At 31.6% G+C, this 131,873-nt stretch overlaps 16 protein-coding genes and 2 long non-coding RNA genes across 21 annotated transcripts; 12 read left to right on the top strand and 6 right to left on the bottom strand.

Moving 5' to 3' along the window:
* Positions 1–28,130: 28,130 nt before the first annotated feature.
* LOC143196838 (uncharacterized) lies at positions 28,131–28,893 on the bottom strand. Its single transcript, XR_013005861.1, has 2 exons — positions 28,706–28,893; positions 28,131–28,651 (listed from the first exon to the last, which is right to left on the bottom strand). It is a non-coding gene; the product is annotated as an uncharacterized LOC143196838 (long non-coding RNA).
* A 141-nt stretch (positions 28,894–29,034) lies between these two features.
* On the top strand, positions 29,035–31,486 carry LOC143197061 (uncharacterized). The gene is made up of 6 exons (XM_076405144.1): positions 29,035–29,150; positions 29,329–29,421; positions 29,932–30,030; positions 30,539–30,640; positions 31,147–31,248; positions 31,350–31,486. The coding sequence occupies exons 2-5, from the start codon at positions 29,334–29,336 to the stop codon at positions 31,221–31,223; spliced, it is 366 nt and encodes a 121-aa protein (XP_076261259.1). The 5' UTR covers positions 29,035–29,150; positions 29,329–29,333; the 3' UTR covers positions 31,224–31,248; positions 31,350–31,486.
* A 4,491-nt stretch (positions 31,487–35,977) lies between these two features.
* On the top strand, positions 35,978–37,178 carry LOC143197347 (uncharacterized). Its single transcript, XM_076405733.1, has 5 exons — positions 35,978–36,176; positions 36,235–36,450; positions 36,516–36,623; positions 36,678–36,764; positions 36,825–37,178. The coding sequence occupies exons 1-5, from the start codon at positions 36,008–36,010 to the stop codon at positions 36,929–36,931; spliced, it is 687 nt and encodes a 228-aa protein (XP_076261848.1). The 5' UTR covers positions 35,978–36,007; the 3' UTR covers positions 36,932–37,178.
* Positions 37,179–42,434: 5,256 nt separating this feature from the next.
* Positions 42,435–43,385, top strand: LOC143197514 (uncharacterized). The gene is made up of 4 exons (XM_076406049.1): positions 42,435–42,656; positions 42,721–42,939; positions 43,001–43,108; positions 43,165–43,385. Exons 1-4 carry the CDS (start codon positions 42,488–42,490, stop codon positions 43,383–43,385), a joined length of 717 nt encoding a protein of 238 aa, XP_076262164.1. The 5' UTR covers positions 42,435–42,487.
* On the top strand, positions 43,382–43,831 carry LOC143197512 (uncharacterized). The gene is made up of 2 exons (XM_076406048.1): positions 43,382–43,637; positions 43,693–43,831. Exons 1-2 carry the CDS (start codon positions 43,382–43,384, stop codon positions 43,806–43,808), a joined length of 372 nt encoding a protein of 123 aa, XP_076262163.1. The 3' UTR covers positions 43,809–43,831.
* Positions 43,832–44,775: 944 nt separating this feature from the next.
* LOC143197363 (uncharacterized) lies at positions 44,776–45,389 on the top strand. Its single transcript, XM_076405748.1, has 2 exons — positions 44,776–44,997; positions 45,062–45,389. Exons 1-2 carry the CDS (start codon positions 44,829–44,831, stop codon positions 45,304–45,306), a joined length of 414 nt encoding a protein of 137 aa, XP_076261863.1. The 5' UTR covers positions 44,776–44,828; the 3' UTR covers positions 45,307–45,389.
* Positions 45,390–45,513: 124 nt separating this feature from the next.
* Positions 45,514–46,196, top strand: LOC143197338 (uncharacterized). The gene is made up of 2 exons (XM_076405717.1): positions 45,514–45,979; positions 46,035–46,196. The coding sequence occupies exons 1-2, from the start codon at positions 45,520–45,522 to the stop codon at positions 46,148–46,150; spliced, it is 576 nt and encodes a 191-aa protein (XP_076261832.1). The 5' UTR covers positions 45,514–45,519; the 3' UTR covers positions 46,151–46,196.
* Positions 46,197–47,107: 911 nt separating this feature from the next.
* LOC143197099 (uncharacterized) lies at positions 47,108–48,537 on the top strand. Its single transcript, XM_076405265.1, has 5 exons — positions 47,108–47,339; positions 47,404–47,622; positions 47,684–47,791; positions 47,848–48,321; positions 48,377–48,537. Exons 1-5 carry the CDS (start codon positions 47,171–47,173, stop codon positions 48,490–48,492), a joined length of 1,086 nt encoding a protein of 361 aa, XP_076261380.1. The 5' UTR covers positions 47,108–47,170; the 3' UTR covers positions 48,493–48,537.
* A 2,903-nt stretch (positions 48,538–51,440) lies between these two features.
* Positions 51,441–52,881, top strand: LOC143197511 (uncharacterized). The gene is made up of 5 exons (XM_076406047.1): positions 51,441–51,662; positions 51,727–51,945; positions 52,007–52,114; positions 52,159–52,644; positions 52,700–52,881. Exons 1-5 carry the CDS (start codon positions 51,494–51,496, stop codon positions 52,813–52,815), a joined length of 1,098 nt encoding a protein of 365 aa, XP_076262162.1. The 5' UTR covers positions 51,441–51,493; the 3' UTR covers positions 52,816–52,881.
* Positions 52,882–53,772: 891 nt separating this feature from the next.
* On the top strand, positions 53,773–54,549 carry LOC143197219 (uncharacterized). The gene is made up of 3 exons (XM_076405463.1): positions 53,773–54,004; positions 54,069–54,287; positions 54,349–54,549. The coding sequence occupies exons 1-3, from the start codon at positions 53,836–53,838 to the stop codon at positions 54,471–54,473; spliced, it is 513 nt and encodes a 170-aa protein (XP_076261578.1). The 5' UTR covers positions 53,773–53,835; the 3' UTR covers positions 54,474–54,549.
* On the top strand, positions 54,412–55,291 carry LOC143197218 (uncharacterized). The gene is made up of 2 exons (XM_076405462.1): positions 54,412–54,986; positions 55,042–55,291. The coding sequence occupies exons 1-2, from the start codon at positions 54,527–54,529 to the stop codon at positions 55,155–55,157; spliced, it is 576 nt and encodes a 191-aa protein (XP_076261577.1). The 5' UTR covers positions 54,412–54,526; the 3' UTR covers positions 55,158–55,291.
* Positions 55,292–56,008: 717 nt separating this feature from the next.
* Positions 56,009–83,867, bottom strand: Nf1 (Neurofibromin 1). Its single transcript, XM_076405472.1, has 27 exons — positions 83,715–83,867; positions 83,426–83,569; positions 83,004–83,190; positions 82,472–82,941; positions 82,182–82,415; positions 81,286–82,125; positions 81,038–81,224; positions 80,757–80,983; positions 80,359–80,696; positions 79,454–80,304; positions 78,066–79,176; positions 77,815–78,006; positions 77,496–77,757; positions 76,744–77,148; positions 75,480–76,175; positions 74,416–75,423; positions 74,104–74,362; positions 73,781–74,043; positions 72,805–72,999; positions 71,365–71,451; positions 70,679–70,881; positions 70,426–70,621; positions 69,650–69,899; positions 56,847–56,927; positions 56,510–56,798; positions 56,255–56,450; positions 56,009–56,198 (listed from the first exon to the last, which is right to left on the bottom strand). Exons 1-25 carry the CDS (start codon positions 83,772–83,774, stop codon positions 56,785–56,787), a joined length of 8,760 nt encoding a protein of 2,919 aa, XP_076261587.1. The 5' UTR covers positions 83,775–83,867; the 3' UTR covers positions 56,009–56,198; positions 56,255–56,450; positions 56,510–56,784.
* Positions 56,986–58,365, top strand: LOC143197232 (uncharacterized). Its single transcript, XR_013005961.1, has 6 exons — positions 56,986–57,149; positions 57,221–57,338; positions 57,392–57,634; positions 57,691–57,815; positions 57,937–58,151; positions 58,211–58,365. It is a non-coding gene; the product is annotated as an uncharacterized LOC143197232 (long non-coding RNA).
* On the top strand, positions 59,154–64,311 carry LOC143197355 (serine/threonine-protein kinase SRPK). The gene is made up of 9 exons (XM_076405740.1): positions 59,154–59,169; positions 60,631–60,907; positions 60,958–61,221; positions 62,229–62,447; positions 62,734–63,016; positions 63,072–63,234; positions 63,292–63,518; positions 63,613–63,880; positions 63,936–64,311. Exons 1-9 carry the CDS (start codon positions 59,154–59,156, stop codon positions 64,133–64,135), a joined length of 1,917 nt encoding a protein of 638 aa, XP_076261855.1. The 3' UTR covers positions 64,136–64,311.
* Positions 83,868–84,109: 242 nt separating the features above from the next.
* Positions 84,110–85,442, bottom strand: Atp6v0b (ATPase, H+ transporting, lysosomal 21kDa, V0 subunit b). Its single transcript, XM_076405474.1, has 6 exons — positions 85,269–85,442; positions 85,123–85,171; positions 84,979–85,062; positions 84,764–84,911; positions 84,456–84,707; positions 84,110–84,402 (listed from the first exon to the last, which is right to left on the bottom strand). Exons 1-6 carry the CDS (start codon positions 85,327–85,329, stop codon positions 84,379–84,381), a joined length of 618 nt encoding a protein of 205 aa, XP_076261589.1. The 5' UTR covers positions 85,330–85,442; the 3' UTR covers positions 84,110–84,378.
* A 727-nt stretch (positions 85,443–86,169) lies between these two features.
* On the bottom strand, positions 86,170–88,666 carry LOC143197230 (nuclear receptor subfamily 2 group C member 1-A). Its single transcript, XM_076405473.1, has 6 exons — positions 88,166–88,666; positions 87,910–88,104; positions 87,470–87,857; positions 87,021–87,413; positions 86,808–86,964; positions 86,170–86,385 (listed from the first exon to the last, which is right to left on the bottom strand). Exons 1-6 carry the CDS (start codon positions 88,473–88,475, stop codon positions 86,314–86,316), a joined length of 1,515 nt encoding a protein of 504 aa, XP_076261588.1. The 5' UTR covers positions 88,476–88,666; the 3' UTR covers positions 86,170–86,313.
* A 4,625-nt stretch (positions 88,667–93,291) lies between these two features.
* On the bottom strand, positions 93,292–96,425 carry Myt1. Of its 4 annotated transcripts, none has more exons than XM_076406087.1 (7): positions 96,178–96,425; positions 95,916–96,033; positions 95,321–95,811; positions 95,060–95,267; positions 94,860–95,014; positions 94,671–94,804; positions 93,292–94,610 (listed from the first exon to the last, which is right to left on the bottom strand). In XM_076406087.1, the coding sequence occupies exons 1-7, from the start codon at positions 96,247–96,249 to the stop codon at positions 94,298–94,300; spliced, it is 1,491 nt and encodes a 496-aa protein (XP_076262202.1). In that variant the 5' UTR covers positions 96,250–96,425; the 3' UTR covers positions 93,292–94,297. The 4 variants fall into 4 exon arrangements, with proteins under 4 accessions (XP_076262202.1, XP_076262204.1, XP_076262203.1 ...); XM_076406089.1 differs by having other exon boundaries at positions 94,860–95,005; XM_076406088.1 differs by having other exon boundaries at positions 95,321–95,808.
* Positions 96,426–96,690: 265 nt separating this feature from the next.
* LOC143197780 (uncharacterized) lies at positions 96,691–108,997 on the bottom strand. The gene is made up of 30 exons (XM_076406533.1): positions 108,919–108,997; positions 108,732–108,864; positions 108,480–108,673; positions 108,221–108,426; positions 108,037–108,169; positions 107,441–107,600; positions 107,204–107,307; positions 105,744–105,942; positions 105,531–105,679; positions 105,385–105,480; positions 105,112–105,325; positions 104,858–105,060; positions 104,512–104,680; positions 104,199–104,417; positions 103,418–103,653; positions 103,119–103,360; positions 102,845–102,960; positions 102,630–102,791; positions 102,347–102,528; positions 102,118–102,289; positions 101,742–102,058; positions 101,363–101,677; positions 101,075–101,300; positions 99,841–100,052; positions 99,605–99,785; positions 98,614–98,923; positions 98,329–98,560; positions 98,125–98,274; positions 97,161–97,362; positions 96,691–96,996 (listed from the first exon to the last, which is right to left on the bottom strand). Exons 1-30 carry the CDS (start codon positions 108,943–108,945, stop codon positions 96,773–96,775), a joined length of 5,685 nt encoding a protein of 1,894 aa, XP_076262648.1. The 5' UTR covers positions 108,946–108,997; the 3' UTR covers positions 96,691–96,772.
* Between the last annotated feature and the right edge of the window lie 22,876 nt (positions 108,998–131,873).

Genomic DNA, 131,873 nt, shown 5'->3' with positions numbered 1-131,873 from the left:
TGACTAATGATGTAACTATGTTTTTTATTTATTAGGATTTTAAATGTTAGTATGAGATTGTGTCGTTATTGATTTTTTTATATTAATTAGCTTACCAGTTAACTTAACTGGAAACAATGAAAATGATGTTGTATAAATATACAACTTCAGAACTCCTGTTTCTTTCTTAACGAATGTTACAGTTAAGTTTTGTTATTGTTAGTTAAGGATTATACCACTAGGGACCAAAATGTTAAATATAGTTATATATAGTTATAGTTAAATAGAGTATTATATGTGTTATAAATATAGTATTGTAGGTGCATTGTTAATATTGTTATTAAATGTTGTTGATTTCAAATCAGTTCGAAAATATTACACATTAAATTGCTAAATTAAATTCAATAAATAATAGATATTATATAACGCTAAACTACAAATATTAAACAAGGTTAAATATTAATATTAATTAATATTAAACTATAAGCGTGTATTAATAAATGTTAAAAGTGATAGATATTTAATGTAGAATAATAATAATAAGCAAGTTTTATGTGTAATATAGTTATATTATTTTATTTTAACTTCATTGAAATAAAATGAATTTTGTGTTATAGTTTGTTTTCTTTATTAATTGCATCTTATATTAGATACGCTTATTTACAAATTAATTTATTACTACTGCTCTGTTGTACCTGCATTAATACACAAGCCAGGCTAGTGCGGGATTAATACATCAGCATATATTTCTGAAATTAAAATAAAGCTAATCTACTTAAGCTAAAGTTAAGAATACACTTATATACTAAACAAGTTCATGTGGTTTGGTTAACATCAATATTCTGATTTCCTGCTTTCCGTTAGCTGTATTACTTCCAAGTTTATTAATTAAGTATTTAACTGATTCTGCTTTTGTAATAGAATCATATTAAACAATCTATCATAGAGATTCCCTCATCAGAGCAAGCTTATCAACTGAGATGTTTTATAGCTTCAATATATATAGTTCTACTCTAGTCTGATAACTTGGTTCACCTCCGGTAGGCATCAACATATACAAACAGTATCTTGACGACATGAGGACCATGAAGACATCCACAGCTAATTTTTACAAAATATAATAAGTATAGATATGTGGAGAGGACTATTAAGTTAAAAGTAATTTATTTATCATTTAAAGCCCAGATGAAATATCAGTAGCTTTTGGGAGACACTTTCAAGGCCTTAAAAACATCAATACTACTAAACTCAGTTTCTTTCACCATTTAATATTATATGTATTGACAGGCGATTCATCTTAGTATGGGGACATTGTGTTCTTATTACGATTCATTAACCTGTTAAACTAAGACAGTCACCTATTGTTAACATCTAAATTTTATTCTTTGCACACACAAAATCAGCGAAGTATTATTCACAATTGTATTGACTAACTAAGTTATCAATATTGTCTATGCGACATTCGACCATTATTAACATATTTATCATGGTAAAAGATGATGATGGTTTGTAATGAAAGACGACAACTATTCACCAGAGGAAAAATCAATATTTCGTCATTTTTTTTTCATTATAATATATATATATATATATATATATATATATATATATATATATATATATATATATATATATATACATATATTATAATTTTAGTAAGTAATTTTATCTTTGAAAATTATTATTAAAAAATTAAAAATTATTATTATTGAAAAATTATTAATAAAAATTAAGAATAACAATTTTCGTAATTAATTCAAAATGTGAAGTTAGATAACCGCGTATTACATAATAGCGGACAATCTATAATATATGGAAGTATATATATATATATATATATATATATATATATATATATATATATATATATATATATATATATATATTATAATTTTAGTAAGCAATTTTATCTTTGAAAATTATTATTAAAAAATTAAAAATTATTATTATTATTGAAAAATTATTAATAAAAATTAAGAATAACAATTTTCGTAATTAATTCAAAATGTGAAGTTAGATAACCGCGTATTACATAATAGCGGACAATCTATAATATATGGAAGTATATATATATATTATAATTTTAGTAAGTAATTTTATCTTTGAAAATTATTATTAAAAAATTAAAAATTATTATTATTATTGAAAAATTTTTAATAAAAATTAAGAATAACAATTTTCGTAATTAATTCAAAATGTGAGGTTAGATAACCGCGTATTACATAATAGCTGACAATCTATAATATATGGAAGTCTTCTTTCGGTTGAGCTGTTATTTCGAAAATATAAATTGCCTTAATATTTAAATATATTATTTGTTTTTAGGTTTAAACGTTGTTTTATACATTATTAACATAAAATTAGTAAGAATATCGTCAAAATCAAAAACCGATATCAAAATTTAATTCCAAAATTATTCAGATGACTAACGTTGTGTGACAGACGCCATTAAAGTTTGGCAGTTTAGATTGTCCGGTAAAGTTTTTCCAGTTCTCTAAAATTTTTGTATATAATTACACCAAAATGAGTTCAATTTTAAATAAAATGGACGCTAAAACCGTACGGCGCCTTAATATAGCCCAGGTGGACTATATATTGTTTAAATCGTTAAATAAGAAAGAATGGAGAAAAATGAACTCCGAAGATAAAATCAAGAGTAGGAGTTTATTTTTCTTTTACATGCAAAGCAATTACTACCGTACATGTGGTGATGTATACAGATTATACCGAAAAACTAATATGGTTGTTTTTCAGGAAAAAAATTCAGTCTCGGCCAATACGTAAGAACGCAACTAAAAGCGAGCTTGCTCCGACCTATAAAGAAAAAACCTCCTACTACCATAGTTGTATCGGACACAGAAAGCGACCAGGAGGATGTCACAGGTAAGAAGTCATAAGTGTCATAGAAGGTAATAGATCACAAACGTTTTACGTGAAGATACATTTATGTATAGTCTATCCAAAGTGGCAGTGAACCCGCGTAGTTTCAATGTATTACGTCAAAACGGGGCAATGTCGACTCGCGGCGCCGCGTTACATTCTTCTTAAATTCCTTTTATTGCTACCTGTATATATTTTTCTTGGTAAAATTAGATTTAATCACTGCATACTCTCTAATGCATTTACCATATCTGTAAAGGAGTTAGTATTCATTATCTCCTCGTACATTTTAACTAAATGCTCTGAAATATATATTCGGAACAATTACACACTTATCTACGCACATAAATTTTTAACACTCTACAATAAGATTATCTACTGTTATCCTATATTAATTATATATACAATTTAGTTTTTTCCACTTTCATCACCCTGTCTTGATAATTGTCAGTAGTGAATCAAAATACCACATCCAGAAAGTTTCATTTACTTACTGTCACATTCTGAGCCACTATTCAAATCAATATCTAAGCTATTCATTTCAAATCTAACGCTAGTTTACAATTCCATCATTTATCAATATATTCTGGGTCTCTGATAGGGTCATCCAAACTGTAGGTTGTTATTGTAGAGAGTGTATTGGTTTCAACATATCCTAACAGTTCTTGTCTGTACATCCTTGTTCGCCCGCTGCCATTTTGTAATAATTTTTTGCCACATCCCATAACAATTCAATTTGATTGAATATGCAGTGATAGGGAGGAAGACGTTGCACTCTCTTACCATATTATTTAGCCATCTGAAATCAATTTATGAAAAAGTCAATTACATAAAACACATTTAAACATTTTATTTACATTTATCAAGTGACAATTTCAAATACTTCATTCATTAATATGGTAACAAGTCAATCTTTGGTTGCATGAAGAACAATATATCTGCAATGAAGTATTAAAAAATATGATTTACAAAACGTAATCAAGTTTTTATTATTATTTAATTATTACATTGTTACTAGTCTTTTCCGACTAACCTACAATTTGTCTTTATGATAACTTTAATATAGGTATATAATTACAAGAACCCGAACTAAATAGTAACCTGTAAATATTTTTCTTGGTAAAATTAGATTTAATCACTGCATACTCTCTAATGAATTTACCATATCTGCAAAGGAGTTAGTATTCATTATATTCTCGTACATTTTAACTAAATACTCTCAAATATATATTCGGAACAATTACACACTTATCTACGCACATAAATCTTTAACACTCTACAATAAGATTATCTACTGTTATCCTATATTAATTATATATACAATTTAGTTTTTTCCACTTTCATCGCCCTGTCTTGATAATTGTCAGCAGTGAATCATAATCCCACATCCAGAAAGTTTCATTCACTTACTGTCACATTCTGAGCCACTATTCAAATCAATATCTAAGCTATTCATTTCAAATCTAACGCTAGTTTACAATTCCATCATTTATCAATATATTCTGTGTCTCTGATAGGGTCATCCAAACTGTAGGTTGTTATTGTAGAGAGTGTATTGGTTTCCACATGTCCTAACAGTTCTTGTCTGTATATCCTTGTTCGCCCGCTGCCATATTGTAATAATTTTTTGCCACATCCCATAACAATTCAATTTGATTGAATATGCAGTGATAGGGAGGAAGACGTTGCATTCTCTTACCATATTATTTAGCCATCTGAAATTAATTTATGAAAAAGTCAATTACATAAAATACATTTAAACATTTCGTTTATATTTATCAAGTGACAATTTGAAATACTTCATTCATTAATATGGTAACAAGTCAATCTTTGGTTGCATGAAGAATAATATATCTGCAATGAATTATTAAAAAATATGATTTACAAAACGTAATCAAGTTTTTATTATTATTTAATTATTACATTGTTACTAGTCTTTTCCGACTAACCTACAATTTGTCTTTATGATAACTTTAATCTAGGTATATAATTACAAGAACCCGAACTAAATAGTAACCTGTAAATATTTTTCTTGGTAAAATTAGATTTAATCACTGCATACTCTCTAATGAATTTACCATATCTGCAAAGGAGTTAGTATTCATTATATTCTCGTACATTTTAACTAAATACTCTCAAATATATATTCGGAACAATTACACACTTATCTACGCACATAAATCTTTAACACTCTACAATAAGATTATCTACTGTTATCCTATATTAATTATATATACAATTTAGTTTTTTCCACTTTCATCGCCCTGTCTTGATAATTGTCAGCAGTGAATCATAATCCCACATCCAGAAAGTTTCATTCACTTACTGTCACATTCTGAGCCACTATTCAAATCAATATCTAAGCTATTCATTTCAAATCTAACGCTAGTTTACAATTCCATCATTTATCAATATATTCTGGGTCTCTGATAGGGTCATCCAAACTGTAGGTTGTTATTGTAGAGAGTGTATTGGTTTCAACATATTCAAACAGTTCTTGTCTGTATATCTTTGTTCTCCCGCTGCCATATTGTAATAATTTTTTGCCACATCCCATAACAATTCGATTTGATTGAATATGCAGTGATAGGGAGGAAGACGTTGCACTCTCTTACCATATTATTTAGCCATTTGAAATCAATTTATGAAAAAGTCAATTACATAAAATACATTTAAACATTTCATTTATATTTATCAAGTGACAATTTGAAATATTTCATTCATTAAAATGGTAACACGTCAATCCTTGGTTGCATGAGGAACAATATATCTGCAATGAATTATTAAAAAATATGATTTACAAAACGTAATCAAGTTTTTATTATTATTTAATTATTACATTGTTACTAGTCTTCTCCGACTAACCTACAATTTGTCTTTATGATAACTTAAATCTAGATATATAACTAGAAGAACCCTTCGGCCCAATCTCAGTATCTGATGAAATAATGTTTATATATGTCACTAATGCATTTTTATTAAAAGCACCTCACTACGTAACACTATACAAGATAAGATGGTTTGATTCCTTTAAGTCTGTGTCTTACCCCGGGTGGTATCCAAAAATGGCAATACTTTAATATTCTTATGAGAATGGATTCTTTCCTCATGCCCCCTTGCAATTCTCTTGGTTTTTTGAGTGTCTGTGGACTTTGTTCTGAAAAATTTGTATTTTGTTTATGTTACTCTTTGGAGAATTCCAATTAGCCAAAACATTTTCCTATATTTCAATTCCAATTATTTTCTTTTCTTGTGCATATGTTTCTTCCAGTGAAGTTTTGTATCAAGATTCATTCCGAGATCTTTAGTGTTCTTGCTATATTGAATGGTAGTATTATTTAATGTTATTGGTGCTTGTATGGTCTGATTGTAGGTGAACATGCACAGGGTTACTTTTGTTAATTGTTATTTTACAAGCTTGTGTCCAAATATTTATATTGATATTTTGTAAACAAATTTACACACTCCAATAAGCAATACATTATACATCTTGATGACGTAAGTTCACTGCTACTCTATACTAAACTTCTTGCAACCCCGATATCAGGAAGATATATAAACACGAACTCAGACATTACTAATATTGAAACTTATTTTTATATTTGATCACCACTAAACGATATTAACAATGTCAATTGTTTTATTTATGTTATTATTAAAATGTTTAAACTCAATAATAAATAATTTTAATAATCTTAATTAAACATACAATCCTAAAAGCCCTTCCTTAATGAATAATGTATCTAGATTTTATTTTTATTGGTTAAGTATTATTATTGAGATCTGTTAATATGAAAATTAAATTTACATATTGTTTTTTATATTAATTAGTTATGGACTGTAACGAAGTGGAAGAAAATTTAGAATCTGTGGAACCCGACGTTATAGGTAAATAGCTTAATAAATAAACTCAAATATGATATAAAATGTCTGTAAAAAAATGCATAATATGTCACTGCTATAAAAAAAAGCGTTTTGCATTTTTTAGTGTTAATATGTTAAGATCCAACAGTAAACAATCTTAATATTTCTGAATAAAGTTATAGTCCCAAAAGCCTTTCCTTAATGGATAACGTACTTACCTTTTATATTTATTAATTAAGTATTGCTACTAGGACCTTAACTGTTAATGTGAAATATAAATCTATTCATTGTTCTTTATATGAATTAGTTATCGACTGTGACGAGGAAGAGTACATGGCAGCTATACGGCCCACCGTTACAGGTAAATAGCTTAATAAACAAACTCAAATTGCACTGCTATTGAAAAAGCGTTTTGCTTTTTTTAGTGTCAATATGTTAAGATCCTACAGTATACAATCTTAATAATTCTAAATAAACTTATAGTCCTAAAAGCCCTTCCTTAATGAATGATGTATTTACCTTTTGTTTTTACTAATTAAGATTTGCTACTAGGACCTTAACTGTTAATGTGAAATATAAATCTATTCATTGTTCTTTATATTAATTAGTTACCGACTGTGACGAGGAAGAGAGCATGGCAGCTATACCGCCCACCGTTACAGGTAAATAGCTTAATAAACAAACTCAAATTGCACTGCTATTGAAAAAGCGTTTTGCTTTTTTTAGGGTCAATATGTTAAGATCCTACAGTATACAATCTTAATAATTCTAAATAAACTTATAGTCCCAAAAGCCCTTCCTTAATGAATGATGTATTTACCTTTTGTTTTTACTAATTAAGATTTGCTACTAGGACCTTAACTGTTAATGTGAAATATAAATCTATTCATTGTTCTTTATATTAATTAGTTACCGACTGTGACGAGGAAGAGAGCATGGCAGCTATACGGCCCACCGTTACAGGTAAATAGCTTAATAAACAAACTCAAATTGCACTGCTATTGAAAAAGCGTTTTGCTTTTTTTAGGGTCAATATGTTAAGATCCTACAGTATACAATCTTAATAATTCTAAATAAATTTATAGTCCCAAAAGCCCTTCCTTAATGAATGATGTATTTACCTTTTGTTTTTACTAATTAAGATTTGCTACTAGGACCTTAACTGTTAATGTGAAATATAAATCTATTCATTGTTCTTTATATTAATTAGTTACCGACTGTGACGAGGAAGAGAGCATGGCAGCTATACGGCCCACCGTTACAGGTAAATAGCTTAATAAACAAACTCAAATTGCACTGCTATTGAAAAAGCGTTTTGCTTTTTTTAGGGTCAATATGTTAAGATCCTACAGTATACAATCTTAATAATTCTAAATAAACTTATAGTCCCAAAAGCCCTTCCTTAATGAATGATGTATTTACCTTTTGTTTTTACTAATTAAGATTTGCTACTAGGACCTTAACTGTTAATGTGAAATATAAATCTATTCATTGTTCTTTATATTAATTAGTTACCGACTGTGACGAGGAAGAGAGCATGGCAGCTATACCGCCCGCCGTTACAGGTAAATAGCTTAATAAACAAACTCAAATTGCACTGCTATTGAAAAAGCGTTTTGCTTTTTTTAGTGTCAATATGTTAAGATCCTACAGTATACAATCTTAATAATTCTGAATAAACTTATAGTCCCAAAAGCACTTCCTTAATGAATGATGTATTTACCTTTTGTTTTTACTAATTAAGATTTGCTACTAGGACCTTAACTGTTAATGTGAAACATAAATCTATTCATTGTTCTTTATATTAATTAGTTACCGACTGTGACGAGGAAGAGAGCATGGCAGCTATACCGCCCGCCGTTACAGGTAAATAGCTTAATAAACAAACTCAAATTGCACTGCTATTGAAAAAGCGTTTTGCTTTTTTTAGTGTCAATATGTTAAGATCCTACAGTATACAATCTTAATAATTCTGAATAAACTTATAGTCCCAAAAGCACTTCCTTAATGAATGATGTATTTACCTTTTGTTTTTACTAATTAAGATTTGCTACTAGGACCTTAACTGTTAATGTGAAACATAAATCTATTCATTGTTCTTTATATTAATTAGTTACCGACTGTGACGAGGAAGAGAGCATGGCAGCTATACCGCCCGCCGTTACAGGTAAATAGCTTAATAAACAAACTCAAATTGCACTGCTATTGAAAAAGCGTTTTGCTTTTTTTAGTGTCAATATGTTAAGATCCTACATTATACAATCTTAATAATTCTGAATAAACTTATAGTCCCAAAAGCACTTCCTTAATGAATGATGTATTTACCTTTTGTTTTTACTAATTAAGATTTGCTACTAGGACCTTAACTGTTAATGTGAAACATAAATCTATTCATTGTTCTTTATATTAATTAGTTACCGACTGTGACGAGGACGAGAGCATGGCAGCTATACCGCCCGCCGTTACAGGTAAATAGCTTAATAAACAAACTCAAATTGCACTGCTATTGAAAAAGCGTTTTGCTTTTTTTAGTGTCAATATGTTAAGATCCTACAGTATACAATCTTAATAATTCTGAATAAACTTATAGTCCCAAAAGCACTTCCTTAATGAATGATGTATTTACCTTTTGTTTTTACTAATTAAGATTTGCTACTAGGACCTTAACTGTTAATGTGAAACATAAATCTATTCATTGTTCTTTATATTAATTAGTTACCGACTGTGACGAGGAAGAGAGCATGGCAGCTATACCGCCCGCCGTTACAGGTAAATAGCTTAATAAACAAACTCAAATTGCACTGCTATTGAAAAAGCGTTTTGCTTTTTTTAGTGTCAATATGTTAAGATCCTACAGTATACAATCTTAATAATTATGAATAAACTTACAGTCCCAAAATCCCGTCCTTAATAAATAATGTACTTAAGTTTTATTTTTATTAATTAAGTATTGCTACGAGGACCTTAACTGTTAACATGAAACATAAATCTATTAATTTTGTTTTATATTAATTATTTATAGACCATGAAGTAGAAGCTAGCCCCCCTTGTACGTTGCCATTTACAGGTAAATAACTTAACAGACTCAGATTTTACTGTTATTGAAACTGAGTTTTACATTTTTAGTATTAATATGTTAAGATCCAACAGTAAACAATCTTAATAATTCTGAATAAACTTACAGTCCCAAAATCCCCTCCTTAATGAATAATGTACTTAAGTTTTATTTTTATTAATTAAGTATTGCTACGAGGACCTTAACTGTTAACATGAAACATAAATCTATTAATTTTGTTTTATATTAATTATTTATAGACCATGAAGTAGAAGCTAGCCCCCCTTGTACGTTGCCATTTACAGGTAAATAACTTAACAAACTCCGATTTTACTGTTATTGAAACTGAGTTTTACATTTTTAGTATTAATATGTTAAGATCCAACAGTAAACAATTTTAATATTCCTGAATAAACTTATAGTTCCAAGAACTCTTCCTTAATAATTTATCTTAATTTTTGTTTTAAGGATGTAGGATCTTAACTATTAATATGGAAGTTAAAGCAATGCCACTCATTGTTCTATATATTAATTAATTGTAGACTGGGGAGAGATAGAAGCTACCATAGATTATTTACTAAGAGAAGATACAGGTAAATAACTTAAGAAATTTTACTATCATTAAAGTCAAGTTTGGATTTTTTGGTATTAATATGTTAAGATCTAATAGCAAACAATTTGAATAATCCTAAATATACTTATAGTCCCACGAAACCTTCTTTAATAAGTAAATTATCTAAGTTTTATTTTAATTAATTAATTTTTATTGCTACGATCTTAGCTATTAATATGAAACTCAAAGGTATGTGATTCATTTTTCTCTATATTAATTAATTGTAGATTGGACAGAGATAGAAGATAGCATCGCTTCAATGCTAGAAAAAGATCCAGGTAAATAACTTAGGAAACAACCCCAAATTTTACCATTACTGAAATTGGGTTTTGGATTCTTTGGTATTAATATGTTAAGATCCAACAGCAAACAATTTGAATAATCCTAAATATACTTATAGTCCCACGAAACCTTCTTTAATAAGTAAATTATCTAAGTTTTATTTTAATTAATTAATTATTATTGCTACGATCTTAGCTATTAATATGAAACTCAAAGGTATGTGATTCATTTTTCTCCATATTAATTAATTGTAGATTGGACAGAGATAGAAGATAGCATCGATTCAATGCTAGAAAATGATCCAGGTAAATAACTTAAGAAACAACCCCAAATTTTACAATTATTGGAACTGAGTTTTGCATTTTTTAGTATTAATATGTTGAGATCCAACGCTACACAATTTTAATAATAATAATATTTTTATTAGCTAAGGATTTTACTATATGGATCTGAACTATTAGTATGAAACTGTAGCCTTACTTATTGTTTATGATATTATATAGATGTCGTCCATGATGTATCATCGGAGCCCATGGATATGCTTGAGCCGGTACAGACTGAAGGTAAGTAAGTTAAGAAACAAACTCAAATTTAAGCGATGATTTCATTTTTAATAACGTTGAATAAATATCTAAACTCAAAAGGCTTGTAATATCCTTAACTAAGGATGTAGGCAATTTTTATTTTTATTACCTAAGGATTTTACTGTATGGATCTGAACTATTAGTATGAAACTGTAGCCTTACTTATTGTTTATGATATTATATAGATGTCGTCCATGATGTATCATCGGAGCCCAGGGATATGCTTGAGCCGGTACAGACTGAAGGTAAGTAAGTTAAGAAACAAACTCAAATTTAAGCGATGATTTCATTTTAATAACGTTGAATAAATATCTAAACTCAAAAGGCTTGTAATATCCTTAACTAAGGATGTAGGCAATTTTTATTTTTATTACCTAAGGATTTTACTATATGGATCTGAACTATTAGTATGAAACTGTAGCCTTACTTATTGTTTATGATATTATATAGATGTTGTCCATGATGTATCATCGGAGCCCATGGATATGCTTGAGCCGGTACAGACTGAAGGTAAGTAAGTTAAGAAACAAACTCAAATTTAAGCGATGATTTCATTTTTAATAACGTTGAATAAATATCTAAACTCAAAAGGCTTGTAATATCCTTAACTAAGGATGTAGGCAATTTTTATTTTTATTACCTAAGGATTTTACTATATGGATCTGAACTATTAGTATGAAACTGTAGCCTTACTTATTGTTTATGATATTATATAGATGTCGTCCATGATGTATCATCGGAGCCCAGGGATATGCTCGAGCCGGTACAGACTGAAGGTAAGTAAGTTAAGAAATAAACTCAAATTTAAGGGATGATTTCATTTTAATAATGTTGAATAAACATGTAAACTCAAAAGGCTTGTAAAATCCTTAACTAAAGATGTAGGCAATTTTTATTTTTATTACCTAAGGATTTTACTATATGGATCTGAACTATTAGTATGAAACTGTAGCCTTACTTATTGTTTATGATATTATATAGATGTCGTCCATGATGTATCATCGGAGCCCAGGGATATACTGGAGCCGGTACAGACTGAAGGTAAGTAAATTAAGAAACAAACTCAAATTTAAGCGATAATTTAATTTTAATAATGTTGAATAAACATGTAAACTCAAAAGGCTTGTAATATCCTTAACTAAGGATGTAGGCAATTTTTATTTTTATTACCTAAGGATTTTACTATACGGATCTGAACTATTAATATGAAACTGTAGCCTTACTTATTGTTTATGATATTATATAGATGTCGTCCATGATGTATCATCGGAGCCCAGGGATATACTGGAGCCGGTACAGACTGAAGGTAAGTAAATTAAGAAACAAACTCAAATTTAAGCGATAATTTAATTTTAATAATGTCGAATAAACATGTAAACTCAAAAGGCTTGTAATATCCTTAACTAAGGATGTAGGCAATTTTTATTTTTATTAAATAAGGATTTTACTATACGGATCTGAACTATTAATATGAAACTGTAGCCTTACTTATTGTTTATGATATTATATAGATGTCGTCCATGATGTATCATCGGAGCCCATGGATATGCTTGAGCCGGTACAGACTGAAGGTAAGTAAGTTAAGAAACAAACTCAAATTTAAGCGATGATTTCATTTTAATAATGTTGAACAAACATGTAAACTCAAAAGGCTTGTAATATCCTTAACTAAAGATGCAGGCAATTTTTATTTTTATTACCTAAGGATTTTACTATATGGATCTGAACTATTAATATGAAACTGTAGCCTTACTTATTGTTTATGATATTATATAGATGTCGTCCATGATGTATCATCGGAGCCCAGGGATATGCTTGAGCCGGTACAGACTGAAGGTAAGTAAGTTAAGAAACAAACTCAAATTTAAGCGATGATTTCATTTTAATAACGTTGAATAAATATCTAAACTCAAAAGGCTTGTAATATCCTTAACTAAGGATGTAGGCAATTTTTATTTTTATTACCTAAGGATTTTACTATATGGATCTGAACTATTAGTATGAAACTGTAGCCTTACTTATTGTTTATGATATTATATAGATGTCGTCCATGATGTATCATCGGAGCCCATGGATATGCTTGAGCCGGTACAGACTGAAGGTAAGTAAGTTAAGAAATAAACTCAAATTTAAGCGATGATTTCATTTTAATAATGTTGAACAAACATGTAAACTCAAAAGGCTTGTAATATCCTTAACTAAAGATGTAGGCAATTTTTATTTTTATTACCTAAGGATTTTACTATATGGATCTGAACTATTAATATGAAACTGTAGCCTTACTTATTGTTTATGATATTATATAGATGTCGTCCATGATGTATCATCGGAGCCCAGGGATATGCTCGAGCCGGTACAGACTGAAGGTAAGTAAGTTAAGAAACAAACTCAAATTTAAGCGATGATTTCATTTTAATAATGTTGAATAAACATGTAAACTCAAAAGGCTTGTAATATCCTTAACTAAGGATGTAGGTAATTTTTATTTTTATTACCTAAGGATTTTACTATATGGATCTGAACTATTAATATGAAACTGTAGCCTTACTTATTGTTTATGATATTATATAGATGTCGTCCATGATGTATCATCGGAGCCCATGGATATGCTTGAGCCGGTACAGACTGAAGGTAAGTAAGTTAAGAAATAAACTCAAATTTAAGCGATGATTTCATTTTAATAATGTTGAATAAACATGTAAACTCAAAAGGCTTGTAATATCCTTAACTAAGGATGTAGGTAATTTTTATTTTTATTACCTAAGGATTTTACTATATGGATCTGAACTATTAGTATGAAACTGTAGCCTTACTTATTGTTTATGATATTATATAGATGTCGTCCATGATGTATCATCGGAGCCCAGGGATATGCTTGAGCCGGTACAGACTGAAGGTAAGTAAGTTAAGAAACAAACTCAAATTTAAGCGATGATTTCATTTTAATAACGTTGAATAAATATCTAAACTCAAAAGGCTTGTAATATCCTTAACTAAGGATGTAGGCAATTTTTATTTTTATTACCTAAGGATTTTACTATATGGATCTGAACTATTAGTATGGAACTGTAGCCTTACTTATTGTTTATGATATTATATAGATGTCGTCCATGATGTATCATCGGAGCCCAGGGATATATGAATCTTAAATATTAATATGAAACTGTAGTCTTATTTATTGTATTTTTATATTATATAGTTGTCGTTCATGATGTAGCGGAGCCTAGTGATGAACTTGAACCGATGCCAAATGAAGGTAAATAATTAAAAAGCAAACTCAAATTTTGCTACTTCTATTTAGAGCGGTGAAAATGCTGCATACATGAAACATGCAGCATACATACAGCACCACCACAATTGATGTTCCTTAACGAATGATGGAGTTAAATTTTATTAGGTTTATATTTTATTGGTTAAGAACTATTCTATTTTCGCTCAAAATGTTAAACATAAAACTATATCGTTTAATTTATCGTTTATATCATTGTTCATATATTTTAACATATGAAATCATATAATATACTGATGTTGAATTTATAGTATTAATAAGCATGTGTCATAGATAATTTAGCTTTAATTTTATTGTAAGTTCCTTGAAATAAATTGAATTTTTTAATATGACTTGCCTTTTAAACAATGATCACTTATTCCTGAAAAAAAAAACATAAAGTATGAATTAAAATATCATATATTGTCTGTATTTCAGTTAAAGCGTGCCAATCCTTGCTATCAGTGCCACAGTTCTTATAATAATTATCATATTCATGACTTTATTAAATGATCTCCTGTGTCCCCAAGGATGAGAAATCTACAGAGGGTAGATGAAAGACTGACAATAACCAGATCCAGCATAAATTACTTCTTCTATATGGCCTGGTGGTCTATATTAATACTGAAATACTATTAAATGCGTAGTTGATGAACAAATCCATAAATGTAGAGTGTTAAATGAGAAATGAACGATGATTCTCCTGACAAAGTTGAACCTTTGGGGGAAGGATTTTGCGAGAAGCCTCAAAATATGATCTGTAGGGCAGTAAAATCTTGATAAAGAAAATACAAAGGCCTTTGGGTTCCAACAGACTGATGACAACAGAACTGACTGAAAAGTAAACACTCTCCTCAAGCACCCTCTATAAATCGATAATAATGATTTGCAAAGGACGTAATCCTTGGAGCAGAGCCAGCTGGTGTATAAACGCCGCAGGGCAAAAAAAACTAAAATAACTCTCATAAATAATTATATAATCTCACTAAAATACTAAAATATTTTCTATTGCTTACCTAAAAGCAAATCTCACTTAGTATTCGCTAATTCTTGTTATAATAAATGATGAAAAGAAACTGCAATGGAAGTGCGACACACGCTATCGCTATAGCTATTATTTATTTGAACCATACGATCGTGCTCTATATCATTCCAGACGAGCAATTCGGGGTTCCGCGCTAAACATTCAGCCGTTCATCAAGCCCATCGGCTGGCCGCAAAAATCAATATGCTTTTAACCGACGTGAAAGACTTGGAGCGGTCTTCTTGGACCTAACCAAAGCCTTTGACAAGGTTTGGCACGAAGGCTTAGTGGCGAAATGCATCCGATTAGGTCTACCTGATGACCTAACAGCTCTTATCAAATCATTTCTGCCAGGACGATCGTTCCAGGTGAAGATTAAAGATATTCTCTCTAGCTGGAAAACCATCGACGCAGGAGTTCCACAAGGCTCCCCACTGGCACCCGCTCTATTTAATATCTTTCTTTCAGATATCCCTAGGAGACCACAAGTTGAGGCTGTTTTTTTACGCAGATGACACTGCTTACTTTGCTTCTTCAAGAGTAGCACCGCACATCCGAAGCAAACTCCAAAAACAACTCGATGAGACGGTCCAGTGGTTACATTTCTGGAGGTTGCAGGTCAACCCACAGAAAACCCAGGCCATCATCTTCCACAAGAAGCGTTCTGCACCGAACATTTCGCGTCTTAAAATCGAGAACGCCGAAATCCCATGGTCAGAAGAAGCCACCTATCTCGGTCTTGTCTTCGATCGCAAATTTAGGTGGAACTCCCACATTCAAAAGTCCCTCCATAAAGGTCAAGGTATTGTTAATTTGCTGTTCCCGCTTATCAACAGAGCCAGCAGGCTTCCTCTATCTATAAAATCTCTCCTGTATAAGATGCTGGTTCGATCAGTCGTTCTATACGGCTCCAGTGTCTATCTAAAATACGTCTTCCCTAGCCAGGTGGAACGTCTCCAAGTGTTTCAAAGTAAAATTCTCAGGAGAATTATCAGTGCCCCATGGTTCGTCAGGAACAATCAAATTCATAGAGAAACAGACGTCCCCCAAGTTCACGATTTTATAACCGAGGTTTATTCGAGATATTTCTCCACTCTCGGACAATAGATGTATTACCGAGCTGGCCGATATTTTAGGCCAATAACTCATTCGGCTCTTCGTAGCCTTATTCTATCATAGCCGACACTACCCCGTCGTGCTCTAACTCCTAATTGTCTCGACCTTCTCCGGCGAGCGATTAACTCATGTACCGCAAGCTACGTGGTGTGATAACGACGCCACGTCCTTGCCTGGCCCTTGTGTCTCTTAACGGTGTTACCGGTTACGGACACCCTCCTTACTAACAGTAAGAAGTATCAGTTAGGGTCATTGGATCAGCTGATAGGGTGGGGTTTAGTGGGTAGCCCAGAGGCAGCCTCCACATAACCAGTCCAACTCGCTTATTCTTGCGGGTCTTCCCGACCAGGTATTTGTGGATGTAATAAAAAAATGCGTTGTACGATTTTCCCTGCTTACTTTTTGATAACGATAAAGCTTGAATGGAAATAGAGACAGGCAAAGCACTAAAATCCCTTTTCATAATTGTATGGAATTTGCATTACTATGTTCAACTAATTTTATGGCCCAATTAGATTCTGCGTATTGAATAAATATACAGATATAATGAAAATGCGTCAAATAATAGGCATGTTTTATAAAGAATTATAAATTGCATTAAATTCTATGGAGCGTATGAATTGGCCCATCGGGAACATGATGAGAGCGATACTTTCCAAAATCCGGAGATATTCCGTGCACTTATACATTTTTCAGTTGAACTCAAATTGAGCATCCAAAGAATGCTTCCGTATTTAACGGTAACTCCAAAGAAATACAAAACTATCAGTTAAAGTGTATGCTTGAAGTTTACGATGAACAAATAATTGGGGAAACTAATTATTTTTCCTTTTTGGCGATCATTGCGAACTAAACAACGGCTGCTGTGGCAAAATCTCAGCAAGTAGTTAATTTTAGACATGTTCGCGATGGTGAATGGTGTCAATTGAGCGCTTTTGAACTACTTTATTCCCCAGAAATGTAATGCAGACACACTTAGTAAAACAATTTTAAGCATTGTAGATCCTTTCATTCAAAATTCAACAGATTGATCGTAAAACGCTATGATAGAGCAGCGGTAATGAGAGGCAAGCACGCAGGCGTTAAAGCATTAATTTAAAATTAGTGTCCCTTTGCTCACTATGTACACTGTTATGCGCACCAATCAAATTTAATTATATTTAAAGTTGCTTCTACAAATGAGCAAGTACGTGTGTTTTTTTGGCAATTTACAAGACATTTCTGGCTTTTCAAATAATTCACCCCAACGACTAGAAGTGTTGAACAAAATTATGAACAGAAGTATTCCAACCCGTTGAAATTTTAATATACGGACTATTAATGTTGCGTATGAGACAGAAGATCAATTCTTCAACAACACATTTTGTAGTCCAGTACACTAAATGACCCGTTCTCAATTTTTGGCTAATTTTTCCCATCATGTGTTGCCCCCCTTTTTAACCAACTACAGCAAGGAAAAATCGTATCTACAGTATTATTCAAGTTCGAAACAATATAGATAACATCGTTAGCGAAGCTTCACATATTAAGTCATGAGCCACCAGAAAATAAACGCAGCCTTCCAGACAACAGTGAGTTCGATTAACGAATTTCTTCTCTAGACGTGTGTGATGTTATAATAAATTGTGTAAAAAACACTAGTTGCATCACTTTTCTTTTCAAAATAGTTTGGAGTATTATGGCATATTTTCTGAGGATAAAGTCACTTCCGTATATTTCTTTTACTGAACTGAACTATCACTTATTTATTCAAGAAATGATTGCAGAATATTAAATGGTACACTACCTCTTCTAAAAATTTTAATAGCAAACAATCTAGAAGACACGTTGAAGGAGACTAGACAATTATTATATGCCTAGTTTTGGATAATACTGAATCCTCCGACACAGCTGATTATTACACACGATGCGAATTCTACTGTTTTGCTTCATTCTGATTCTGATATTTCTTTTGTTTTTTTTTTTGACATTTTACTGCTTCTAGTGTTGTGGTTCAATTCTCCAGCAATTCTTGCCAAAACTTTTACTATATTTTTTTATCAATTCTTTCTTGTCAACACTTGTAATTATTTAGTAATTCTAATATATTTTCTTACCAATTATTTCTTCTTAATTTTGTTTAATTCTGACGTTCTTCTTAATTGCAGATTTTCAATCAATTTATCATCCGCTACATTTTCTTATCAAAATTCTCCTAACAATTCTTTTATCAATGTTGCCTTCGATCAACGCTTTGCTTCTCAATGGTGACTCTCGTTGTCGATGCAACGTGTTTTATCGTTGAAGCTCCTCCCTCGAGTTCATGGTGGTGGTAGGGCAGCCGGTCCAAGAAACCCTTTTCTGTATGCCGATTCGTTCAGAATATCGAAGTGGGAAAGACTATTGCAGCTGAGAACACCTCATGCCGTTAGAACACGTGCGTTTAGGACTCTTAAAGAATTCTTGAAAATTACACGATCTCGGATCGTCTTGATGTTTATGGTTCTAGGTGCCATAAGGTGTAACTTCCGACACACTTCATCCAGCAGCCTCGGTATTTGAAACCCTATTATCCGATACACTCAACAACGAGCCGATGGGATAACTTTTTTGTTGAACACGTGCGTTCTGTTTAATCGGCGTCTTTCTTAGTTTCACCAGACATTCGATACAATGCGAATGTTTTATTTTGTCTCAAGTTCTAATTATTTTCCTATATCATAAATACTGCAAAAAACAGTTAAATGCTCTAATAAATTATATCCCTAAGACCAGATACCCATTGTCGCTTGTTCGACTCGAAAGACCATATGTTGAGTTGGTGGAGAGAAGACAAGATTGTAAATAAAATACAATTTATTTTCTCTTTTCTTTGAAGAATATATACATTTACAAATGTTAATCAATACGTTATGGAGAAAATAATTATAAATTAGATAGAACTCACTGAAAAAATCGTATGCCTGGTTTTGGTTAATACTGAATCCTCGGACCCAACTGATTATTTTGCACACGATGCGAATTCTACTGTTTTTGCTTCATTCTGATTTTGATATTTCTTTTGTTTTTCGACATTTTACTGCTTCTAGTGTTGTGGTTCAATTCTCCAGCAATTCTTGCCAAAACTTTTACTTCATTTTTTTATCAATTCTTTCTTGTCAACACTTGTACTTATTTAGTATTTCTGATATATTTTCTTATCAATTATTTCTTCTTAATTTTGTTTAATTCTGACGTTCTTCTTAATTGCAGATTTTCAATCAATTTATCATCCGCTACATTTTCTTATCAAAATTCTCCTAACAATTCTTTTATCAATGATGTCTTCGATCAACGCTTTGCTTCTCAATGCTTACTTTCCTTGTCGATGCAACGTGTTTTATCGCTGAAGTTCCTCCCTCGAGTTCATGGTGGTGGTAGGGCAGCCGGTCCAAGAAACCCTTTTCTGTATCCCGATTCGTTCAGAATATCAAAGTGGGAAAGACTATTTCAGCTGGGAACACCTCATGCCGTTAGAACACGTGCGTTTAGGACTCTTAAAGAATTCTTGAAAATTACACGATCTCGGATCTTCTTGATGTTTATGGTTCTGGGTGCCATAAGGTGTAACTTCCGACACACTTCGTCCAGCAGCCTCGGTATTTGAAACCCTATTATCCGATACACTCAACAACGAGCCGATGGGATAACTTTTTTGTTGAACACGTGCGTTCTGTTTAATCGGCGTCTTTCTTAGTTTCACCAGACATTCGATACAATGCGAATGTTTTATTTTGTCTCAAGTTCTAATTATTTTCCTATATCATAAATACTGCAAAAAACAGTTAAATGCTCTAATAAATTATATCCCTAAGACCAGATACCCATTGTCGCTTGTTCGACTCGAAAGACCATATGTTGAGTTGGTGGAGAGAAGACAAGATTGTAAATAAAATACAATTTATTTTCTCTCTTCTTTGAAGAATATATACATTTACAAATGTTAACCAATACGTTATGGGGAAAATAATTATAAATTAGATAGAACTCACTGAAAAAATCGTATGCCTGGTTTTGGTTAATACTGAATCCTCGGACCCAACTGATTATTTTGCACACGATGCGAATTCTACTGTTTTTGCTTCATTTTGATTTTGATACTTCTTTTGTTTTTCGACATTTTACTGCTTCTAGTGTTGTGGTTCAATTCTCCAGCAATTCTTGCCAAAACTTTTACTTCATTTTTTATCAATTCTTTCTTGTCAACACTTGTAATTATTTAGTAATCCTGATATATTTTCTTACCAATTATTTCTTCTTAATTTTGTTTAATTCTGACGTTCTTCTTAATTGCAGATTTTCAATCAATTTATCATCCGCTACATTTTCTTATCAAAATTCTCCTAACAATTCTTTTATCAATGATGTCTTCGATCAACGCTTTGCTTCTCAATGCTTACTCTCCTTGTCGATGCAACGTGTTTTATCGCTGAAGCTCCTCCCTCGAGTTCATGGTGGTGGTAGGGCAGCCGGTCCAAGAAACCCTTTTCTGTATCCCGATTCGTTCAGAATATCAAAGTGGGAAAGACTATTTCAGCTGGGAACACCTCATGCCGTTAGAACACGTGCGTTTAGGACTCTTAAAGAATTCTTGAAAATTACACGATCTCGGATCTTCTTGATGTTTATGGTTCTAGGTGCCATAAGGTGTAACTTCCGACACACTTCGTCCAGCAGCCTCGGTATTTGAAACCTCATTATCCGATACACTCAAAAACGAGCCGATGGGATAACTTTTTTGTTGGACACGTGCGTTCTGTTTAATCAGTGTCTTTCTTAGTTTCACCAGACATTCGATAAAATGTTAATGTTTTATTTTGTATCAAGTCCTAATTATCTTCCGATGTTATGAATACTGCAAAAAACAGTTAAATGCTCTAATAAATTATATCCCTAAGACTAGATACCCATTGTCGCTTATTCGACTCGAAAGACCTGACTGCAACTGACTGAAAAAATCGTATGCCTGGTTTTGGTTAATACTGAATCCTCGAACCCAACTGATTATTATGCATACGATGCGAATTCTACTGTTTTTGCTCCATTCTGATTCTGATATTTCTTTTGTTTTTCGACATTTTAGTGCCTCTAGTGTTGTGGTTCCATTCTCCAGTAATTCTTGCCTGTCAATTCTTATAATTATTTTGTACTTTTACTACATTTTTTATCAATTCTTTCTTCTCAATACTTTGTTTTTCGACATTTTACCGTTTCCAGTCTTCTGGTTCAATTCTTCAGTAATTCTTTCTTGTCAATTCTTGTAATAATTTTTTACTTCTACGTTTTCTTAACAATTCTTTTGTCAATGCTATCTTCGATCAACGCTTTTTTTCTCAATGTTGATTCTCGTTGTGGATACAACGTGTTTTATCGCTAAAGCTCCTCCCTTGAGTTCTTGGTAGTGGTAGAGAAGGACGGTCCAAGAAACCCTTTTCCGTGTCCCGATTCGTTCAGAATATCGACGTGGGAAATACTATTCCAGTTGGGAACGCCTCACGCCGATAGAACACGTGCTATTCGGACTCTTAAGGAATTCTTAAAATTTCCAGGATATCGGATCTTCTTGATGTTTATGGTTATAGGCGCCATAAAGTGTAACCTCCCACTCGCTTCATCTATTACTTGAAGCCCCATTATCCAAAACACTCAACAACGAGCCGATGGAATAACCTTTTTACTACGCACGTGTATTCTATTTACTCATTGTACTTCTTGGGGGGCATAGTTTCACCAGACATTCGATACCATGCCATATTTTATGCTGTCTTAAGTCATAATTCTTTTCCCATGTCACAAATATTATGAAAAATAGTTAAATGATCTAATAAATTAGACCCCTAGATTATACAAAAAGAAAAAACTTTTAAATTTTGACTTCCTTGAATATAAATAACTAAAACCAATAACCTACAGCTTTCCAACATCAACACTAAAGCGTATCAAAACGTTTCTCTGAAATGCAACAATGACCAAAGATCGTTTAATAGCTCTTTCCAAGTTATCTATTAAAAAATAGTTGATCTCCGACATAGACAATTTAAATGACAAAGTAATTACCAAATTTCCGAACAGAAAAGAACGTAGGATAGACTTGATTTATTAAAAACAGGTAAGTTTTCTTGCAGAATTTGCAAGGATTGGATAAATTGGATAAAAGAGTGAAGATATTAACCAAGATTATGATGGTATTTTAAATATCGATAAGATTACTACTGCTCAAATTCTCCGAAGATATTCTACGAATGTTTTATAATACAGATGAGTGGAATACTATAAATGATACTAAAAAGATGCTTTTGTATCTTCTCTTCATTACATACATTAAAAACGACAAACTACGTAAGTTAACAGTAGCGACTGATATTCATTAGACTAATAAACGCTTCGTTAGGTAACAAATATGGCTTTAGAATGTTTTTAAATATAATGGGTAGTGTCTATGTAGTGCCAGTACGAGATGAGAATGATGAAACTTATTATAATATAATGGAATGTATTGTGGTAAATCTATTGTATATCATTTCTAACATATCATGTATTCAAATTATGTGCCATTAGGCCATTTTTAGGGTATTCTTTGCCAGATTATTTAATCCTCTGGACTGATGCTTTTGTCACATTTAGGAAAGGGTAGGATCACTAGACGTTTACGGGGTAAGTTAACAATCTTCGACTTCGCATTTGCGAAAAAAATTAATTTTTAAGATATCGTATCGATTAATTTTTAAAATACAAAAGTGAATGTAATTCCAATGATGAAGAAGCCAACCAACTAATAACAAATATGATAACCTAATCTCATATACTTTACACTTAATCAAATTTTTAATATATGTTTTATTAATGACGATTTTTTTAAAAATATGAAAACATAAAATATGAATCATCGTCGAAGCTCTAATTGATATCAAAGAAGATGATACTGACTACCAATGCTTGGTCTTTGTCAAGAGTTAATGCGATTAAAACGATCAATTTTGGATTCAGAAGAGGATTACGTGGTAGCGGTTCTATATAATAATGAAGTCAGAATATAAATAATATGAGAATGTGTAACCATCAATGCATAATATGCTTGGATATGATTCTCATATTGTTTTGGTGGTGGTTGATGATTGATGGTACAAGATATAATAATTCATAATATGTTAAAGCATAACTAAGCATAAAAATGATACAAATAATGTTAAATACTAAAATAGCTCAACAGTGAGGTAAGAAGAAGAAGAAGAAGAAGAAGTATGTAACTTCGTCGGTACAAAGAATATCTTTTTGTATTTGACGTTTCCTTGTAGTCAGAGTTTTATCTAATTCCGTCCTTTTGATTCTAACAAAATGGATTTAGCTCAAATTAATAAAGATAACGTTCAAGACCTTACATTATCTCAAATCGAAGATATAATGCGTCCGCTTTACCCCGAAGAATGGGAAAATATGAATTTACTAGATAAAATTCGAGAGGGTGCCTTATTTATTCTATATGTTAAAGACGAGCGATTACGTAAGTAGTAATGTAATTAGTTAGCAATAAAAAGACATTTCCTAACTTTAATATTTAGGTCAAAAGTGTACCTTAGAAGAGTTTTTAAACACGATGAGGCATGTTCATTTAGTATTGTCAAAAGAAAATATTCCTCTCAATAAGGAGAATCTAACACCAGGCTTCGAAGGTAAATATTCTTTTATTTTATCAAAAAAATTCCTAACGAGTAATTGTATTTAGTTAACACATGCGATTTTCCGGACTATATTGACTACATAAGGCAACTATCTACACCGCCATCAGATGATACGGAAGCAGTAGAAGAACATGCTGTTCCAATGGATCAATCCGATCCATCCATAGAAGACAAACCTGATTCTTATAACTAATGAATAATTATTAATTTACTGTTAACATAACTTAATTTTTTGTTTAAATAAAATCATGCCGTACTGAACTCAATTTTTATTGATCAAGCCAATACTCATATTTAATAGGTGGACAATACAGTGGGAAATATTTTTGGAGAACCTACAGTGAACTCAGGTCATCTATATTTATGGCGACAAAACGTTGCGATGTTGCCGCATCAATTTGGTATACATAATACATATTGATATATAACAAATTTGTTATCTAAATTAAATAATCAAACAATAGTAATATAAAATAATGTTAACAAATATAATTTATATGAGTACTATAGTATATCTAATGCATAAATTAGCATCTTTTTTTAACTTGAATAAAATGAGTGGGAATATATTGTCGGGTATTAAAACAAATATACAAATTGCTGTTAATTTGAATATTATAATTATATAATCTATATATATATATATATATATATATATATATAATATTCAAATTAACAGCAATTTGTATATTTGTTTTAATACCCGACAATATATTCCCACTCATTTTATTCAAGTTAAAAAAAGATGCTAATTTATGCATTAGATATACTATAGTACTCATATAAATTATATTTGTTAACATTATTTTATATTACTATTGTTTGATTATTTAATTTAGATAACAAATTTGTTATATATCAATATGTATTATGTATACCAAATTGATGCGGCAACATCGCAACGTTTTGTCGCCATAAATATAGATGACCTGAGTGAGATTGGTATATATATAGAATATATATATATATAGAATATATATATATATATATATATATATATATATTATATATATATATATATATATATATATATATATATATATAGAATATATATATATATATAGAATATATATATATATAGAATATATATATATATATATATATATATATATATATAGAATATATATATATATATATATATATATATATATATATATATATATATATATTCTATATATATATATATATATATATATATATATTATATATATAAATATATATATAGATTATATATTATATATATATAGATTATATATATATATATATAGATTATATATTATTATATATAATCAAACAATATATAATTGGAAGAAATTGCCTGACAAATACGTCACAAAAATAAAATATTAGTAGAAAAATAGGAATCTGTAATATGAAGCGATTGATCCGCCATTTCTGTTCTATCTTGTTAAAGCGATAAGTTAAAAAGTTGTTAACCGAAATGGATTTTAATTCAAATCTTAAAGAAAATTTGGGGTTTAGTGAAGTAGAAAAGATTTTATCTATGTTATTCGGAGAAGAATGGGAAACAATGAATTCGTATGACCGCTTTCGAGAAGGTCTCTTGGTGGTCTTCTATTTAAACCAAAGGGATATGCGTAAGACTATTATTGGTACTTTAAATACATCCCAGTTACTTTATTAAATGTTTTTTAGGTCATACTTTGACCCTACGCCAGTTTCTGGAGTGCATGAGGGATGTACATGTATTAGTGGGAAGGGAAGAAGTCGAAATCAATATTGGTAATACAGAGGAATATGAAAGTACGTTTTTTTTTAAGTTATGGTAGTTTAAGTATGCACGGTCACAGTCGTCTCGCTATAAAATGATCACTCAACATTCATTATATTTCAGCGGAGGAAATACTGTTGGAGGAATACCTGAACGACCAAATTCAGTCATTAGGAATGACCCCAGTCGACACCCATAGTGAAGATGAAATATTTGACGGTATATGAATATAATGATAATTATTTTTTAATCAATTTAAAATGCCTCCAATTTTCGTTACATGATACAGAAGAAAACGTTCAGTTATATTTGAAGTCACTCGAGGGACAAGCGAATAAACCACACAAACCTACGAAGAAAAAAGGCAGCCAAAAGGATAGCCGGAAAAGGGCCACTAAAAGTAAATATATCATATCTCACTTGTTTGATATCTTTGAAGTAAAAGTGTAATGTTTAATGAGTTTTTTTAATAGTAATTGATTTTTCCAGTTGACGAGAAAATATCACACCATTCTAGAGAAACATATGAATCAGTACATTTTGAGGACTATCCTAACATATTTTATACCCACTTGGAAGGTAGATATATGCATTATATACTATTTTCACTTCTTTTAATTCATCTACATATTAATTTGAAATTTAAAACCTAAACGTTTAAGATTCTGTTTGTATCATTTTCTAATAAAACTTATATTGGTTAGATGTGGGGTTGCAAGAGATCATCATCGATGATTCAAACCACGACATAGAAGATGAATATGCTCAATTGATATCACAGGCAAATATCGAGGACTATGATGAAAGTTCCAAAGGTAAATATATAGTTTTTTTAAACACTGTCCCGCTACTGGTTCACCTAAAATTTAAAATAGCCATCTTATAATAACAAAAGGCTAATAACACACCACTTATCTCACTTGTTTGATATCTTTGAAGTAAAAGTGTAAATGTTTAAAAATTAATGGATTTTTTTAATAGTAATTGATTTTTCCAGTTGACGAGCAAATAACATACCATTCTAAACAAGAGTACGAATTACTAACATCAAATGCTAGAGAAACATATGAATCAGTAAATTTTGAGGACTATCCTAACATATTTTATACCCACTTGGAAGGTAGATATATGCATTATATACTATTTTCACTTCTTTTAATTCATCTACATATTAATTTGAAATTTCAAACCTAAACGTTTAAGATTCTGTTTGTATCATTTTCTAATAAAACTTATATTGGTTAGATGTGGGGTTGCAAGAGATCATCATCGATGATTCAAAACACGACATAGAAGATGAGTATGCTCAACTGATATCACAGGCAAATATCGAGGACTATGATGAAAGTTTCAAAGGTAAATATATAGTTTTTTTAAAACACTGTCCCGCTACTAGTTCATCTAAAATTTAAAATTGCTATCTTATAATAACAAAAGGCTGAGCCAGCGTATTTCAAAATTGACCCATTGTTGCAATACGCACGCACATTGCTTAGTTCCAACGTTTCTCTCGTTAATTTCAAAGCCTACTGGCAAGCAGAACTTCATCCACAGTGCCACGAATAGGCAAAGCAAATTTGAGAGAGAATGAAAAAGGCATGATAATGAATTGAATTTGTTCCTGAAAAAAAAAACTCCCCATTTTACTTGTAATATAATTATTACTACAAATATGCTTTTGAATTAAAAGCAAATCATATTCAGTAATAAGACAATTTTATAAATGGCAATTAAAAGTAATAATCTGCATAAAAATATTTTAAATAAATTATATGCACCATAATAATAATGGAAGGATGATTGGAAGTGTTACGTCTTTAAATTGAAGGGAATAATAATTTCATATTATTTATACATATTCATATATTGATAACAGGAAAATGCTATTTCACAACTGGAGAAGTAAAAGACGTTCAGAAACAATCACATGTAGGTTGTCGAAATATTATTTTTTAATATATTACTGTTCGGAACCTATATAAAAGTTTAGCAAATACTAGAAACAGCAAATGAAAAAAGGCTTAAACAATACAGTGTCATGTTACTACTAATTTTATTTAATTCATAATACAACCCATATATTTTTAAGTGTATCAGATACATCAACATGTAAAAGTAAGAACCAAACCGTATACAACACTGGTCCTCATTACAGTTATAATGGTATTTAGTTAAAAACATCTTTGACGCTATCATATCTTCTATCTAAAATATAGAGCAAAAGTCATTAAATACAGCAATTTCTGTAAAAGAGTCACGCATCTATGTTATTCTTTAGGTCGTAGTTATTATATCACTGCAGAATCAAGATGTTACTTGTTAATTTTTCATTAAATCTCCCAGTGCGCTTGTTTGCAACATTATTTTTTAATGTATCATTTTAAAAATTACAAGCACATCTTATATGGCGTGTGAATCCTCATGTTTATCCAAATCATCTTGTACTCGTCAACTTTTAGTGTTTCATACAACCTGGCCGTTGTACCTGAAATAATTTCAGCATAGTTACACTTCACTTTCAAAACAGTAACCACCCACCATATAGGAAATATAAAATCTGAAATATATAAATATACTGATATTGTATATAGATGTGAAATTTATGAAATACTTATGCCATAATAGTTATTCCAACGAGTTGAATTTATATCTTATTAGTATTTTCTTTCTTTTAACAATAAACATTGCTCTTCAGTAGAATAAAACTATACACAAAAGTGATATAGATTGTAAATTTTCAATAGATTTTATTTTGTTGATTGCCAAAAATATGGTTATAAACAAAACATAAAAGATACGTGCGCTCAGCCACAAGAAGAGTGTTAAGGTGGGTACAGACCTGAGAACTCGGCTCGAGCTGATTCGGCGCATTTACAGAAAACGCATTCGCGCGCGGGAATTCGCTACGTTTGGCTTTTTTTTCATCAATGCTCCAAATACGCTCGAACCGAACATTCAGATCTGCACTCACCATTAGTCGCCACATTCAAACTCTGGTATTAGTACAAATGGAAATATTTAAACCATTTAAATTTGGGGATAACGACAGCCTAAAAGTAAATATAGTACATATATTTATTATATAATAGCTCATTCCATGATATCTAAATATTATTAATACCTTTTAATTCTTAAAACCTTTAAATCTAATAATTAGAATAAATGTCATACTCTGTTTATAAATTTTCAAAACTTTTATAGAACCGAAATTTTTCATTTTCTATTTATTTTTAGGAAAGATGATGTGTGATGCTGATGCTGCAAAAGCTTATTGGAATACACCTATCTATAAAAGAAAATGTGAGAAGGTGGAAGTAATACTAGACGGTAAGTATATTATTATCCTAAAAATATGTTTTTGACATAGATTTAGTTATAAAACTATGTATACTTTAAATATACGTATATATGTTCAAAACACTTTTCATTTCTATATACAGTAAATGGATGTATAGATTCAAAGGATGTTTTAAAGTAACCTTAATGATTTATGGTGTATTTGTTGTTAAATTTTATATTTCAACCATACAAATTTTTATGCTTATTTTTATTACATCATGTAATTATAAATTTATATTATTATAAATGTACCATTAAAACTACCCTTACATAAGCCTCACTTAAATTTGTATAGAAAGAAATATTACGAAGTTACAAATAGTTTTAAAGGCTAAATCATTCTTTGAGTATATTTTTATTAAATAATTCTTCATTCCAGGATATCTAAATATTGATAGGGTATTAAATCTAATAATTAAATTAAATATCACATACTTTGTTTATAAATTTTCAATACTTTAGTACTACCAAGATTTTTCACTTTCGATTTATTTTTAGAGAAACTGATCCCGTATGATTTTGATAAGTACATAAAAGAGCACCCTTCACCACCCAAGTACAAAAGAAAATATGAGGAGGTAGAAGAAATACAAGATGGTAAGTATATTATTATACTAGAAATATGTTTTGAACATAGATTTATATATAAAATTATATATACTTATAAAATATATGTATATATGTTTAAAATACCTTTCTTTTCTAGATACAATAGATGTATGAATAGATTCAAAGAATCTTTTAAAGTAATATTACAGATAAATCATGTATTTGTTGTTATGTTTTATATTTCAACCATACAAATTTTTATATTTATTTTTATTACATCATGTAGTTACATATTTAATTTTATTATAAATGTACCACTAAACCTACTCTTACCAAGCCTCACTTGTATATAAAGGAATATTACAAAGTCACAAATGGGTTTAAAGGGTAAATCATTTTTTGAGTATATTTTTATTAAATGATTCTTCATTGTATAATATCTAAATATTACTGATAGGGTATTAAATCTAATAATTAAATTAGATATCATATACTGTGTTTATAAATTTTCAAAACTTTATACATACAAGTTTTTTAACCTTCTATTTATTTTTAGGGAAACCGATAAGTTGTGATGCTAAACGGTATATAAAAGAAGAATGCCCTTCACTAACTAAGTATGAAAGAAAATATGAGGAGGTAGAAGAAATACAAGATGGTAAGTATATTATTATACTAAAAATATGTTTTGAACATAGATTTATATATAAAATTATATATACTTATAAAATATATGTATATATGTTTAAAATACCTTTCTTTTCTAGATACAATAGATGTATGAATAGATTCAAAGAATCTTTTAAAGTAATATTACAGATAAATCATGTATTTGTTGTTATGTTTTATATTTCAACCATACAAATTTTTATATTTATTTTTATTACATCATGTAGTTACATATTTAATTTTATTATAAATGTACCACTAAACCTACTCTTACCAAGCCTCGCTTGTATATAAAGGAATATTACAAAGTCACAAATGGGTTTAAAGGATAAATCATTTTTTGAGTATATTTTTATTAAATGATTCTTCATTGTATAATATCTAAATATTACTGATAGGGTATTAAATCTAATAATTAAATTAAATATCATACTGTGTTTATAAATTTTCAAAACTTTATACATACAAGTTTTTTAACCTTCTATTTATTTTTAGTGAAACCGATAAATTGTGATGCTAAACGGTATATAAAAGAAGAATGCCCTTCACCAACTAAGTATGAAAGAAAATAAGAGTAGTTCAAAGAAATACTAGACGGTAAGTATATTATTATTCTAGAAATATACTTTTAACATAGATTTGTATATAAAACTGTATATACGTATAAAATATATGTTTAAAACACATTTCTTTTACAGATACCGTAGATAATAAATTCAAAGAATGTTTTAAAGTAATGTTAAAGATAGATGATGTATTTGTTGTTATATTTTATATTTTAACCCTACAGATTTTATAATTATTTTTGCTAAAGCGTGTATTTTTATTACACAAGTCACGCTTAAATTTGTCTAGAAAGGAATATTACAATGTCACAAATAGGTTTAAATCTTAAATCATTGTTTGAGTATATTAAAAATAGTTTAATGATTTATTAACTCTTGCAGGAATAGGTTAAAGTTTCTAAAACACTTGTTTATTAATATTTTTATTATAAGTACATACTACTTATATAAATGTATCACCGTACAACTTATATATAATTTACTAAAAACCCTATATTGTAAATCCATGGCGAATCAGCTCTTTGATTCCCAATAGGTTCCTAGATTTGATAATAGTTTTATGTTTCTCAATTTTGTGCAGTTTAATAAAGATTATATTTTCTCAAGCATGGATATTTTATTTCTTAATTAATCTTAATTCATCATATTACAAATTGGAAGGTATTAATCATATTAAAAAGCATTAGCTTAAATTAATACAAATAATCAAAATATGCCTCATTATTAATATAAATCCTTTTCAAATGAGTAATATTCTGGGGTTCACATGGTGCCTTTAGTTGTTCATATCCTCACTGGAAGTCGCTGTAGGTGAGTTTTTAGACTAGCAGCGCCATCTATACGGATTTTCTCAAGACTAAGATTATCGAAATAAATTGGTGGTTACCATAATGAAACAGTGAAAATCTAAATTTTTGACGTTGCAATGTTGCCGCATTAATCCTTGGGTTTTAGTTTCTTATCTTAACCAATAACTATAATCAAATATAAATAAAATATTCAAACAAAAGTAATGTTGTAAAACATAATTTATTTTAATATTATAGTATGTCTAATTCATATATTATCAAAATGCTTTAATCAGAGTTAATCATACAACCACCATAGTCTGTAGTTTAGTCCAGTTTTATTACATTTACACTGAGCTCTCTACACCACCTGAGCGCCTAGAGTTCTAGGCGCACTTTATAAAGTAGTATTCCTTGAAGGCTTAATTTACCTAATTAATAATTGTATATCAAAGTAACATATATTGTTTTCATTAGAGTTCCTTTTAATGTTCACTTGTTTCCTTCGTTGCTGTGTTTCTCTGTCAAGTTTATTCAATCAATTACTGTATTTCTCCTTAGTTAATTCTGTTACTATCTGCGTAAATCTTCCTGGATAAAATTAGATTTAATTACTGCATTCACCCTAATATGTTTGCCTTTATCAGCAAAACAGTTTTCATTCCCCCTGCATACATTCTAACCGAATGCTTAAATATATTATGCACGTTAGCATTGTTCACAGAATAGTCAGTGACACATTCTCACTATGTGAATCACCAATCAAGTCAATCGCTAAATTGTACAGGAAGGCATATCACTCTATGGCTATATTGTTCAGCAATTCGATCCTTAACCGTAACCATATTTTTTTCGCACCTAATAAAATAAAAAAATACATAAAATGCAATTAAATATTTCATTTGGGTTTACTGAGTAACAAACCAATAGGTTTCTCTCTTAACATGGTATTTTTAAAACTTAATGTATGTTTTGCAAGCTATTCTTTAATAACAGCCTGCCATTAGACGTCTTTGTGGTTTATCTTTACTACATATAAATCTTATGTTTTTTTGCATAGCATTTAAACCTAGGTATCAATGGATGTCTTATATCCATCACAGAGCTGCATATTTACATTTTCTAAGCATAATTCGTACACTAACATTTTTTCCTGAAATAATTGAAGTAAATTATGTTTATATCGAAAAAACTACCCACTGTTATTATACATTTCATAAATTTCATCTCGAACAAAGCAAAAATCAAGGTAATTTCATTCGTGGCCTGTTTCGTATGTGGACACTTTATTTTTGGTGAATCCAACATCATATTGTTTTTTGTTTGTACAGAGATTTTAGTTTAGTCCGAGTACCCATACTAGTATCTGATTAAAGGCGCAATCTGTTTCATACTCATTGACTTTAGGATTTTCAGTCAGAAAAATCATAAATATTAAGCTGCGATTTAAAATTTATAAAAACAAGAAAACGCCAAAATAAAGTTTTCCGGTTTACAACTTCCAATTACTATCACTATTGTTTTGAAGAATTTTACAACCGTTTGGCAGCGTCGGACGTATTGGACATTTATGTATCTCTTTTTAACTAGAGTAAAATGAGAATGAAAAATACTTCTTCAACTTAAAATAAAATTACGAACTGAAATAGGCAATACGTCCTGTAGTTCAGAAACACCTGATTTGTGTTTATAACCATATTTTTCCTAGACATATAAATAAACAGATAAATGTTTTAAAAGCGGTGAGAAGGGAGAAAATACCCAAAAGATTAACTCGTTTGAAGATTATGGTAAGAATATCTCCTAAAACTCGTATGTTTATTCAACTTCAATGTTCTATTTGTAGATTTTTGAAGATATTTCAAACTTTTACAATTTTGTACTGTTTTACAATTTCAAAATAATCCTAAATCGTCAGACGATATATTCAGCCTCAAGAAACAATGCTCTATGTACATATGTGAACATTTCTCAATGAGGTAGATATAATGAAACCATGAATTTAAATATTACCTCTATTTGGCGGCATGAAAAACTCATAAATCTGCTGCTGATATAAACTGGGATTATATGAACTCATACGAATCTAAATTTGCTATGTAGTGTATGGTGGTGTACTGTTTTTAAGGTGAAGTGTTCGTAACCTGTGTTGAAGTTAATTCAGACACAATGCCCAAGTAGAATGAAAATAATAAAAGTTGATGAGTACAGAATTATTTGGATGAATATTAAGATTTATGGTCTTTATAAGAAGATATTAGTTTACTAGTATTTTTTAAAATAATACACTAAAAAATCTGCTAATGGAAGATATATTGGAAGAAATAAAGGAGTAACATCTTGATACTGCAATGATACGATAACTACGATCTAAGAAACAACATAGGTACATGACTATATTATAGAAATTACTGTTTTTAATGAATTTTATTCTATATTTTAGGTAGAAAATATGGTAGTCTAAAAGATTAACTAAATACCTTTAGAACTCGAAAGGATGGGAAAGAAGCTAAAAAAGGGATATTTTAATAGAGTGTGGTTAATTGGTTGTTATTTTTACATGATGTGTTTGATATATTTTTAAATATTTCCGTTGTTCTATTGAATTAAATAAAATTAGTAGTAATTTGACATTGTATTGTTTCAATTGCCATTTCTAGTATTTGCTAAACTCTCATATGTATTACGAACAAACCACGCACATAGAAAAATAACTTTCCTACAATCCTTGTAAACTTAATTTATTATGTTAATAATTATTTTATATGAGATTATTGTTAAACATGTTTTCCTTTACCAGTTATGAAAAGGCTTTTCCATATTATTTAAAACTTTTGTGCTTCGAAGGTATCAACATGTATAAATAAAATGAAATTATTTTTATAAACCCCCTTCAAGTCACCCCTGCATTACCAATTCTCGTCAGTCTTTCTCTTAATTGTTCAAATATGTTGTGCCTATTCTTGGGACCGTGGGTGAAGTTTAGCAAGCCAGTACGCGCTGAAATAGACGAGGCAAACATTGGAACTAAGCAATGTGCATGCGTATTGCAATACTGGGTCAATTTTGAAATACGTTTGGCTCAGGCCTGATCATAGAATTCGATTGTGTTTCTTTATTATTCACCCAAGATGATCTGTTGTTCTTTGAAGTAACATAAAGATGGTCAAAAAAAATTCTTTCTTATTGTGTTAGAGGATTCTTTTATTTATAAATTCGTTCATTCTCAAAGAAAAATAGTTTACATGAAATTTAACAAAAATAAAAAAATATTGTCAGAAATAATCTGACACGAACATGGACCAGTTGAGCGAAGCATATAGACGTTATAATTAGAATTTCCGCGGAAATTCTAACAGTAACGGGACAAATCATCAAGTAAATCCAAGAGCAAATGCTTCTGCAACATCTCAATAAGTTAATCTCGATATTTATACTAAGTTAAAAGCTCATTACTTTACATACAAAGTAAAAGATTGTAATAAAAAAAGTTTATATTTGTTCAAAATAAATTGTATTTGAAATAAATGCATGAAGAGTTTCTGCTTTATTTCTCTACTATATCTTGTTATCATAAAGGAATAAAAATATTGTAGGATTTATTTAAAATAACGGTCAATTATAAACACATAAAATATTGAAGGGGATGATTCAATAAAACTTGACAATGTCAATGTAGTGTCTCTATTTGCCTAATTTTATCATTTAAAAATGAAATTAATCGTTAATTAAATTTTAGCAGCAGTTTCTGAATAAAAACATAAAAAAATCATTATTCAATACTTTATCTCGAAACATTTTAATTAATATCAATATTATAGTTTTGAATTTGGACATTTTTCAAAGGAAGTCGGTCATCTGTCATTTTTTAACGGTTTCTGATTGGTCATTTCTGTTAGTATAGAAGCTGTTAGTAGCGTCCATCTTGTCGGTATCGTAACTTCCGCTCTGAATAGTTTTGGTATTGTAGTGTTGTACGGTTGTGAGTGAATTGCTAAAAAAATGGAGAGGAATCACATGAATCCCAATCATGTAGATACTATTAGCATCGCTCGATTAGACAATTTGTTACGTACCGTATTTTCGGAAGAGGAATGGACAAATATGAGCGCGATGACTATTCTTCATCATCGCAATGTTCTTGTCGCTTATCTCACCAGACCCGGATTTCGTAAGACTTTGACAAGAGCAATACCCCATTAATTATAATTGAAAACATGTTTTTACAGGCGAAACTTACACTTTAAGCGAGTTTTTGAGGATCGAAAGAGATCACTTGATGATATATCCGCCTGGGGAGACCCCCAGCGAGAGTAGCAGCGCTAGCACAGCTACGAACTATATTGTTGGCAATTCAACGCCTACTAGCAGTTCCAGCGATGAGGATGTAACGAATATAAACGGAAATGTCCAGGAAGAAGAAGACGAGGAAAATGAGGCAATGGGTAACGTGACTTCGATGGTAATTTGATTAATTCTTCTGAGATACTTTACGCTTCCTTTCCAACAGATCTCAGCATGATGCATTCTGATCGGGATATAGAGATCGATTCATCCATGCTCGCCCATGGAGCAGAGAGGCAGCCTCCTAGAGTTAGCAGGAAACGACAACGTGCTGGTAATCTTGCAATGTTCTATCGAATGTTAAGTTTTTAATACACGTTTTCAACAGAGGCAATGGCTTCATATCGGGTACCACGTATAAGTCGTCGCAGCAGTTATGATATCATTCCGCAAGCTTCCACAAATGACCAGGAAGGTAACAATAGATCTATTCATTTGAAACGTTAATTTTAAGTTGTGTATGCTTTATTTTCAGCTGCAGGGCCTTCTTCTGAGACCAGTACCCTTACAGAACCTGACCAAGCCGGTAATGAGGAGGAAGACCTATCAGCTCCAGCAACTAAGAGGGCTAGGCAGGAGTAATTTAAAAAGACGAGTTTTATTAAGTTTTTTTCGTTACATTATTGTTCCTGTTTACGGCCATTACGAGTACATCACATGATCTTGTTGATTGTAGTTTTGGTAAATATTATTTCAAGTTTAAAAAACAATGAACGCTGCTGCGTTAATTTATTACTTTAAGGAAATATTTTCGTGTTGATATACACTTCTGATCACAATATCAACAAACATTGTTTCCTTCCAGCAGAAAGATCAAGAAATTATACATATTTTCACTGGCCATTATGACGTATAAATTTGATTTAAAACATTTATGAATTTACAAGAATATTTACAAGAATATTAACTCCATCATCATGTTTTCTGATGACATAAAAGTACAGACCTTTTCTAACAGCAAAAACTGAAATAGAAATCACATGATCATGATTATTTTTTTGGTAGAATTTACTTGTTTTATTTTGTTTTAATGGACATTGCACTTAGAAATAACTACTAGAATTTAGGTTTGTTTTATTATTTAAAAAAAACTTTGATGAGTACATAGTGACATTAAGAGAACGTATCATACCAACTTTTGATTACAAAAAACCTTTAATTTCCATTAATAACTTGGAAGGAAATCAAATAATGTACACTATTATTCATCAAAACTGTTACTATAATTTGTTATTGCAAAAATAAAAGTAAACACTGCAAATGAAACTGTAAAATATTTGATAATTTGTGTATTCAATAAAGATGTGTTTTTTCTAATACGTTACTATTCATTCCTGCTGCTTATGATCTAGAATTTATGTGTAGTTCATGGAATAAAATATCTACTTTAGCATATAGAGTTATATCTTTGTACACCACCTAGTTAAGGATACACATTCAACATTATGTGTTGAAGAACTTTCAGTACTGATTTTCCTGCACTCAAACTTATATATTTCTAATGATACATCCTCTATTATCTCTATTATCTTAAACCAATAATAATACATTGTTTCTTTTAATAATAGATGATCATCTGTTTCTAATATTAATAACTGCTCTTCGTAGATACAAATTTCTATTTATTCCATAAAAAAAGCTCCTGTTCTTATTGTAGAGCACGTTTAGCTTAATGGTTGATATTATATAATTACATTGTGTGAGCTTTTGTAATTGAAAAGATGAAAGCATCTCGGAGATTTAAAAGACCAATAATTTGAAATTAATGGGTTCAATGTAACGGTAAAAAACTAAACAGAACTATTCATAGAAAATTTAGCTAACGTATTACAACCGAATGATATAGAATCGACAATAGATGCAAATCCTGTTTAAAAGCTCAATATAGACGTAAATCTGATTTCTCCAATGGACTGAAATTGACAACAATCTAAATCCTAAAGAGGCTTCTGGAACTGATGATATTTCACCTGGGTTATTGAAAGAACTGCCACGAAAAACAGTCATCATGTCGACATACATAATCAGTGCCTGTATAAGACTGAAGCATGTTTCGGAATGTTTTAAGGTTGCTCGAATAATTATCCTTAAAAAACCTGTCAAACCGGAGGAACAAGCTGGATCTTTTCGCTGCTACCTGCGATATCAAAATTATTTGAGATACTGCTGTTAAAACGTATTAAACCATATGTAGAAATACCAGATTTCCAGTTTGGATTTCAAAATCACCACTCTGCAATCGACAAAGTGCACAGTGTAACAGCGGTTGTTAATAATGCAATAGAAGAAAAGAAATACTACCTTGCAATATTCATGAACAGCTCACAACTTTTTGACTGGGTTTGGTATTTGCGATTAATCTAGAAAATGAGCAAATTGCTACCGCGGAATTAATGTCGACTGCAGGAATCATATCTTTTTAAATGAAAAGTTAGAATCTCTTATAAAGAGGTATTCTCAACACTTAAACCTATTTCGACTGGAGTTCCACGGTATAGTGTCTTGGGACCACTCCTGTATTTGCTTTATACCGCTGTACAACAATAGAAATAGTACTTGGAATATTTGCTGACGATGCAGTTATACTGGATAAAGATGTTGTCTGGTTAAGGCTATAGAAAATGTACAAGTAGCGGTCAACAATATCTACAAATGGACTAGAGACTGGAAAATACATCTTAATAGCTCCAAATCTATCCATATTAATTTCGAGTTGTGGCGAAATGACAAAAGCCTATTTATATCACTTGATGGATGACCAATTCCTCAAGCAGAATCAGCTAAATACCTGGGAATATATCTTGATAGTAGGTTAAATTGGTAACATCATGTTAGAAAAAAAGCAGAGCAGATTAGACTAATAGTTAAGCAACTGTACTGGTTAGTCGGAAGATACTCTCAACTTGATATAAAATCAAAGAGATTGGTTCATCTGTCAATCATAAAGCATATTTCAACCTATGGGGTGCAAATATGGGATTGGACTAAAACATCAAACCAACTAGTAATCCAATGCACCCAAAACAAAGTTCCACGATTAATTACCAGTGCTTATCTCTATGTAACCAACGAAGAGCTGCACGATGACCTCAGAATCAAATGGAGAGAGGAACTGATCCAAGATTTCACCCTAAAATGTGAAATAAGGTTGCTAAATCATAGAAACGTGGAAGCAATACAGCTACATGGACAACGCCTGGGAAATTAGAAGATTGAAGCAAACCAAACAATAAGAACTTGTTTAGTGTATAAACGTATTCTTAACTTTAGCTTAAGTAGATTAGTTTTATTATAATTTGGGAAATACATTCTGATGTATTAATTCCTTACTCGCCTTGCTCGTGTATTAATGCAAGTAGAGCAGAACAGCAGTAATAAATTAATTTATAAATTAAGGGTGTACTAAGCATATCTTAAGTAAGATGTAATTAATAAAAACATTTATAATTAGACGGCGAAAGCACCAATAATAATAAATATAATATAATTTCATATAACAACAACGATAAGTATCTCTGAAATAGATGCAATCCTTGAATGATGCAAAACTTCGCTGGAATGAACATGTAAAAAAGAAAAAAAAAAGAACGTTCATGCGTCAGTTCGCCTTTGAAAACCTTCAAAATAGTATTGTCTCTACTCAAATCTTCAAGGGTTTCAAAGACTAGGGATGTTTTCAATATTGCTTGAATATTGAGCACCTTCAATTCACCTTTTTACAGTTTCAGCTGCGATGCTTTTACCCGAATTCCACTTAACTACACTAAAGAATCCTGAATCCTGAGTAAATGCACAACAATTTACAATCCAACCCAAACCTGTCTTCTTTTCATGATAATTAAACTAATTCTGGTTATAAGGGTTTAGAACACCACAAAAATTATTCATTTACTTCAAAAACTCTTTTATTTCACGGAAAGAAGAGGCGACTTGTTGAACGACGGTACATATTGACGCTGAGGGTCTAAACAGACCTACCAGTCTCATTCGTTTACTATTCAGGTAGTTAAAACAGATGGATCTTACGCATGCTAAAGGAACGGCCACAGAGAAGTACCTGGTTATTATTCCGTTTCTGTGATTTCCATTAATCTACATTTACAAAACTAAGCTACTATAACCCGCTCTTTGGTTGCCGTTCATCCTGAACTGCAAGTTTCGATACAACTTCCAGTATATTACATTAATTCACAGAAATTTCAGTTCGCCTTTGGTAGCCTTACACCTTGAACTATGATGCATGTGCTGGAAATCCAGGGACTAGAGATCTTTCTGAAAGCCGGAAGGTGCTTAACAACCTTCAATTCACATTTTGTGACCTTATAGCTTCAGCTGTGATACTTTCGTCCGTGTCCTTTCCTTGACAATTAATTTGCTTTTGGCTAATTGAATTTTAAATTAATTAAAAAAAAATTAAATTCGTTAAAAAGTGTTTTATTTTACGGAAGGAAGAGGCGACTTGTTGAACGGCGGTACAAATTGACGTTGAGGATATAAACAGACCTACCCGTCTCACTCACTCACCATTCAGGTAGTTTTAAAACAGACATCTCTTACGCATGAGCGTGGTAGTCCGCTATGTTATATAGTATTTCTTCTCCTATAATGAGCTTATTTTGCTGTTGGCAAATTAAAAACAAATTTGCAGCATTTTTGCTAAAGTTGATTTTTATAGTCCATGTTCTTATCGAAATTGTTTGAGTGTTTATTTATCTCAAAACCTTCTTGGTGTACATTTTCCGACAGCCATCAGAAACCTTGTATACATCAGTTACCCTTAGCTATAGGATTGGAGAGCACTTACTACTTATCCCTATATAGATAAAAGACGATTTTGAATTCACCAAAGCTAGTTAAAATGATGAAAATCAAATCGATGAAAGTACAGACATATCCTATAAAGCCAATCTGATATGTTTTGTACGATATGATTTTGAGAATGCTATTTATGAAGAGTTTTTGTTTTGTAAATGAATTGAATGGAAGAAGTCTGTCTCATCAGCTAGTTTTAGCCATAAAAACACGCCTTATATCTGAAAACAAATAGTTCCGATAAAAATTACAGCAGCCGCCATACATTTAGAATGACAATTACGAACAAGCCATGAAAAAAAAAAACAAAACACTTTCGTTATTTCAATGTCATTATTAGTTGACATCTATTTGTTGAGTTCGGTATCACTGTTCGTCAAAATGGATTTGAGTAAAATTAATGCAAAAAATGTTAAGAGTATAAATATTTTTGATATCAATAAGATTCTTCAAACGATTTTCACGGCTGAAGAGTGGTCGAACATGAACGATCTCGAGCGTGTACATCACCGCTTCGTATTTACTTCGTATTTCCAAAACGACTGTTACCGTAAGTTTTATATTCACGAATATTATAAAAAATTAAATTGAATGAATTGTTTTAGGTCGAACGTTCACTTTGAGCCAGTTTATAAGAATAAAAAGGGACCTATTTAGGTTACAACCATCTGAAAGCTCGCTTACTGTAGGAAGTAGCACTAGTGCCGGTAGTATGGGAATTTCTTCGAACCCCAGCTCTTCAACAACAACTACCGTCTCAAATGATTACAGTTTTACTGGACCTGATACAGGCAGCCAAAGTAGTGATGACGATGACGATTTGCCCTCAATAAGCAGCAAACGCCAACGACTTAATTAGGTTTTTATATAACATAATATAATCGTGTTAGAAATAATATTATTTATTAAATTGTATTACTATTTGTTAATAAACTATGAATTTCTATGAATTTTTCTGATTATTTTACTAATAATTTAACGAAAAATACATAAATATCCAAATAAACTACTTAAAAAAAATTAATAATGATAGTAACAATGCTTTCAGATAATAAAAAAATATTGTAATTATTGTTTAATTATGGTTTTTATATTTTATGAATTTAATATTGGCGAATTGTCAAAGTCAAAAAACGACCGTTAACAGATGGCGCCACCGGCGAGCATTCTAGCCAATGAGGAGGCGCGAATTAATATTATCCGGTCCGGTAGCTATATTAGGCCGCGAATTATTTTGCTGTAGCCATTTTGTCAGAACTTGTTCCCAGTGAAAGGTTGTGTCCGTTTAGTTCCTTGAGTTTTTTAAGTATTATTGATTATCATAACATGGATCTTAGTAAGTTAAACGCGGATAATATAAAGAAACTAACCAACAGTGAAATAGACAGAATTCTGTTAACCATATTCACAATGGCGGCGTGGACTGCTATGTCGCCTATAGAAAGGGCCCACCACAGGAATATATTTACTATTTATTTTAAGAAACCTGAGATAAGTACGTTTTTTACTAAGAACTATGTATCATTCGTTATATTAATGCGAACATGTGATTTTTTCAGGACGCCAGTACACACTTCGGGAATTTTTGACCATTAGAAGAGACATATTTGCATTGCATCCTAAGGGACAAACACCCCCAATATCGGATACCAGTAGCAGCAGCTCCGCGCCGTCAAGTAACCCGAGCAACGTGACTTTAACTTCACAGGTATCACTGGAGGGACCCAGCGGGTCCGTTAGAGGCATGGGCGAAGGCGAGGGTCCCTTATTGTTAGAAGGTAAGACAATTCGCAATACGAAATAAATATTCCGATTTAAGACCGATAAATAATTTACCAGACAATTCTTCGATATCACCTATTAACTCGGACGAGAGGTTTGATGAGTTGCAATTTCAAACAAGCCCTACCAGCAGCGAAGAAGGCTTTCACGGAAGAGAGGAAACAGGTACTATTCTCATCTAAGCTTCTTATATTGTCATTTTTCAATAGTTTATTCGACAGAAGGCGTCGGAAGTATGTCAGAACCGAGAGAAACTAATCTGTGTGGTGACTCAATACCAGAGCAAGTTACCGACAAGGCCACAGTTCAAGCTACGACTACTACTGACAATGCTGGTGAACAGCCAGAAACTGAGCCACAACCGGGAATAAGTCAAAGCTTCAGCCCCAGTGCAGCCCTAAATACACTGAAAATTTTTTTTCTGAAAAGCTGCCCTACATGAGTAGCGGTCTCTCTTTATTTCAGCCATTTTTCTCTAGCCCTGCAACATCACCCTCTAGAATAGAAAGTGCAACTAGCGACTCAGCAGCTGATACAAGCCGCAACACAGCGACAGAAGCAACGGAAGAGAAAAAGGGAATGGAACCCACACCAGATACCGATGCTGCATCTGCACCATCTGAAGTAACTATTTCCTCTGTACCATCGACAAGTGCTGCGGGTGCCACTAGCGAGGACACTACTAGTCCAGGAGGTAATTAATGGACTCTTTATGTTTACTAAGATTTTAATAGTCTGTTTGTCAATAGCTTCGTCACCGACGCGCTCAATTTCGCCGATGAATGTATTGTGCCAATCGAGCAGCAGTGATGACGACTGCTTACCTCCAAAGGAGAAGAGACCCAGACGGGACGACGATAACTAAGTTTTGTCTTCCTAATTTCTTTAATTCTAGTTGTACTGTACTACTGGTAGCATTTTAATCCAGTATTTTTCCATTAATATTTATTTTAAGGATTGTTTTGTACAATACACTCTCCTTATAATAATGTTCGTCTTTAAGATTGTTGTGTTATACTGTTGTATATAATACAAGATTAACGGTCAAGTCAGAAATAAATAAATATTTTTCATTAATGTAAGTAACATTAACACTTGACGCAGATTCGTTAGTATAACACCCTTAGCTAGTAGCTTAAAAATTATAAAGTTATTTTCAATAAAAATTTAATTTTTAAATCAATTTGTTTTTACTGCTACAAGCAGGCAAGTGGATATAACTGATGTAGCAAAAAACCCTCCCTTCTTATTTTTAATGAATTGAAGAAATCCCTTCGTATACTACCGATCCATAAAACTTATCAAATAATATGAAAAACTAATTCAGAACTACCGAGGGAAATCATGTTCAATACTAATCTCACATAAAATAATTGTTAATAACATTCAAAATTAAATTTATAAATGGTTGTTAATTAGGTTTATATATAACATAATATAATCGTGTTAGAAATAATGCTATTTATTAAACTGTATTATTATTTGTTAATAAACTATCAGTTTCTATGAATTTGTCTGATTACTTTACTAATAATTTAACGAAAAATACATAAAAATCCAAATAAACTATTAAAAAAAATTAATAATGATCGTAACAATGCTTTCAGATAATAAAAAAATATTGTAATTATTGTTTAATTATGGTTTTTATATTTTATTAATTTAATATTGGCGAATTGTCAAAGTCAAAAAACGACCGGAAACAGATGGCGCCACCGGCGAGCATTCTAGCCAATGGGGAGGCGCGAATTAATATTATCCGGTCCGGTAGCTATAGTAGGCCGCGTATTATTTTGTTGTAGCCAGTTTGTCAGAACTTGTTCCCAGTGAAAGGTTGTGTCCGTTTAGTTCCTTGAGTTTTTTAAGTATTATTGATTATCATAACATGGATCTTAGTAAGTTAAACGCGGATAATATAAAGAAACTAACCAACAGTGAAATAGACAGAATTCTGTTAACCATATTCACAATGGCGGCGTGGACTGCTATGTCGCCTATAGAAAGGGCCCACCACAGGAATATATTTACTATTTATTTTAAGAAACCTGAGATAAGTACGTTTTTTACCAAGAAATATGTATCATTCGTTATATTAATGCGAACATGTGATATTTTCAGGACGCCAGTACACACTTCGGGAATTTTTGACCATTAGAAGAGACATATTTGCATTGCATCCTAAGGGACAAACACCCCCAATATCGGATACCAGTAGCAGCAGCTCCGCGCCGTCAAGTAACCCGAGCAACGTGACTTTAACTTCACAGGTATCACTGGAGGGACCCAGCGGGTCCGTTAGAGGCATGGGCGAAGGCGAGGGTCCTTTATTGTTAGAAGGTAAGACAATTCGCAATACGAAATAAATATTCCGATTTAAGACCGATAAATAATTTACCAGACAATTCTTCGATATCACCTATTAACTCGGACGAGAGGTTTGATGAGTTGCAATTTCAAACAAGCCCTACCAGCAGCGAAGAAGGCTTTCACGGAAGAGAGGAAACAGGTACTATTCTCATCTAAGCTTCTTATATTGTCATTTTTCAATAGTTTATTCGACAGAAGGCGTCGGAAGCATGTCAGAACCGAGAGAAACTAATCTGTGTGGTGACTCAATACCAGAGCAAGTTACCGACAAGGCCACAGTTCAAGCTACGACTACTACTGACAATGCTGGTGAACAGCCAGAAACTGAGCCACAACCGGGAATAAGTCAAAGCTTCAGCCCCAGTGCAGCCCTAAATACACTGAAAATTTTTTTTTCTGAAAAGCTGTCCTCCATGAGTAGCGGTCTCTCTCTATTTCCGCCAATTTTCTCTAGCCCTGCAACATCACCCTCTAGAACAGAAAGTGCAACTAGCGACTCAGCAGCTGATACAAGCCGCAAAACAGCGACAGAAGCAACGGATGAGAAAAAGGAAATGGAACCCACACCAGATACCGATGCTGCATCTGCACCATCTGAAGGAACTATTTCCTCTGTACCATCGACAAGTGCTGCGGGTGCCACTAGCCAGGACACTACTAGTCCAGGAGGTAATTAATGGACTCTTTATGTTTACTAAGATTTTAATAGTCTGTTTGTCAATAGCTTCGTCACCGACGCGCTCAATTTCGCCGATGAATGTATTGTGCCAATCGAGCAGCAGTGATGACGACTGCTTACCTCCAAAGGAGAAGAGACCCAGACGGGACGACGATAACTAAGTTTTATCTTCCTAATTTCTTTAATTCTAGTTGTACTGTACTACTGGTAGCATTTTAATCCAGTATTTTTCCATTAATATTTATTTTAAGGATTGTTTTGTATAATACACTTTCCTTATAATAATGTTCGTCTTTAAGATTGTTGTGTTATACTGTTGTATATAATACAAGATTAACGGTCAAGTCAGAAATAAATAAATATTTTTCATTAATGTAAGTAACATTAACACTTGACGCAGATTCGTTAGTATAACACCCTTAGCTAGTAGCTTAAAAATTATAAAGTTATTTTCAATAAAAATTTAATTTTTAAATCAATTTGTTTTTACTGCTACAAGCAGGCAAGTGGATATAACTGATGTAGCAAAAAACCCTCGCTTCTTATTTTTAATGAATTGAAGAAATCCCTTCGTATACTACCGAACCATAAAACTTATTAAATAATATGAAAAACTAATTCAGAACTACCGAGGGAAATCATGTTCAATACTAATCTCACATAAAATAATTGTTAATAACATTCAAAATTAAATTTATAAATGGTTGTTAATTAGGTTTATATATAACATAATATAATCGTGTTAGAAATAATGCTATTTATTAAACTGTATTATTATTTGTTAATAAACTATCAGTTTCTATGAATTTGTCTGATTACTTTACTAATAATTTAACGAAAAATACATAAAAATCCAAATAAACTATTTAAAAAAATTAATAATGATCGTAACAATGCTTTCAGATAATAAAAAAATATTGTAATTATTGTTTAATTATGGTTTTTATATTTTATTAATTTAATATTGGCGAATTGTCAAAGTCAAAAAACGACCGGAAACAGATGGCGCCACCGGCGAGCATTCTAGCCAATGAGGAGGCGCGAATTAATATTATCCGGTCCGGTAGCTATATTAGGCCGCGAATTATTTTGCTGTAGCCATTTTGTCAGAACTTGTTCTCAGTGAAAGGTTGTGTCCGTTTAGTTCCTTGAGTTTTTTAAGTATTATTGATTATCATAACATGGATCTTAGTAAGTTAAACGCGGATAATATAAAGAAACTAACCAACAGTGAAATAGACAGAATTCTGTTAACCATATTCACAATGGCGGCGTGGACTGCTATGTCGCCTATAGAAAGGGCCCACCACAGGAATATATTTACTATTTATTTTAAGAAACCTGAGATAAGTACGTTTTTTACCAAGAACTCTGTATCATTCGTTATATTAATGCGAACATGTGATTTTTTCAGGACGCCAGTACACACTTCGGGAATTTTTGACCATTAGAAGAGATATATTTGCATTGCATCCTAAGGGACAAACACCCCCAATATCGGATACCAGTAGCAGCAGCTCCGCGCCGTCAAGTAACCCGAGCAACGTGACTTTAACTTCACAGGTATCAATGGAGGGACCCAGCGGGTCCGTTAGAGGCATGGGCGAAGGCGAGGGTCCCTTATTGTTAGAAGGTAAGACAATTCGCAATACGAAATAAATATTCCGATTTAAGACCGATAAATAATTTACCAGACAATTCTTCGATATCACCTATTAACTCGGACGAGAGGTTTGATGAGATGCAATTTCAAACAAGCCCTACCAGCAGCGAAGAAGGCTTTCACGGAAGAGAGGAAACAGGTACTATTCTCATCTAAGCTTCTTATATTGTCATTTTTCAATAGTTTATTCGACAGAAGGCGTCGGAAGCATGTCAGAACCGAGAGAAACTAATCTGTGTGGTGACTCAATACCAGAGCAAGTTACCGACAAGGCCACAGTTCAAGCTACGACTACTACTGACAATGCTGGTGAACAGCCAGAAACTGAGCCACAACCGGGAATAAGTCAAAGCTTCAGCCCCAGTGCAGCCCTAAATACACTGAAAATTTTTTTTTCTGAAAAGCTGTCCTCCATGAGTAGCGGTCTCTCTCTATTTCAGCCAATTTTCTCTGGCCCTGCAACATCACCCTCTAGAACAGAAAGTGCAACTAGCGACTCAGCAGCTGATACAAGCCGCAAAACAGCGACAGAAGCAACGGATGAGAAAAAGGAAATGGAACCCACACCAGATACCGATGCTGCATCTGCACCATCTGAAGTAACTATTTCCTCTGTACCATCGACAAGTGCTGCGGGTGCCACTAGCGAGGACACTACTAGTCCAGGAGGTAATTAATGGACTCTTTATGTTTACTAAGATTTTAATAGTCTGTTTATCAATAGCTTCGTCACCGACGCGCTCAATTTCGCCGATGAATGTATTGTGCCAATCGAGCAGCAGTGATGACGACTGCTTACCTCCAAAGGAGAAGAAACCCAGACGGGACGACGATAATTAAGTTTTATCTTCCTAATTTCTTTAATTCTTGTTGTACTGTACTACTGGTAGCATTTTAATCCAGTACTTTTCCATTAATATTTATTTTAAGGATTGTTTTGTATAATACACTTTCCTTATAATAATGTTCGTTTTTAAGATTGTTGTGTTATACTGTTGTATATAATACAAGATTAACGGTCAAGTCAGAAATAAATAAATATTTTTCATTAATATAAGTAACATTAACACTTGACGCAGATTCGTTAGTATAACACCCTTAGCTAGTAGCTTAAAAATTATAAAGTTATTTTCAATAAAAATTTAATTTTTAAATCAATTTGTTTTTACTGCTACAAGCAGGCAAGTGGATATAACTGATGTAGCAAAAAACCCTCGCTTCTTATTTTTAATGAATTGAAGAAATCCCTTCGTATACTACCGAACCGTAAAACTTATTAAATAATATGAAAAACTAATTCAGAACTACCGAGGGAAATCATGTTCAATACTAATCTCACATAAAATAATTGTTAATAACATTCAAAATTAAATTTATAAACGGTTGTTAAAACAGTAATAGTCAATAAATAATATTGTTTGGAATATATATGCAATGTATGCAAATAGACATAGCAATCTGCCAAGATTGAAACAATATAATGCCATATTATTACTAATTGTATTTAATTCATAGAATACTGCAAACATTTTAAAATGTATCAAATACATCAACATATAAAAATGACCCCCCATTAACACAGTACTGTGTGGTATTCAATTCATTTTTAGCTTCTTCCTCATCGTTTCTTATTAAAAAGGTATTTTGTAGAAAGACTACCATACATTCCACCTAAAATATAGAATAAAACCCATTAAATACAGTAATTTTAAAAAAGAGTCACTTACCTATGTTATTCTTTAGACATCACTTGTATTACTGCGGTATCTAAATGTTAGGCCTTTAATTATGAAACTTTATTGTTTAGTTTATTATTTTAAAGGATACTAGCAAAATATATTCTTGTAAGGACTATGACGCTTTCACTCAAATCATCTTGTATTCGTGAACTTTCCTTTTCATCATACTACTTAGCCATTGTGTCTGAAATAATTTCAACACAATTAACAAACATATCACTTTCAAAGCAGTAACGAATTACTAGAATATAACCATAGACAGTTTTCTTTTGGCTAATTGAATTTTAAATTCAAAAGTGGACATCCTTATGATCTCCGAGGAATCCTACCCACATCGTTAGTTACAATATGTGAAAGGATTTAGAACTCAAAAAAAATACTAATGTACGTTAAAAAGTGTTTTATTTTACGGAAGGAAGAGGCGACTTGTTGAACGGCGGTACAAATTGACGTTGAGGATATAAACAGACCTACCCGTCTCACTCACTCACCATTCAGGTAGTTTTAAAACAGATATCTCTTACGCATGAGCGTGGTAGTCCGCTATGTTATATAGTATTTCTTCTCCTATAATGAGCTTATTTTGCTGTTGGCAAATTAAAAACAAATTTGCAGCATTTTTGCTAGAGTTGATTTTTATAGTCCTTGTTCTTATCGAAATTGTTTGAGTGTTTATTTATCTCAAAACCTTCTTGGTGTACATTTTCCGACAGCCATCAGGAACCTTGTATACATCAGTTACCCCTAGCTGTAGGATTGGAGAGCACTTACTACTTATCCCTATATAGATAAAAGACGATTTTGAATTCACCAAAGCTAGTTAAAATGATGAAAATCAAATCGATGAAAGTACAGACATATCCTATAAAGCCAATCTGATATGTTTTGTACGATATGATTTTGAGAATGCTGTTTATGAAGAGTTTTTGTTTTGTAAATGAATTGAATGGAAGAAGTCTGTCTCATCAGCTAGTTTTAGCCATAAAAACACGCCTTATATCTGAAAACAAATAGTTCCGATAAAAATTACAGCAGCCGCCATACATTTAGAATGACAATTACGAACAAGCCATGAAAAAAAAACAAAACACTTTCCTTATTTCAATGTCATTATTAGTTGACATTTATTTGTTGAGTTCGGTATCACTGTTCGTCAAAATGGATTTGAGTAAAATTAATGCAAAAAATGTTAAGAGTATAAATATTTTTGATATCAATAAGATTCTTCAAACGATTTTCACGGCTGAAGAGTGGTCGAACATGAACGATCTCGAGCGTGTACATCACCGCTTCGTATTTACTTCGTATTTCCAAAACGACTGTTACCGTAAATTTTATATTCTCGAATGTTATAAAAAATTAAATTGAATGAATTGTTTTAGGTCGAACGTTCACTTTGAGCCAGTTTATAAGAATAAAAAGGGACCTATTTAGGTTACAACCATCTGAAACGTCGCTTACTGTAGGAAGTAGCACTAGTGCCGGTAGTATGGGAATTTCTTCGAACCCCAGCTATTCAACAACAACTACCGTCTCAAATGATTACAGTTTTACTGGTCCTGATACAGGCAGCCAAAGTAGTGATGACGATGACGATTTGCCCTCAATAAGCAGCAAACGCCAACGACTTAATTAGGTTTATATATAACATAATATAATCGTGTTAGAAATAATGCTATTTATTAAATTGTATTACTATTTGTTAATAAACTATCAATTTCTATGAATTTGTCTGATTATTTTACTAATAATTTAACGAAAAATAAATAAAAATCCAAATAAACTATTTAAAAAAAATTAATAATAATCGTAACAATGCTTTCAGATAATAAAAAATATTGTAATTATTGTTTAATTATGGTTTTTATATTTTATGAATTTAATATTGGCGAATTGTCAAAGTCAAAAAACGACCGGAAACAGATGGCGCCACCGGCGAGCATTCTAGCCAATGGGGAGGCGCGAATTAATATTATCCGGTCCGGTAGCTATAGTAGGCCGCGAATTATTTTGCTGTAGCCATTTTGTCAGAACTTGTTCCCAGTGAAAGGTTGTGTCCGTTTAGTTCCTTGAGTTTTTTAAGTATTATTGATTATCATAACATGGATCTTAGTAAGTTAAACGCGGATAATATAAAGAAACTAACCAACAGTGAAATAGACAGAATTCTGTTAACCATATTCACAATGGCGGCGTGGACTGCTATGTCGCCTATAGAAAGGGCCCACCACAGGAATATATTTACTATTTATTTTAAGAAACCTGAGATAAGTACGTTTTTTACCAAGAAATAAGTATCATTCGTTATATTAATGCGAACATGTGATATTTTCAGGACGCCAGTACACACTTCGGGAATTTTTGACCATTAGAAGAGATATATTTGCATTGCATCCTAAGGGACAAACACCCCCAATATCGGATACCAGTAGCAGCAGCTCCGCGCCGTCAAGTAACCCGAGCAACGTGACTTTAACTTCACAGGTATCACTGGAGGGACCCAGCGGGTCCGTTAGAGGCATGGGCGAAGGCGAGGGTCCCTTATTGTTAGAAGGTAAGACAATTCGCAATACGAAATAAATATTCCGATTAAAGACCGATAAATAATTTACCAGACAATTCTTCGATATCACCTATTAACTCGGACGAGAGGTTTGATGAGATGCAATTTCAAACAAGCCCTACCAGCAGCGAAGAAGGCTTTCATGGAAGAGAGGAAACAGGTACTATTCTCATCTAAGCTTCTTATATTGTCATTTTTCAATAGTTTATTCGACAGAAGGCGTCGGAAGCATGTCAGAACCGAGAGAAACTAATCTGTGTGGTGACTCAATACCAGAGCAAGTTACCGACAAGGCCACAGTTCAAGCTACGACTACTACTGACAATGCTGGTGAACAGCCAGAAACTGAGCCACAACCGGGAATAAGTCAAAGCTTCAGCCCCAGTGCAGCCCTAAATACACTGAAAAAATTTTTTTCTGAAAAGCTGCCCTACATGAGTAGCGGTCTCTCTTTATTTCAGCCATTTTTCTCTAGCCCTGCAACATCACCCTCTAGAATAGAAAGTGCAACTAGCGACTCAGCAGCTGATACAAGCCGCAACACAGCGACAGAAGCAACGGAAGAGAAAAAGGGAATGGAACCCACACCAGATACCGATGCTGCATCTGCACCATCTGAAGTAACTATTTCCTCTGTACCATCGACAAGTGCTGCGGGTGCCACTAGCGAGGACACTACTAGTCCAGGAGGTAATTAATGGACTCTTTATGTTTACTAAGATTTTAATAGTCTGTTTGTCAATAGCTTCGTCACCGACGCGCTCAATTTCGCCGATGAATGTATTGTGCCAATCGAGCAGCAGTGATGACGACTGCTTACCTCCAAAGGAGAAGAGACCCAGACGGGACGACGATAACTAAGTTTTATCTTCCTAATTTCTTTAATTCTAGTTGTACTGTACTACTGGTAGCATTTTAATCCAGTATTTTTCCATTAATATTTATTTTAAGGATTGTTTTGTATAATACACTTTCCTTATAATAATGTTCGTCTTTAAGATTGTTGTGTTATACTGTTGTATATAATACAAGATTAACGGTCAAGTCAGAAATAAATAAATATTTTTCATTAATGTAAGTAACATTAACACTTGACGCAGATTCGTTAGTATAACACCCTTAGCTAGTAGCTTAAAAATTATAAAGTTATTTTCAATAAAAATTTAATTTTTAAATCAATTTGTTTTTACTGCTACAAGCAGGCAAGTGGATATAACTGATGTAGCAAAAAACCCTCGCTTCTTATTTTTAATGAATTGAAGAAATCCCTTCGTATACTACCGAACCATAAAACTTATTAAATAATATGAAAAACTAATTCAGAACTACCGAGGGAAATCATGTTCAATACTAATCTCACATAAAATAATTGTTAATAACATTCAAAATTAAATTTATAAATGGTTGTTAATTAGGTTTATATATAACATAATATAATCGTGTTAGAAATAATGCTATTTATTAAACTGTATTATTATTTGTTAATAAACTATCAGTTTCTATGAATTTGTCTGATTACTTTACTAATAATTTAACGAAAAATACATAAAAATCCAAATAAACTATTTAAAAAAATTAATAATGATCGTAACAATGCTTTCAGATAATAAAAAAATATTGTAATTATTGTTTAATTATGGTTTTTATATTTTATTAATTTAATATTGGCGAATTGTCAAAGTCAAAAAACGACCGGAAACAGATGGCGCCACCGGCGAGCATTCTAGCCAATGAGGAGGCGCGAATTAATATTATCCGGTCCGGTAGCTATATTAGGCCGCGAATTATTTTGCTGTAGCCATTTTGTCAGAACTTGTTCTCAGTGAAAGGTTGTGTCCGTTTAGTTCCTTGAGTTTTTTAAGTATTATTGATTATCATAACATGGATCTTAGTAAGTTAAACGCGGATAATATAAAGAAACTAACCAACAGTGAAATAGACAGAATTCTGTTAACCATATTCACAATGGCGGCGTGGACTGCTATGTCGCCTATAGAAAGGGCCCACCACAGGAATATATTTACTATTTATTTTAAGAAACCTGAGATAAGTACGTTTTTTACCAAGAACTCTGTATCATTCGTTATATTAATGCGAACATGTGATTTTTTCAGGACGCCAGTACACACTTCGGGAATTTTTGACCATTAGAAGAGATATATTTGCATTGCATCCTAAGGGACAAACACCCCCAATATCGGATACCAGTAGCAGCAGCTCCGCGCCGTCAAGTAACCCGAGCAACGTGACTTTAACTTCACAGGTATCACTGGAGGGACCCAGCGGGTCCGTTAGAGGCATGGGCGAAGGCGAGGGTCCCTTATTGTTAGAAGGTAAGACAATTCGCAATACGAAATAAATATTCCGATTAAAGACCGATAAATAATTTACCAGACAATTCTTCGATATCACCTATTAACTCGGACGAGAGGTTTGATGAGATGCAATTTCAAACAAGCCCTACCAGCAGCGAAGAAGGCTTTCATGGAAGAGAGGAAACAGGTACTATTCTCATCTAAGCTTCTTATATTGTCATTTTTCAATAGTTTATTCGACAGAAGGCGTCGGAAGCATGTCAGAACCGAGAGAAACTAATCTGTGTGGTGACTCAATACCAGAGCAAGTTACCGACAAGGCCACAGTTCAAGCTACGACTACTACTGACAATGCTGGTGAACAGCCAGAAACTGAGCCACAACCGGGAATAAGTCAAAGCTTCAGCCCCAGTGCAGCCCTAAATACACTGAAAATTTTTTTTTCTGAAAAGCTGTCCTCCATGAGTAGCGGTCTCTCTCTATTTCCGCCAATTTTCTCTAGCCCTGCAACATCACCCTCTAGAACAGAAAGTGCAACTAGCGACTCAGCAGCTGATACAAGCCGCAAAACAGCGACAGAAGCAACGGATGAGAAAAAGGAAATGGAACCCACACCAGATACCGATGCTGCATCTGCACCATCTGAAGTAACTATTTCCTCTGTACCATCGACAAGTGCTGCGGGTGCCACTAGCGAGGACACTACTAGTCCAGGAGGTAATTAATGGACTCTTTATGTTTACTAAGATTTTAATAGTCTGTTTGTCAATAGCTTCGTCACCGACGCGCTCAATTTCGCCGATGAATGTATTGTGCCAATCGAGCAGCAGTGATGACGACTGCTTACCTCCAAAGGAGAAGAGACCCAGACGGGACGACGATAACTAAGTTTTATCTTCCTAATTTCTTTAATTCTTGTTGTACTGTACTACTGGTAGCATTTTAATCCAGTACTTTTCCATTAATATTTATTTTAAGGATTGTTTTGTACAATACACTCTCCTTATAATAATGTTCGTCTTTAAGATTGTTGTGTTATACTGTTGTATATAATACAAGATTAACGGTCAAGTCAGAAATAAGTAAATAGTTTTCATTAATATAACTATCATTAACACTTGACGCAGATTCGTTAGTATAACACCTTTAGCTAGTAGTTTAATAATTATAAATTTATTTTCAATAAAAATTTAATTTTTAAATCAATTTGTTTTTTCTGCTACAAGCAGACAAGTGGAAATATTTCAGAATAATTTATAGAGAACAATCCAGATATTTCGCTCTAAGAACAGAAAAATAATCTAAATCATTTGGGGTCTTCTACTAGAAGCCACAGCAGTAACATACATAATATATGTTACTGCATACAAATCGCTGTTGTCCGTTTTTAAGATTGTTGGATTGTACTTAGCTGTTAGCTGTTCTTATAACATATATACAGAAAACATAACTGATGTAGCAAAAACCCCTCGCTTATTTTTTAATGAATTGGAGAAAACCCTTCGTATAGAATATTCACCGAACCATAAAACTTATCAAATAATATGGAAAACTAATTCAGAACTACCGAGGAAATCATGTTCAATACTAATCTCACATAACATAATTGTTAATAACATTCAAAATTAGATTTATAAACGGTTGTTAAAACAGTAATAGTCAATATATAATATTGTTTGGAATATATATGAAATGTATGCAAATAGACATAGCAATCTGCCAAGATTGAAACAATATAATGCCATATTATTACTAATTGTATTTAATTCATAGAATACTGCAAACATTTTAAAATGTATCAAATACATCAACATATAAAAATGACCCCCCATTAACACAGTACTGTGTGGTATTCAATTCATTTTTAGCTTCTTCCTCATCGTTTCTTATTAAAAAGGTATTTTGTAGAAAGACTACCATACATTCCACCTAAAATATAGAATAAAACCCATTAAATACAGTAATTTTAAAAAAGAGTCACTTACCTATGTTATTCTTTAGACATCACTTGTATCACTGCAGTATCTAAATGTTACTCTTTTAATTATGAAACTATATTGTTTAGTTTATTATTTTAAAAGATACTAGCAAAATATATTCTTGTAAGGACTATGACGCTTTCACTCAAATCATCTTGTATTCGTGAACTTTCCTTTTCATCATACTACTTAGCCATTGTGTCTGAAATAATTTCAACACAATTAACAAACATGTCACTTTCAAAACAGTAATGAAATTACTAGAATATAACCATAGACTATATAATTTTTCTCTCTAGCTCTGACGGATGAACTACTACTTTACTACTAAATGACACCGTTTATGCATTTTGTGCCAACAAATGGAGGTAATATTTTTAATTTATGGTTTGATTATGTCTACCTCCTAATGAAATATCCACATATGTACATACAACCTTGGGCTTTTTCACTTGTGGCTGAATATACCTTCTGTCACTTTCGGATTATTTTGTAGTTGTTAGAGGATTGCAAATGTTTAAAATGTCTTCAAAAATCTATAAATAGAATACTAAAGTTGTATAAACAAAAGAGTATAGAACAAAAGATATATTCTTACCATAATCCTCAAACGAGTTGGATTTCAAATATATCAACATCAACAAATATATCTGGATTTGGCGCCTGCGCTCAATCCTGCCTATAAAACCATAGAAAATGAACTATTGTATTGCCCATAGAATATAAAAAAAAGTATCAGTACTGTCATATTGTCCACAGACCGTTGAAATCTGAAGTTTCTCTATTTCGTGGATATTGTCTTCGTTTTTTAATGACGATACTTTCTTTTCGAGTCGATCAAGCGAAAACAAAAAATATAGAATATTTAGATTTGTATTACATTAATAATTCTATAAGAACGGTAAACATTTAAATTATTGTGTTAATCTTGGTGTCTTTGGTAAATCCAAACAGCATCAATTTTATTTATAGTGGGAATACTAGCTGCCAAATTTATCATCAAATGTACATATTTTCAACGACATCGAGTATCAACATATGCCAAAATTTAATAATAAGAACAGAGAACAAGAACAAATTCATTAATTAGGTTTGTCCATCAATAATTGTAGTAACTGGTAATAATTAATTTTTATTTTATAGGATAGATTTGAATGTGTTGAGAGTCAAAGTCAAAGAATGTAAAATTCAGAGAATCAGCGAAGAAGAAATTAGACAGGAATTTTCTAGGATTTAAGAACAGTGGAGAGTGATACTATGAAATAATTAAATTTGCTAAGAAAAGTAGACCTGGATCAAATAAACAAAATATAAAACTATCAACAACATCCTAATGATCAAATGTCAAAAGAGGAAAAGAGAATGCATTTTTATATAAGAATATAGGTAAGTAATTTTTTTTGTGAAAATATTGATGTATCTCGACTGGAAATTTCTTTCAGATTATCATCAGAATTTCAACGATACATTTTAGTATAGTAAATGCACAATATGTTAACCAAAAGCTTGAGGTAGTCAATTCATTAATGGGGATTATTGTGGATCAAGAATAGGAGCAAACATTGTGGTAGGGATCATAGTTGATCATTATGAATTTGTATTTACTGCATGGTGTATGAGTATATTTTAGAAATTTTATTACTATTTTGATGATGAAATATTTGCTAACTGTGTTTAAATTATTTCAGACACAACGGCTAAGTAGTATGAAATAAAGGCTGAACAGTACAAGATGATTTGGGTGGAAGAGCTACAGTCCTTATAAGAGGATATTATTCTAGTATATTTTCAAATTATAAAGTAAAAAATAAGCGTGCTAAAAAATTAGAACATATCTTAGAAAAAATGAAGGAGTAACACCTTGAAACAGCAGTGATATTTGCTGTCGTAAAGTATAACATAAGTAAATGACTTTTCTAAAATTACATCTATGTATTTTATGAAGTTTACTTTATATTTCAGGTCGAAAGTACGGTAGTTTTTTGGAAAGAAGTTAAAAACCGATTGTTGAGTATAGTGCACTTAATGGACGGTTATTTTTACATGTTGATATTTTCTTTACATTTAAAATGTTTGCATTTTGATCTATGAATTAAATAAAATTAGTGGTAATATGACATTATTGTATTTTTCAATCTTTTTTCAATTGCTATTTCTAGTATTTCCACAACTTTCATATATACTCCGAACAATAATATATCAAAAAATAATGTTCCAACAACTCTTGAGAAACTTAATTTTTTATGTTAGGATTGTTATTAAACATCTTTTCTCTCACCATTTGTGAAATACTTTTTCCATATTATTATTTATATCTAAGTTTTGTACTACGGAGAGTATCAATAAATGTAATTCCCTTCAATAAGAAAAACAACTCATATTTTATGAAACATTTTTTTCTAATTGTTATTTGCAAAATAGAAATAGTTAAAAATTATTTCAGATTTCAAAACAAAGTTCTTACTAGCAAAATATAAATATTTTAATTTTTAATGGTTTTTATATAATATGTATTATTATTAATAATTAATAGATATACACATATTGGTGATGTCCATGATCCCGCCACTTGTTCCCATGTTCGCTCAAATTTGTTGACCCCATCAACGGTTCCTGGTACAACATTCTGTTCGTCGCCAAGCGGTGAACATTGTAACTAGACCACAAAATATACAGACTCAATGTTTTATGACTAGACTTTGAACCAATTTTGAAACCTGTTTGCCAAATTCAGTTCTGCTCATGGGCATTTTCATTTTTCTCTTGAAATTCTCTCCGAATGCTCAGGTACTCACCAAAATGTTTGCGCAGAGCTCGAACCACTTATGCTTTACATTACTACTGGCTGATGGATGGATATATGACATGGGCATATTGGTTAGATACGATAGAAGTTGGACTATAGATGAATCTTTTAAAAGGTAGAAGATTCTTATTTATGGCCAACAAATTTTTGTTCAAGGGATTCCAGATGCCTTTGCCGGTTCTTATAGTCAAATGACCGTACCGAGCGAATAATCTTTACTATGAATGAGTGGTTAAACATGCAAATAGTTGATCATATTCATCATCAATACATGTTCACAGTGTATTCAAAAATGATGATATTCGTAAGAAAATCATTCAAAGTTTTGTTACTTTTTTTCACTTAAATTTTTTTTTTTAATAAATAATTAGTCTACATATTTGAAGCATTTCATTAATTACTTGAGTAAAAAGTTTGGAAAGGCTAATTGTAGATGTTAGTAATGTTAATGCAGGAAACGTGTATAAACTCTCTAGGGATCAAATAGAGAGATTTCCTCATCCATATTTTGAGGAGGAAAAGTTTCACTACGAGAATCTTTTGATTTTGAACACAAGAATTTGGCATAAGAATAGCATAAGAAATGCCACATTATATTATGGTGATTACAGCGATATACTTTGGATGAATACACATCCAAAAGGTAGAAAAATATATATATATATATATATATATATATATATATATAGTATATCCAAAGAATCTCAACATTATGTATTTAATCACTAAACTAGTTGTATACAATCTAAATTTAAATAGTACAAGTTTTGCTTCACAATAATAGCGTTTCTGAGAATCAAAAAATTGCCATCAAGTTTCTAGAAAATAGATAGAGAATAAAAAAAAGCGGAAGAGGAAATGTACATTAATAACGGCAGAGTAAATATAAATTGTACAATATTTTTTCTTGAATTAAATAATAAAAGTGAGATTTTCTATATATACATTTTTAGAATCGATAAAAAATATCCCTCATTATTAAAAATCACAGTGATGCAAAATCATCTATGAATAACATTATTTAGTTAAATGAAAAAATATAATAGATAAAAAAAGTGTTACATATGTTGTTATGTGGTGTTTAAAATTAGTTTTGCTTCAGTAAACATTAAAAAAACTGATTGTTCGATTAACACTTACCCTTTCAGACATTTTTAGGTATAAATTAATCACATCACATCAAAAATGTCTGAACATTATTATGTTTTACAACCCTTAACGTTGGCGTGACATTTGGGGTGAAAAAAAAATCGAAGTCGTATTTTTTGGTAGGGTCATAAATCCTAAAGTGATTCGATTTGGGTAAGCAGGTAGCTAAACAAACGGGAAATCAAGCATAATTGCGAATTTCTGATTTCTAAAGGCCTTCAGTTTATCGATCTATCGGCATTGAGCGTGCGCAGTTTGTCAAGATTTTCCATACAATAGTCCCGGGCTGGAAACTATCTAATGTCGCGTTCTGAAACATATCAAGCCATTTTTTCTCAATTCCATTATGACTGATGTACCACAGCTTAAATCTTACTCGATAGAGCCAAGTGTGGGTAGAAACCGTTCGACAATTAAATCATCCGAGTTTTTTTGGAAAGGCCCTTTACCAGTCTGGCTCCGGACACTCCAGCCAGTCTGCAATCTACCGCGAACAGGAGTGGTAGCAGACTTACGAGAACAAACAGTGGAGAGGCCAACAGGCCTCTCAGAACATCCGAAATTTACTCCTCCTTCGATACGCTCTATCCAATCTCGTCGAAAACGAAATTTTCACAAAAACAATCGATTTCTTTCGAGAGCTATTGGAAAAAATCTCCAGTTGCACAAAAGAATTTGCTCGATGAAGAAACATCTTCTAAAAGGTACATTTTTATTTATATTCATAGCACAAATCGTAAATATCTCTTTTTAGGGCTTTGGAAGCCTGTTATACACCCCGATATAACACAAGAGAAAAGTGTGAAACCGATGGGAAATGGACCTATAAAGAGTTTCGTTTCCCTTCCCCTCCATTGGCTGAAAAACTTCCAGAAACCACTTTTACTTCGTCGAGTGAGCTTAAATCAGGAAGATTCAAATCGTCTAACATTAAAGACCGCACTGATTACCTTTCCTTGTCCCTTTCTCCTCCAGGGTCCAGGAGTGAGAGTGTATTCTTAAGGGACTGCCCTTCCCTGTAAGTATTAAACCATTACAACTTACTTTTTATTGTCATAATGCAACTCACGATATGTTTGGTTGCATACCATATAGGTAATATTTAATCTAGCTATCCCTTGTTGAAAAATAAACAAAGAATAACATCTGTGTTATATCTCGTACTCCATATATAAATCTGTCAGTTGTACCGCAAAAAAATATTCCAAATTTAATAAGAAACATTTTTGTGTTATAAAAGTGAATAATTAGTGAAACGTTAAGGAAAGTGAAAACAACGAATTAATTTATGAATTTTTCTTGTTCCAAAATAGTACATTTTCCAAACTATCGGGTAAAGTAGTGGACTTTAAATAAATACGGGAAAATAATTTTAGAAATACTGGCGTTTTGAATTTTTTGAATAGTGCCAAGGCGGGTTATTTTTATCATCAGTATATTTCGCGATATAGCGCTCGTTGTGCAACGTACTAGTCAGTATAGTGCAAATTTTTCGGAAAAGAATCAATCAACTTTAAGTAAATGTCGTTTAAATTTAGTTAGCGATTTTTTATGAATGGAACCATGTCTTGTATTGTGGTTTATACAATATCAATAAAGGTTCCTCTAGGAAAACGTGTTATTTAATGCCCTGTGTGTGCAATATTCGTTTGTAAATATATTCGCGGGTGATCTGAAACAATGGCAAACAAAACTTGTTTTGCAAATGCCACACAAATTTCTTACAACTTGTTTGATGGTTTCGGTTCAGTATTTTATCATTTCTTCATACCAATCATTCCATTTATTTTATATGCTTTATATAAGAAGTATATGAAACAAAAACAACCAACTCGTTTAATAATTGTACCACAAATCATAATTCAGGAAGTTGCGGAAACTGAAACTCAAGTTAAACAAACCCTATTCGTAAAACCACTTGTGGTTTATCCTAGAAAGACAAAATCTTGCGCCAATATAAAATAGTGAGTTATCATTATTCACAATTAATATATCACTTAAATAACATTCATAAATATTTTTTAGTTCGCCAAGTAAAGACGTAAGTCTTTTAGATTTAGAAGATATTAAGAAGTTAAGGTGTATTGAGAATAGAGAGAGCCAAGAGGATGAGACGGAATATGAAGCAGGTGGTTACATGCCTATTAATATAGGAGATATTTTGAGGAATCAGTACAAAGTGTGTCGTAAACTTGGATGGGGGCATTTTTCTACTGTTTGGTTATGTAAAAATTTATATAAAAAGTAAGTAAACAAGAATTTTATTTAGTAATTTTTTTGTAAATCATCAGTTATCCAATGAACGCATTGACGTCATGTTAAAGTCATTAAAAACATGATACGTCATTGGATTAATTCTATTAACAGGCTCGATATAGAGTAAATAATTATTATATTTAAAAAAAAAAATAAAAATATATGTTGCCTACTACATATTCATATTATACTGATTACATAAAATGATTATCAGTATTAAGGACTAATCTATAAATGATATCAGATAAATTTTATAAATTATTATATGTTCCAGTGGTCCTAGATACGTAGCTCTAAAAATATGTAAATCGGCACCTATGTTCACGGCAGTAGCAAATGATGAAATAAGACTTCTTGAAGAGACTAGATCTATTAACCCAAACCATGTCGGCTATAAGAATATAGTTCAGGTGGTCGACACCTTCAAACTAATTAGCGAAAATGGCGTCCATACTGCAATTTCTTTAGAAATAATGGGACCAAGCTTACTACACCTTCTTATGCAAAGTGACTTCCGGGGTATACAGGTACCTGCTGTTCGCAAAATCATTTTTCAGGTAACCATTATACTATTCCTTCGCCTTCAAGCTCACCAACTTGTATTAAATATAGGTTTTACGCGGTCTAACATATTTACATGAAGAATGCCACATCATTCACACCGATATAAAACCAGAAAATATCCTAATCAAAGTTAATGAATCTTATATTAAACAAATCATCGGTAAAATGGAAAGATTCTCAGAACTTGGGGTTGATCTACCTCGCTCTTATGGTATGAATCCCCTCTGAATACATTTGAATGTCATCTCACCCTTGTTTACTTTTGTAGTTAGTTCAGAGGTATGGACAGAAAAAGTTAGCAACCTATATGAGTCAGATGATGAGATTCTCAGTAATTTTGGGGAACAAAGAGCCTCTTCTTATCCAAATGACATCTATTTAAGTGATCTAGTCAATTATAGAGAAAGACATAGCCAGACAAGCTTCAATGCACCAATGTGGGTTAATCCCAATATTGAAATTAAAATAGCAGATCTAGGGAATGCCTGTTGGGTGGTATGTACTCTTTCAAAAACCTATATATCTATATATTAAAGATATATATATATATATATATATATATATATATATATATATAATACCATTTTAGGATCATCATTTTTCTCAAGAGATACAAACGAGGCAATATAGAGCACTGGAAGTTATTATGGGTGCTGGATACAGTTATCCCGCGGATATCTGGTCTGTCGGTTGTATGGCATTCGAGTTGGCAACTGGTGAAATGTTGTTCAGTCCGAAAGGTTCAAGGGATCTTTCTGCCAACATCGATCACCTCTGCCTCATTTGGGAAACATTGGGAGGAATACCGAGATACATAACTGAAACTGGAAGTGAATCTAAGAAATTCTTTCATAATGGTAATCAATGTCACCCAATAATTGTACGTATATTAATAATGTTTCGTGTAAATAGGTCATTTGAAAGATGTGCCGCTTGATAACCTCAGAATATGGAAAATAGAAGATGTTCTAGTCGAAAAGTATAAGTGGAAGAGATTGGATGCCATCCCATTCGCTGGGTTTCTAGAAAGTTTAGTGGAACCAGATCCAGCCCTAAGAGCTACTGCTTCTCAAGCATTGACCAACGAATGGTTGTTATCAATGGACGTCTAAAAACTTTCCCAAAATATATGTGAAGACTGATGTTATTTATTTTTAAATGTTATATTTGACGTTCATTCATTTCATTTATTGCAGATCAGTTTCAATGAATCATGTTTTGAAATAATTTGATTGTTTTCATTGTCTCTTCTCTCTCAAGATTTTATAATAAACGTTATAAAAAGCTTTTTTTTCCCTTTATCCCAAATACCTTTTATATACGAATAACCTTATATAGTTCAAATGGCATATGATCACATAAAACAGTAAATAGTCACTTGGACGTTCTTTGTAACAATAAGTTTGAATTATTGGCTTCTTGGAGAACTCCTTAACACAACTTAGAGAAAGAAAACATCGAGAGAACTTTGAAGTTTACAAATACCAAAACAAGCATATATCATTAGCATATCATTTTCCCAGTTTTTTAAATTATTTAATGAAACATGACAAAGTCATTATAGGCACTTGCTTAAATAGGTTAACTTGATTAGAGCTCCCACCCAGAAGATGCGATAAACGGGAAGTCAATTTCAAATCTGAATGACCGCGTAAGTATCAAGACTGAAAAAACCAAGAGATCTAATGCTAATGTACGTGTTACACAGAAAAAAATCAGTAGACTTTCCAATGTATATATTTATAATATCATAGATACAAATATGTTCATATTCTTAAGAAACATACATTTTTCATTTATACACTGCAATAAATCTATCACAAATAGAATTTTACATATAGATAAACAATTAAAGTGAGCTTAAAAGACAATTTTAAATATAAACTAGGAAATCTGAAAAACATTTATTTTATAACAATTACGATCAGGAGAGGCATATGACATACATGCCATTCGATAAGAAAATAACGTTATCAATAGAAAATAACGAAATTATAAAAAGGAGATAAACATTATAAAGCGGGATTGATGAAGATTTTCTTTTTGTACCCTGAGCAAGTGAATAAACATATTTTACTGAACCATATCACATTTGGCTTTCTGTTTTCTGCTTCTGTTAACTGATTATATACAAAAAAGAATGATATCGATCAGTGAAAATTATTGAAAATATCAAATAAAATATAATTGCCTTTTGATGGGGTCCTGTTTATATTTAACATCTTATACAGCCTCGTCTTTGTATTTTTTATTTATTCAGAAGTTGCTCATCTTATTAAGCCAAGCAAATTGTGATGAAACGTTAAATTTATTTGTTTTAATAATATCGAGAAGTATTAATATTAGTTTTAGTCTATATATGAATCAATTCTCTATCAGTTCCGACCAGAAATATCTATTTGAAATGATACAAAAAGGTAATTAAATATAATTATGAATCTTGGAGGATAATCTTGCAGCTTAAATTAAAATGTCATGGTTATACAAGCTATATGTATATAAATCTCTCCCTTTCGTTAAACAAGTAGATTTCTGAAAACGTCAAGAGTTTAAAATTGTTACTGTAACAAATAGATTCTTTAAAAAATAAAAAAGGTACCGTTATTCGTTAGTGGACTGTTTTCTGTTTTTTTTTAATTATTCATTGAGACATCAATACTAAGTCTAATTTCAAAATAGTGGACGTTAAGTTAAATGTTAGTTGGTGTACAATAAAGTACGTATATAATGCCTGCCTATTAAAAAATATTTCAGTTAATTACTAATTTGTTTCTGCCCAGTTATTGCTTGCTAGTAGCAAATATTTCACTAGAAGCTTAGTTGGATAAAAGAGCTGTTAAAGCAGACATTTTTTAGAATTTGCAAAAAGCACGTACGGTTTGGCTAAAAATAAATATTTCCATTAAAAAATAATTGTAACAGCTATACATCTAGATTATCACAGTCTATCATACTTTAAAAAGCGTATTTAAATAATTTCTGCCACGTCAGTACAAAAAGGATCTACTTTTTAAAACTATCCTGGCAATCGCAATTACCACTTTTCAATTTATGGGCTAATGACGATGAACACCAACGCATCAACTGTAAACAAATAACTATCACGTAAACTTCAATACCCAACTAAAGCGCTTCATTTTTTTTTTTTTGGTCCCATCCTAACACCGTTCAAAGTTATTACACCTCAAATGTGCGGAGCAGTTATAATTCAAGCGACGGAAACTTTTATATGGATTACCAAGCATGACCATTTCGAACAACAATCACTTTCAAAATAATGGAATTATTTCAAATGTCATTGGCCCACAAACTAAGTTACCGCCAACATTCCAACATTATCGTTTTCACAATCATTTTATGTTGTATAAAAACAATTATTTTTACCCGTTATGAAATTTAGAATTTTAGGATTGCACCATGTATACATTTAAGATTAAGTCTAACAGCTATTATTATTATAAAATGTTTAGAATCGGTTTGGTGTTATAGGCTACTTTTAAATCACGATTCACGTCAAAAAAATTTTGTGTGCGTATTTTTTTAGACATGTCTTTACTACACATAACTTATTTTAATAAATTGTGCCCTTAAAATATTACCCAAACTTGCAAGAGCAAAACTACTATTAAAATGAGGGTGTGTCATTTTTGTTTGCGGCCCCCAGAATAACGCAGAATCGACTAAAATTTACGATAAAAACCAAAACGGACAACTTCAGAGTCCAATCCACAGTCAATATAACAGTAAGATTGTAATCTTTGGGCGTCCTCTATATAAATGGTGTCTTAACTAATACAACAAACTAAATCGGGGGAAGGGGGGGATGAACAAATTTGGACTGTCGTTATAAGATCGAAAATAAACATAAGCGAATTGGCACTAAAATCATGTCAGCTTCAATAAAAAGAATGCCATGAATTGTCCGCACGTGCTTTCAATATATTTACAAACTAAGTCTTATAACAGTACGTATCTTCCCTAAATGGAAGAGTAATCGTGTTTATCGTTGGAAGTTTAATTTGAAAATAAAACGAGTTCATGTACAAAACACCCCTTTGTATAATCACTCAAAAATTAGTAGTTTCGCGCGTACGCTCACTTCAGAGCACTCATGTTAACAAATTCGTGCCACTTATATTTCCAATACCAATTCAGTATAGAGAAAAGGCCCTTGCTACAACTTGCAAATTTCTATTTCAATTCTTATTTTATTCTAATATAATTTCATTGCCACCATTTATAAAATATACCGAGAAAAACATATACCGCCCGATAAACAAAAAAGTGGTGAAACAATTGGAAATAAAAAAAATTAATGTCGTTTTAGGGGTAATTACTCACAATATCTTAGATTAAAAATTATGTCTTAATTCTGTACTTTAGTTTGGAAATTAATTATTCATGTCAGATCTGTTTAGTCCAATACCAATACTAAATTACACCTATATTAATTTACCTTACGAGGATGAAGGAAATATAGAACAAAACTATAAATGACACCCTTCGAAAATATGTTTCATACTTCCGTTCGTTGTGAAAGAGCCCAAATAGGTACCAAGATACACAGCCTTATAAAAGAATAAACCTTATCCCTAAATGCCCATTATATATTAACATTAACTTGTCTTGTTGAAGAATTCCGATTACAAGAATGAAGCACATTAACAACAACGGTTTGAAATAAATCCTTATTTAAAATATTAATTGAAATATGCTTGTGTTCTTGTAAAGGCAACTCCTCAAGGTTATAATCAAATTGCAATCATCATTTAATAGTTAGTTTGCATGATGATGGCATTATGGTTTTAACCCTTAAGATATAATTATGAATATATATTTCATAAGGACACAAATATTGTTACACAATGCTGACACAAAGTTATATTAACCAGCTTTAATTAGTAATTCTGACAACACACAACAAATTTTTCCTTCATTATCTACAAAGGTAAATTTATCATTATAGGGGAAAATTGTTTTCCCCTTTTACATCCATGACCTCCATCTTAAGTTCTTAAATTGTAAGGCCGTTTATTTTTTTAAATTCACTAACGAATCGCGGCACCTTTTCTGGTCCTAGCCCTATATTTTGTACATTAATATAGAAAGATGGGAAAAATGGGATATGTGAAATGGATTAGCTTTTGTTAAGAAGATTATTATTAATATTATATAATTGCCGATATAACCCGATTTAACAGCACCTCATTGAATTTTGATGAGGTCAAATATTATACAGTTATACGTTCTAACAGGAAGGAACAAATTTCGAAACGGTAATAGTAATTTATATATATATTTATATAAAAATTAGATACTAAAAATCGTTCTCTCTAAAATTGATAAAACCTCTTTTTTTCTAAATTCATATATAAAAACTGCAAACTAATAAATTTTATATAGATATATCTATTATATATACAAATGTACATGATTTTTAACAATATAATTTTTAACAATACCAAGACATTCGTCTTGTAATTATAATGATCATTAGGGGACATCTAACCATGGCAGGCATTCAATATTATTAATAATCAATTGCCAGCATTATGAAAGTTTAGAATAAAAATGATCTTTTATTACTAACGCGAATAAGTGAATTTTATTGGAATGTATTCTTTTTTTATGCCTGACCGCAATAAATATTAAACGAAACGTTCAAAAATATAATCATTGAACACTTATAGGTTTCGTCTAAATGATTGAGAATAAATTTAGCTTCAAGTATTATTCCCATTGTACACAAAAACAATAAAATGTTGCTGATCTTTCGCTCTCGCTCTCTCTCTCTCTCTCTCCCTCTTTCATTCATAATTTAATCAGTGACCATTTTAATTCAACAACGAAGCGTAAACTATTTATTTCCCTTTTTTTATGAATAGTGATTCGATTCATGAGAATAATATTAAGGTATTGTAGGTTCGTAAATGATTTTTTTTTAGTCCAATAACCTGTGACCGATAGTGCTGATTACTCTAATTATACTGTTTCAAATTATTGAAAAATTAATGAAATAACCGTATAATATCGAGTGAATAACCGTAAGTGCTATGTTAAATTGGGTTATTTAAATACCTAATTTGAAGCAAAGTATTGAATCTGAATAAAAAACTCAGATGAAACGTTTACGATACTTGAAATTTGAAAGTTGTCTATGTAAATGGTTATCAGTGAGTTATTAAGAAAATAAAATAGATTTTTATTGGAATGAGTTATTATCCATTTGGTCAATTTGAAAGTGAACGTTTTTTTTTTAATGTAGGTACTTAACTAGTAAACGGTATACGATAAAAATAAATACTGAGATGTAACTTATGAAAAAATTAAACAAAAATAACAACAGTAATAAATTTGTACATTGTAGTTTCACATATCCGTAGTTTAGAATATAAATATTTTTTGTAAATTGTTAAAAGAGTCCATCGCCATTTCCCAAAGCACAATTAAACTTAATCTAAAAATAAAGAAATAATTAGCAGTCTTCAAGTCAAATTTACATAAATAAACAAGTGAACACAATGTACAGTAAAATGGCGGTACTTCATCTAACAATTTAATTCAAAGCGCTTTGTAACATTTTCACAATTTACTAGAAAAAACCTTGTCAAGAGATGTTTGACTACCTCCAGTTCCGTCTTCGTCATCCTTGTCGAAACTGCCTCCGTCTTTGTCGGTTGGCGATTGAACCGAGCTTGAATATGATAAATTTGTATTCAGATCGTTGACGCTTAGTATTGAAGGAAATGCAGCTGCTGGTTCACCATTCTCACCCGCTCCATCGTCTGTTGGCATATAAATCTCTACCATCTGCATTAAACATTCTCTAAATAATTCACTAGGGCCTTCAATGTTTCCACCCTTTTGAGTATCAACCTAAAAAAACAAAATAAATCAATGCACAATCACAACATTATTTAAAGTTAAATTTAGCTAGTAATTAAAACCTTATTCCAAAAAAAAGCCAAAAATTAAGTATTCGACAGTATAGTCCATCCTTAGATATTACTTTTTACCATTTTCGTCAGATCTTATAGAGACAAAACAAAAATAAACCATTTTTTGGACACCTCCATGTAAATTCCTTAAATAATAAGTTGCTTGCTCAGCCATCCCCTGTCTTCATGGTTCTATTTAAGTATCTCTGCTTAAATAACAGCCATTCATACTTAATACGTCCAGAAGAACTCTTTAAACTTTTGTTATTTTCCAAGCATCTAAGCCAATATCAATAATGTAATGCAAAAAATGCTCTTTCAGGAGTGAATCTCCATATATATACTATATATATTTCTCTCTATATATTTGAACTCCACTATTAAAAAATGGTGTTTGCAATTTATGGAATAGATAGAACTCAATACAGATCTAATAACGTGATAAATTTGTCTTAGACAATTACCTGCTTCACTTTCATAAAGGATCCTGCAAATCTCCATAAACCAGCAAAACCACAGTTTTGAAGATAATGAATGTTTTCCTGGCTAGTACCTTCGCAAGTAATCATTGTCTGAATAATAGTTCTCACGGCGCTTAATGTTTCCATATCATGGTTTCCACTCAATATACTTTTTAAATTTTGGTCCAACAAATTGTAACTAGAACAAAGAATAACAATAATTAGTTCAAGAATTGTAATATGAGGTTCTACATACATCACTGGAAACACTCTTGGAAAAACTGTGGCTCCTTCAGCTAGGAACTTATACAGAGTCCTAGTCTCCACTTCGCCAGTACTACATTTAGCCAACGTAGCTAATGTGGTCAACACAAGAGCTTGTGTACCAAAATCCGTAAGTACTTCTGGATCAAGCAATACATTATTTTCGTTACTAACTGAAACCCTTGTACTTCGATTCTGTAATATGCCAATTATTATATTAGAATATGTTATGAGAAATATAAAACAATTTAAATACATCTACACCAGATACTTGCCAATGAGATGTATTAAAAATGGTTTTATATAACACATAATAAGATTTGTGGATATTTTGTGCGTAAATAAAAATTGTAGTTCTAATTAATTAAATCTCTCTACTTAGAAAATCATGCTTTAAAAGCTAAACATAAATATTTAGTGTGCACAAGCTTTTAAAATATAAAATCTAAGTATTTCTTAAAACAAGTGTTCACTAGTGCCTAAAACATTAATTACTGAATATGAGGTTATATTATTACTAATGTATTACATGATATGAACAACCTACCACAAACCATACTTGATTGATGATGCAAATTACAATAAAGTGACTAAATAGTTCAAATAACCTCATATTAGATTAATGCAGTTCTGGTATAATAGATAAGTGTGCAAATATGAAAAAAATAATAATCATACCTTAGATGCATCATCATCAATTGATTTTTGTTCTTTTGTGGTTGGGACAGAAAATGAACGTTGCGCTTTGAAGAGAGCTCGTGCAGACTGCATAGATGGAAGGCCCCAAAAGTTACACAAACAGCATAGATAAGCAGCCATATTTAAATTAACAAGGAAAAGGAATTTATGCATATTTTTTACAATACGCCATTTTCATTATTGTTCTAATAAACCGACAATTTTCCAAAATAGGCGTAATGCAAGCAAGTACTTGGTAACCTGGTACTTGTAACGAAAGATTAAAAAGCAAATAGGACAATAGATTATTAAAAAAAAAGAATATGAAAAGAAAACAAAGTGTATTATTTTAATAGTATAGTGTGATATATATATATCGATGATTTGTTAATAATTTGATTTTTGGTATGGTTATGTCTTAATTTTGAAGGTAATGCATCCTAGAAATACACTTTGATTTATGGAAAAAGTATTGTGCCAGCTATAATAAAAAGTAAGCGTAAAACGAATTAGTCCCAAAGTCCACATCAAAAAATATAACAAACTGTAGGGAACAAGATGCTTTCTTTGGAACCATTCCATAAGTTAGCGTTCAAAAATGGTAGGTAACTCAGTTACATTTATAATAGCACTAATTTATTATCTGTATTATTAAAATCTTATCCATTCAACAATATTTACGACTTTTACCTTATTATCTGTATAATAAATAATAAATGTATACATTTGCTTCCAAGTTTTATCAGCACATAAATAGTAATCGATTAGTGTGTCATTCATCCATCAATCACATCTTTAATTTGAATAAATGTACTGCCGAGACGTATCAATTGTTTCTACTACTGGTATAGTTCCGTCTTTCGATAAAATAAAAAACTAAATTGATTCACGCCTTTCTCCACAATATGACATTCATTTTGACAGCAAATTTCTTTCAACGCGGGGCTATTAAACTATGAATGAGTAACGTCCTAAAATGGACAGTGATCCAGATGTTGTGCATTTATGTCTTGTAAAAAAACAGCGGAAGCAAGATACATTTATTATAAATTATTCAGAATTGCAAAAAATAAACTTTCTTTGTGAACGTATCCAATAATTACACAACTTAAATTGTTTTCTTGAAAACAAGAAAATAGGGTTTCAGTGAAATTTGACAAGAAGTTAATAAATTAACATACAATGCGATTAAGAACACACTATACATAAATATAACGCAGTTAAAACTTAATTGAACGCTGTTCCAAAAATATTGTATATATAAATATATATATTTATATATATATATATATATATATATATATATATATATATATATATATATATATATATATATATATATATATATATATGAAAAACTGTATAAGTAAGAAATAACTATATAGAAGAATGAGCAATTTAAACTATATAATCACTGTAGAGTCTCAGGCATTGGCTTACTTTGTTTTGTGGCACAGCTGGTGGGCATTCTGTATTTATTGAAACATTTGTTGAATTCTGTTGTACGGGGACAGAGCTAGATCTCTGGGTGCGAAATAAAGTCCGGGTCAGGACAGTGCTCGCCTGAATCCCCGGACTCTGGGTCAAATCAAGACTTCGCCAACCCTTATTACCCGTTGAATTTGATCGCTCGACCTAGTCAGTTACACGTGAAGTTTGTTACAATTTGTATGTGTTCAGTTAGTTTCACGCATTTACAGCTTTAAATAATGAATACATTGATTTAATGATAGAAGGTCACCATTGGTGTTTCAAATTAAGCAGGCGTTATTAGTTAAAACGGGTAAATTCATTGGGGCATTGACATTCTATCATCAAAAACACAAAAAAAAGTTTCTTTCGTAGGAACATATATCGAAAAAAGATTTTTCTCCCTTACTCTAATATGTAATAGACCGCATTTCCAAATATTAGTCAGTTCTGTTTTGTAATGAAATAATGATTTTCTGGGCAATGGTGAAGATTTATTCTCATCTACCCTATAAAATCAGTAAATTGCACTGAAGATATGTATGGGACTGCTCTTTTTTTAATTTAATTTTGTACAGGATAGGTGTTTAGATTAAAACTCATCGATGTTTAAATATTAAAATGTCGATATAATCTTATTGATACAAAATAAAAATGAACACAGAGGATAATTTCCTTAACCTGTACCATCTACAAAATCTTAAAAACCAATTGGAAATCAAAAAAAAAATAAAAATTTTACTACTAACCGAAAATGACTGTTAGGCAGCGATGAAAAACAAAACTATCAATGAATGCGTGTCAGTTTCGAACATTAAACTACAGCTACACATAATAAAGGGAGTATGACAAATAAACACACAGTCTCACAATTAATATGAAATAATATTAGTAGACAAATATTACCATCAACAAATAACTAATTGAAAAGAAGCAAGACACCTACCTGATGTGTGCTGTTGGGTGGTTTGTTTTGCCTGGCTTGTGCGAGAACAGACTGGTCAAGGAGGTCACAAGACTTTTGTCTTCTTGCCGAATTGCTACTAAAAACGTTGCTTGATGTGGATGGTACAGATTGTTGAGATGTACTTGGCTGAGCATTTGGTTCGATTAAAAAGTTTTCTTGAGATAATGAATCAGTCATGTATCTTGGTAAGGAATGTTTCACGTGGCATCTACTACGAACTTCTTCTGAATATCCAATGAGAGCTGTAAATATAACAAGATTTGTATAAAACACGGTTTTCAGAAATATATTATACACATTACCTGTTAAATATGCCACACTGTCAGGAGTTACTTCGAACTTATCCCTCCTAGAGGGTTTTGCCACTATCGAAAGAAGCATTGTAAGAACTCTGACTGTTCTAGAAACAGTTGTAGCGGTGGGATGTCTATATCCCTTGAGCAAGTGTCCAACTAGAGCAAAATGAAAGTTTGTTCTAAAACTTAAACCAACATTATGGTCCATTTGTTTGAAATATGTCTCCAAAGGATCTCTAGTCTGCATCATAACTTGTTCCAATGGCTATAAAAAAATCATTACATAACATCCAAATATATAATATTTCCTGAACTCACAGTCTCATCGAATATTCCTTGAGAATCAAGAGTATGAAGATTTTGTTCTAACAATGCTAATCCTACAGCATACAGATTCGTTTCGTTTAACTGAAGAACCGATACTGCGACCCAAAATATGGACTTATGTATTGGAGAATCGGAACATAAAACAGGTTGTAGACGTGTGAGACACATTATAGAAGCTTCCAACAAAAGAATATCATTCCACGATTCGAGTGACTTGATCATCGTTCTCATTATCTGAACAACTTCAGAATCAGTTGCGTTCTTTGCGATACAGCCAAAGACTATGAGAGCCCTAGGTTGCAATGCAGGATTATAACAATAGGCCAAATTTCGTGCTAAAGTAATCCATTGATTTAACCAATCGCAATCTTCAACTTCCTTCATACAAGTTTCTAAAATTTCCAGCAAAGCATCAGTGATTACTTCTAATGAGCTTAATGAAACTCTTTCTCTTTCCTGCAAGGCTGCATTATTCGCTTTGTCAGATTGTGGTGGGGGAGCTGTAGGTGTGGTAGTACTGGTTGATATTGTTTGAGCAGCCTGACAAGTTTGAGTATGGTAAGCTTGGTGATGACAAGTTTGTTCTGGTCCTTTTCCGCATACGAAAAATCTTTGTTCTTGATGTTTCACGCCCAATCGAAATGCTGTCACGGCAGCGTTCTTCACTTTGCTAATGCCAAAAAGGACATAGTATTTTGGTAGAGAGAATTCGTCGAGAGATAAGCGCAAGAATTTCTGAATTTCTTCAGAAAAGCGAGGTTTAGTGCATGTACAGAGCGAGTGAATTATGTTCATAATAAGACCATGAGTGGCTGCTCTCATATTAAGAGATCCTGAGCAAACTAGAAATGTCGCTGTGTGAAATAGATATGGCAAATGACGTACAACATCTAAACAGTTATTAAAAGATAACATAAGTAAATAACGAGCGAGTACTGTCAAATCGGCCCAAAGGGATTTATTTTCCAATATGGTAATTGCAGAAATTCCTTCAAACACCTAAAAATAACATATACCAATTACATGAACAGAAAAACATAATATACATTTTATACCTGAAATTGCATGGTAGTTATTTCACGGATAATCTTAAAAAATCGAGCAATTGTTTTCTTAGCAACTAATTGAATATTAGCGGATGCTAATGCAACTGTTGTATCTGCTAAAACTTCAACCATAACTGTACTATGCCCAGCATCTGCAGATGATTTCATGAACGTGTCCAAAATAACATCAATCAAGTCGGAAACTTGTCCTAAAGTTCCCCAAATTTTGGCTTGTACAGATGGATACATCTCGGTTTCCTTTATGGTTAAAACAATTAGTTTCTCTAATATTTCTGATACTTTCTTATATCGTTTCACATCATCCGTCGGCTTACAAAATTTAACTAGATTAGGAAGCCATGGTGTCATATATTCTAAGCAGAGATGTTTTAATTCTATACTAGAAACCTTAAAACCTTGCATGCACTCTTCTAAAAATTCTAACGTTAAATGAGGTTCATTCGTGGCTAATTTCTCCGATATGGATTTAATAAAAATCGTATTATTGGATGGAATGCACAATCCCTGAGTTTCCAAAAGCTGGCCTTCTATCTTCAAGTCGAATGTAGCTGTCAGAGCACACAATAGATTGTATGCTGCAGTACGTAGAGTTGGATCATGTACTCCCAAATTCAACAAAGCCATATTCAATAAGGTACCAGGAACATCTTTAGGTCTAATTTTTTGATGCACTGTAACTGTATCCTGAAAAAAATACACATTGCTTACTTATCGTCGTTATTCGTAGAATGATCTACATTTTGTTGGGGAATTGGAAAGTAAAAGTTGTATATAATTATAGGAAAACATATTTTTCTTTAGATAATGATAATTAAAGTTGTATTAATATGTATTAACTCAACGGGTACACAATTACTAAACTTCAAAAAACGATATTTATTATCAAGTTATAATACTATATATCATAATGCTACTGTAAGTATTATATATAATAGATACAGTACCACTAAAATATGTTTTTTTTAAATATTAATTTTAATTCAAACACTTGGTTGACAACAAAATACGAGAAATAACATCCCTCTTCATTATTATTAAAAATACTCTTTTGGATCAGTTGCTAAAATCATTTTTTGAACTAATTCAATATATTATAAATATGTTTTAACCTATAGCTAATAAAACTTTTAGCCGATATATTTACCAGACCTGATAAACAAAATGAACTTAGGCTTGATATGCTTCCAGTAATGATCCTGTGTCTTACCGAAGTAGCAATAATATTATAACTAGTATAGCCTTAAATACTTACAGGCTGGCTTAATTCCCAACGATTTCTTATGTGTATTATAGCCTGTACAATCATATCGCAATCATTGTGTATAAAACTTAAAGGCCCACTTTCATTCGCAATAGTTATGGTGAATTGATTATCATCAACCAAACACACCTCTTCCACTTCGGATGCATAATAAACATCATTCAGGAATACTGAATGAGCCAAAACTTTGGTTCGTTCTGCTGATGTGATCTGTATTGCGGTAAGGCCGATTTTTATTGCCACTTTTGTATCCTTATGAGACAATTTTAAGGCATTATGAAATACTTTCAGGTCTTCGTCTAAGCTTAGTGTGGCTCCAGGCAATTTTTGTTGATCTGGGTCAATAAAATCGTTTATTTTCGAGGGGTGGTCCAGAAATATAATTTTCCGATTTCCCTAGAAATATTAATTGTATATTGTTACAAAAATATTCCCAAAAAGATTGTTTTCAACATCAGATTCCATTAATAATATATCTTATTCATATATTCTATTAATACTGTTACTCTATGACTTGGGAGTATTTTCGTAGTAATGTATTTTAAAATGATTTCTTATACACAGCAACATTTCTCCTTATTTAAGCATCAAAATACTGCTTTTAGACCTCTGTTATATAAGCATGCTTTTATAACAGACACTAAAAAGCAATATAATCAGTATGAACTTATTATATCAATATAATACTAAAGATACATTTACTTTATACAGAAACCATTTAAAGACACAGTGCACTAAATTACCTTTAGTGGATATAATATACGGTCATGATATTTTGTATATTCTCTAACCCAACTATTGCAATTATAAATATAAGCAGCGTGAATGTTTTCAATTGCTACTTCAGGTAAGACGTAAAACCACCCCTGTAAGCATTCAGTCCTAAACCTATTCTCTGAACCAGTTCTGGTAAAATCGACAACCAACTCAAAAGGCGAATGACAAAACGGCTTTAAAGTTAAAATAACGTGATAGATCAATAAATCTCCGTTAACTTCTCCAATCCTAAAAAAAGCAGGCAACATATATTCGAGATCTCCTGAAACCATTTCTCAATATTACTTAAATCTTCTGGCAATGTAATAAAAAACGGGATATCCAGCTTTGCTGGTGCCAGCTTGGTAAAATATATTGAGAGATTTTATAGATTTAAATTCCTCTTTTTCGTCTATGTTATGCCTTGTCATCAAATCCTCAAAGTTAGTCGAAGACATATCTAAAGATCTCCATCTGGGATTTGTTGTAAATAATAAACTGTAAAAGATAATCGTGTATGAATACAAGTAGCCAACGATCACTAGTAATGAACTTACTGGGAATCAAAGGTTTTATGTTCGGGAGGTCCAAGATAAGCTAAAAGTGTTGCCATTTTATCAAATGGTCTTCTTCCGACAGATCTATGATCTCGACTACTAGATAAATAATCACCAATTTTTTCTTGATGATTCCACAAAAGGCGATGGAGTGCCAAAACATTAGCATCTGAGATAAATGACATTGAATGGGAAGCTTGATCAACTGTTTCACAATCTGATGCAATCGTTATAAAAAATCTCCTTCCAGTTTCAAAATGACTCTTAAGAAAATCGTTGAAGGGTAACATATGTTGTTCCTTGCTGAATTCAACGTGATTAGCTATATTTTGCAATATTTTAGACATCAACATTAATCCCCTACGTATGTTGTTTGGAACTTGATCAGTAACAATACCCATCTCGTGTGGAGAAACAATGGCTGGATTAATGAATCTCAAGAATATTACTGTTCCGACAGCTCCAATGTTATTTTGTGGAAATTGCGGGAATCTTTTACTCAATACTTGATATAAACAGTGACACATTGAACGCAGTTGAGGTGGAAATCTATCTGCGGAGCATACAATAGCATCAAACACTTTTTGGGTCAGGGCAATGAGGTTCTGACGATTTTCTTCAATATCCTCATTTGAATCTAATCGAGCTGGGTCAACTTCAAAACTTTGTGATGGCTCATCTAACAATGGTCGAATCAAAGGTTCCAAAAGAGTTTGTAGGTAACTAGCACCATAAATTTTGAAACAAAATGCCATTATCTTACTCCCCAGTGAGTTTCCTCTGAACAAAGTTTGCATACAATCAGATATTTCCACTTCTCTATAAAACATATTCCATAAAAGAGGAGAGAGTAAATGTTTGGCGTCAAATAGAGTTACAAACACTCTGGCGAGTTCGTCCATTTGCGAAGTTGTTACTACATTCGCTAAAGCCACAGCTATTGGTAATTCACCCTTGTCACTGATCATTGTAACTAGTTGGACCAACTGTTCAAATCTGTCAGCTAGAACAGTCTCAGCTAATGTGTCAAATTCAGTTCCTTGTTGCAATATTTTCGTTAGCACTTCTATGAATGCTGCTCTAGTCTGTAGGTCCTTATTGTATCCTAAATCTAATAGAACAAAGAATTACAAATAGTTAAAGTTCAAATATGAAACATATTTAAATGAAATCGTTTCTTCTAAATATATATGTTATTCTATAGTGATATATTATTCGGATGATGTGTAACTAAAATATGTTATTAATTTCAATTTTTAAACTGTAGAGTACTCATCAATTTAAACCTAAACAGTAATAAGAAGGCCAATGTGTTCCATGAATCCAAATAATACACACACAGACCTTGAAGAACTGATTTCATGCGATAGAAATAACTGGAAACTCACCTATGGAGTGTCTAAGACCACTATCAATATTAGCCGAAAGAAGATTGGACATCGCCTGTATTGTAGCGCTGCGTAAGTTCGAAAGATTTTCGGAATTCAATCGATGTCGACATTCTTCACTGTCAGATAGTTCTAATATTTCTGAACATCCACTAATACCTTCATTGCATTCGTTAAGTAGATTTTTAAATAAGGTGAAGTATTTAAGAAACAGCTGACTTTTTGCTTCCATTAAATCACCCCTGTCTGATTCCTCTGGTTGTAATGGCAGACCTCTCAAAAGAGAAGCGACGGCTTGCATAGCACTCTGATCTAAGTCTCTGGTCATATGTGTAATGTCACTACCACTCGGTGGTGATATTTGATGGCTGGATCCCATCACCCAATCAGTTAGATATTCCACTAATTTATTTCTGAATTTCATTTCCTGTCGAAAGGAAAGATCATCGCGCCTAAGCATCATTACTTCAACTAACTGACATACTTTGGTTTTGATATGAAGGCCGTGAACAGACATGTCTAAGTTTCTTACATATCTGACTATTTGTAGCATCATGCCTTCTATACTGGTAACTCCCAAATGTTCTGAAGGTTGGTCATTTTTTGTGTAATCCAATATGTTTTTTAGAATCACGATAATATGTTCTATGAATTGCGTATTTAAATCTGTAACCATGACTTGACCACTTTGATCGAAGAATTTGTCAATGATAATTTTTATTTGTTCAAATAATATTGGGTATAGAGCTGCTGCCATCTCATGACCTATTAATTCTTTTACATGTTTTTGTATTTGCGGACCAAATTTTTCATTATTACATACAAGAAGTCGAAGAAGTAATTCAACAAATCTATCAAAATAATTAATATGAATATGGTTTCAAACATGCACATGCATTACTTACTGAGTGACGTTATTGCCTTCAATATCAACAAGAGGCCTGGAAGGTACACTGCTCATAGTATTAACTCTCCTAGAGCTAGTACCGGCTTCGGTTATACTAGAACTAGGAGGTAATGAAGACATACTGGAGTAGGCCGCTGATGCGTTGTTTGAAGTTCCACTGGCTTGGCTATGACTGGGGTGATTAGATCCGCTTTGTTGTTGGGCTTGTTGCTGTTGTTGTTGCTGAGCTGCCGCGGCAGCAGCAGCCTGAAGGGCCTTTGTGCGTGCCTGTAAACACACTCCACCCAGGGCACACAGAAAGCCAGTCATGTTAGCCCATTCATTTATTTGCTCTTTCTATATCAGAAATATATGTGGTTTAATATTTGTATATATTGCCAAGCAGTAAATGATTACCTCCAATTCATGCTCAGAATTTTGGTGTGATGCCCTCCTCTTTCCGACTGATCTATGAAAAGGCTCCATCTGGCTGTCGTCTGAACGCGTTTTAGAATAGGCCGATATACTCTTATAGGATGCAGTCCAGTTTCGAAATGTTTCTTCCCAAGCTGGATGTACTCCCTTGACACAATGTTCTATTTTTCTTAAAAGTGCCATTATTCGTTTTTGCAATGCCAAACGACCTGTTCAGATAATAAATAAGTATTACTGAATAAGAATAAGTTTAAAATGCTTACCAGTTGTTAAAACAGTAGAGGCTTGAGCTAATTCTAGATAAATGTGATAGTTGGGAACCAAAGTTGTTACACTCATTTCTTCGGAAAGACATATAATTTCTGCTTCTTGACATAATAACGAGAAACAACTCATAGCCACAAGAACGGCGTCAATATCAATGCTCCACAAATACATATAACAAACCACCTAGCAATGAAAATGTTGAATAAATACAACTGAAATCGTCTTCATTATTGAACATGTTTACCTCAAGTTTAACATGAGCTTGCAGAGAATGACTAATAGAACTTCCTAATGTTGCATATTCCTTATGTTTGGTCAAAAACGCGTTTCTAAAAACCATTATTTCTCTGAGCCATTTCAAAATATCCGTATAGTTCACATATTGATGTTGAATCAGTTTTCCTGATATTTGACTGAGTACTTGGGATCCCACATCCCAAAAAGTATTTATCGGAGCTTCTGGATTCCACATTTCTATTTTATCAGGATGATGCAAGACTAATAAAGCATCCATTGCTTCTTGAGCAATCTCAGGCATCGATTGCAAATGTACCAAAGACACCAGTCCATTAATTAAATCTAATGTGCAACTTTGAATTTCATGACCAGGTTTCCCATGATGATTGAGCATTAAAACAGGATCTGCATGGATCAGTCGTACCATATAAAGGAGAAGATTTCTATAGCCAGAAGTCTCTTCTGCTCCTCCACGATATTTCTGCTGTGCATCTTTACTTCCTTTTAAAGTCATTATCATTTTTAACGGTGTATGTTGGCTATATCCTTGAGTAGCAACTTTACTTAAAATATCGGCAAAAATGGCTCTTAATTCAGCCGATTTAGTATAAACAATATCAATCATAGGCCACCAGGTTAAACGAGGCTGTGTGACAATCTTATACAATGATCTAACCAAAACAAAGTGATAAGTTGGATGAGAATTGAGATTCAAACAAACTTTTAGCACTTCATTTCCATGTGGCTTAATACGAAATACTGATACAAAACAGTCAATCATGATATCAATATCTTGACCAATACAAGTTCTTCTTGAATATGGAATTGTTGGATTGAATAATAAATTCTATAAAAATAATACTGGTGCTTATATGAATTTGAAAAATTGAAAGAAAAACATACCTTCAAATCATTTAATACACTTTGAACCAGGACAAAAATTTTGTTATTAGAATCTTCTACATTGATGTAAGTTGATGCTTTACATAACTTAACACAAGCTATTGCAGCTGCTTCTGTGGATTGTTTATTATTGGTATGCATGGCAAGACATTTCTTAATATTATCAATATAACTCTTTTTCTTAGAAAATCTTGTAGAACCAGCTTGTTCTGATAAAATGTCTTCCAATACTTTCTACAATATTATGCACTTATTAAAATAACTGGAAAACTGTGTATATTTTAACTTACAGGAATGAGAATCAATAGCATCATTTGTAATGACCACAAATTAGGTTTAATTTTCTTATTGTCAGTAAAAGACTCCATGATATCAAATAACTGGTCAGCACTTTTATACAAGTCTTCATCAGGCTTTTTTTGGTATTCAGCAAACTCTGATGGATAGGTTTCTATCCAATTCCAAATAGCCTTTTCTAAAGAGATAACAAATAGCTGCTGAGCATTCTTTCTTAGCTGCTTAAACTTAATTACTCCCTCTAGAAAAAGCTTAGATAATCTCTTAACATCAAGGTTTATATGTTGAATTAATTCAATTTCGCTTAAATCACTCATTTCTTCTGCAGATAAAACGCATTCTTGTAATTTGGAAGTTATTCTTGTAAAAATAACATTAAAAAAATTTACAGACAATGCAAAAAGTACTTTACTGGCTAATAATCTCACAGCATGTGTATTTGGATTATTTTCTGGAAAAACATCTGCAAATGGTAAATATTATATTGTATGAGTCTTTTTTTCTAATATTCAAATAACTCGATACCTTTTATAAGGAGATAACTGCAAATTTCTTTTAATAATCCTTTTAAATTTTGACTTTCTTCTATTGTTAAAGAAATTGAATCTTTGGGCTGAATACTGAAACATTTTTCCAAAGTCTCTAGTACAATAAATAAACTATCAAAATAATTTTTTTCCTGTTCAGATCCATGTTTTTGATTTTTGTCATACTGAAAAGATGTATATACACATATATATGTATTTATATAAATATAATTAAAAAAAAATATGTATATATATATATATATATATATATATATATATATATATATATATATATATATATATATATACGATATTCTTGTTATTAGAAAAAATGTTTAAATGTTTAAACGCTTAAAGAATAATAACAACAAATCAATACCCAAAAATTAATACATAATATATAAACTCTAACAAACTTACTGTTTCATTGACTTTTTTCAGAACTTTAACAAAACCATCTAAAACTAAAGAAAATTTGTGCTTGGATATTTGAATAATGCAATTCTTATTTTGTTCTTGATTTATGGTAGTATGAGTGGTTTGAGGGCCAATTCGACATGGTAACTAAAAATGTTACAAATAAATAAGTAAACTATATCAAAAATACCCCTGGAAGTTGAATGATTAGAGATCATGTAAATATTGATTAGTTGGTGGGCAGTATTATCTCGTAAAAATGTAGTGAAAACAGGAAACAGGCAACACTTACCTGATCCCCAAAACGATTTATTAAATGATCAGCCCATAAACTTGGCTTTTGCGTTGCCATTTTATTAAAAACCACTATTTATTTCACATTTTTTTACGAAGGCTTTATTCGGGCTGACATTTTTATGAATGGTATACCTTTGACACTTGACGCTGTTGACATTTCAGTTCCTGTAGCAACGATAGGCAACCAAATAAAATTATAAATTCCCAAAATCCTGGGAAGTGACGTTCAAAATCACATGACTTCCGGATTTTTATATTTTGTAGGGGATTTTCAAAATACTCATTTTTCATGCAAGTTTTATTAGATTTAACATAACTGTAATCCAAAAAAATGTAACAGCATACAGATAACTTTTACATTACGGTTTTTGTGATGATAAAAAGACTTACTGGACAAACAACGTTATATTTCTAAAAATTTCGAACATTTGGTTTAAAAAACTTCTCATAACAGAAATTTTTCATATATTTAATAGAATACGGGAAAATCAGCAAATTTATTATAACTAAAGCATATAACTGTATATCATCATCGATATACAACATGATAATGAAAGCTAATGACTTGGAATGTAAATACTAGTAACATTACACATATAATCTACATATGTACAACAGCAACATCTACTTGAAAGTGGATTATTTTTTCCATTGTTTTTTTAACCCATACTTCCTTTGGCAGTCTAAAAAAAATCATATATGTTAAAAAAAAATTGATAAAATACTGATATCTTACCAAGTAAACTCCTACAATTAATCCAAATAAACCAATAGCACTACCAAAGATTTCGATAATTAAAATTTTCACAAACAAGGATTTATTGGCAGCATCTGCAATAGCTGCTCCTGAACCAACAATTCCTACACTGATACCACAAAATAAATTAACAAAACCAACGGTCGTTCCAGCACCAAAAATAATTTGTGAACCCATAAAATTGGCGGCTCTGTAAGTTTCACTTGTATTAGCTTTATCCAGATCATATGCCTAAAAACAAATGATATAATCATTATGATAAAATTTATCTAAAAGAATATATTTACTTGAAAACTGCTTGTTAATACAATTGCAATAATTAAACCGTAAATGGCAACAGCTTCACAAAATATGATAGAGATTAAATTTTTGGTTTTGATTCTGGGAGCTTTAACGCCTGCACCAACGATACTTGCCCCAGTTGTATATATGCCCCTAAAAATAAATTTAAATTAAATTTAATTTAACTTAAAATTAAACAAAATAGTAGCTGTTAACTTACGTAGCTGCTCCAACAACTGAAAGAGCGACAGAGAGTCCGATTCCCAGAGAAGCCCACATATAGGGCGATATATTGCTGAGAAGCCTGAATAATTACATGAATTTAGATTATTTTCATTATTAATATTTAATATATTGTTCTTACCATCCTAAACTAACTTGCTCACCCTTTCCAGTAAGTACATAATACAATACTATTAAAAAAAAGGAAAAAATGTGACTTAGTGACAGCTGATCACATGAGTTGCTCACACCTATTATGCTAAGTAACTTTTCTTAAGTATGGCTTACCTAAAATTGTTGCTGCTGAAAGCGTCAGATAACTTGTTGTTTGCAATAACTGGTACCTCATTTTGAATTAAATTTTCTAAAATACTTGAAAATAAATCGTGTTGATATAATGTTACTGTTTACGAGCGGTACACATATTATGAGGGGTAAGCGCGTACTAAATTTTGACGTTTGACTGGAACTCATTTAAGAGTGGGGATTGAAATACCGAAACAGCGCGCTCTGTATAAAATTTTTAAATCATTTTTTTATAAATAATCCTTTATGTGGAGTACAGCTTGCTTCTCTTTGAAAATTACTCTATTAGTATTTTCATTTCAATTAACTTAAAAAAGCAGAATAAATGTATTAAAACCATACATTAAATAAATCATAAAACATAAATATTATTAAAATATAACGTAATAAATAATCCTGAAATAACATAATAGGTAATATTAAAACTAATCATATTGTATAAAATACTTTTATTATATTTTAAAGAATATGTTTAATTTGTTTGTTTAATGTTCTTCTTTATATTGTCATTACATTTGACAAGAAGGCACACACTCTTCATCACTTATCACAAATTATGTATAAATAAATATTTAGGTGACTAAAATGCATGTCATAAACACAACCAAATAATATAGAACATATATATGTAAGCTCTTTCATATTTCATTTCTGATACGTTTAATTCATGTCATTGTAATTGTAAATATATAAACTAAACAATATATAACGCACAAAGCAAAATCTTATTTACAAAGTTATATTATATATGTTAAAATATTAGACAAAACTATATAAGTAGTAATTCGGAGAGAGTGGAATTTTATCGGCAAGAAAAACTATATGTATATTTTACATTAATATATAAATGAAGATTATATACATTGGTACTAGAATTCCTTCGACTTTTAACTTGAACATCAATAAATATAGCTTTTACAGCAAAAAATGCTTTTAAAGACATATTTAATATGGAATCAAAAGGGATACACGTTCAAGTACCAACCCGTCATATATAAAAACGAAAACAAGTCATAGTCAGAAGAAATCAGTTTATGTTTTCTGGTGTGACACAAAAAAGGTCCTCTATGTAGGTGAAAAGTGTTGATAAAACTGCAAACTGTAAATAAAGCAGAATACATTACGAGGAAGTGGATACAATTATGTGTTCTTTGGTCAATTGTTTAATGTTATCTTAATAGCTACTGCAAAAAATTGCACATATTTAGTAGAATTGCACACATTTTACATTGAAGATTATTGCCTTATGCAAAAGAGGAAGTAATAAAATACAAAATATTAAACTTTTGTTTCACAACAAACACATAAGTAGTATATATATATATAATACATTTTCGTATTTTTTGCTCATATGTAAATAGTATTTTAGTAAAATAGTATGTATACAATTGTTATCCAAAAATATTAATTTTTAATGAAAAAATATGTCTTGTAAATGCTTACTTGAATACAATTACTTGATCTATTATATAGTTACAAAAATACAAGTCATTTACAAAAATCTTCTAATTCTGATTTTACCATTCGATTGTTGGATGCATTTGCAGCATTTGATCCCATCCTTAGTATGTAAGGAATTAGACTATCGACTTGAATCTGCCCAATAAGGCCAGCAAAGAAGAGTTCCTCCAAAATGTTAGGTTCCAGTGCTCTTAGAGGTGGTAACCTCAATAATAACCTTAAATAACAGATTATATAAAATCATTTGAACCAATTTTTTTAAATTTAACTAACCAGGCAAATCGGTCAGAGTCCCCACTCGAATTATTTGTAATATAACTTTTTAGAGATCGAAAACTCTTCTCTTGTAACTTTTCCACAGGTTTCCTATACAAGACATCTAGTTGATCAACACTGAATAATGTTATTGCTTTTAAATATGCATATTCTTCATCGTCGACATGTAACCTGTTCATAGTATTTACAAAATCCTGTAACTTCATTATATGATCTGTGAGTTGTTTCACTTTGGTAGCAGACATTTTATCTTGTGCTATTGAAGCATGTAAATGGCTAATTAACGCTGACAGTATGGTAGACAGTGAAAGAGACTGGGAACATTGAGCTAATCCTAGAGTAAAAAGTTCTGCCCAACATCCTTTTAGTAAGTTTACTTGTGTTTCTGAACTAAAACAACATAAATTAAAAATTGTGGTATTTTATTTAAAACAAAAAAAAAATACCTTAAATATTGAAATGCAGGAATATTTTTAGCCCAATGAATCGATAAGACTAATAATCTTGATCCACTTTCACATATATAATGTATATGAAGATATGGAGGTACAGGTCCTGGTATCTGGAGATTAAAAGCAATATTATCTTCTTGAAGTATTGGGCCATCATAATCATAACATTTTTCATCTCTAGAAAGTGTTTTAAGATCAGTTCCATTAAGGCACTGGACTCTTGCCATTGTATCTAAAGCTTTTGAAATAAGTTGTTTGTCTCTAGCCACATTTAGCGCATCAGACAATTCATTTCCTGTGTTGGTACTGTCCATAGAAACTTCATCATCTATACTGTTTTGCGATGGGGATAGATGAAAAGAATCTGTAGTTGTGTTATTACCTGTAAATAATATTGGCTTACTTCTGATTAATATTAAAATACAAAGTCTTACTTAATCTTTTGCTGAGAAACTGCAGTCCAATATCACATTGATTGAATGGATTATTTATTAAGTTCGAATCAGTGTTGAGATCCTTACGAATAAATATTCCCTTTACAGCATTTATACTGTTGGAATTAAAATTACTCCCTGAGTTACCTGTGAAGTCCTTCTTATCAATTATTGGTTTTCGTTCATGTTGAACAGCTGGAACAGCATGTGATACTTCAAAATAGATCAATAAATCCTTTAACAGCAAATAACTTACAATCACTTCTCATGCCACATGCAAGACATTTTTGTAGTCTGCAATATTGGCATCTATTACGGTGGTGCTTGGTTACTTCACAGTTTTTACTTCCCCTACATTGATATCCCAATTGTTTACGGATTGACCTTTTAAAAAAACCTTTACACCCTTCACAAGATATAGCTCCATAATGTCGTCCTGAAGCTCTGTCTCCACAAACAACACAAAGTTCAATAGATATACACAAATTGTTTGCAGCTGTTCTATTTTTGTCACTTAACAGTTCTGATTTTACACTTTGCATTTCTGTTTTTATATTTTGATCCATCTTCTCAACAATATTTTAAAACATATACATTCAGTTTTCTAGATTACTGTCAATTATTTAGATGAGTTTTCAACATATTCTTGGAGCCTGTCTAAAATATCACAACCTTTCATTGAATTTTAAACAAGGAAATTTGTTGCATTGAGCAAGGTTCATGACCTTACACCTGCCACTCGCCTAGGTAGAAAAACTGATCTGAAAGCTTCACATTTGACCTATAAAATAGCGGGAGTTTTGAAAATAGCAGAAATGGATATTTAATTATATATGTCTATGTATATGTGTATATAATATCTTTATTGTATATCTTTATGATTTTGAAAATTTTAATTATTGAATGAAATTAAGTTTTAAATTGTTTTCTGCTATAAAATTTTATTTATTTTTTACAATGTATATTTAGTTGCCTGAACTAGATGTATAAAAAGTGTTAATATTTAAATATAAAAACACCTACAAATAAATCTTTAAAAACCCAAATAAATTTATAAAAATATATATAAAATCTATAAAATTTGGATTTTTGAATGATTTCTTCATTGATATAATATATATATTAACAATATTTTATAATTACCTTAGTTATTTTATATTATTACGACGCTCAATATTTAACAGTATATAAATACAAATTCAGAAAAATATAATAAATATTGAACATCGATTCCAATAATAATTGAAGCAATGAATATAATTTTTTTATTGTAAATTCCTTCACCATTTTCTCATAAAATTTAATTGAGATATTTCCCAGTTACTATAACTTTTTACATTTCTACTTTTACTTTTGTGAAAATATATATATGATATGTATATCTGTTGTCATTTTTTGATCTTTCTTAAGTCAATTTTGTTACATCATATTACATACATCATCTGACGGACACTGATAAGTGGTTACATAATATTTAATAAAATTCTAAAATTGCATTAGTTATTTTATATTATTTCAAAACTCAATATAAAACTATGTATGAATCCAAATTTAAAAATAGATAAATATTGGAGATCAATTCGGGTAATAATTAATATATTAAAGAATTGAAAATGAGATTTTTACCTTCACCAATTTGACACTAAAATATTTGCTAGTATTTTCTTTAGTTCATGTGAAATTAAATGAACTAAATTAATGAACGAATTAAATGAATGATGATATAAAAACTGAAGACAAATTCGGATAAATATAAATATTTAAAAAAAAATTATGCCAAAAATTTCTTTATTTTCACCATTTTGTCTTAAAAAACAAATAATTCTACTTTTCAGTTAGTGCTACTTTTTTACTATAGCTACTGTGAAGTTAAAAGGAATATTTTTCTGTTATCATTTCTAGATCTTTATCAGGCTAAAATTTTAAATTTTGTAGTAGTCATATAGACACCGATTAACATGCAATATTTTAACAACAATGGTTATTTGATATATCTTGTCACTCAATGTAAAACAAAATACAAATACAAATATTAAAAATCAAGTCCAACAATAATTGAAACAATAGAAATTTTAAAAAATTTAAAATTTATCTTCACCATTTTGATATAAAAATATTATTCTATTTTCCGTTTAGTGTTCATTTTTTACTATAGTTCCTGTGAAATTAAAAGTAATATTTATGTTATCTTTTCTTGATCTTTATCAGGTTAAAATCTGAAATTTTTATACTATCACCTATATACCTATTAACATTCTAAAACTTAACAACATTAATTATTTTATATTATTTGGACGCTCAATATACAAGTACAAATTTAGCAATATAATTATTGAAAATAATGTTCAACAGTATTTGAAATAAGATTTAAAAATAATTTTAATTAAACCTTCACCATTTTGTCAATAAAAAATATCAATTATATTTTGTAGTAACCACTAATTTTCTACTTTAATTCCTATGTAAATTGATAAAAATTATGTTGCCTGTTGTCATTTTTTCTGTCTTCACAGGTTGAAATCTTGAATTTTGTTGATATGATTTGCACACCTTGATGTGAAATAAGAAAACAGTTATGTAGAAACAGACATACCAATAAATATTAAGGATATACTAATTAAATCTATTATTTTCACCATTTTGCCAAAAGAATTTATCATTCTACTTTCCAGTTAATGCAAATTTTTTACTATAGTTCCTGTGAAATTAAAGGTAATATTTATTTTAGCGTTTCTTGATCTTTATCAGGATAAAATGTTAAATTTTCTTAGTATCATCTCTATATCGATTAACAATCTGTAATTTTAGAACATTAGTTATTTTATATTATTTGGACACTCAATATATAAGGACAAATTTAGCAATATAAATACTGAAGATAAACTCCCTATAGTTTTCGAAACAATAAAATTAAAAAATATATATTTATTATCCCTCCTTCGCCATTTTGTCAAAATTATTCTATTCTATTTTGTATTTACCACTAATTTTCTACTTTAGTTCCTATGTAAATTGTTAAAAATTATTTGTATCTATTATCATTTTTTTGGTCTTCATCAGGTTGAAATCTTGAATGTTGTTGATATGATTTGTACACTGGTTAATATCCTAAGGGTTGTAATCTTGCTGTTAATTTGTACAGTCTATCAATTGATTGAGAATGTGTTTCAGAAAATATCTCAGCTAGCTATTTGCCTTCAATTTTATATTTGTGATCATATAGAAAAACAAGAATCTATGATCGCATTCGATCTCATGGCAGTGAAATAAGTAAAACCTATAACACATATATAAGTAGACCGATGACACTAGTATATTGATAATAGGTTAATGGATATAATTTTTGTTGAAATTATATATTTAATACAAGAAAGAAACTAAAAATAATGTCCAACAGTCTTTGCAACAACAAGATTTAATAAAATATTTTTTATTTTTGCCCCTTCACCATTGTGTCATAAACATTTTTTTTTGTAGTTGCTACTAATTTTCTACTTTATATCCTATGTAAATTGACAAAAATTATCTATATATATCTGTAATTTTTTTGGTCTTCACAGGTTCAAATCTCGAATTATGTCGATATCATTTGGACACTGATTAATATCCTAGGGATTGTAAACTTTTTTGGTAATTTGTAGTCTACCAATTGATTAAGGATGTGTTTGGAGAAAATATCTCAGCTAGCCATTTGCCTTTAATTTTATATCTTTGATCGTGTAGAAAAACAATAAACAATAATTCGATCTCATGGGAGTGAAATAAGTAAAACCTATAACACATATATAAGTAGACCCATGAATGACACTAGTGTACTGATAATAGGTTAATGGATATAATTTTTGTTGAAATTATAGATTTAATACAAGAAAGAAACTAAAAATAATGTCCAACAGTCTTTGGAAAAATAAGATTTAATAAAATATTTTTTATTTTCTTTCCCTTCACCATTTTGTCATAAACATTTTTATTTAGTAGTTACTACTAATTTTCTACTTTAAATCCTATGTAAATTGATAAAAATTATGTATATACATCTGTAATTTTTTTGGTCTTCACAGGTTTAAATCTTGAATTATGTCGATATAATTAGGACACTGATTAATATCCTAGGGATTGTAAACTTTTTTGGTAATTTGTAGTCTACCAATTGATTAAGGATGTGCTTGGTGAAAATATTTCAGCTAGCCATTTGCCTTTAATTTTATATTTTTGATCGTGTAGAAAAACAATAATCTATGATCGCATTCGATCTCATGGGAGTGAAACAAGTAAAACCTATAACACATATATAAGTAGACCCATGAATGACACTAGTGTACTGATAATAGGTTAATGGATATAATTTTTGTTGAAATTATAGATTTAATACAAGAAAGAAACTAAAAATAATGTCCAACAGTCTTTGGAAAAATAAGATTTAATAAAATATTTTTTATTCGCTCTCCCTTCACCATTTTGTCATAAACATTTTTATTTAGTAGTTACTACTAATTTTCTACTTTAAATCCTATGTAAATTGACAAAAATTATGTATATATATCTGTAATTTTTTTGGTCTTCCCAGGTTTAAATCTTGAATTATGTCGATATAATTTGGACACTGATTAATATCCTAGGGATTGTAAACTTTTTTGGTAATTTGTAAAGTCTACCAATTGAGTAAGGATGTGCTTCGAGAAAATATCTCAGCTAGCCATTTGCCTTCATTTTTATATTTTTGATCGTGTAGAAAAACAAGAATCTATGATCGCATTCGATCTCATGGCAGTGAAATAAATAAAACCTATAACACATATATAAGTAGACCCATGACACTAGTGTACTGATAATAGGTTAATGGATATAATTTTTGTTGAAATTATAGATTTAATACAAGAAAGAAACTAAAAATAATGTCCAACAGTCTTTGGAACAATAAGATTTAATAAAATATTTTTTATTTGTGGTCCCTTCACCATTTTGTCATAAACATTTTTATTTAGTAGTTACTACTAATTTTCTACTTTAAATCCTATGTAAATTGATAAAAATTATGTATATATATCTGTAATTTTTTTGGTCTTCACAGGTTTAAATCTTGAATTTTGTTGATATAATTTGGACACTGATTAATATCTAGGGGTTGTAAACTTTTTTGGTAATTTTGTAAAGTCTACCAATTGATTAAGGATGTGCTTCGAGAAAATATCTCAGCTAGCCATTTGCCTTCAATTTTATATTTTTGATCGCAAAGAAAAACAAGAATCTATGATGATATTCCATCTCATGGCAGTGAAATAATAAGTAAACCTATAACACACACACATATACAATTGGGTAGTGGATATAATTTTTGTTGAACTTAATATAAAAAAGGGAATAAAAATAATACAAAACAAATTCGTTGGAACAAATTTATTAATACAATGGTATGGTTAACACAAATATACTCTCCTGAACAAATGACTAAAGTTACGATCACATTACCACCACGAATATGGATTATGAGAACAGTTATGTAGAAACATACATATAAATAAATATTAAGGTTATACTATGGCCGAAAATGATGATGGTGCTTTAGTGGTGGTCAGAAATTTATTACGGTATTGCAGATAGACAAAAATAATATTTATTGCATCACAAGAACAAACTATAATAGGAACGAAAAGCACCTTCGTATATTGCAAAAACTCCAAATAAGAAAAAAAACCATAACGTTTATATAACAACAATTTAAATTTGGCTTTTTTAAAATCTGATTTTAAAAAAACCTCAAAAGGAAAACTATTCATAACCATTTTTTTTTAATGGATAGTTAAAAAAAATCTGGAACAACAAATAGTAGTACCCTATGAAAATATTTATAAAAAACTAATACTTCTGTACGAATACATTTTAAGTAAAAATTTTTAACACGTATAACTGCTATACTTTGTACAATGTAAGATCTTTTTGTAAGATAATACGAGTTCTTAGACTTATTCTATGAGTATCCCAGAATATAAAATATGTAATAAAAATATATTTTATTATATAACACTTTTTAACTTTTTAACTATATTCCTATTCAGATTTCAAAGTCCCATATAAAACACTAAAATCACATTTGCTTTTAAAACAATTAACAAACTGGGTATTACATTTTTTAAACATTTTTTTTTGGTAATCACAATACCAGTTTTTAAGGAAATTGAAATATTTAAAAAATAAATAAATAATAAACAAATGAGAACAGTCTTTTTGACCTTTGTGATCAATATTGTTACCTTATTATGTATTCTAATAATCATCACAACTTCTTGTCTTTTTGGATGGATATCATTAAAGCTCCTAGATCATTAAAAAACAAAATAAGAGGAAATTAGTAAGTACAGCTTAAATTAATTTTGGAAAGTGCCGAATATTAATCGAACGCTAACTTTGCCTTAGGAATCCGTCGACTCTGTCTCGTTCGTAAAATTGGTGTAGATGTGATTATTTTTTTTGTTACACATTGATCACAGTTAGGAGATTCTTCCGTTTGATTACCTTCAAAATCCACAGCCATAACATCTGTGAGTGACTGAGCCAGTACACTGTTCTCTTTCGCGATATCCGACATGGGGCTGTTGTTACATGAAGAATATTCACTTCTTTGAAATGACGAATTGTCATTTGATTGACTAAAGAGTGCTTTTCTCCCACCAAATTGTATTTCGTTTTCTTCATCACTATTCCTAAGAAAAAAAAACATCATTGCCTAGTATCACACCGTTATATAATCAAGTATAACATACCTCGAATGGAAACTATCATTATCACATATTTTTAAACTATAAGGTGGTGTTGTGGTACTACTATCAGTATTATTAAACGGAATTGGTGACACTGTTAGGGTTTCATATTTATCTTCTTCGCATACGAATGGAGCCTATAATAAAAAATATTGATAACAAGTCCCTATGATTAACCTCAGTACTACTTACAGCAAAATCTGTTCTTGGATACTTAAGATCTCTTTTAGCTAAGTCTCTTAGATCATTATAAGACAGAATTTTTTCAGTAGTTGGCCTGTTACGATATTCCTTTACGATCATTCTTTCAACAATAACCTTTAGTCCTAACGAAACTCCTACGGTACCTAAATATATCACTTTCTCTTAAGTACAGATTAATTGACACTTACTATCATAAAATTCAGGGGGTAGTATGCTATTCCGTAATTGATGCCAGAGCGGACCATGATCAGGTAGTTCTATGTCCGTAGCCAATTCCAATAATGTAAGTCCCAAGCCGAAAATGTCGCAATATATTGTATATATGTGATCAAGGACCTCAATAGCTAAATACTTTGAATCACCATCTGATAATGTAGACTTACTAACATTATCATTCTAAAATATATAACACTTATACATTGTAACACTTTAAATAAAATATCACTTACCGATTGCAAGTCAACAAGAAGCCCAAAATCTCCTAGTTTATAAAATCCTCTTTTCATCATGATATTTCCTGGTTTCACGTCTAAATGTATTAAGTTTTTTTTATGGAGATAATTTAAGCCTTTACACATATCATGGAGAACATTCCAAAGTAATTCTTCTGGAATTTCGTTATTAATTTTTGAATAATCGGCTAATGACATATCACAATATTCCAGTAACATAAAAGTTTCATCATTTTCTTCCCAAGCCATAAAATATTGCACACAATTGGCATCAAAACCAACCATTTCATTGTTCCTTACTTCGGCATTACGGTCCTTTGCGCTAATATTTGATTTAAGCCTTTTTACTGCATAAATCTTATTGTCTTCTTTGCTACGGACTCTATAAACCTTTCCAAAACTTCCTTCTCCCATACAGCCAAATTTAGTAAAGACTTGCTCCAGATAGGGTGTTCTTTGCTTCGAATCATACATCGGACTGAGTGCTACTGAAAAAAACAGGATAAACTGTTATATTTATGTACTACTTTAGTTGTTTGAGGTTAGGTTATAGCTTAATAAAAGAAAATAAATATAGAAGTACCACACATACCATTATTGTTATAGCCGAGCGCGGTAGGTTTTTTATTAACGTATCTATAGCTTAGATTTTTGCGAACTTTTCCTGGTATAAAAGGACATGTAGGATGTCTTCCCTTTTGAGCTAGTTCCTAAAACATAATAATTACTTAAAACTTATAGAACTTAAGAACAGTTAGAATTAACTGTAGTTGGTTAGTTCAAAATGTTAATGAACTATCACTGTACGGTAACAATAATAGACAGGTATACGCATTAAATTTAGGTTACGTTACCTTTTTAGTAGATAGTCTTTCGGTTGTTTGCATTTCCTCAGGCAATAAAAACGTTCCCCGTTTTCTACTCATCTTAACTGACTGGAAAATGTAAAATAAATATAAATACGATCGACAGCAACTAAATGTACTCTTTTACGCGGCCATGTGACTTACTACCGTGACAACTCGACGTGAAATAAGTTTTGTTTTGGACTTTCTTCACAGATTTAAAGAGGTCGCGCCTGTCGAACACAGAGTCGTCCCCACCGAAATCTTTTTATTTCCTTTTTTGTTTCTCTCTGTAGGTCTTCTCCTATTGGTTCGTTCGAATACTAGATGACTAATTTTGGTTCTCATAGGTCAATTTATTTATTTACGGTTCTTAAAATCTTCGGTCACGTGATGCGTGAGTGATGTCTCACCGTATTCGTTCAAACTTGATTAGTACATGTTACAGACAGGCATGTACTTGTTAAGAATTATGTTAATATAAGGGTATATAATATTTCTATCAATTTCTTAAGAAAAAAATTATATAATTGAATAATTTTTATTTAATATAATAATTAGTAAAATATATAAATAAAATAATAAAAACAAAAACAAATTTAATTTAGGTGTCACCAGCTCCGTGTTTAATAACACTAAGTAATGAACTTTCTTTATCTGAAGCGGCAAATAGGTACAGCTGTTTGTTGAGTTCAACGGGTAGTAAATTTTTCAGTCCTTTTATTTTCCCGGATATTTCTAACTTCCATCCATCTACGTATTGAAACGAATAAATTCTATAACTATCCTCAGTTACTACAGCGAGATAAGCATCGCTTATACCGAAACCTAAAATTATACGAAGTGGTTTTTACTGTTAGGAAAACGATATTGCTTGTGTACTAAAAAAGGAAATTAGACAATCGATTGACTCATCATTTTTGTCATATTGGATAATATCTTAAATTAAATTTAACAGCAAGGTTTATGTGGTTTTTATTTAATGTTCTTACCTCCTACATAAAATACAGACATTCCCGTGACTTGTTCATCGAAGCTGAACGTTTGGTAGTAGTTGTAATTGTCAGTGTTATCATCGTATTTCAACACTTGTAATGGATTGTTCTCATTGGCTAATATTATTAAGCTATCTGTACCCAATACAACACCAACTACTTTGGTAGATGGATAAGGTATTTTTCTCATTAAAATGAACTGTAAATGAAAGCATTAATATATTGTTTTTGTTTCGAGTTGGGAACACCGAAAAGACGTTTTTATCATTATTATGATTTTCTTGTACTTTCGATGTTCTGATATCATTGAGGGAAAGAAATGGCACTGTTGTCGAATGAGGGGAAGTTGATAGGGAATAATGTATAACTGAATTTTATAGAAGAGATCACTGGGAGTGTTTAAAACTCTGATCAATGAAAATGAAGAGGACCAATAATTTTAACGTTTTCAAATTTAATCAGGTTAAATAATCCAAGAGTTCCGAAAAAGAGGGGAGGATTATTACTTATGTAATATTTTAAAAGATAAACAACGAAAACATAAAAAAAGAAGTAAACAATTATGTCACAATTTTATGTGATGGTATTAAAATGTTTCTTATATTAAATTTTTATATCTATATGGATTTTAGTCACTCCAATATTTCGTATTTTTCAATGAATTGATCTGAGTTAGTGGTTAACGGTGACATAGAGATCATCCCAGACACATCCGGTCTTACCCAGCTTGGTTACTGGCGTGACTGGGATCATTTTCCTTGTCGGATTTTCCACTGTTGCTATAAAGACATTTACAATTACAAACACAAACATAAAATACATCCATGCACCATGCAGAATTTGAGCCCTCGACTATCGCAACAGTAGGAGGACCGTTCTGGAGCGAAAGATGTAGGGAAACTATGGCTAGCGATAGTATTTTGATAAACAATGCCTCAAAATGAATTCACATCATTTATACCTTCTGAAGTTCTTCATTAAAACGATATATTTCCGTTGTTTTTTCCGTAACGATATTTCCAATAATTAAAATAATTCCTTGTGCTGTGTGCAATATATAAATCGTCCAGACTCCTTTAGTAGGAATTTCTTGAATAATAACCGCTTTTGTCTGAAACATTTACTTTATTTGCGTATATTCGTTAGGTTTTATCATTATTCTTACCTTATTTTCATTAAATCTCATTATTTTGCAAGATAAATCAAACGAATCACTATTGGCATCATAATATAACGCTATTATCGTGTATGTTACTTTATTTAGAGTGAAAAATTGTGCACCACTTAAATATCCATTAAAATATGCTGTATAGATGTAAAATCCTCCTGGTGTGATATTATCAGTTCGTGTGGTCCAATTGATTGTGGTAATGTCCGATATATTGTGACTACTTAATCTAAAATCAACGCTCGTTAATGTTGTTGGAGGAATCTGGAATATATACTGCACCGGCAATAAGAATCAGTGCTTATACTATTCGTAACAACGTTAACTGTCATTGTATCATCATCGTAACTGAACATCCTTTGTTGTTGCTTGTTCAAAAGTAGAGTTACAGAGTTATGGGGACTTATCTCGACTGTATATTGAACAGGACATTTGCATCCTTTGGGTAGTCCGCATAATTCATTTACCTCCTCTCCAAGTATATACATCAAGACATAATCTTTAGTAGTTGTTACTCGAGCGTCATTTGTTTCCTTGATACTTATTTGTATATCTTTGGATTTCTCGATATACATTAGCTCATTAGGCATACCTAAATCAATAATTCTTTATAATATTATAAATAATACCTAACACAGTTTAATTTTGCGAGTTCTCCTATAAAGAGTTAACGCACAACATTCCTCTTTTCTCTACAATAGATCTCTGAGTGTACTTCAAGTATATTCTATCTTTTAATGGCTAAAAAAAGCCTTACACGTAGTATTGCCCAGATTTTGCTCCTGCAGATTGATGAAAGCACGAAATTCGGGAGTGAAAGTATATGAAAAACAATGATTAATCATGAACAATGCCAATATATAATAATTGAATTTTCCAAATAACATCTCTCAAAATTAATCTGCAATTATTATGTAATGTGGAGGCGTATGTGGTTAGTACATCATGTCGGCCGTCGAGAAAAATACCGATATTTTGATATATATCGGTAATTTTTCGACTAAAAAATATGGGTTAACAAGAATATCGATATATCGATCAAAAAGATATGGGCTAAAAATATCGATATTTTTCGTTATAATCACCCTACATAAACTTTAATACGTTACCATTTCTGTTTATTATTATCAGTTTTAAAACTGAACTAAGAGATAAACATTTTTGTGTATGTTTATTTATTTTATTAGTAACCGATAAGATGATATCAATTACGAATAAAAGGCATTAAACTTGCTTTTACCATGCAAATATTATACCGATAAATATGCCTTACGTTGAATGATTGGAATGTTGTTGGTAACAATATTTCCCAGCTTTTTAATCATTTCATATATAATGCTTTCTTCCGACTGATTTGACGCCCTGTTAATTATTTCCTTAATTTTTTCGATAGGATAATAGTTAATAGTTTCAGCAATGATGTCACCGTTGATTATTACAGGTTTAGTGATGGTCTGAAAAATAGCATAGACGTAAATAATGTTTTTCCGTGATTTCGTTATGATTTACTAGAGATCCGTTGATAATTTCATCTCGTGTGTGTATTAAAGCATCGCTATAGGCTTTCGTGATATCGATACCATTCAAATATTCGATTTCCGCATTTCCAACTATGGATATATCTTTTTTAAATTGCTTGGAAGCTTTGATTTTTTGTTTTCCGACATCAAAAACAACATGGTCGATATTTACATCGTTGATTCTCACTGCTTTTATTCCATCTGAAATAATAACAGTGTTTTCGATAAATTTTTTTTTAATAAAAAGTATCAGGAGTTCATGTTTAGTTTTGAGAGATACCCCCAGTCAGTGGATTCCTGGAATTTGGAAATTCTGAAGTTGAAGAAACATTCTCTAACCTTAGTTCAAATGGAATTTAGATAGAAACATCACAGTTCCGGGTGTATTTCCATCGAATGCAGATGGAAATTACTGTGAACTATTGGAACTTGAGAATTATTTTAACCTACTTTACCGTGTACGGCTACCAAAGGTGGAGAAAATGCGATAGATCACCAAATACTGGAAATTGATGAGAAGGTATTATGAATACTTCCAAAGAATTTTGCCATTTTCTTTAAAATGAGAGTATTTCATCTAGTGGTTGATACGCCACTGGTGATTCCTTCATACCCGTAGGGTGATGGTCCTTTTCAAGCGTTTGTTTTCAAGTGGTATCAAGTGTTTATATTTAAAGCTTTGGTTTAAAGTAAAATACGAAAATATCGACAATATTGTCAACACCTCTGTGATTGAATTAAAAGTTAAAATAATAAAATAATATATAATAATAAATAATTTTCGTGTTAAGAAAAATTATGTTTTCATCTCCATCGAAATTAAAACTCATAAAAATGCCATAGTCTGGTCGACTTATTATTTGCAATAAATGACGAAAAAACTCAAAAATCCTTATATGAGTATCAGAGAATTTACTCCAAGAGATGAACAAATCTATTTATAATATCACAATTAATATTGCAGACAAGAAATGCTCTTTAAACTTAAAATTACCATTTCTAGGAAGATCCTTTGACTCAAAAATTCTTATATGAGTATCAGAGAATTTACTCCAAGAGATGAACAAATCTATTTATAATATCACAATTAATATTGCAGACAAGAAATGCTCTTTAAACTTAAAATTACCATTTCTAGGAAGATCCTTTGACTCAATTCAGATCGTAAAAGAAAACTAAGTGAGTTTTCATTATATACATACAGACATATATTGTGAACTTACCTATAACTTCAATATTGTTGAAATAATATACTCCATTGGTGATTTGTTGGCCACTAACATTCGTCAAAAGTCTGTTCCGTAATATGTAATCTAAATTGAAATTATTAATAGATATCACGTCTAAATCATTGATGATTTCAAGGTTATCGAATAAAGCCGATGGTATTTTTTTCATTTTATTTAAGTCAACTATCCGTTCTGGATCTATTCCAGCTATGTGGCTAACCTGCAAATTAGTTTTCTTCTCCATCCCGATAAGTCACGTTAAATGCTATAATAAAAACTTACAAATAATTTATCGGTTTGTAATCCACCAAAAAATGTTTTCTTTCCCAATATTGTCATATTTTGTACATCCTTTTCTTTGATTGTCCTCTTATACAATTCAGCGATATTAATATTGTTTACGTAAAGTATATCGGCGTTCTCCAACACAGTTACTGTTTCGGCTTCAACGTTCGAGAATATTTTGCAAGCTGATATGATTTGTTCATCTTCGCTTTCATTTAAAACGGCATCATCAATTAATCTGGTTAAATTAACACCATTGATTTTATTAAGAACTTTAACCGTTTTTGTTAAAGCATGTCTATTTATTAGAACCTAAAAGAAATAATATGAAAGCATATATTGAATATAGGGTAATATAATATTTCTGTTATTTTACTGGAGCTTTTATAACGTTGTCTTGGTTTTTCTTCACAGTATTGTGTATTAGTTTATAGAGGAAGACATTTTCGTCAAAGAGGGTTACATTTCCATGAATTTCAATGTTATTCCATATGTCAGTTTGTGGATACTGAATATTGGAGACTGTCTTGTATATATCGCAAGGTGACATTAATGATGATGTCAGTGATTTTTTAAACACTACGTTGTTGAAGGTGGCTCCTGAAGGAAAAACTATTTTTTGATCGTTTCGATTTGTTATATCAATAAGTTCGTCCATGTCAATGTCATTCATTTTCTTTACATATAGGTGCTCTGGAAATGTCATTGTGTTGAAAAATATTTAAGATTGTTGTTTATTAAAAAAAAGTTACGTGTTTTTAGGTTGTTAAATGAATAATGTCCTGTTATGTTCTGTGGGATATTCGATGTTTTGTACAACATTCTTGTGGTTAATGTTCTTAAATGCACATCATTGACATTTTCGGCCACAAAATTTCTAATTGTTGTAGTTCCTCCAAATATTACATTGGCATTAACATTGTTCTAGGAAATATTGTATTCTTTTACAGTGCTGAGGTATTTAATTTTATATTTCCTTACTGTTTCCAAAAATGTATTAATATCATGGTCATTAATAGTTGCTACATTTTCTGTTACATTGATTCTCATGTTTCCGTTTAATGTTAAGTTCCTAAAGTGTTTACGTTCTAGCAAATGGTGTATTCTCATTGGATAATTATTGACGTTAACACCGTTGATGTTTTCGACGTATAAGTTTCTCACTGCAAGTGTTCATCATCAGTATATATAACTATACGCACGTATAGGGTGATAGACCTTTCAGTATGAATTGACTACTATTTGACAAATAATATAAAGTTACCTTTAATACGTTTAAATTCAATGTTGGGTATTTGTAATGATGGATTTTTAATCGACAATAAAGTTTCATTTAATTTATTAATGTTAATAGAGTTGATAAAGTTTGTTTCGATATCACCATTCAGATTTCCTTTTATTACCAACTTGTTCAATGATTTATTATCTAAAAAAATGCCTAAATTAAAAATCGGCATTTGAATAAATTGGAATAATTACCATCAACTAGACTATTATCATTTGTAGTTGGAATGACTTGTTGGTTCAGTATGTTGGTCTTTAAATGATTAATTTTAAAATTTCCTTTAAATATTTTTTGTCCATCGATTATATAACTGGAAATAATATTAATTAATTGTTTTTTTTATGAGGAGAATAAATGAAATTATCTTGACTGTAACATGACCAGGTTGATATTACAGTAAAACGAAACATGTTGCCTCAACATTGTCAAAAAAGTCATTATTATACCATTATTTAAAGGAGTACTTACGTCTGGTTATCGGGTTTGATAATAGTCTTTGTTAATTTCCGTAAATTGACTATATTACTGTCTACAGATTTATTTAAAGTAACATTACCATTAACGATGACATTTTCAAAGAAGAACGGCCCTTGTAGACTTTCTCTTTTGTTATTTAAGGCGAAATCATTTATATCGATATTATTGAGGAGTTTTACCATCAAATCCGGAACTGATATTCCGTTAGTTGCCTCGAAATGATTGGGAATGATCTAAAATACACTTTAATAACTCGACATCAAAGCAGGTATGGTTAAGATTTTCAGTACCTGATTTGTATTTTTAGTCCAGTATCTGTGTAGGTCATTAAAAGAATATTTGTTATTGTTTATAAAAATAGTGGTGTTTGGTTGTATGGTTAAGTTTCGTACGATCAAATTCCCTTTTATTATGACATTTTTATCGTAGATTTGAATGAAATCGCTTTGACTATATCCGTGATAACTACTGTTGCCAATTAATTGTAAATTGCCTTTTATGTCAGCGTTATCTAATTGAACTGGTCCTTTTGATATAAGAAAAACAAACGAATTATTATTTTGAAATGCCAGATGTGTTGGTACATTCTTTTCGGTTTTTTTTCGCTCAAGAAAACATTGAGTAATTGTTGAGGACATTGGAACACTGTTCATTTCTTTTAGGAAATTTATGGGTTAGAACAATTAGAATAAAATCATATATGTGTCAAATCGTATCATCATATACTCATGGCTACTGAAATCGGTTACAAGAGGCGGAAAGTAATTACCGACACGCCAGGTATATAGTGACTATAAATTAATCTTAAAGGATGTTTGATTTGAACACAATTGTTAAGGGAAAAGAAAATATGGTTGTCATAGAATCAGAAACGTATTATCTAACAATACATTTATAGTGATTTTAAATAATAGTCTATTAAATTAAGCCACAGTCATCTGTCTGTACATCAATCTGTATAAAGATGATCGAAATGTACCGATCCTTGAAGATACCCAAAAGACAACGACAAATAATTGGTTTCAAATGATACTCCAAAACAATTCCACAAAATTAATTCATATCTCTTACCGGAAATAATAGATCCATTTTGATTTGTTCTGACTGCCTTTGTTATATCTATATCGTTTGTTGTATTACACCGTATGCTAGATGCTTTTATATAATTGAATTCTATGGAGGAATTGATGACTTGATCAGTTGTTTTAGTCATCAAATCATCTGTATTAATCCAGTTAATATTTCTGACGGTAATTTGTTTTGATTCTAACGCAGGAATAGTAATGCTGCCTAGAAAAAAATTAGTTTACGTTTGTATTTATGCCTGTATATAACTAGATCCTTTTTTTATCTAGGAGTATTGGAAAAATAATAAAATATAAACCATTAATTTTCTTATTTTGACCAATTCTGTAGGCTGAATCTTTGAAATTATCCCAATTAATGCCATCTATGGTTTCGACGGTTAAATCTCGTATCCAAACGTTTGAAGCAAATGTAACTGTTTGCTCCTTTAGTGGTGAAAATTCTGTTATTAAATGATCGACTGATACCTGAAAATTTAATATATTTATCTATTTTGTTTATTTTTATGTGATAATATAATACAGAAGTTATAAAACATGTTTTTTTTTCGAACAATTGAACACATAATTATTAACATTCCTAAGAACAATTGCTAATTATATTTTATCACTTCATTACAACAATCATTCCTGTTGGATACCTACATTGTTAATAAATTCCACATGACTATTCGCTACATCGATATTCAAAAATGACTTTTGACCTTTAACAGGTGGTATTTGGCTTTTTCTGTAAATATTCTCGACATATATATCGTTGATTTTTTTAGTCTTTATATCATTAGTCACGATCCTATTTATCGTGTATGTTGCTTCTAATTTTTGGTTTCCTTTTCTTAATAATAAATCTGAAAATAATATTATTATATATTATCGGATATTATTTTAATAATTTTTACTTTTAAATAAAGTATCTTTGGTTTCATCAATGTTGAGTGTTCGGGTTTTTATCGAACTGCCAATGACGGGACCTCTAATAGTTTGTTTCTTTTTTATCTTAAGTAGGTTTTTGGGCGTCCATAGTTTTTCGTTTATAGTTTTAACATCTATTGAATGAGCGTGTATCCTTTTTGCCAATAAATTTGTGTTGATGACGATATTATCGTTAATGATCTAGAAGAAAATCGTTTATTGAGATTCCTCATTAAGATAATCCTTGTATTAATTCTTACGACACTATTACCAGTGTCTTCATGGTTAATGGTAAACGGTATAATCCTGTTTAGTCGATTCTTGACGCCTTGTACTTTATTTTCTATGTCTGATGTCTAAAAAGTTAGATTAACAACAAAATATTTTTTTCTGTTTAAAATAGTACCTGTATAGTCTTGTTTCGAATTGTATCTCTTTTCCTTTTCCGAGCTAAAGCCAATGAATGTTTTATTTGATTAATTTTTTCGTTCTGTTCGTGAATATTCTGCTCTAAATTATGAAAACAGTCTGCCAGACTATCAACTTGTTGGCTGTCTATCATAAAATAGATAAATTGAAATTCCTTTTACGACATTTTCTTTATAAATAATAAATTTACCTATTTCTGGCGTTGCTTTAAACGACATAGCATATATGTTTATTACGCTATCTTCAGTTAAACCAACTATAAAAGTTATACTGCCGTTTTCATTTCCGTCATTGTGTACGTTCAATATGGTCGAATAATTTGTTAAATATTTCTTAGTGTTCTCCAAATCTATTGCCTTATTATTTGGCTTATATATTAACACTTCTTCCTAAAATATTGAAATAATAAGTCAGAGAGAGTTAAATCTGGACGACAGGTGGATATTTTATCAGTTTGGAGATAATCTAAGAATCACTTATATAAGTTCACTTCAACCCCTCCATCTTAAAGAAGGGCCCAAAGGGATGTTTATGGTTATTGTTCCGTATAAACAGCTTCTAGCTGTGCTAAAATTATTTGTTAGTATTGTTGTATGTTTGCCTGCCAGTTTGCCTTTGTTGATCTTATAAATTGCTATATTTTTTATTCCAATTTTCATGGTATACCTTGTGTGGAATAGCTTCCCAGGTTTTAGTGTCTCCAATTTAAAGATGAGTAACTGAGCAATTATTACAATCTGTTTTTGATGTCCTTACATCCTGAACTGCTATGCTTGTGACAAGAATTCCTGGACTAGGGATTATTTTCAAAACTTACATGTTCCCTAATTCTAATAGTTCGTAGCTAGGGGACTCTAAGTACCTTCAATTCATGTTTGGTACACATGATCATCACAAAATACTGATCACGGTGATGGTTTTTGAGCACTAGCTACTTTATATTGTAGATGGTGTCATCGTTCATAAATTTTGAAGCCAGAATATGTGACAACCATTTCTAACACACATAAAATTATCGTTAACCAAAAAATAGACAAACTCTATTAGACAAGAAAATGTTTTCTTAACCCAGTACCCAACTTGCAGCAGTAAATGTGGTGATGTTTTTATCGATATAAATGTATTTGAAGAAGAGTAATACTTGTAAGAGTAATAATGTTTTCTCTTAAAAAATATTTCATAATCCATATGTTATGACATTTTTTGGCCGTTTTTATTAGCAATTAAAGGATGATATAAATAAATTTAATAAGCAGGTGTTATAGAGAATACTACCAATAAATTTTAAATGTATTTTACGTATCTTTTTTTATGCTGCTTAAGAATACCTATTTTTTTATTGAATCTTATGCATAATAAATAATTCATATTATAAAAGATCAATATTTGTACGTGATAAATTGTTATCTCCTTCATACTGCAACAGAAGCGAGTGTTGAATTATTTAATAAACATACACGATTTATTTCTGCAGCATAATGTTTCATATTGTTCAAGATGCGTGAAATATGTTTTAAAATATTTTAAAAATTGATAACCAACTAGTTTTGGTGGTCTCTTATATTGTTGCGATGTCAGAAATAGGGTTTATTATTTTTTGGGGCCTTTATTACGGTCGGTCGTGTGTATATGTATATTTTTACGACTTACCAGTTGTGGTAGAACAATTATAGGTGTTAGGTTATTGTAAACAACCACTGATTTATCGACTCTGTGTTTCCACTCGAACGTATTTACCAAAACTATTTCGAAACCTAAAATAAAACAACACTGCATAAATAAAGTACGACTCCTATGAAGTTGTTTTCGAAATGTTATAGTTTATGGTGTAGAGACTCTTGCTCTCTTTTTTGTTTAATTTTTTATTAGGATTTTCAAATTCTGTACCATTCCACTTGTAGAGAAGTTGTTTGGCGAATTCTTCGTATATTAAGACGTAAGGGGTTTGGTTTTGAACGATAATATCAATACGACTCTTAGTTTTTGAATTTATGTGTTGAATTTTTTTGATGCTATCTAATTGAAACTCATATACAGACCAGAAACTCTGAAAAAAGTTAGTCTCCGTTAGTATCCTCGTTAATAGCTGCTACAGGGTATTTTTTAAAGTGATAGAACTATCAATAGGTTTAAATGTTTTTTGAAATTATAGATTCTGTCTTTTGGTAGTCTTCAAGAAATTCCTCTTTCAAAGATTTAAAACTGGTGATCGTGATACCAATGACAAAAGTTCGAAAACAGTGAGTTGTAAGACTTATTGGAAGAAAACTCAATCCAAAGAAAATCCAACAAAGTGTTTTCTAACGAAAAATGAATCTCAAGCGGAAAAAGTCATAGGTAAATTAAAAAGAGTTATCCACATCGACACAGAAGCAAAATATTCATGATCAAAAGGTCTTACTGTGTAAATGGTGCAATTTTAAAAATAAAAATATCAAAATTCGTAATAATTCTATCACTTATTAAACAAATCTTTTTATCACCTTTCTTAACATGTCTGTTTGAAGAATCATAATTATTTCACGACTTTTCCAACTAAAGGATTCAAGGGAATGAACACCATTAGTATATACAACTTCGACCTCATCAAAATGAGAATCCAACCACTTATAAACACTAAAACACAAAATATTACTAAATAAACAATCAATTCTAAACAATATTTACGTGAATGAAGCTATATAATCACCGTGGTGAATTGATACTATTAAATATAATTTGTTTTGGTTTATAAATAACAAACCGTCTGAAGCAAAGTGAGAAACGATTCTTTGAATGAGTTTTGGTTCAGATAAATTATCATCAAAATGATAAACGAGAGTATCATTGAAAACTTGTTGAACTATTATACCTACATCTTCATATTCTATTGCCTAAAATGTATTTGTTTAAAATAAAATAACATATATATCGGACAAATAATTACCTTGAAGAATGTAGTATATTTTTGGTCAGTAAAATTACAATATTGTATTAAATTAAATGTTTTGTTCAAGATACCAAGGAAAATTTCATTGTTAATCAAGAAATACGTTCTATTTTTGAACGTAAATACATTTACATCTATAGTTCTATTTGGATGTTTATACGATCCTAATATATCACTTTTAATAGAATTCTCTGAAATAAATCGAAATTAAAATAGAATAAACTCGACTGCAAATATTTCGACGACAACCTTCTATTATCTCTCGAATTTTACGCGTGTTTCCCTCAATTTTATTATGAACTGTTAATATTTTCTTCTCCAGATATAACAACTGATCGTTTTTATGGTGTTTTATTGAATCGATACAAAGAAAATATGTTAACTAAAAGATAAATACTGTGTTTTTAAATAAATCGGATAACGAAACGCTACTTACTGTTAAAACATATAAATACTTTTTCATATTTAACAATAGATAATGGAGTTCAGTCAGATGGGCTGAAATTTTAACTGAACTGAGATAGCGTGGTTTAAAAATGATAAAAATTTTCGCGAACTAAAACTTTTTATAGAACTTGTCGAAAAAATTGTGGAAGATATCTTAATTTTCATGGATTCTGATTGAAAATGTTCTTAGTAGATGTCGTGTTTAGTTTTAAATAACTTGAGTAAATTTAGGTACGAAGTATTTACATGATATAAAATAATAGAGACAGAAAATGAGATAATTCGTAAAAATTCTTGCTGGAACATAAAATAGAGAAAGTAACTTTTTAAAAAGAAATAAAATCATATTTACTATATATTATATATTTCTATTTAAATTCTTCTAAATACTGATTTTGGTTTACAATCATTTAAAATATGAAAACAGTATTTCGAAATCAAGTAATAACAGATAAAAAAGGAATTATAAATAAAATAAAGGAGGTAATATTGTGGGATGTATAAACTTTAATCAATTTAAATAGTTTATTTATGTAAAATATTTTAGTTTGAATTTATTTTGGATTAAATATTTTTTTTAAAATAAAAATGAAACAAAATAAAATTTATTATATATTATATATTTCGATTTAAAATATTCTTAATACATGCTTTTGGTTGAAAATAATTTAATACATATAAAAGTAGCATTCTGTATTCAAATACTAAGAGATAAAAAGGGAATTATTAATAAAATAGAGGAAGTTACTTCGTGGTATGATATCCTACAAACCTAGGGATAAAAATAAAGGGTGTATGACCCTTCCTTTTAACGTTATGGGTTGAGCATTAACCTTTTTGAACAGTAAACTTGGCTAATATCTGAATGTCGTTTCGGATCCCATCCCCTTTTTATCTGGCTAGTAATTTTTTCAACCCTGTGGTGATTTTCAACCGTTTAGTGATAATGAGAACGTTGTTTGAAAACGGCTACTGCTACTAATTAAATTAATTGGAAACAGCCACAATATATACATCTTTTTTTTTGCTTTCTGGAAAATGAAACGGCTCGTTAATTTTACGTACAGTAGATTTTTCCTGTTTATATTTTGATTTCAGTCGTATAGAAACTTGAAACTAATTGAGGTTCATTTAGAGTAACCTAAAATAGCTTGTAATCCGGAAAATAATTATCTTATCCCCTAAAAATTTACATAATAGTAAAAATAAATAAAAATCGAATGGAGAAATGTTTGAAACATATGATGGATGCGGTAAAGTGTGAGATTCAATGCATACATTGTTGAAATAATTTAATGCAATTTGAGTTTGTCGCGATCGCCACGACCCTTTAGGCCACCACGAATTCATCAACAAATTTATCAACAAGTACAAAGGTTGGCAACGCCGGTGGATTGGTACCATGCAGTTCCAGGCTGTAAAAGACCATAACGACGACGTCTCGCACTCTTTTCTTTTCTCCATCCCCTTGTAATAGTACCACTTCCACAGCGCTACCGTACTTTCTCTACCTAACCTAATATCCTGTCAATTCTCCCGTCGACCACATGTATAATTTAACATTGAAATAAACAGTATTTCTTCAACCAGTGTTTTCAATTCTCGTGCAAATTCCTTTCAAAAATAGTAGTGAGTGTTCTGACATATAATCGCAGCGGTATCCACACATTTCGACGACCGACCCGACGAACATTCTTACAAGTTGTTACCAAGAAAGGCAATTATAAAACTTATCAAATTGATTAATGTAGCAGTCTCAAACGTTTGGAAGATAGCTGAAATTATGAAAAAATAAAACCTAGGTAACCCCTGAATGGAATAAAAGCCTATAGACTGCCAGCAATATCTAAGGTATTGGAAAAACTCTTGTTAAAAATGATAAAATCTAGTGTACAGAAAAAAAACCTAATACTTCTACATGAAATTGGGTTTGCTAACGGTTTGCTAACAATCATTTGACGACTGATCAGGTGCATAGAATAACAAATATAATTAAAAACGCCTATGAAAATAAAAGCTATGTTCTATATTCTTAGATGTGGCCAAGCCTTTGATAAGGTATGATACAACGGACTTGTTCATAGGGTACAGAAAATGTTACCGAAACCATACACTGAACTATCAAAATCTTAGAAGCCTACTCTAATAGATCAATTGAAAAGTCTCTGGCCTACCATAGTAAAACACCTTTTTGGCAATTTTTTTTATTCAGCATAATTCCCCTTCTAGGGTGATACACTGATTATAGCGACCCTCCAACTTTTCGATACCATTTTTGTAGAAGATTTGTCTTTTGCTTCAAAATAGGCCTGAGTTTCGGCGACCACCTCTTCATTCGACGAAAATTTCTTTCCAGCGAGCATTATTTTGAGATCTGAGAATAGGAAATAGTCGCTGGGGCCTAGATCTGAAGAATACGGTGGATGAGGAAGCAATTAGAAGCCCAATTCATGGATTTTGCCATCGTTTTCATTGACTTGTGACACGGTGAATTGTCTTGGTGAAGTAGCATTTTCTTCAAATGCGGCCGTTTTTCGCAGATTTCGTCCTTGAAACGGTCCAATAACGCTATAAAATAGTCACTGTTGATGGTCCTTCCTTTTTCAAGGTAGTCAATAAAAATTATTCCATGCGCATCCCAAAATACAGACGCCATAACCTTGCCAGCCGACTGTTGCGTTTTACCATGTTTTGGAGCGGATTCATCGAGGCCAGTTCACTCGGATGACTGTCGATTGGACTTTGGAGTGAAATGATGAAGCCATGTTTCATCCATTGTCACATATCGATGCAAAAACTCGGGTTTATTACGCTTGATCATCTTCAAACACAGCTTGGAATCATCAACTAGTCATTGTTTTTGGTCAAAAGTGAGTTTGCGCGGCACCCACCTTGCATAGAGCATTCTCATACCCAAATATTCGTGAATGATATGATGTACACGTTCAGCTGATATCTTTAGAGTGTCTGCTATTTCATTCAATTTCAATTTACGGTCATTCAAAATCATTTTGTGGATTTTTTTAATGTCTTCGTCGGTAATAACCTCTTTTGGGCGCCCACTGTGTTCACCGTCTTCGGTGTTCATTTCACGACGTCAAAACTTAGCATACCTTGTTGGTTGTTTTTCCTAGGGCAGTGTCCGGAAACTCGGCACCAAGCCAAGTTTTTGCTTCAACTGTATTTTTTCCTTCAAAAAGCAATATTTTATCAACACGCGAAATTCTCTTTTATCCATTTTTTTTTCACAATAACAAAATTTGTTTCATTCAAATTGTTAGCTGTCAAATTTATAGACGCATATTTTGAGTGTTAGGGCTAACTAAAAAATATGGCCGTGTGTTAGGCCGGCGACTTTTCTATTGACCTGTTACAATAAAATAAGCTAAAGAAGGTGTACCACAAGAAAGTGTTTTGAGGTCAATTCTTTATCTACTCTACACATGTGATATAAAAAAAATCGAAAATATCACGATGGCTACATTTGCTGAAGTTACTGCTATTTAACATCTCTTACCGTCGACCAATTTATAAATAGCACTAATTAAATGAATCGATTTAATTACAATAAAAATTTGATTAAGTTAAATGGTGGGGTTATGGCGGTGGAATTGGGCATATTCCCACAGAAAGGGCAGTGGGTGGTCAGTAGGGTGAGTGTCCCGTATAATCCTGTCTTTTTGTCCGTGGAGTGGACATGAGGGCGATTAACAGGACAGCACGGAAGTTGGACACCCCTTCCCATTGTATTTTTAAGGGTGGGATGAACATTTATTTATTGATACTTATTTATATCAGAATAGTGTACAGTTTGAAAGCAAAACAAACAGACACTCTTTTTTAAACTAAAATTTGGGTTAGACAAGTTTAAATATTATATATATATATATATATATATATATATATATATATATATATATATATATATATCGATAAAAAGTACAAGTAGTAGTCAACAAGTTCTAACAGTTCAATTGAAAAGTCCCCAGCCTACCACAGTAAAACATATTTTTTTGCAATTTTTTTTTTATTCAACATAATTCTCTTCAAGGGTGACACACTGATTATAGCGATCCTCCAACTTTTCGATGCATTTTTGTAGTACGATTTGTCCTTTGCTCCAAAAATTTCTTCCCAGCGAGCATTCTTTTGAGATCTGAGAATAGGAAATAGTCACTGGGGGCCAGATCTGGAGAATACAGTGGATGAGGAAGTAATTAGAAGCCTAATTCATGGATTTTTGACACGGTGCATCGTGTTGGTGAAGCAGTACTTTCTTTTTCTCCAAATGCGTCCATTTTTCGGCAATTTTGTTCTTCAAACGGTCCAATGCTATGTAATAGTCGCTGTTGATGGTCCTTCCTTTTTCAAGGTAGTCAATGAAAATTATTCCATGCGCATCTCAAAATACAGATGCCATAACCTTGCCAGCCGACTTTTGTGTTTTCCCACGCTTTGGAGCGGGTTCATCGTGTGCAGTCCACTCGGATGGCTGTCGATTGGACATCGGGGTGAAATGATGGAGCCATGTTTGATCGGGTTTATTACGCTTGATCGTCGTTGTTTTTGGTCAAAAGTGAGCTCGCGCGGAACCAACTTTACACAGAGCTTTCTCATACCCAAATATTCGTGAATGATATGATGTACACGTTCAGTTGATATCTTTATCTTCTATTTAATTAAATTTCAATTTACGGTCATTCAAAATCATTTTGTTTATTTTTTTAATGTTTTCGTCGGTAATAACCTCTTTTGAGCGTCCACTGCCTTCACCGTCTTCGGTACTCATTTCACCACGTCTAAACTTAGCATACAAATCCTTTATGGTTGATTTTCCTGGGACAGTATACGGAAATTCGGCATCAAGCCAAGTTTTTGCTTCAACTGTATCAAAACATCAAACTAAATGGAATTCAAATGGATACACGAAGTGATCCAAGATTTTGCCTTAAATCTTAAAATATGGTTGCTAAATCACAGCGATTGTACTAAGCATATCTAATGTAAGATTGTATTTTATTTATCCACTTTTAAAATAATTTGATCTTATTACTTGATTCGAATAATATTTTCGATTTTCATATATACATAATGTCTAATAATAACGGTATTTTGCGAAATATTCAATAATTTCTTTTCCCCATTCAACCCTGTATATGGTAATGTTGACGAAACCCCTTCCTATATCTGTAACAGCTAAGCCCGCACCCATTTACATATTATTTGCATGTGGTGATCGTTGGTCATTTATAAACGAACCTTCGTATATGTCACTGAAAGATTAGACTGTCACTCACCCAGTCCAGCATTATATCATGGTCATTCTTTTGCATTCAAATGATTCGGCTTGAAATTGTCGGCAATCATCCTAATACGCATCAAAATAACGCTCATTTATATCTATTAAAACAATATTCGATGCATTACGACCCAAAAATATTCGTTGAAATTAATTTTAGCGTATATTTTTGTAAATTTTAGTCAGTATAACCGTTTTACCAGGTGTACCGGAATGTTATCACCGGTTTTTCTAACAGATATCGCTAGGCTTAAGTATACAGTGCTATAACTTGACACATATGTTATTTTATTCCATTGACATCAAGCTTCAAAGCTATACATATTATATTTTACGAAAGTCACAGCGCTACAGATTTGTAAATCCTCTTTGAAAATGTCAAGTTTCGTGCTTGAAAATGTGTATTAGCGGCACGCATTAATTTTCTTATTTAATTAAAAGAAAGAAGCCACTGAAAGACATCGCTTGTTGGTAGACACTTATAGTGAGCATGTTCTAACCTTAAAAACACGTGAGGTTTGTTTTCGAAAATTCAAGAATGCTGATTTCGAGGTCGATAAGGAAAGTTCTGGTAGAACAAAAGAGTTTGAAGATCCGAAACTGCAAAAGTTACTAGATGAAGACCTAACTCAAACTCGATAACAATTGACAGAAGTGTTAAATGTGGCCTAAGAAGCCGATTATGAGCAATGGGGATACTCCAAAACATGGGAAATTGAATGACATGCAACATCTAATAGAAACTTCACTGATACATTCGCAGATGTATTATTGAAACTGATAATTGTATTAAAGAAATTGCATGAAAAGATATATTAAAAGGTAACAAAAAATAGTTATAATGCATTAGAATATACATTTTACAGTTTTATTTTGTGTACTCTTCAACAGGTTTTCCGATAAATCCTCTAAAACCACTGTATTTTCTGCTATTAATTTAATTATTTTTTAGTATATCTAAGTCTATAATTTAACAAAAGGCATTTTTTAAAAGAAATTAGTTGATTCTCAAAGAACAAGTAACAATTTTGAACTTCTAAAACATCTAAATTTATAGATACATACGGAGATGTAGGATTGAAACTGACAACTCTACATAAGATATATTCACTAGTATACATATAATATTGAAGATATTGATAAGAAATAAAAATTAAAAAATGTGTCGACTTGGAAAAAAATATATTCAAAGTTTTGTGTTTTAGAGCCTGAATTTGTGGCACCTATTACTTTTTTTATTTAATCAAAAGAAAGAAGCCACTGACATCCTTTGCTGGTAGACACTTACGGTAAACATACTCTAACCTTAAAAATATGTGGGGCGTGATTTCGAAAATTCAAAAGTGGTGAATCAAGTCATTTCTGCACCGGATGGCTTCGAGTGAGGAAAAGTGGATTTAGTTTGAAAACCTTAAGTGTAACAAATCGCGAAGCCGGCCGATCGGCTCCAAGACCAAATCGTTTTGGTCGCAGGACAATGCTCTGTGTTTGTTGGGATCAGAGTGGCGTGGTGTATTACGAACTGTTGAAACCTGGTGTAGTGATCTTGAGGCATGTCGAATTTTATATAGTTGAATAACGGTCTACAAAATACCCAGAAATATAATCCCAGATGTTGAACACGGGCGGGGTGCCAGCAGCGCCAACTAGAACCCGATAACCAATAGCTGGCAACCCCGAGACGTTTATCAGGGATGTTATTGAAGGGTATTTCCATTCATTCTGACTCGACCATCGTTTGGTTTAGACGTGCCACCATCGACTGCCCAAGCCTCGTCACCAGGTAACACCGCGGCCATCCGTTTTATCTATTTTGTATTTTCCACATTTTTTATATTACTTCAATAAATAACAGTCACATAATGTAAAAACCACTGTTTCAATGCGTTTTACCTCCATTCACCGAGCCATCTAATTTACCCTAAACTGGTAAAACAGTTAATAGTGATCGTTACCGACAGCAAATGATCAATTTCAACCATGCATTGATCGAAAAACGTCCAGAATGGGCCCAAAGACACGGTAAAGTGATTTTATAGCACGATAACGTGCCGTCTGATAAGGCAAAACCGGTCAAGGAAGCGTTAAAAGCACTTGGATCGGACATATTATCGCAACCGCCGTACTCTCCAGACCTTGCTCCGTCCGACTATCAACTTACCGCATCAATGGGACACGCGCTTGCAGCGCAGCACTTCGCCAGTTTTGAAGAAGTGAGAAAATATTTCGATGAATGGTTTTGCTCGTAGGACAAACAGTTGTTTTGGGATGGCGTCCATATATTGCCGGAAAGATGGGCAAGATGTATAGAATCAAATAACCTTTAGGGTAAATGATGCCAAATTCGACATGCCTCAAGGTCGCGACAATACTCCCCTGCCAGAATTTGACATACAAATATTTTAAACAACGAAAAAAAATATGATGCATGAAAAGAGTTTGAAACATTTGGATATGCTAAATCAAAACGGTTGTGGTTGGTACGGTTGCGATCTGGTACGGCTGTTAATATCTTTCGGTCCTACAGATCATCCTCATCGTCGATTTGTGACCTGAATGTGGTCTATTGACGACGTTGAGAACAAGCTATTTTTCGGACAGGGCCCCTGTAATCGATGCTGAGGGAGGTGCGCTTGTTCGACGACGTGGTAGCTTATTTTCTTCGATGACGAGACGTTGGCAATTCTGGTACCTCGGCGAAGACATGACGTGTCTACGGTGACTGCAATCGTTACCTAGCTTCTGGAGGTCACTAATCGGTAGTCACATACGTTACGGTAATTAAGTAAAAACGAATAACGACGGTATCGTACTGAAGCTGCTCAAAGCCTTTCAAATCAAAATGTCTGCCAATATGACGGAGACGGCGAGCGAAGGAAGACATTATGATTTAAACATAGCGCCGAAAGATTTGTTTAGCCGAGACGCTGATGATTAAACAGTGATGTAAAAATCTCTAAGAGTTCAAAACATTGCGAAAGAAATAAAATTTGGACAAACAAAAAAAAAGAAATGGAAAAGGTTCATTGTTTCAGCACTAAAATAAAATTTAATGAGCAACAAATATTTTTTTTTATATTTTAAGGTCTCCTTTTACCAACTATGGGTTTATCTGCACTGGACATACAGTTTAACGTGGGCTCCGAACCACGGTCCTCAGCATTAAGCCTACTGACTGGCGAGTGACCAACTTTAGAAATCATCCCAGAAGACATCCGGTCTTACCCAGCCTCGTTACCGGCGTGACTGGGATCATTTTCCTTGTCGGATTTTACACTGTTGCCTACAACATTCACACATTTTAAACAATCACAAACATAAATTTACGACCATGCCCCAGCAGGATTCGAACCCGCTTCTATCGCAACAATAAGAGGACTGTCCCATTGCCATTACCACTGCGTCACCAAGTCGGCGCAACAAATGTTTGAATGAATGTAATGTTGAAGGAACAAAAGTAAAATCGAAAAAGAATCGTATTAAAAATATTGAAAATGTTGAAACAAGAAATATAACGGCCACGTTAAATACACCATGTTGCACGAATCCAAACCCAATTTTGCGAAAGATCACGTCGGGGTCGCCACTTTAGGGTAAATGATGTAAAATTCGACATGCCCCAAGGTCGCTACAAACCAATACTTTGAATAAATACATTTATCCATTTTCTTGAAAATCATGTAGTTTTTTTTCCGAAAAGAACGGTAAAGACTTTTCGACATACTTGGTACTACCTTAGCATCCTAGAATATGGATCTTTTTCGGAAACGTTTCTAAGGTACATATTTTTTGGTATTCAAACATATTTTTTATATATATTTAATTCGTATTCGAAATTTTATTGATAATATCACGAAAAACATCAGATAAATAAAAAGAATGATCTCCCTTCCATGATTGTAGATTGTTTTAACTGTTATTTTCATAAATATTCAATAAATAAATTGCAAAACGTTTATCATCGAAATACATTATTTTAATGACAAAATTATTGTAATATTGACAAACAGAAAAGAACTCAAAACAAAATAGATTTGTATCCAAATTAATGTAATGTGTATCTGATTGTTATATATCGAAACCCCAACATATCTTTAAAGCATTTACTTTGGAGAATTAACTGGATAGAGCCCTTTTGCTTAAGGTCTCCTTTTACCAACTATGGGTTTATCTGGACTGGACATACAGTTTAACGTGGGCTCCGAACCACGGTTCTCAGCATTAAGTCTACTGACTGGCGAGTGACCAACTTTAGAAATCACCCCAGAAGAGATCCGGTTTTACCCAGCCTGGTTACCGGCGTGACTGGGATTATTTTCCTTGTCGGATTTTACACTTTTGCCTAGAACCCGCGGCTATCGCAACAGTAGGAGGACTGTCCCATTGTCTTTACCACTGCGCCACCAAGCCGGCGCAACAAATGTTTGAATGAATGTAATGTGGAAGGAACAAAAGTAAAATCGAAAAAGAATCGTATTAAAAATATTGAAAATGTTGAAACAAGAAATATAACGGTCACGTTAAATACACCATGTTGCACGTACCCTCCATTCACGAGTCCAAACCCAATTTTGCGAAAGATCACGTCGGGGTCGCCACTTTAGGGTAAATGATGTAAAATTCGACATGCCCCAAGGTCGCTACAAACCAATACTTTAAGTAGTTTTTTTTTTCGAAAAGAACGGTAAAGACTTTTCGACATACTTGGTACTACCTTAGCATCCTAGAATATGGATCTTTTTCGGAAACGTTTTACTGGAGAACTTCTAAATTAATATAAATGAAATGTTGAGTTTCTAAGGTACATATTTTTCGGTATAAACATATTATTTATATATATATTTAATTCGTATTCGAAATTTTATTGATAATATCACGAAAAACATCAGATAAATAAAAAGTATGATCTCCCTTCCATGATTGGAGATTGTTTTAACTGTTATTTTCATAAATATTCAATAAATAAATTGCAAAACGTTTATCATCGAAATACATTATTTTAATGATAAAATTATTGTAATATTGACAAACAGAAAAGAACTCAAAACAAAATAGATTTGTATCCAAATTAATGTAATGTGTATCTGATTGTTATATATCGAAACCCCAACATATCTTTAAAGCATTTACTTTGGAGAATTAACTGGATAGAGCCCTTTTGCTTTGGAGGTCTGCAATTTCTGTAATCCCTATGCAAGAATTTCCATGTGAGCTATTAATTTAATTATCAAGGGTTGAATTTCGCTATTGGCGCTGGTATGTACTTGTACAAGACCGTACAGGAAACAATGTTGCTTGATGTCAATGCTGAACGATTTTATACGAGATTAACAGCAAATCCAAGAATTCTAGACGGTTTTTCTTTGATTAATCGATATTTTATGTGCAGTTTTATAATAGTGGTAGTAATGAGTAGTAATGGTAAAAAATGGTCATTATGTGGGGATTGCAAGTTGATTTAAGTTTAATATATTCTTAACGTAGTTAATTATTTTGTAGTTCCTTGCCTACAATAGTAAAACATTTTTTTGGAAAAATTAGTTTTTTTCAACATAATTCCCTTCAAGGGTGATGCACTGATTATAGCGACCCTCCAACTTTTCGATACCATTTTGGTAGTACGATTTCCCCTTTGCTTCAAAATAGGCGTCAGTTTCGGCGATCACCTCTTCATTCGACGAAAATGTCTTCCCAGCGAGCATTCTTTTGAGATCTGAGAACAGGAAATAGTTGCTGGGGGTTAGATCTTGAGAATACGATGGATGAGAAAGCAATTCGAAGCCCAATTCATGGATGTTTGCCATCGTTTTCATTGAAGTGTGACACGGTGCATTGTCTTGGTGAAGCAGCACTTTCTTTTCCTTCAAATGCGGCCGTTTTTCGGCGATTTCGTCTCACTACCCAACGGTCCAATAACGCTATGTAATAGTTGTTGTTGATGGTCCTTCCTTTTCAAGGCAGTCAATGAAAATTATTCCATACGCATCCCAAAATACAGACGCCATAACGTTGCCAGCCAACTGATGCGTTTTCCCACGCTTATGGGCTGGTTCATCGTGTGCAGACCACTCGGATGACTGTCGATTGGACTTCGGAGTGAAATGATGTAGCCATGTTTCATCCATTGTTTAACTCGGGTTTATTACGCTTGATCATCTTCAAATACTGCTCCGAATCATCAATTCGTCGTTGTTTTTGGTCAAAAGTGAGCTCGCGCGACGCCCACTTTGCGCAGAGCTTTCTCATACCTAAATATTCGTGAATGTTATGATATACACGTTCAGTTGATATCTTAAGAGTGTCTACTATTTTATTTAATTTCAATTTACGGTCATTCAAAATCATTTTGTAGATTTTTTTAATGTTTTCGTCGGTAAAGACCTCTTCTGAGTATCCACTGCGTTCACCGTTTTCGGTGCTCATTTCACCACCTTAGCATGCCAATGCTGAACGATTTTATACGAGATTAATAGCAAATCCAAGAATTCTAGACGGTTTTTCTTTGATTAATCGATATTTTATGTGCAGTTTTATAATAGTGGTAGTAATGAGTAGTAATGGTAGAAAATGGTCATTATGTGGGGATTGGAAGTTGATTTTTACGTACGTGACTAGATTTATTTGATATGAGACGTTATTATTTGATATCTGTCACGCGAATTTCGATAAAGTACATGGTTTTCGTGATTACCAGTTATATTCGTGCGAAATTATTGACCCAATTTTAAAAGGGTAACTTCGGTATGTACCTAACACTTCCTTAAAATTATTCTTTAAAATATCTAAACAAAATGGTGTTGTTCTACATGATTTATTGGTTTGAAATATATTTCTTTATGCAATACAGTCTCCTTGAACCTTCATTTTCACTTACATTACCATGTACTATCACCATCAATTCATAGAGAGACTGTCTATTTCTCAACTGAACCTCCATTTTCACTGACATCACCATATACTATCACCATCAATTCATAGAGAGACTGTCTATTTCTCAACCAAGGCCCTGCTGTTACGGGACTAAACAAAAGGTCGATTCTGTTACAGAAATCAGTGAAGAATTTGTTCACCGTCCATTCGACAGACCGTTGTAATCTTTTGATTTATTCGTTAACTGTGCCCTAATTGTTGCATTTTAAATGAGTTTAAATAATTATAATTACATCTTGAGGATTGTAAACAAATCGATGCTGGCGTACCTCAAGGTTCCCCGCTGGTCCCAGCCTTATTTAACCTCTATATTTCAGATCTGCCGAGAAAAAAGCACATTGACGTCGCGTTTTACGTTGACGACACTGCTTTTTTTTCTTCGCGGCCGCCAGGTTCGAAGTTACAATTCATGAATGTTTGCAGAAGCAGCTCGATCATGCGGTCAAGTGGTTCAAATTCTGGAGGTTGCAAATCAACCCCCTGAAAACCCAGGCCATTATTTTCCATAAGAAGCGTTACGCACTGCGCGTCTCGCAAATTAAAATCGGCACCGCAATAATTCCATGGCTGGATAACGTCACGTACCTAGGTCTTCACTTCGACCGGCGGTTCGGTTAGCATTCCCAAATCCAGAAAGCAATCCAAAAAGGTTCGGGGATAGCAAACCTGCTATCTTCCCTGATCTGCCCTTCTAGCAGCCTTCCCATCTTTATCAAATGCTTATTTTACAAGATGTTAATTCGGTCCGTGCTCTTCTACGGATCTAATGTCTACTTCAAGTTTGTTACACCCAACCAGGTCAAACGGCTTCAAGTTTTCCAAAATAAGCTCCTCAGGAGAATAATAAACGCTCCATGGTTTGTCAGAAATAATCAAATTCATAGGGAAACTGACACTCCAGAAATCAAGCACTTCATGTCTCAATCATTCCACAAACAACAACTCAACTCAAGTTTTTCTGAAAACGCGCTTGTTCGCGAGCTGGTCGACATGCTGGGAGCTTAGCACCGCGTCACCGCCAAGCTCCACCCCCCTTTTATCCAGGCTGAAACGACCTCATCCGTCACTACAGTCTTAACTTTTGCCCCCATACAACAGTATCCAGTTGTGTGTTAACTCAGGTTCGCAAATCAATAGAATCGCCGGGCCCTCGTGCCCAATGACGGATGCCCGATCAGCGGGTGCCATATCCCCAAATTTAATGCAGTAGCAGTAGTGATCCACAGGGGTCAACTGTGAGGCGGTTTCGGTTTAGTGTATTGGTAAGCCCAGAGGCAGTCCCACATAACCCGGTCCAACTTGTCACTCCAGGGCAAGTCTCCGCGACCAGGTATGCGTCATGCTTCCACCGCCTGGTTTTCAGGCCAGAACAAAAAAAAATTAGTATCAGTAATTAGCGATTTTGATATTATGGAAGCTCTAATCTTTCATCAGAAATGGAAAATAACGTTTTAATCCCATTATAATCCTCATACATGTGTAATATTCGTTAAACCTTCACTTAACTCGAATTTCCAACCATTTCCATTTTTTAAACTCGTTATATTCGTTAGTACTAATCGGATCTATCGGGAAATTGCATTTTTTCTTAACTTGCATCCCAGGAAACTACCGAATGCACCATATTAATTTTCCGCGTTTTTAATTTTTAATTTTGCCCGGTAACAAAACTGCCGCCATCGCGGATTAAAACCGACAGAAACAAAAAAGGGATGATAATTTCAAACGAACCGGGATGAAAACAATGTTCCGGACAAAAAATAAGGGAATTGATAAATCCTGAAAGGCTCGATTCTTCTTTAATTCGATGTTTATTGGCTCGAACTACTTCTTTGATTAGAACAGTAGGGGTGGGTCTTTTATTTTCCCTCTAATGAAATAAGAAATCTCGCGACCTGATTGAGGCGAACCGGGATTCGCCAATCCGTGAATTTAATTTTCTGCTATCATTTTGTTTATTGCCTTTTCTCGACAAGGTTCGCAATTGCCTCTTTCCGAAGTCCTCCCACATCATATAGACGAATTTAAAAGGTTGAATTTATTTTCCGCAAATTATCCGCAAATTTATCTCCTTTTAGTTATTTGTAGTCAATAAAGAGCCTCAATACTTCTCTCTTTTAAGTTTAATATATTATTAACGTAGTTAATTATTTTGTATATATATATATATATATATATATATATATATATATATATATATATATATATATATAACAAGTCAATTGAAAAGTCCCTTGCCTACAATAGTAAAACATTTTTTTTTCAACATAATTCCCTTCAGGAGTAATGCACTGATTATAGCGACCCTCCAACTTTTCGATACCATTTTGGTAGTACGATTTCCCCTTTGCTTCAAAATAGGCGTCAGTTTCGGCGATCACCTCTTCATTCGACGAAAATGTCTTCCCAGCGAGCATCCTTTTGAGATCTGAGAACAGGAAATAGTCGCTGGGGATCAGATCTTGAGAATACGATGGATGAGGAAGCAATTCGAAGTCCAATTCATGGATGTTTGCCATCGTTTTCATTGAAGTGTGTCAGGGTGCATTGTCTTGGTGAAGCAGCACTTTCTTTTTCTTCAAATGTGGCCGTTTTTCGGCGATTTCGTCTCAATACCCAACGGTCCAATAACGCTCTGTAATAGTTGCTGTTGATGGTCCTTCCTTTTCAAGGGAGTCAATGAAAATTATTCTATACGCATCCCAAAATACAGACGCCATAACGTTGCCAGCCAACTGTTGCGTTTTCCCACGCTTTGGGGCTGGTTCATCGTGTGCAGACCACTCGGATGGCTGTCGATTGGACTTGGAGTCGGGTTTATTACGCTTGATCATCTTCAAACACTGCTCCGAATTATCAATTCGTCGTTGTTTTTGGTCAAAAGTGAGCTCGCGCGACGCCCACTTTGCGCAGAGCTTTCTCATACCTAAATATTCGTGAATGTTATGATATACGTTCAGTTGATATCTTAAGAGTGTCTACTATTTTATTTAATTTCAATTTACGGTCATTCAAAATCATTTTGTAGATTTTTTAAATATTTTCGTCGGTAAAGACCTCTTCTGAGTATCCACTGCGTTCACCGTTTTCGGTGCTCATTTCACCACCTTAGCATGCCAATCCTTGATGGTTGATTTTCCTGGGGCAGTGTCCGGAAACTTGGCATCAAGCCAAGTTTTTGCTTCATGTGTATTTTTTTCTTTCAAAAAGCAATATTTTCAATAATGATTCCTTTTTATCTATTTTTCTCACGATAACAAAAGTTGTTTCACTCAAAATGCTATAATTCACAAACTAATGATCCGACAGCTGTCAAATTTCTATACGCATCTTCTGAGGGTTAGGGCTAACTAAAAAACATATGGATTTAATTCTAGTAGTGCCATCTATGTGTCAGGCCGGCGATTTTTTAATTGATCTATTTTTATCAATATATATATATATATATATATATATATATATATATATATATATATATATATATATATATATATAAGTAAGTGATCAGCTGTACAACTTATAATATAAATCTTATTCTAGATACTATTCTAACTTATTCTGTGTGTCTATTAATCAGTTCGTATGGTAGTTTGCGTTTGAGCCTATGCACTGCACTGTTATCGCGTACATTTAACAGTTTGGCGAGTTCAAAAGATTGTGAAAGAAGTAAAATTTGGACAAAAAATTAAAAAAAAATGATATGGAAATAATGAAATGAAATTTAAGGTCCATTGTTCCAGTACTAAAATAAAATTTAATGAGGAACACATGTTTGAATGAATGTAGTGCTGAACGAACAAAAGTAAAATCGAAGAAGAATATTTTTGAAAATATTCAAAATACTAAAACAAAAAGGACACGTGCCCTCCATTCACGAGTCCAAACCCAATTTTGCGAAAGATCACGTTGGGGTCACCACTTTAGGGTAAATTAGATGGCTCGGTGAATGGGTAAAGCGAAATGAAACAGTGGTGTTTACATTATGTGACCGTTGTTTATTGAAGTAATATAAAAATGTAAAAATACAAATGATAAAAAAAGGCTGCCAAGGGTATTACCCGGAGACGAGACAGTCGATGGTGGCACGTTTATACCAAACAATGGTCGAGTACTGAATGAGTGGAGATACCCTTTAATAACATCCCAGATAAATGCCTCGGGGTTGCCAGATATTCGTTACCGGGTTCTAGTTGGCACTGCTGGTACCCCCCCGTGTTCAACATCTGGATATTTTGTAGACCGTTATTCCACTATATAAAATTCGATATGCCTCAAGGTCGCTACACATTTTCAGCCATTTGGGCATAAATTATGTCTGGTTAACTTGGTATGGTGGGTAGATTGGTAGATGTGGATTGTTTTTGTTGCTGTTGATGCCTTTTTTTCTCTTAAGGTAGGGTAGAATTTCTGCTGTAGTTGATTGTGAACAACCCTTGTAGTTCGCGGGATGATTTCCGTAACAGTTAGCACATTTCACGCGCGTCTTCACTACATAGTATAAAACAAAGTCGCCTTTTCTGTCCCTATATCCCTATGTGCGCTTAAATCTTTAAAACTACGCAACGGATGTTGATGCGGTTTTTTTCAATAGATAGAGTGATTCAAGAGGAAGGTTTATATGTATAATACATGCATAATATACTAAGGCAACATTGCTAATTTTAGAGGTTTCTAATGTGATGTCGTAAATTAACCTATTTTTTTGGGCTTATTTAGCAATTAGCAAAACCGCTGCCTAACCCTACGAGTTAGATCAAATTAATGTACTACAGTATTGTACACCATAAAAAGGTCTACAAAAAAGTCCGCGATGGTATATGTTTATCTTTTAGGGATAACCCACATTAACCATTTTTGTTGTTTACTTTTTACGTGAGAAAATGGCTTATTTACGAAGCTATTTTAAGCAATACGGCATTAATCCTTATCGAATTAAGTACCTTAAATACAGTGTGCAATTAATATAGATCAGTATGGTTCCTTACAGCATGTAAATTAAACAAATATTTTCGGAGATATTACAAATTTAAAATTTGCGTTTAAAAATGTGTAATGTAATAAACATTGTTTGAATTTAGATATTCCAAAGATAGCAGGAAATCTTCATAGTAAGTATAGGGGAAGAGGAATTGTTTTACTCCAAATTTAATGCGTGCAGGCCAAGGGCAGTAATGAATGAACCAAAAATACTGGATCGATTTTAATCATGTTTTCATTGTGTGACATAGGCATATATATTTTATGCCCGTGCAAAGTCGGAGCGGGCCGCTATGTTTTTATATACAACGTTCATATTTTTTCTGTAGTGTATTTAATTTAGTATCAGCATTGCACCCGTGCGAAGCCGGGGCGGGTCGCTAGTAAAATTATAAAGCGAAACAATGTATTCGTAAAGGAAAGAATAAAACTAACGTCGTTTACGTTCTTAACTAGTTACAACCTTTTTAGTTACAAAAGTTCTGTAATAATCTGTAAATTTACACTATTCGATATCCAACAAGCTCGTTTTTTCGTTATTGCCACATTTACAATGATCCTCCGCTACTAATTAAACTTACATTGTAAACTTAATTTGTCATCTTTATAAGCACTCGTTTGGTTTTATGTTGGATCTTAAAAACTGTTTTCGAAAGGTATAACGTATAAACGATAAAATAGCCTTTAACAAAACGGCAACAATGTTCGGGGCTTATGAAATTAATTTAGAAAAAAATGTTTACGTCTATGTTTCTGTGGCAATAAATACAGGAAAACTATATCAGTTCAGGTAACTTGAAACTGGTGCCTTTAAAAAACAGCACGTTTTTTATTGATTCAGACTTTTAATGAAGTCATCAAAAACGATAATAGCATTACCTTATCATTAGGCCGTGTTTTGTTTATTATTTGAAAATGCTGTGCAAGCGTATGAGGTGAGTTAAAGGTTGTGCCTTATTTCTGCATCCTTATCTATATAAATATTCATTCTGAAAACCTATATTTTCCTTCCCAATATTTGAATATAGTCGTTGAAATTATTAACAATAGTTAATAAAGATAATGAAATATTATTAGCTTAATATTATAGTCAGTTTAAAACAGGTAGTGCAACAGTTAACAACTAGTATTGATGTTTATAGTGTTTTAAAGTGTGTTGAACCGATCAAAAGAACCTTAAGGGCAACACAAGTGTTAGGAATCTATTTTAACGAAAGCTATAAATATGGCACTTGATAGTAACGGTCTCCAAACCGTATTCACAATTGAAAATCATCCTAACTCGGATGAAAAAGAAATCCAAAACCCGTTAACAGATAAAAATGACATTTCGACTACCGGAAATAGTCTGGAAGCTTTAGACAGTGGTGAAGATAGTGAAACTATTACTGATAAAACCAATGTAGAGCAGGTTGGGCCTTCAAAATCCGAAGAGAAATCAATCGATAACTCTATACATGATGCTCATTCGGATTCAAATTTAAGGAAAACATCTGGATCTGCGACCATTCAAATGGAAACATCAAGTGTAGGACCGACTGTGCGGTTAAACGACGAAATCCTGCCTGACGTTCAATCTGATGTGAATGATAAACAAGATCAACAAACACGTCGAACATCTGACCCTTCAGGTTTGAAGATGTGGAGGATTCTTAGTTGGGTTTTGATAGTGGTGATATGTATTTCGGTTTTAAGTGCTTTAGGAGGTTTATCATGGTTTTATAGTAAGGAAAAAAGACATTATCTACGTCGTAATGATTCCAAAGAAGCATATATGGCAGCGCATAACATGACTCCAGAAGATTACGAGATTAATGTTCGAGGAAATAGAACTCTAGCCAGGCGACGTTATCCTTGGATCCCTTATTTGTGGTTTCCCAATCCACCATCCAATTATATATTGGGTTAGAATAGTTTATTCATTATTTAGTTCAATATTTCAAGCGTATACCATTCGTAGTTTTGTTTAACAAAAAAACCTATGCTCAAAAATTAACTTACAGTTTAAAAACAATAGATAATATTTTCGAATAGTAAAACTCATTGTTCAAAGGCAATCATTTCATTTTAATGTCAGTATTAATCATTGTTTTTAATTTAAACGTTCCTTCATGAATTCACTCATGATAAACCTCTTGTTTTTGCCATTTCGGTACGTTCATTTCTGATAGTTACATACCATGCATATCTATTCAATGCATTTACCATGATGATTATGCTTTGTTTCACACAATGTGTGAACCCAAACTTTTAGTTTTAACAAGATCGTGTAAGTGTTAAGTCGGTCGAATAAAAATTGTCCAAGAAATATGATCGGAAGCAAAATGAATACTGGCGATTTTAATGAGAACATTCAAAAACCTCGTAAGAAACTCGAAGAGATGCCTACCATCAAGGAAGAGCTTGTTAACGTTAATTCCATGGCCATTGGAATGGAACAGCAAAAAGCTTTTATCAAGAAGAAAAATGGTAAATTCGAAAAAAAGATAGCGCCGAAGAAAAAAACGAGATACACTAGAAATAAAAAGAGATATGATGCCGCCAAAACTGTTTTTAATTTCTTGGATGATAGTGATGAATCTGAAGGACTCAGCAGTGTTAAAAACTATGACAGAGCCAAGACACCTTTCAATTATCTGGACGACAGTGACGAGGAGGAAGAACATCCGAAGTCTTCACCTTCGTGGGCATTTCTAGTTCGTGTTTTAGCAGCAATATCCGTTATCTATATTATCGGTATTTCTTTTCATTATATTATGGCTTATTTTAACGACAAGAATTAATGACATATACATGTATTCCTATAATCTCAAACTATTTATAATCACAAATATTCAAGTTTCGTTCATAATAAAGTGTTTGAAATATTTGTCTATGTTTGATTTAAAATCTGACACCTAAAACTACATATATTTTATCAATTCTTATTTTATAATAAGTGCTGGTTAGACAGAATGACATAACAATTAAATAAAACACCCAATCGTTGCCACATTTTATATTTTTTGTTCTACATTTTCACCAATTTAATGTATAAGATTTATTTATAATTTTACAATTTATAATTTTACAATTAATTAATAACTAAGTGTTTTACTTGATGCCTATTGAAGCAAAATGTAAAAATGATCAGGTTATATAATGATGGATTGACCAATTTAAAATACTTTTGCTGTTTCCAATACATTAAAAACATATACCTAAGAAATTAGATGTTTAAATATTTTATTATCAATATGTAGGCAACATAAAAAACATATTTTAGTTCAATATTAACCAAGAAATATTTAAATTTATTAAATTCTTTAATATAAGCTTAAAGCAATGTTTATATACTGCTTATACAACAATGTTGTTTATTATGCCTCATTTTAACGACAATAATTAATAATGTATAATTGTATTACTATAATCTCAAACTATTTTTAATCACAAACGTTCAACTTTGTTTATAATAAATTGTTTTAAATATTTGTGTACGTTTGATTTTATACCTGACACCTAAAAGTAGATATATTTTATCAATTTTTATATTATACTAAGTGCTGGTTAGACAGAATTATTTACCAATTAAATAAAAGACAACTACTGCCACATTATTTTTGCCAATGTAAGGTATAACATTTATTTATAACTTTAATATTACAGTTTTATAATTTTAATGTGAAATACGACAGTTAATTATAATAAGTTATAATTAATACTATTAATGCAAAACTATTTTTTACATCATTTATTTATAGAGCAAAAAAAATCAAGTAATGAGTTTTTTCACAATTATTCTGTTGTATATGACATGTGATAGATTAAGATGTTAATATATAATATTTTCTTTGTAATTAATTGATTTTAAGGTCGTTAAAAGTTACAACTTAAAGAATGTTATATTTCAAATAATTTTAGCGTTTTTTGCTATGCTAAAGACATGTGTCAAGAAATTGGATGTTTAAATATTTTATAGCTAATATGTAGGCAACATAAAAAACATACTTTAGTTGAATGTTAATCAAGATATGTTTACATTTGTTAAATTATTTTATATAATCTTAAAGCGATATGTATATATTGTTCATACAAAAATGTTATTTTGTTTCTTGAATTGTTTGATCTTTTTCCAGGTAAGTTTCTTACGTTAAATCTTTATGCCATTCTCATTTTCTGACACATGATTCAATATGTTACTTCATTTCTTTCTGTTTTTGGTTGGAAATGATAAGCTTCAAAAAATATTGACTTGATTAAATTTATTGTTCATATTTACGCATACAGAGATATAATGATAAAATGTTATTTTCATATATGTAAAATAATTGATATAAAAGTAGATTTTACTGGATATTTATTGAAGTTAAATAACGGAATGATTAGATTGTGAGTGTTAAAATGCTACCTCGATTTAAATGGTTCGTTGAGAACGTCTAATGGAAAAATTGACTCCATAAATATCAGGAATATAATAAGAACGATCCAAAACATTTTCATTTTAGTGAGCAACGTTTTTAAAGAAAACATACGACATTAGGGCACTCAAGAATTTCTATAAATTTCGGTTTGTATTTATGGCTCAGTATTATTCCACACAAAAGTGCATACGCTTTTGCCATTTGCCTTTAGAGATATAAGTGGGATATATTATTTATGACTTTCTCTCTACACCGCACACGCGGGAATTTTTATATCCGTTAAATGTGCCCTTTCAGATGCCTATGCATAAAAATTTATTTTCGAAACTATCGCTACTGGTATTGGGATTTTAGTGCCTCTTTATACTACTGGTTTATTGCTGATTTGTCTTTGTTTATTTTCTATAGTTCGTATATATTTGTGAGCGTAGTAAATATAATGGCCAATGATATATGTTCTCGTATAAAACATGTCTCCTTGAAATATATATGTTATCATACAATAGCTATTAAAATAATTTATTAGCTAAACTAATTAACACGCCGAATGCAATGAAAAAAAAACTATAAAATAATTTTTACTAAGTTTACTAGGTTTTTATTTTAATCTGGTTAGTATGGTTGTTCAGGTAATTCAAATATTAGGTAATGGGTACAAATTAGGTATGGCAGAAAAATATTGATATATCGATATTTTTGGTCGGTATATCGATATATCGATTTTTTTGTTAGCCGATATTTTTCGACACTTTGTCAAAAAAAATTTAAGATATTACTTGCAAATTTGAAAAACCTTTTAATTATTTTTAATACACCTTTTAAATTTGTACTTAATTTTAAGGTTTACTAGAAATATCGGTACTTTTGAAAATGCTTAAAGAATATCGATATTTTTATTTTTCTTAAAAGTACCGATAAATAATTTGTGAAATATCGATATTTTTCGATATTTTTTTAAAAACAAAAAAATTAGAGATGTTTCCTAAAAATTTGAAAAACCTTTTATTATTATTATTAAATTAATAAACCTTGATTAATAATAATAAACCAAAATTGGTACTTAATTTCAAAGTATTTTAGTATTTACTTTATTTTAAAGATTTGTTAAAAATATCGCTACTTTTTAAAATGTTTAAAGAATATCGATACTTTTTGGGGTCAATATATCAGTATATTTATTTTTTCCTAAAAACATCGGTATATTTTTTGTAAAATATCGATATTTTTCTTGGTTATTGCAAAAATAAATATCGATATTTTTGTCTGATATTTTTTTCATTTATATATCGATATTTCGGTATTTTTGTTAGCGGATAAATTTCGATATTTTTTCAA

The sequence above is a fragment of the Rhynchophorus ferrugineus genome, unplaced genomic scaffold (assembly GCF_030347505.1).
Source record: "Rhynchophorus ferrugineus isolate W39M unplaced genomic scaffold, kcgeb_rfMv2 rfM5, whole genome shotgun sequence".
Classification (NCBI taxonomy): domain Eukaryota; kingdom Metazoa; phylum Arthropoda; class Insecta; order Coleoptera; family Curculionidae; genus Rhynchophorus; species Rhynchophorus ferrugineus.
This window is presented reverse-complemented; position numbering and strand designations above follow the sequence as displayed.

Excerpts from the sequence above, each read along its gene's own strand:
- LOC143197061 (XM_076405144.1), top strand. The coding sequence starts at position 29,334 with ATGATGTGTGATGCTGATGCTGCAAAAGCTTATTGGAATACACCTATC. Across the intron at positions 29,422-29,931 it reads GGTGGAAGTAATACTAGACG|AGAAACTGATCCCGTATGAT; the intron begins GTAAGTATATTA and ends ATTTATTTTTAG. Across the intron at positions 30,031-30,538 it reads GGTAGAAGAAATACAAGATG|GGAAACCGATAAGTTGTGAT; the intron begins GTAAGTATATTA and ends ATTTATTTTTAG.
- LOC143197347 (XM_076405733.1), top strand. The coding sequence starts at position 36,008 with ATGGAGAGGAATCACATGAATCCCAATCATGTAGATACTATTAGCATC. Across the intron at positions 36,451-36,515 it reads CGAGGAAAATGAGGCAATGG|ATCTCAGCATGATGCATTCT; the intron begins GTAACGTGACTT and ends CCTTTCCAACAG. Across the intron at positions 36,624-36,677 it reads CAGGAAACGACAACGTGCTG|AGGCAATGGCTTCATATCGG; the intron begins GTAATCTTGCAA and ends CGTTTTCAACAG.
- LOC143197514 (XM_076406049.1), top strand. The coding sequence starts at position 42,488 with ATGGATCTTAGTAAGTTAAACGCGGATAATATAAAGAAACTAACCAAC. Across the intron at positions 42,657-42,720 it reads TTTTAAGAAACCTGAGATAA|GACGCCAGTACACACTTCGG; the intron begins GTACGTTTTTTA and ends TGATTTTTTCAG. Across the intron at positions 43,109-43,164 it reads TCACGGAAGAGAGGAAACAG|AAGGCGTCGGAAGTATGTCA; the intron begins GTACTATTCTCA and ends TTTATTCGACAG.
- LOC143197512 (XM_076406048.1), top strand. The coding sequence starts at position 43,382 with ATGAGTAGCGGTCTCTCTTTATTTCAGCCATTTTTCTCTAGCCCTGCA. Across the intron at positions 43,638-43,692 it reads GGACACTACTAGTCCAGGAG|CTTCGTCACCGACGCGCTCA; the intron begins GTAATTAATGGA and ends GTTTGTCAATAG.
- LOC143197363 (XM_076405748.1), top strand. The coding sequence starts at position 44,829 with ATGGATCTTAGTAAGTTAAACGCGGATAATATAAAGAAACTAACCAAC. Across the intron at positions 44,998-45,061 it reads TTTTAAGAAACCTGAGATAA|GACGCCAGTACACACTTCGG; the intron begins GTACGTTTTTTA and ends TGATATTTTCAG.
- LOC143197338 (XM_076405717.1), top strand. The coding sequence starts at position 45,520 with ATGTCAGAACCGAGAGAAACTAATCTGTGTGGTGACTCAATACCAGAG. Across the intron at positions 45,980-46,034 it reads GGACACTACTAGTCCAGGAG|CTTCGTCACCGACGCGCTCA; the intron begins GTAATTAATGGA and ends GTTTGTCAATAG.
- LOC143197099 (XM_076405265.1), top strand. The coding sequence starts at position 47,171 with ATGGATCTTAGTAAGTTAAACGCGGATAATATAAAGAAACTAACCAAC. Across the intron at positions 47,792-47,847 it reads TCACGGAAGAGAGGAAACAG|AAGGCGTCGGAAGCATGTCA; the intron begins GTACTATTCTCA and ends TTTATTCGACAG. Across the intron at positions 48,322-48,376 it reads GGACACTACTAGTCCAGGAG|CTTCGTCACCGACGCGCTCA; the intron begins GTAATTAATGGA and ends GTTTATCAATAG.
- LOC143197511 (XM_076406047.1), top strand. The coding sequence starts at position 51,494 with ATGGATCTTAGTAAGTTAAACGCGGATAATATAAAGAAACTAACCAAC. Across the intron at positions 52,115-52,158 it reads TCATGGAAGAGAGGAAACAG|TTTATTCGACAGAAGGCGTC; the intron begins GTACTATTCTCA and ends ATTTTTCAATAG. Across the intron at positions 52,645-52,699 it reads GGACACTACTAGTCCAGGAG|CTTCGTCACCGACGCGCTCA; the intron begins GTAATTAATGGA and ends GTTTGTCAATAG.
- LOC143197219 (XM_076405463.1), top strand. The coding sequence starts at position 53,836 with ATGGATCTTAGTAAGTTAAACGCGGATAATATAAAGAAACTAACCAAC. Across the intron at positions 54,005-54,068 it reads TTTTAAGAAACCTGAGATAA|GACGCCAGTACACACTTCGG; the intron begins GTACGTTTTTTA and ends TGATTTTTTCAG. Across the intron at positions 54,288-54,348 it reads GGGTCCCTTATTGTTAGAAG|ACAATTCTTCGATATCACCT; the intron begins GTAAGACAATTC and ends ATAATTTACCAG.
- LOC143197218 (XM_076405462.1), top strand. The coding sequence starts at position 54,527 with ATGTCAGAACCGAGAGAAACTAATCTGTGTGGTGACTCAATACCAGAG. Across the intron at positions 54,987-55,041 it reads GGACACTACTAGTCCAGGAG|CTTCGTCACCGACGCGCTCA; the intron begins GTAATTAATGGA and ends GTTTGTCAATAG.
- LOC143197355 (XM_076405740.1), top strand. Across the intron at positions 61,222-62,228 it reads TTAAGGGACTGCCCTTCCCT|TTCGCCAAGTAAAGACGTAA; the intron begins GTAAGTATTAAA and ends AATATTTTTTAG. Across the intron at positions 63,519-63,612 it reads TAGGGAATGCCTGTTGGGTG|GATCATCATTTTTCTCAAGA; the intron begins GTATGTACTCTT and ends ATACCATTTTAG.
- Nf1 (XM_076405472.1), bottom strand. The coding sequence starts at position 83,774 with ATGGCAACGCAAAAGCCAAGTTTATGGGCTGATCATTTAATAAATCGT. Across the intron at positions 79,177-79,453 it reads TGGTCTTAGACACTCCATAG|ATTTAGGATACAATAAGGAC; the intron begins GTGAGTTTCCAG and ends TTGTTCTATTAG. Across the intron at positions 70,622-70,678 it reads CCAAGAGTGTTTCCAGTGAT|TTACAATTTGTTGGACCAAA; the intron begins GTATGTAGAACC and ends TCTTTGTTCTAG.
- Atp6v0b (XM_076405474.1), bottom strand. The coding sequence starts at position 85,329 with ATGAGGTACCAGTTATTGCAAACAACAAGTTATCTGACGCTTTCAGCA. Across the intron at positions 84,912-84,978 it reads TCAGTTGTTGGAGCAGCTAC|GGGCATATATACAACTGGGG; the intron begins GTAAGTTAACAG and ends ATTTATTTTTAG. Across the intron at positions 84,708-84,763 it reads TATTAACAAGCAGTTTTCAA|GCATATGATCTGGATAAAGC; the intron begins GTAAATATATTC and ends ATTTGTTTTTAG.
- LOC143197230 (XM_076405473.1), bottom strand. The coding sequence starts at position 88,475 with ATGGATCAAAATATAAAAACAGAAATGCAAAGTGTAAAATCAGAACTG. Across the intron at positions 87,414-87,469 it reads CCTGCATTTCAATATTTAAG|TTCAGAAACACAAGTAAACT; the intron begins GTATTTTTTTTT and ends ATGTTGTTTTAG. Across the intron at positions 86,965-87,020 it reads GACTCTGACCGATTTGCCTG|GTTATTATTGAGGTTACCAC; the intron begins GTTAGTTAAATT and ends CTGTTATTTAAG.
- Myt1 (XM_076406087.1), bottom strand. The coding sequence starts at position 96,249 with ATGAGTAGAAAACGGGGAACGTTTTTATTGCCTGAGGAAATGCAAACA. Across the intron at positions 95,015-95,059 it reads ACCCCCTGAATTTTATGATA|GTACCGTAGGAGTTTCGTTA; the intron begins GTAAGTGTCAAT and ends TGATATATTTAG. Across the intron at positions 94,611-94,670 it reads AATGATAGTTTCCATTCGAG|GAATAGTGATGAAGAAAACG; the intron begins GTATGTTATACT and ends TTTTTTTCTTAG.
- LOC143197780 (XM_076406533.1), bottom strand. The coding sequence starts at position 108,945 with ATGAAAAAGTATTTATATGTTTTAACA. Across the intron at positions 108,865-108,918 it reads AGTATTTATATGTTTTAACA|TTAACATATTTTCTTTGTAT; the intron begins GTAAGTAGCGTT and ends TTTATCTTTTAG. Across the intron at positions 107,308-107,440 it reads ACTTCTCTACAAGTGGAATG|GTTTCGAAATAGTTTTGGTA; the intron begins GTACAGAATTTG and ends GTTTTATTTTAG.